The sequence below is a fragment of the Carassius auratus genome, chromosome 34 (assembly GCF_003368295.1).
Source record: "Carassius auratus strain Wakin chromosome 34, ASM336829v1, whole genome shotgun sequence".
NCBI classification, from domain to species: Eukaryota; Metazoa; Chordata; class Actinopteri; order Cypriniformes; family Cyprinidae; genus Carassius; species Carassius auratus.
Genome location: NC_039276.1, coordinates 23,250,768 through 23,372,750, shown reverse-complemented (window position 1 = coordinate 23,372,750; position 121,983 = coordinate 23,250,768). Strand labels below are relative to the sequence as shown.

The following is a 121,983-nucleotide window of genomic DNA, read 5'->3' as shown; positions in this document are numbered from 1 at the left end:
ATAAAATAGAATGCGATCAAAAAATTGGAGAAGAAGAGATTGAAAGAGCAATACAGCAGCTGAATAAAAATAAAAGTCCAGGAATAGATGGTTTAGGAAGTGAATTTTATATATGTTTTAAAGAGATTTTAAAAAAGATTTTAAAGGAAGTTTTTAGTGAAGTTTTTGAAAAAGAAGAAGTTAATGAAAGAATGGGGATGGGTATAACAAAATTTATATATAAAAGGAAAGGAGAAAAAGTAGATTTAAAAAAAACTATAGGCCGATTACGATGCTTAACACAGATTTTAAGATTTTAGCGAAGGTTTTAGCAAACAGGTTAAAGGAAGTAATGCCAAGTATAATTCAAACAAACCAAGCATATGGAGTAAAGGGAAGAGATATAGCGGACATAACAATGAGCATAAGAGACACAATATGGTACATGAAAGAAAAAATGAAGATGGTTACGTAATTAGTCTAGACTTTGAAAAAGCATTTGATCGGGTTGAACACGGGTATTTATTTGATGTTTTAAAGGAATTTGGTTTTGGGGGAAATTTTATCAAATGGATTGAGATTTTATATAAGGGCGCTTTAACGAGAATAAAATGTAATGGGTTTTTAACAGAATGTTTTAAAATCACAAGATCTATAAGACAGGGTTGTCCGCTTTCAGCGTTATTATATTCACTTGTATCGGAACCGTTAGGATTGGCTATAAAACAAAAAGAAGAAATAATTGGAATTGAAATTGAGGAAAATAAAGCTGAGGGAAAGGTTTTTCAATATGCTGATGACACAACGTTAGTAGTTAAAGGAAAGGAGAGCATCAAGGAAGTTATGAAGGTTGTAGTAGAATATTGTAAAGGATCTGGGAGTAAAGTAAATGAAGAAAAGACTGTATATATGAGATTTGGTAAAGCAGTGGTTTTAAAGGATTGTTTTCATTTTAAGGAAGTGGAAGAAATTAGGATTTTAGGAATTTTAATGGGTAAAAATGAGAGGAAAGTATGTGATGAAATGTGGGAGGAACTAGTAACAGAGATAGAGAGAAGGTTCAATTTTTGGAAATTAAGAACATTAAACTTGAAAGAGAAGGTTTTAGTATTGAATGTTTTAATGGTGTCTAAGTTATGGAATGTTTTATATGTATCAGATATGCCATTGTGGACAGAAAAGAGGTTGAAGAAATGTTTTCTTGACTTTTTATGGGAGGGGAAACCAGCTAGAATAGCTTTTAACACAATTTTAGGGTCGGTAGAGAAGGGGGGGTTAGGTTTAATGGATGTGGAACAGAGGAAAAATAGTTTAAGAGTGAAAATAGTGAGGAAATACCTACAAGAGGAGGTCAAGCCAGAGTGGAAAAAAACAATGAGATACTTTTTAAACAAATGTGGGGATTTTAACATGGGGGATGGAATTTTATGGATGAAAACGAAGAATTGGATGACAGACTGCTTACCAGAGTTTTATAGAGAAGTTTTTAGTGCTTGGGGGAAATTTTTAGATAAAGTTGAATATGATCCACATGGGAGAGAAACCATTTTAAATCAACCTCTGTTCTTAAACAAAAATATTTTAAAACAAGACAAAGGAATTTTTTTAAAGAAATGGATCGAAGTGGGGATAACAAGAGTGAGTGATGTTTTGTATGAATTTAAAGAAGGGTTTTTACCAACACAATTTATTGTAGATGCAATGGAGGAGGCAAAAGAACATTATAGTGAACAAGAAATAAGAAAAAAATATGAAATCATTAAAAGTGCAATACCCAAAGAGTGGATTAAAAGAATAGAAAGTATGGAAGGAGAGCAAAAAGAGAAATGTATTTATGTGAAATTAGGGGAAAAACTGTATGATATTAAGTAATGCACTCTGAAAATGATTTATTGTTCTTTTAGAGATGGTGTTTTTAAAGAGCCTATTGCAAATGGATATTGGATGCAGAAATTCAAAGATTTTAAAAAAGAGTGTATATGGAGAAACATGACAGGGAAGTGTGTGGAAACTAAATTGGGATGTTTGGAGTATTTTATAAGGCATAAAGCGTTTTTTACTGAGGTTATTTTAAATAAAATAGGAATGGAAGAAAATCTCTGTGTAAAGTGTGCCAGGAAAAGGAAGAGGGGATTTTACATATGTTTTTATATTATAAAGAACTGGAGGAATTTTTAAGAAAATGTAAATGTTTAATTAAAGATGTGACTGAAGACTGGGATGAAAATGTAATGGAATGGAACAGAGTGGTGATGTTTGGTTGGGAAAAAAAGTGTCAAAACAAAAGTTTTATTAATCTGTGTGTAATGCTAATGAAAAGTGCAATATGGGAGAGAAGAACTGTGGCTAAAAAGGAAATAATTGTGTTGGATGTTTGGTGTGTTTAAAAGGAAAACCGAATTATATATTGAAAGACTGTATGTGTATTTTAAAGGTGGAAATATGTTGGATTATTTTTATGATGTTTTTACCCCAAAAGTTGTGGAAGCTGCCAGGAAGTGATGGATATTTTTTAATTATCTATGTAAAGGAAAGATGTGTAATGTAGAGATGTTTATAGAAGAAATTCTGTATTTCCTATTGCTTGTGTTTAATCTATTGTATTTTATTGAATGAAATTTCTTTAATAAAAAAAAAAAAAAAAAAAGGACCCATAACCCAGAGGACGATGGATCGAAACCATCCTCTGTTAAGGCATTTTAAATCTCAATCTTATTCAGTAGGCCTTTACAATACACACAAAGAGTTAACTTCTTTACTCTCCTGAGGCACTGGCCTCTTAAGCCAGAGATTGTGGTTTCAAGTTCAGTCAAGGTCGATTACAGCAGAGTGGCGCAGCGGAAGCGTGCTGGGCCCATAACCCAGAGGTCGATGGATCGAAACCATCCTCTACTAAGGCATTTTAAATCTCAGGAGGCCTTTACAATACACACAAAGAGTTAACTTCTAGACAATCCTGAGGCACTTTCCTCCTAAGCCAGAGTTTGTGGTTTCAAATCTGGTTAAGGGTGATTACAGCGGAAGCGTGATGGGCCCATAACCCAGAGGTCGATGAATCTAAACAATCCTCTCCTAAGGCAATTTAAATCTCAATTTATTCAGGAGGCCTTTACAATACACACAAAGAGTTAACTTCCATACATCATTGAGACACTGGCCTCCTAAGCCAGAGATTGTGGTTTCAAGGCCGGTCAAGTATTATTACAGCAGAGTGGCGCAGCGGAAGCGTGCTGGGCCCATAACTCAGAGGTTGATGGATAGAAACCATCCTCTGCTAAGGCGTTTTAAATCTCAAATCTTATTCAGGAGGCCTTTACAATACACACAAAGAGTTAACTTCCATACATCCCTGAGGCACTGGCCTCTTAAGCCAGAGATTGTGGTTTCGAGTCCAGTCAAGGTTGATTACAGCCGAGTGGAGCAGCGGAAGCGTACTAGGCCCATAACCCAGAGGTCGATGGATCGAAACCATCCTCTGCTACGACCTTTTAACTTCTAAACACTCCTGAGTCCCTAAACAGGGTCAAAAGCCACAGGCTGGTCGTGAAAATCTGAGGCCAATTTCACCTCTCATAATAGTCAGTCATCTAGAAGACTCTTTGCGTGTATTGTAAAGACCTCCTGAATAAGATTGAGATTTAAAAGGGCAAGTTAACATCTTTTTTAAGCGCCAGTGGCCTAATGGATAAGGCACTGACCTCTTAAACCAGGGATTGTGGGTTCAAGTCCCATCTAAGGTGAATACAGCAGAGTGAAGCAGTGGAAGCGTGCTGAACCCAGAGGTCGATGGATCAAAACCATCCTCTGCTAAGTCTTTTTAAATCTCAGGAGGCCTTTACAATACACACAAAGAGTTAACTTCTAGACACTACTGAGGCACTGTCCTCCTAAGCCAGAGATTGTGGTTTCAAATCCGGTCAAGGGTGATTACAGCAGAGTGGCGCAGCGGAAGCGTGCTGGGCCCATAACCCAGAGGTCGATGGATAAAAACCATTCTCTCATAAGGCATTTTTTAATCTCAATCTTATTCAGGAGGCCTTTACAATACACACAAAGAGTTAACGTCCATACATCACTGAGGCACTGGCCTCCTAAGCCAGAGATTTTGGTTTCGAGTCCGGTCAAGATTCATTACAGCAGAGTGGTGCAGCGGAAGCGTGCTGGGCCCATAACCCAGAGGTCGATGGATCTAAACCATCCTCTGCAAAGGCATTTTAAATCTCAATCTTATTCAGGAGGCCTTTACAATACACACAACGAGTTAACTTCTTTACTCCCCTGAGGCACTGGCCTCTTAAGCCAGAGATTGTGGTTTCGAGTCCAGTCAAGGTTGATTACAGCAGAGTGGCGCAGCGGAAATGTGCTGGGCCCATAACCCAGAGGTTGATGGATCGATACCATCCTCTGCTAAGGAATTTTAAATCTCAATCTTATTCAGGAGGCATTTACAATACACACAAAGAGTTAACTGCTATACACCCCTGAGGCACTGGCCTCCTAAGCCAGAGATTGTGGTTTCGAGTCCGATCAAGGATGATTACAGCAGAGTGGCACAGCAGAAGTGTGCTGGGCCCATAACCCAGAGGTCCATGGATCGAAACCATCCTCTGCTATTCCCTTTTAACTTCTAAAACACTCCTGAGTCCCTAAAAAGGGTCAAACGCCACAGGCTGGTCGTGAAAAGCTGAGGCCAATTTGACCTCTCATAATAGTCAATCATCTAGGAGACTCTTCGTGTGTATTGTAAAGGCCTCCTCAGTAAGATTGAGATTTAAAAGGGCAGGTTAGCATCTGTATTAAAGCCCCAGTGGCCTAATGGATAAGGCACTGGCCTCCTAGGCCAGAGATTGTGGTTTCGCATCTGGTCAAGGTTGATTACAGCAGAGTGGTGCAGCGGAAGCGTGCTGGGCCCATAACCCAGAGGTCGATGGATCTAAACCATCCTCTGCAAAGGCATTTTAAATCTCAATCTTATTCAGGAGGCCTTTACAATACACACAACGAGTTAACTTCTTTACTCCCCTGAGGCACTGGCCTCTTAAGCCAGAGATTGTGGTTTCGAGTCCAGTCAAGGTTGATTACAGCAGAGTGGCGCAGCGGAAATGTGCTGGGCCCATAACCCAGAGGTTGATGGATCGAAACCATCCTCTGCTAAGGAATTTTAAATCTCAATCTTATTCAGGAGGCATTTACAATACACACAAAGAGTTAACTGCTATACACCCCTGAGGCACTGGCCTCCTAAGCCAGAGATTGTGGTTTCGAGTCCGATCAAGGATGATTACAGCAGAGTGGCACAGCAGAAGTGTGCTGGGCCCATAACCCAGAGGTCCATGGATCGAAACCATCCTCTGCTATTCCCTTTTAACTTCTAAAACACTCCTGAGTCCCTAAAAAGGGTCAAACGCCACAGGCTGGTCGTGAAAAGCTGAGGCCAATTTGACCTCTCATAATAGTCAATCATCTAGGAGACTCTTCGTGTGTATTGTAAAGGCCTCCTCAGTAAGATTGAGATTTAAAAGGGCAGGTTAGCATCTGTATTAAAGCCCCAGTGGCCTAATGGATAAGGCACTGGCCTCCTAGGCCAGAGATTGTGGTTTCGCATCTGGTCAAGGTTGATTACAGCAGAGTGGTGCAGCGGAAGCGTGCTGGGCCCATAACCCAGAGGTCAATGGATTGAAACCATCCTCTGCTAAGGCATTTTAAATCTCAATCTTATTCAGGAGGCCTTTACAATACACACAAAGAGTTAACTTCTTGTTACGCCCGTCTAGGGGTAAAGGCATAATATAAAAAGAAAAGGGAGGAAACGGGGATTCTTTAGAGGGTTTTTAATTGAGCCAAACAAAAATAAAACCAACAAAATAAGTAAATGGGGAATATTCTTCAGGAGTTGACCAGGCCAAAATAATAAACAAAACTTGCGTCAAACTCCTTACTTCCTCCCAACCCTGTATATTTACAATAATATACAATTATTTACAAGATCAGGCAAACAGAGTTACAAGGAGAATCCAAATACATAACAAGTAATAGAGTCAAAATACCAATCAGTTCCTACTTACAAAAATAGTATCAAAGTTCAACAGAGACCAAACAGCCAAAAACCAACAATTCTCTCTCTCTCTCTCTACTCTACACTGCACTGGAGTAAGGAAGTGACATCAGGGCTTTTAAGGTGTGCCTAAATTTGAATTCACCAATCCAGATGGGCCAGTCATTAACCTGTAGGAGACAATCAGCATCCTACCTGGACACAAACACTTTCATATACAAAAAAAGGAGACAAATGACAAGATGCAAAACAATGGGTTGTAACACCCCCACACATAAGAATAAACATGGCAGCAGGTTTATACAGAACACCGTGAAAAAGAATCAGCAATGACATTATTTACACCTTTCTTGTATCTGATTTGTAAGTTAAAACTTTGACAAATAAGATCCCATCGCATGAGTCTTTGATTCTTATTGCACATGCGATGAAGAAAAACAAGTGGATTGTGATCTGTAAATACCTCAACAGGCTGTGAACTTGAACCGATGTACACTTCGAATTGCTGTAATGCTAATAAAAGAGCTAAAGCTTCTTTTTCTATAGTGCTGTAATTTAACTGGTGTCGATTGAATTTCTTGGAGTAAAAGCATACAGGGTGGTCGATCCCATGATCATCCTCTTGTAGGAGGACAGCACCGGCACCGGTTCCACTGGCATCCACTTCAAGTTTGTACGGTTTGGTGAAATCTGGAGCAGCAAGGACAGGAGAGCTACACAACAATGTTTTTAGTGAATCAAAAGCAACTTGACAATTAGGACTCCAAACAAAAGAAACATCTTTTCGAAGACTATCAGTGAGAGGCTTTGCTACATCTGAGCAATTTTTACAGAAGTTTCTGTAATACCCGACCATGCCAAGAAAACGCCAGAGTTCTCTTTTAGATTTAGGAGAGGGGAAATCCATGATGGCACAAACTTTAGATTCCACTGGTCGAACCATACCATAACCGACCTCCTTACCTAGATAGGTGACCTTGGCATGACAGAAATCACATTTAGCTAAATTGAGGGTGAGATTAGCTTCTTGGAACCTAGAGAAGACTTCCTTTAGAGTCTTTAAATGACTTTCCCATGTATCAGAGTAACAAACAACGTCATCAAGGTAGGCTTCACAATTGTTTACATTTGACAGCACCTTGCTCATTAATCGCTGGAAAGTGGCAGGAGCATTTTTCAGGCCGAAGGGAAGAACCTTGTATTGAAGGAAGACATCTAGAGTAGCGAAAGCGGAGATTTCTGAAGCACGATCAGTGAGTGGCACCTGCCAATATCCTTTTAGTAAATCTAGCTTTGTCACAAATTTGGCCTGACCAATGCGGTCAACACAATCATCTATTCTAGGAAGAGGGAATGAGTCTGATTTAGTCAACTGATTAACTTTTCGGTAATCTGTGTAGAAGCGTGACGTTCCATCTGGTTTAGGAACTAAAAGACATGGGGAACACCAGGGACTTGAACTTGGCACAGCTAAATCATGCTCAATCAAGTACTGCGTTTCCTTCTGCATGATCTCACGCTTTACTGGGTTGATGCGATAAGCATTTTGCTTAACAGGACGATGATCACCCACATCAATGCCGTGCTCCAACATATTTGTTACAGTGGGCACATCAGAAAACAGCGAAGAATACTTTTCAATCAACTGCATTAGTTCCTTTTGGGATGAACTAGATAAATGAGACAGTTTTGAACTGATTACCGCAAGGGATTCAGAATTTTTCAGGAAAATGTCAGACAAACAGGTACTTCCAATTCGTAGATCATCTACACTAGGTGAATACTCAGAGGAGACTGCACTCCCAGCTACAATAAAAGGAAGTGGAACGGTGCATTCGGGCTTAGGACGAGAAACATACAATTTTAGCATGTTAATATGAAATACCCTCTATTTCCTCTTCCGGTCAGGGGTTTTTACCACATAGTCAGTGTCACTTAACTTTTCCTCAATCACATATGGACCCACAAATCTAGCTTGAAGAGCTGACCCAGGCAAAGGCAGTAATGCAAGAACTTCATCACCAGGCTCAAATGAGCGTTGAACAGTGTTTTTATCATATCTACTTTTCATCCGAGACTGTGAACTTTCTAAGCTTTGCCGTGCCAACTTCCAGACAGAATGCAATCTTTCATGGAAATGACTCACATGATCTGACACATTCTGTTCTTTAACTGAGTGACTTTGAGAAAGGAGTTGTTCTTGCAACATCTTTAATGGACCACGATGAGAATGTCCAAAGACCAATTCAGCTGGGCTGAATCCAAGGGATTCCTGGACCGTATTTCTGACAGCAAACAACAAAAGGGGAACCTCTTCATCCCAATCCTTCTCATGTTCAAGAGAGTAAGTTCGAAGCATAGACTTAAGAGTTTGATGGAACCTCTCTAACACGCCTTGTGATTGTGGATGATATGCACTGGATACACAATGTTTGATATTCAATTCTTTCATTACCTTACGAAACACACGGGACATGAAATTAGATCCTTGATCTGACTGAATTATTTTTAGTATACCAAAAGTGGTGCAGAACTTAATGATGAACTTCACAATTGCAGGAGATTTCAAGGTGCGTAGCGGAATTGCTTCTGGAAACCTGGTAGCAGAGCACATTAAAGTTAACAGATACGAATGGCCGGACTTAGTTCTCGGCAAGGGACCAACACAATCTATTACCAGTTTCTCAAAAGGTTCGCTCATTACCGGAACAGGCTTTAATGGTGCTGGGGCAACAACCTGATTAGGCTTTCCAGCAACCTGACGAGCATGACACGAACGACAATACTTAGTTACACTAGCTTTCATGCCAGGCCAGAAAAAGTGTCTTAGCAGATTGTTATAGGTTTTCTTGATCCCCAAATGTCCAGACAATTCATGGTCATGAGCAACACGTAGAACATATTCTCTGTAAGAATTAGGCACAACTACTTGGAAAACAGAGTTCCAGTTACATTTTCCTTCCGAACTCCATTTACGCATAAGTATTCCATCATCTAGAAAATAAGCAACAACATGATAATCTAACAAGGTTTTATCCATCACAGCATTAAAACAAGTCGTCAGTGTACCATCAGATTTTTGTGTTTCAATTAGGTGCTTCCTATCAAAAGGAAAATCAACATTTGGCCCAAAACTCAAAATTTGTTTGTCTATGTTTAAACTAGTCTCAACATCTGACTGATCAGAACACATAAATGAGTCGGACAGATCAAGTTCTTCTTCAAACTTACGAGCTTGTGCTCGAGTAACAACACAGGAATGAAATACCTTAGGAAAATCCTGAGTCAATAGCACATTACTCTTTGATACACAGGGTAGATCAACTACTTCAGGAAGATAAGACACCTTACTTCCGGCTAAATCATTACCAAGAATGAGAGAAATGCCCTTCAGTGGCAACTGAGATTGTACAGCTATTTTAACTAACCCAGTCACAAGATGAGAACGCAAATATATCTTGTGGAGTGTGTAGCGGCCCCTCGGATATACATTGATCAAGACGCAGAGAGTTTCAAACGGGTGTCAATTTATTTCTTCCTCTCAATGAGCACCATGCACCTGGACACCGTGAAAACTACAGAATAAACAGAAATACAAAATGCTTCCATGTAGTTTCACAAATAATTTGCACATAAATCATCTTCACATATTAATCATGTTTACACCCAATACAAATTATTTTAACAAATGAACAATATGAAATATGTTTAAGCCTTTATGACAAATGAAATATCACATGCTTCTTTTAAATTAAACAGAATATATTATAATTGTTTAAAGAAAGAATAAACGTTTTTATATTGATGACGTGCAATAAACCCATAAACAAATGAAGTACTGACATTCTCTTTTTTCCTTAAACAATATCCCTTTTGATAATAATACAAACTCCACATATTTTCCTTCATACCTCATTCCGCTTTTCCAAGGGCGCTAATCAAAGAGTTTCTGCCATCAGCTACCATGTGCTCTAGCTTGACACACCCTCACAGTTCGGAGCTCTTAAAAATAACATGTACGAGCAATACAAAAATAATAAAGTAAATTACAATGTAAACTCTTTCTTTACAAGATTCAAATGGGTGAATATGATAAATAACTTAAGTGTTCACAAGTTTTTACCGTTCTTCCGACGATATGCGAACACCACATTGTGACGAGAGAATAGCGGAAGTTTAGCGTCACAAAAAAAACCATCCGAAGAAGAAAACAGCGCTTTTTCAAAATAAAAGCAGAACAGACAAAGTGACACTGTTAAACATATAATGCCTTAAAATATTAATATAAAATGTTATATATGTTGTATATATACGGTGTAGGATATTAATGCGATTTATAAAGACATTTACACTCCCACCAAATCCTGGTACAATGAATGAACAAATATACAAAGAGTAAGTGAATTGTGCAGGATTTCTTGCTAAGAAATTAATAGCCTGAAGTTAAGCTATCAGAGGCGTAACTATATGGCATCATGCATAATAAAGCAGTTTGTGCAGTGTTGTAAATCGCTTTCTTTTAATCAGTTCTCTAGGAGGAGCACCAATTTTTTGATTGGTCTCTCAATAACTGAGGGCTTGGAGGGTGGATCTTGTTTTTTATGAGGTTTCCGCTCACCAACTTGCACTTTAACTCGACGAACCAAGCCATCACTACTTTGAACAGTTTCAATCACCCGTCCAAGTTGCCACTGATTTCTTGGGAGGTTGTCATCTTTAATAATGACAATGTCATCCACTTTGAGGTTGCGCTGAGGTGAGTGCCATTTCTGTCTCAAGGATATGTTCAGCAGATACTCCTTTTTCCAGCGGCTCCAAAACTGTTCGATGAGATACTGAACTCTTCTCCACCTTTTTGACGCATACAGGTCCTCCTTGACAAATACTCCAGGAGGAGGAAGAGCAACTTTAGATTTCATAATAATGAGATGATTCGGTGTTATAGGCTCCAGTGCCTGTGGATCATTGATTCCATCCACTGTTAACGGGCGGCTGTTAACGATAGCCATGGTCTCATATAGCAGTGTTCTGAGGGAAGCGTCGTCCAGTCGACCTGGGCACTGTGCAAAGGCGGCATTCAGCACATTTCTAACAGTTCTGATCTGGCGTTCCCAGACACCACCTGCAGGACTGTCAGAGGGAGCATTGAAGACAAATTCGCACTGCTTCTCTGTCAGGAAGATTTCCAGAAGCTTAATGTCACATTGTTTAAGTGCTTCCTTGAGCTCATTCCTTGCGCCAACAAAATTAGAGCCTTGGTCGCAGCGAAGTTGTTGAACAGCTCCTCTCAGGCTGATGAAGCATCTCAATGAGTTGATGAATGAGTCTGTTGACAAATCTTCGAGCATTTCAATATGAACAGCTCTAGAGTACATACATGTGAAAATCACGCCGTATCTTTTGTATTCTTTGCGGGCTTTCTTTACAATGAAAGGACCGAAACAGTCCATGCCGCAGTATGTGAAAGGTGCTGAGGCTTCAACGCGTTCTGTGGGAAGTTCAGCCATTCGTTGTCTTTCTGTTGGCCTTCGCAGTTTCCTGCAAAGCACACAAGTGTGTATCACCTTAGCAACCAACTTGCTCCCACCAATTACCCAGAATCCATTGGCCCGAAGCTCCATTAGAGTCTGGGCTCGACCCTGATGGCATGTCTTAGCGTGAAAATGAGACACAATAAGCTTAGAAATGTGGCTGCTATTCGGTAGGATGACTGGGTGCTTGACTTTATGACAGAGCGATGACTGGTTCAATCTGCCACCAACACAGAGGAGTCCTTCAGACCAGATAGGGTCGAGACGGAAAAGAGAGCTTGAGTTTGGAAGGTCCTTTTTACCCTGAAGCATCTTTATCTCTTGGGGGAAAGCTTGCTGCTGTACGATCTTAATCACTTCATCTGCAGCCTTCTCAATCTCCTTAACAGTCACATACTCACTGTGTTGTCTCTGTTTAGACCCCAGTCTCTTGATTCTTGCCACCACCTTAAGAATTTTTGTCCAGGAAGAAAACTGACACAGACGGCTGAGGATGTCATTGTAGTTTTTGACTTCTGTTGCAAACACCTGAATTGTCTTGACTTCAGGATCACCAACAAGTAATTCTGATGAAGCGCTGGGTGATAGAAGTAAATTACTCTCCCAGAGAAACTTCGGTCCTCGAAGCCAGTTTGTTGAATGAAGGTCTGAAGCACTAAGACCTCGGGAAGCATGATCTGCCGGGTTTTCTGCAGTGTCCACATAGTGCCACTGACTGGGATCACTGTTATCCCTTATCATCTGAACACGGTTCGCAACAAATATGTGGAACCTACGGGCATCATTGTTAATATACCCAAGCACCACCTTTGAATCGGTCCAGAAAACCTCTTCATCAATCTTTATGTCAAGTTCACCTTTTAACATGACACTGACTTTCGTAGAAACCACAGCTGCTGCAAGTTCTAGTCTCGGGATACTTGTGACCTTTGAGGGTGCAACCCTTGCTTTCGCCAGCACGAGACTGCAATGGACTTTATCCATGTCATTTTTGAACCTGAGGTAAGAACATGCACCATATCCCACGCAGCTGGCATCCGAAAAATGGTGCAACTCTACTCTGACAATGTTATGGAAGTCATATGGGTGGTAACATCTCGGAATTGAAACCTCTTTCAACCTCTGAAGCCCATTTATCCACTCCTCCCACCGTGGTCTCATATCTTCTGGTAGTGGATCATCCCATCCGATGCCTCTGTGACACAGCTCTTGAAGTATACGCTTTCCAGTTAGGCTGAATGGAGCGATGAATCCAAGTGGGTCATAAAGAGAGGCAATGACAGAAAGGCAACCACGCCGGGTTGAAGGCTGAGCTTTCAAGCTGCTGTTAAAACTGAAAGTGTCAGTTTTAATCGACCATTGAATGCCGAGTGCACGCTCTGATGGGGTTGGATCCAGTCCTAGAGGTTCAATGGTTGCTGCTCTTTCTGAAGGATCTAAGCAGGCGAGGGCTGCTTCCTCATTAGAGTTGAATTTATGGAGGCGTAGGCCTCCTCTTTTGCACAACTCCTGTGACTCAGTGATCAGTTTCTTGGCTTCCTCGACCGATGGAACACTGACTAGCCCGTCATCAACATAAAAGTTTTTCTCTATGAATGTTGATGCTAGTGGATAGGTAGCTTTGTGTTGGCGTGCCAGATGTTTCAAGCCAAAGTTGGCACATCCTGGAGACGAGGCAGCTCCAAAGAGATGAACTGCCATCCTGTATTCCTGTGGTTCCTTCTCCAAATCTCCACCTTCCCACCAGAGGAATTTCAGATAATTCCGGGATTCAGGAGTGACAGAGAACTGATAAAACATTCTTTCGATATCACAGATGATCGCTACAGCCTCCTTCCTGAAGCGGCAGAGAACTCCTACCAGAGGATTGATAAGATCAGGCCCAGTCAGTAAAGTGTCATTTAGAGAAACACCATGGAATTTGGCTGAACAGTCGAATACAACTCTCAGCTTTTCTGGTTTTCTGGGGTGATAAATGCCATGATGCGGAAGGTACCACTCAGTCTCTCCTGCAAATGTTGTAGGGGCAGGCTCTGCATCACCCTTGCTAATTGTTTCTTCCATGAATGTTTTGTATTGATCATAGTATTTTTTATTGGTCTTTAACTTCTTCTTAAGACACTGTAGGCGAACTGTGGCTAGCCTCTTGTTGTTTGGTAGGTTGGGTGGACTGTTGCCCTTGAAAGGGAGGGGCATCTCATAATGTCCATCTTTCTTCTGCGTGATGTTGTCACTGAGGAACTGTATGAAATGAACATCGTTCTGGGACACATATTTATCTTCATATGTTCTCTCGGTGAAGTCTGATTCTAGGGCTTTTAGAACATCTGTTGTCGATGGTATTGGCAGTTCTTTTACTGTGAGCCGATGCACAAAGCTCTGACTTCCTTGTCTGTCTAGGTGAGGATTTGATGAGCCTATGATACTCCATCCTAGTTTTGATCTCTGTGCAAACGGTTGATTTTTGTCCCCAATGATAACCTCAAGAGGAGTTAATGCTGCTGGACAGTCATATCCTATCAGGAGCCCTACATCACAGTCTAGAAGGGGTGGTAGCTTATCTGCCAAATGTCTGAGATGAGGCCAGAGTAAGGCTGTTTCATTTGTTGGAACGTAAGACTTGTCCACTGGTATAAAATCACGACTGTAGGCCTGCTGTAATTGGATGTGGTCCTTAGAGTGCAGTCCTCGAACTTGTAGACCACGGACGTTCTTGCTAGATATGATTGTGTCAATAGCCGTCATAGTACTCAATTTTAATTTTACTGGTTGGGCATCAACATTCAGTTTGTCAAGTACATCTTCTAAGACAAACGTTGAGTCACTCTGTGTGTCCAGTATTGCATACGTAAGTACTTCTCTGTGTGGCTCTTGTATTGAAGACACAAGGACTGGGACGATACTTGAGGTAGCTGAAGAACGTTGCGTTGATGCATGGGATACGACATTGTGAGTTTCCAAGCTTGCATGGTTTTCTGTGGAAGTGGAACTATTCGTTGTTGCTTCCACAGATCTTTGTTTCCTGTCATCGTGCAAGCAGGATGGGTGACGACGGCTGCATATGCTGCATGTGTGTCGTCTCTTACAATCTTTGGTCATGTGACCCTTCCTCAAGCACCCAAAGCAGAGCCGATTTTCACAGATGAATGCCTTTTTATCTTCAATACTCTTTGCTGCGAAGGTGGGACACTTGGTGATGTTATGAGCTTCACTTTTACACATGAAGCAAGGTGATTTTGGTTTACTGCCATTTGTTTCTTGTTTCTCCTGAGCGAAACTCTTTGTTTGTGTATTTGTGTTGAGAGCTTTGGCTCTCTTTGGTGATCTTTCATTTGTGGCCCTGAAGTTCATCAACAATGGAGAAGCAATAGGGTTACAGGCTATCCGTGCCTCTTTGCTCAGGAAATTTGTGAAGCATGCAAGATCTGGATAGCTTCTGGATGTGTCAAGTTCCTCCACAACAACTCGACTCCACTTGCGCACAATCCATTCTGGTAATTTTCTGAGCAACTTGTGGTTTTCCTCACAATCGTTAAGGATAGCTAGTCCTTTGACGTGAGGCATTGCCTCAGTGCAGCCTTGGAGGAAGTCAGCAAACTCTTGTAGCGCTAGTGGATCATTTGTGTTGATCTTTGGCCATCTCATGAGCTTATCTCGGAAAGCTTTTTGTATGATGAACGGGTTCCCATATCTGTCTTGTAAGACTTTCCATGCTCCATTGTATGCACTTTCTGAATCTCGATAAAAGAAACCTTCTACTGCTTTACGCGCCTCTCCAGCAAGATAATTTTTTAGATAAAACATCTTCTCACTTGGTGGGAGGGGTTTCCTGTCAATAAGAGCTATAAATGACATCTTCCAATCTGTAAACTGTAGAGGGTCACCACGGAACGTGGTTGGTTCAGGGACCGGCAAGCGGTTCATGCTTAATGAGCTGGCGATTGCCTGGGCTAGACTGACAGACTCCTGGGTCACTGTCACCTCAGGAGCAGTTTGGTGAGGTTGGAATGATGCAGCATCAGGATTTAATCGAGGTTCATTTTGATTTCTGTAGCAAGCAGAGTTAGTTTGGTCATTAATCTCCTCATCATGGTTCTCAAACCCTTCAAAATTGTCATATGCTCTCACACGAGCTGCTGCTATGGCAACGTCTTTTGCTGCTTGTAACTGCTGCAATTTGGATCTCTCTTGTTCCAACTGTTGTTGCATTTCCCACTCTTTTTGCTTCATTTCTACTAACATTTTTGCTTCTCTAAGTTTCCATTCACCTTCTAACTTGTGAAGATGTGCTTGCTGAGCTTGGATTTCTTTTATGGCTTTTGATTGTTCCAGCTTAGCCGCAAACTCTGCTTGTGCATCTACTCTACTGCTGTGAGTACTGGCTGAGCTGGAGTGGTTGCTCAATCTCTCCGGTGACTTTGCTGAGCTTACCGTTTCAGTTTTAGTGTGGCCAAAGACAGACCCATATTCATCTTTGTTTAAGATTTCTCTTACCCTTTCCTTCTCAAGTTGATCATTATATTCTTGATTAACAGTCTCTAGACGGTTACTAATAAGGTCAAGAATGTCTTTTGTTAGCGTAACACAGGCATCCATCTTCTTTACAATCTCTGGTGTGGTGTTACTGTTACGAAGTATAGGTTCATACTGCTGGGCTACACCATCATGCTTTGCTTGAATGTCTTGCTGTAATTTAATAAGGTCTTCTGATGAACAGAGGGTTTTTAATTTTGTCCTAGTCTCCCTAGCTATCAGCTTCCAAGTGTCATAGGACTTGTTAAATGCTTTCTCACGTTTTCTGGTGTCTTGTTCATGCATCTCTTGGCCTTTCTCTGTTAGCTTTCTTTCTCGTGAGCTGGACCTGCAAGGTGTATCTTTAAGTGACATCTTGTTTGTTTGTACTGCTGCTTTAAGTCGAGTGTAGCCTTTGATTGTCCACCTGAATTTACACTTGTAAGCTGTAGTTATCCTTTACTACAGAGTAATGTTTATGCTACGCATTAACAGATAATGGACATCTAAAAGGATTTTTAGCTTAAAACAGTAACAACAAAACACTCCTTTTAACCTTTTCATAAACAGATATGACCGAAGAGCATGGGCTAGTTTCTTTCACCAGTTTTAGAAGCTTTAAGAACGGAGAATTAGTTTGCAAGATAATTTGACCTTATAATAGCGTATTATTATTAAGTCATTCAGTTATGCTGCAAGCATGTGTGTAGAAATTGTCCCTTTTCAGCTTTCTTGCTCCTTGGCATCCAGTGTCTCTTTTTGCAGCTCTAGCTGTACCTTAAGTATGCTGTCCATTTTAAGTCTTGCCTGTGTGAAGGAGTTGGATGCAAGCGAAGTAAACTGGCTGGTATTAGGTTGGTGTTTGGACCTCAGATGTGATGGCATCAACTTCTCACCAAAGATGGCAGGGCTGGTGCAGCGATGAGTTTTCACTGTAGCGGCCCCTCGGATATACATTGATCAAGACGCAGAGAGTTTCAAACGGGTGTCAATTTATTTCTTCCTCTCAATGAGCACCATGCACCTGGACACCGTGAAAACTACAGAATAAACAGAAATACAAAATGCTTCCATGTAGTTTCACAAATAATTTGCACATAAATCATCTTCACATATTAATCATGTTTACACCCAATACAAATTATTTTAACAAATGAACAATATGAAATATGTTTAAGCCTTTATGACAAATGAAATATCACATGCTTCTTTTAAATTAAACAGAATATATTATAATTGTTTAAAGAAAGAATAAACGTTTTTATATTGATGACGTGCAATAAACCCATAAACAAATGAAGTACTGACATTCTCTTTTTTCCTTAAACAATATCCCTTTTGATAATAATACAAACTCCACATATTTTCCTTCATACCTCATTCCGCTTTTCCAAGGGCGCTAATCAAAGAGTTTCTGCCATCAGCTACCATGTGCTCTAGCTTGACACACCCTCACAGTTCGGAGCTCTTAAAAATAACATGTACGAGCAATACAAAAATAATAAAGTAAATTACAATGTAAACTCTTTCTTTACAAGATTCAAATGGGTGAATATGATAAATAACTTAAGTGTTCACAAGTTTTTACCGTTCTTCCGACGATATGCGAACACCACATTGTGACGAGAGAATAGCGGAAGTTTAGCGTCACAAAAAAAACCATCCGAAGAAGAAAACAGCGCTTTTTCAAAATAAAAGCAGAACAGACAAAGTGACACTGTTAAACATATAATGCCTTAAAATATTAATATAAAATGTTATATATGTTGTATATATACGGTGTAGGATATTAATGCGATTTATAAAGACATTTACAGAGTGGAACCCTAACTACCCCAAGTTCAATTCCTTGAACTAGGACATCTGAACCACAGCTGGACTGTGTCGAAAAAGGAAGTACATGTCCGCACCCGTATCTCTCAAAATGCGTACATGTTTATGCTCTGTGTCTAACTCAGAAAACGAGACTGTACCATCACACACAGATGGTTCAAAGGTGGGATCAATCGCAAGCATAGACTCTGAAGGGTGGGTATGCACAAAAGCAACACTTTTATGTGTGGTTCGAAACTTTCCTCTGCTAAGGCATTTTAAATCTCAGTCTTATTCAGGGGGCCTTTACAATACACACAAAGAGTTAACTTCTTTACTCCCCTGAGGCACTGGCCTCTTAAGCCAGAGATTGTGGTTTCGAGTCCAGTCGAGTTCGATTACAGCAGAGTGGCGCAGCGGAAGCGTGCTGGGCCCATAACCCAGAGGTTGATGGATCAAAACCATCCTCTGCTAAGGCATTTTAAATCTCAATCTTATTCAGGAGGCCTTTACAATACACACAAAGAGTTAACTTCTATACCCCCCTGATGCACTGGCCTCCTAAGCCAGAGATTGTGGTTTCGAGTCTGGTCAATGTTGGTTAAAGCAGAGTGGCACAGCGGAAGCATTCTGGGCCCATAACCCAGAGGTCGATGGATTGAAACCATCCTCTGCTATGACCTTTTAACTTCTAAACACTCCTGAGTCCCTAAAAAGGGTCAAAAGCCACAGGCTGGTCGTGAAAAGCTGAGGCCAATTTGACCTCTCATAATAGTCAGTCATCTAGAAGACTCCTGAATAAGATTGAGATTTAAAAGGACAAGTTAGCATCTGTTTTAAAGCCCCAGTGGCCTAATGGATAAGGCACTGTCCTCCTAAGCCAGGGATTGTGGGTTCGAGTCCCATCTGGGGTGAATACAGCAAAATACAGCAGAGTGGAGCAGTGGTAGCATGCTGGGTCCAGAGGTCAATGGATTAAAACCGTCCTCTGTTAAGTTTTTTTAAATCTCAGGAGGCCTTTACAATACACACAAAGAGTTAACTTCTAGACACTCCTGAGGCACTGTCCTCCTAAGCCAGAGATTGTGGTTTCAAATCCGGTCAAGGCTGATTGCAGCAGAGTGGCGCAGCGAAAGCATGCTGGGCCCATAACCCAGAGGTCGATGGATCGAAACCATCCTCTCCTAAGGCATTTTTAATCTCAATCTTACTCAGGAGGCCTTTATAATACACACAAGGAGTTAACTTCTTTACACCCCTGAGGCATTGGCCTCCTAAGCCAGATATTGTGGTTTCAAGTCCGGTCAAAGTTGATTACAGCAGAGTGGTGCAGCGGACGCGTGCTGGGCCCATAACCCAGAGGCCGATGGATCAAAACCATCCTCTGCTAAGGCATTTTAAATCTCAATCTTATTCAGGAGGCCTTTGCAATACACACAAAGAGTTAACTTATTTACACCCCTGAGGCACTGGCCTCCTAAGCCAGAGATTGTGGTTTCAAGTCCGGTCAAGAGTGAATAAAGCAGAGTGGCGCAGCGGGGCCAGTCGCGGATATGTGTAGAGTGCTGACTAGCCAATAGGAACGAAGGAAATTCCATGGAGGCTGGACGAGTAAAATACACAGAATTAGAGGTTCGAATCCTGTCTCGGCCACAAACACCATAAAATGAGTTTTTATTCGTTTTTTTCATCTGGATACACTTTAAGTATGATTAACATATAATAAACAAACTTTGTGAACAGATAAAATAAATCTTGTAATAACTGTTCTTTTGTAGGTTGTACAAAATGTGCAACAATCTTAATAAACATGTACATTATAATAGGGAATAGTTATTTTTAATAAAGAAATTTTTAATAATTAAAAATAACATTTTGATAATGTTTCAGGCCTTTATTTTTATATATATATATATATCAGATAAATGCTGTTCTTCTGAACTTTCTATTCATGTAAGAAACTGAAAAGATTGTACTCTGCTGTTTTCAACATAACATTACAACAACAATAGTAACTAGAAAGAAAAGTTTGTTGAGACAAACTTTAAGTTGGCTTGAGAAAGCCTGACCAGAAAGTTTGAAGAAGTTTAAAGAAGTTAGAAGTTTATAGTTTAAAGTAAGATTGATAGATTAGTTGAAAGAAAGAAAGATATATTAGTTAGAAAAAATGATAGATAGATTAGTTTGACAGAAAGAATGGATGCGACTAACATGTTTCTAGCATGATTAGCAAGTTACTAGCATGTTGTTAGCATGACTAGCATGTCGCTACCATGTTTCTAGCATGACTAGCATTTTTCGAGCATGTTTCTAGCATGATTAGCATGCGAATAGCATGTTGTTAGCATGACTAGCATGTTGCTAGCATGTTTCTAGCATGATTAGCAAGTTACTAGCATGATTAGCATTGTTGTTAGCATGTTTCTAGCATGATTAGCATGCGACTAGCATTTTGCTAGCTAGCATGTTTCTAGCATGATTAGCAAGTTACTAGAATGATTAGCATTGTTGTTAGCATGTTTTCTAACATGATTAGCATGCGACTAGCATGTTGCTAGCATGATTTTAGCATGTTTAGCATGTCGCTAACATGTCTCTAACATGATTAGCATGTTGCTACCATGTTTCTAGCATGATTAGCATTTTTCTAGCATTATTAACATGTTTCTAGCATTACTAGCATGCGACTAGTATGTTGCTAGCATGATTTTAGCATGATTAGCATGTTGCTAGTATGTTTCTAGCATGACTAACATGCAATTAGCATGTTGCTAGCATGATTCTAGTATGATTAGCATGTTGCTAGCATGTCGCTAGCATGTCGCTAGCATGTTTCTAGCATGATTAACATGTTGCTAGCATTTTTCTAGCATGATTAGCATGCGACTAACATGTTTCTAGCATGATTAGCATGTTGCTACCATGTTTCTAGCATGACTAGCATTATTTTAGCATAATTAGCATGTTGCTAGCATGTCTCTAGCATGATTAGCATGTTGCTAGCATGTCGCTAGCATGTTTCTACCATGATTAGCATGCGACTAACATGTTGCTAGTATGATTTTTGTATGATTAGCATTCGACTAGCATGTTTCTAGCATGATTTACCATAGTTTACCACGATTTACCATAGTTTACCATGATTTACCATAGTTTACCATTATTTACCACGATTTACCATAGTTTACCATGATTTACTATAGTATACCATGATATACCATGTTCAAGTATGATTTACTGATTCTAACATGATTTATCATAGTTTACCATGATTTACCACGATTTACCGTAGTTTACCATGATTTACTATAGTATACCACGATTTACCATGTTCACGTATGATTTATTGATTCTAGCATGATTTACCATAGTTTACCATGATTTACCATAGTTTACCACGATTTACCATAGTTTACCATGGTTTACTATAGTATACCATGATTTACCATGTTCAAGCATGATTTACTGATTCTAGCATGATTTATAATAGTTTACCATGATTTACCATAGTTTACCACGATTTACCATAGTTTACCATGATTTACTATTCACCTTATTTTCCATGGCAACAACGGTGCCGCCATTGCGCTCGTTTTGTCATCTTACTTCCGGCTGAGGGACCGGATGTAACGTACCTAAGCTAGTGGCTGGCTAGATAACAGAACGCAGAACGAACAGAAGTATGATATATGCTCAGTTAGGGGCTGCATAACAATTGTATTAAAAAAACAATTGCACCAACGATGTAGCGAACACATTGTGACGCGGTCGGAGTGTTGTGGTGCACTTTACAATTTACAGCCACCACCTAAAGAAGAGAATCACCTGAGGAAATGGATGACGGCGCTAAATTTGAAGCGCCCACCCAAGCGCTTTTATGTGTGTTCGTACCATTTCATGGACGGGAAGGCTACTGACGAACACCCTTACCCCGAGAAATGGCTCGACTACGATGTCCCGTTAAAGAGGTCACGCCGGGGACGAAAAGGTTGTCAGATTCGGGTAAGCTAACCTTAACTAGCTATGTGTTTGCTCGCCTAACGTTAGATTTATGAAGTCCGTTCTATGAATACATTTATGATCAGTAACAGGCAGTTAACAAAGTACAACGAATGTTCCATGATTACCATTGTCCACCTATTTATTTAATATTTACGGCAGTACAAGATATTATAGTACATTACAATAGCTCACATTATTCCTGCTACAGAGATTGCAGTTGATAGCAGGCCAGCTAGCTTAATTTCTCATTCAGATACTGACCTACGTTTGAACACTACAGTTAACAGTGTGTATACTGTTTTGTCTCTAATGCATCTCTCTCTCTCTCTTTCTCTCTCTCTCTCTCTCTCTCTCTCTCACACACAAACACACACACACACACACACACAGTTCTAAGTTCGGGTCACATAATATATAAATTCTCATGATATATTGTAAGTACTAATGTAAAAATGTTGAATAATTTCCACAGATGTATCGATAACTGCCAGTGATGCAGTGGACAGCTGTGAGGAGGATCAGATCCACATGCCCCTGATCTTGCTGAAAGTCACCAGAAGTTACCTGCTGTGATAGTTATTTTTTATGAACCTTTACAAAGTCACCAAAAGTTACCTGCTGTAATAGTTATTATGAACCTTTACAATGTCACCTGACATTACCTGCTGTAAATAGTTTTTATTTATTTATCTTAATTTGATATTTTTTTCATCTTTAATCTCTGATTTGAAGGAATAATTGTGTCAAGTTTGCAAGTTAATTCCATCTTGGTTTATTACATATGGAAATTAAATGTTGAAATTTTACAGGATGGTCAGTAGACGGTGTCTCTTGCTTCCTGAAAACAACAAACACTGAACAATACATCACAAATGATTTTATACAAATTATATTAAATTATCCATGTTCTAAAAAACAAGTCACAGTCTGTCTCTTGTTTAACACAACTGATTTAAAACAACTTATTTCATATAGTTAGTCTTCACCCACACCCTCTACATCCCATCCCAATTACCTAATATCCTATCCTTAACCTAATTATTCTCATTCCTGCTTATTTACAAAGCTGCAACTATCTTGTTGAAAGCAGCAGGTCGCCTGCCTGAAACTCATCTGACACGAGGAAGCATACACTTAAAATAAAAGATTTGTAGTCTAGCTACAGTCTTGGCACAGAATTGCTGATTGTGTGGCACATGTAACTTGCTGTGATGGAACCCAGATGAGCAGCTTACAGGTCCTCAGCCCTGTACAGAACATGGCAAACCTAAAATACATTTCAAAGCTTTCACAGTTGTCTTATTTCAGAATCATTCATTATTATTACACTTGACGTTTACCTTATTCATTGATTAGACTTGACGTACACCTACCAAATCTTACCTTTACCTTACCTTTTGCATATACACTGTGCAGAATTAAGAGGCAAGCTGATTTTCTGATCATATTTTTTGGTAAAATTTACCAATTCCAAACCAAACCAATCTTAACTATTAATTTTGCATTTAATCTTTTATAAGTGATATATAATCTTTTTTTGGCTTGTTTTATCTGTAAAATAAAATCTGCCTAATAATTATGCATACCTGGATATACAGCGTTTTTCACTTCCAAGTTCCAGCCTCCTCCTTTTCTAATGTGTAATTGATAAACGTTCACTTACCTTACTCCACTGTGCAATTAAGTTATTAGACAAAATACTTAGTCTGATGATGGTCATCAAACACGTTATTATACTTTTAAACATTTATAACTTCGTGTATATTAACATCACACACACACACACATACAAAACTAACCAGCACCATGCTGAGAGGTTTAGACTGCTCGACTGGCTGGTTGCACGAATGCACGTTCAATTTTAAAAAGACAAAAAACCCTTGCTGTGTAACAGTACACGACCCACTGTCTCACTATGTAAATACTGGTAAGCCTCGGTACATTTTTTTAAAAATAATTTTTCCATGCTGCTCCATCAACTCCTCCTGACAGGGCAGTTAAATATATAGGTTAACTCTGGCCACTTCTTCATATCGTCTAACATTACCCACGTTAACAGCGACGATGGATGGGACAATTTGAGACCATTTGATCGTCGTAAGACGTTTTCATCGTGCTCCCAATTTATAACATAACGTTCTTTGTCATTTCGCCACAGTTATAGCTAGCTATAAACAATCGTACAACTACTAAACTAGTAACCAGACGTGCCGTATCGGTTTAGCAGAAGTCGGATGACAAAATGCGGAAATGCGAAGTATTAAAAGTGGGCGGGGCGGAATAAGGTGAATAGTATACCATGATTTACCATGTTCAAGTATGATTTATTGATTCTAGCATGATTTATCATAGTTTACCATGATTTACCATGATTTACTATAGTTTACCATGATTTACTATAGTATACCACGATTTGCCATGTTCAAGTATAATTTACTGATTCTAGCATGATTTACCATAGTTTAGCATGATTTACCATGGTTTACCATGATTTACCATAGTTTACCATTATTTACTATAGTTTACCATGATTTACCATAGTTTACCATTATTTACCCTGATTTACCATGGTTTACCATAATTTACTATAGTATACCACGATTTACCATTTTCAAGTATGATTTACTGATTCTAGTATTATTTATCATAGTTTACCATGATTTATGATCTATGATAGATAGATAGATAGATAGATAGAAATAGTCAGATAGATAGATAGATAGATAGATAGATAGATAGATAGATAGATAGATAGATAGATAGATAGATAGATAGATTAGATGAGTTTGAATGAGTTTAAATTGAATAGCATCAAAGCTTGATTGAGTCTAATGGGATTTGGAGCTTGGGTCATCTGAACATCCTGTCAATGAAAATCTATTGGCATTTTTATGATTTTTAATATTAATTTTTAAGAAAACCATAACTCAAACCAGTCTGATTTACTATAGTATACCACAATTTGCCATGTTCAAGTATAATTTACTGATTCTAGCATGATTTACCATAGTTTAGCATGATTTACCATAGTTTACCATGATTTACTATAGTTTACCATGATTTACCATAGTTTACCATTATTTACCACGATTTACCATGGTTTACCATAATTTACTATAGTATACCACGATTTACAATGTTCTAGTATGATTTACTGATTCTAGTATTATTTATCATAGTTTACCATGATTTATGATCTATGATAGATAGATAGATAGATAGATAGATAGAAATAGTCAGATAGATAGATAGATAGATAGATAGATAGATAGATAGATAGATAGATAGATAGATAGATAGATAGATAGATAGATTAGATGAGTTTGAATGAGTTTAAATTGATTAGCATCAAAGCTTGATTGAGTCTAATGGGATTTGGAGCTTGGGTCATCTGAACATCCTGTCAATGAAAGTCTATGGGCATTTTTATGATTTTTAATATTAATTTTTAAGAAAACCGTAACTCAAACCAGTCTGAAAAGATATAGCACACCGAGTCAGAACAGTATGAAGGTCTGACCCGAGTTTGGAGTATGTAGCTTGAACGGTCTAGGAGGAGTTAGTGTCCAAAAAATTAAGCAGCAGGTCGCCTGCCTGAAACTCATCTGACACGAGGAAGCATACACTTAAAATAAAAGATTTGTAGTCTAGCTACAGTCTTGGCACAGAATTGCTGATTGTGTGGCACATGTAACTTGCTGTGATGGAACCCAGATGAGCAGCTTACAGGTCCTCAGCCCTGTACAGAACATGGCAAACCTAAAATACATTTCAAAGCTTTCACAGTTGTCTTATTTCAGAATCATTCATTATTATTACACTTGACGTTTACCTTATTCATTGATTAGACTTGACGTACACCTACCAAATCTTACCTTTACCTTACCTTTTGCATATACACTGTGCAGAATTAAGAGGCAAGCTGATTTTCTGATCATATTTTTTGGTAAAATTTACCAATTCCAAACCAAACCAATCTTAACTATTAATTTTGCATTTAATCTTTTATAAGTGATATATAATCTTTTTTTGGCTTGTTTTATCTGTAAAATAAAATCTGCCTAATAATTATGCATACCTGGATATACAGCGTTTTTCACTTCCAAGTTCCAGCCTCCTCCTTTTCTAATGTGTAATTGATAAACGTTCACTTACCTTACTCCACTGTGCAATTAAGTTATTAGACAAAATACTTAGTCTGATGATGGTCATCAAACACGTTATTATACTTTTAAACATTTATAACTTCGTGTATATTAACATCACACACACACACACATACAAAACTAACCAGCACCATGCTGAGAGGTTTAGACTGCTCGACTGGCTGGTTGCACGAATGCACGTTCAATTTTAAAAAGACAAAAAACCCTTGCTGTGTAACAGTACACGACCCACTGTCTCACTATGTAAATACTGGTAAGCCTCGGTACATTTTTTTAAAAATAATTTTTCCATGCTGCTCCATCAACTCCTCCTGACAGGGCAGTTAAATATATAGGTTAACTCTGGCCACTTCTTCATATCGTCTAACATTACCCACGTTAACAGCGACGATGGATGGGACAATTTGAGACCATTTGATCGTCGTAAGACGTTTTCATCGTGCTCCCAATTTATAACATAACGTTCTTTGTCATTTCGCCACAGTTATAGCTAGCTATAAACAATCGTACAACTACTAAACTAGTAACCAGACGTGCCGTATCGGTTTAGCAGAAGTCGGATGACAAAATGCGGAAATGCGAAGTATTAAAAGTGGGCGGGGCGGAATAAGGTGAATAGTATACCATGATTTACCATGTTCAAGTATGATTTATTGATTCTAGCATGATTTATCATAGTTTACCATGATTTACCATGATTTACTATAGTTTACCATGATTTACTATAGTATACCACGATTTGCCATGTTCAAGTATAATTTACTGATTCTAGCATGATTTACCATAGTTTAGCATGATTTACCATGGTTTACCATGATTTACCATAGTTTACCATTATTTACTATAGTTTACCATGATTTACCATAGTTTACCATTATTTACCCTGATTTACCATGGTTTACCATAATTTACTATAGTATACCACGATTTACCATTTTCAAGTATGATTTACTGATTCTAGTATTATTTATCATAGTTTACCATGATTTATGATCTATGATAGATAGATAGATAGATAGATAGATAGATAGATAGAAATAGTCAGATAGATAGATAGATAGATAGATAGATAGATAGATAGATAGATAGATAGATAGATAGATAGATAGATAGATAGATAGATAGATAGATAGATTAGATGAGTTTGAATGAGTTTAAATTGAATAGCATCAAAGCTTGATTGAGTCTAATGGGATTTGGAGCTTGGGTCATCTGAACATCCTGTCAATGAAAATCTATTGGCATTTTTATGATTTTTAATATTAATTTTTAAGAAAACCATAACTCAAACCAGTCTGATTTACTATAGTATACCACAATTTGCCATGTTCAAGTATAATTTACTGATTCTAGCATGATTTACCATAGTTTAGCATGATTTACCATAGTTTACCATGATTTACTATAGTTTACCATGATTTACCATAGTTTACCATTATTTACCACGATTTACCATGGTTTACCATAATTTACTATAGTATACCACGATTTACAATGTTCTAGTATGATTTACTGATTCTAGTATTATTTATCATAGTTTACCATGATTTATGATCTATGATAGATAGATAGATAGATAGATAGATAGATAGAAATAGTCAGATAGATAGATAGATAGATAGATAGATAGATAGATAGATAGATAGATAGATAGATAGATAGATAGATAGATAGATAGATTAGATGAGTTTGAATGAGTTTAAATTGATTAGCATCAAAGCTTGATTGAGTCTAATGGGATTTGGAGCTTGGGTCATCTGAACATCCTGTCAATGAAAGTCTATGGGCATTTTTATGATTTTTAATATTAATTTTTAAGAAAACCGTAACTCAAACCAGTCTGAAAAGATATAGCACACCGAGTCAGAACAGTATGAAGGTCTGACCCGAGTTTGGAGTATGTAGCTTGAACGGTCTAGGAGGAGTTAGTGTCCAAAAAATTAAGCAGCAGGTCGCCTGCCTGAAACTCATCTGACACGAGGAAGCATACACTTAAAATAAAAGATTTGTAGTCTAGCTACAGTCTTGGCACAGAATTGCTGATTGTGTGGCACATGTAACTTGCTGTGATGGAACCCAGATGAGCAGCTTACAGGTCCTCAGCCCTGTACAGAACATGGCAAACCTAAAATACATTTCAAAGCTTTCACAGTTGTCTTATTTCAGAATCATTCATTATTATTACACTTGACGTTTACCTTATTCATTGATTAGACTTGACGTACACCTACCAAATCTTACCTTTACCTTACCTTTTGCATATACACTGTGCAGAATTAAGAGGCAAGCTGATTTTCTGATCATATTTTTTGGTAAAATTTACCAATTCCAAACCAAACCAATCTTAACTATTAATTTTGCATTTAATCTTTTATAAGTGATATATAATCTTTTTTTGGCTTGTTTTATCTGTAAAATAAAATCTGCCTAATAATTATGCATACCTGGATATACAGCGTTTTTCACTTCCAAGTTCCAGCCTCCTCCTTTTCTAATGTGTAATTGATAAACGTTCACTTACCTTACTCCACTGTGCAATTAAGTTATTAGACAAAATACTTAGTCTGATGATGGTCATCAAACACGTTATTATACTTTTAAACATTTATAACTTCGTGTATATTAACATCACACACATACAAAACTAACCAGCACCATGCTGAGAGGTTTAGACTGCTCGACTGGCTGGTTGCACGAATGCACGTTCAATTTTAAAAAGACGAAAAACCCTTGCTGTGTAACAGTACACGACCCACTGTCTCACTATGTAAATACTGGTAAGCCTCGGTACATTTTTTTAAAAATAATTTTTCCATGCTGCTCCATCAACTCCTCCTGACAGGGCAGTTAAATATATAGGTTAACTCTGGCCACTTCTTCATATCGTCTAACATTACCCACGTTAACAGCGACGATGGATGGGACAATTTGAGACCATTTGATCGTCGTAAGACGTTTTCATCGTGCTCCCAATTTATAACATAACGTTCTTTGTCATTTCACCACAGTTATAGCTAGCTATAAACAATCATACAACTACTAAACTAGTAACCAGACGTGCCGTATCGGTTTAGCAGAAGTCGGATGACAAAATGCGGAAATGCGAAGTATTAAAAGTGGGCGGGGCGGAATAAGGTGAATAGTATATCATGATTTACCATGTTCAAGTATGATTTATTGATTCTAGCATGATTTATCATAGTTTACCATGATTTACCATGATTTACTATAGTTTACCATGATTTACTATAGTATACCACGATTTGCCATGTTCAAGTATAATTTACTGATTCTAGCATGATTTACCATAGTTTAGCATGATTTACCATGGTTTACCATGATTTACCATAGTTTACCATTATTTACTATAGTTTACCATGATTTACCATAGTTTACCATTATTTACCACGATTTACCATGGTTTACCATAATTTACTATAGTATACCACGATTTACCATGTTCAAGTATGATTTACTGATTCTAGTATTATTTATCATAGTTTACCATGATTTATGATCTATGATAGATAGATAGATAGATAGATAGATAGATAGATAGATAGATAGATAGATAGAAATAGTCAGATAGATAGATAGATAGATAGATAGATTAGATGAGTTTGAATGAGTTTAAATTGAATAGCATCAAAGCTTGATTGAGTCTAATGGGATTTGGAGCTTGGGTCATCTGAACATCCTGTCAATGAAAGTCTATTGGCATTTTTATGATTTTTAATATTAATTTTTAAGAAAACCATAACTCAAACCAGTCTGATTTACTATAGTATACCACAATTTGCCATGTTCAAGTATAATTTACTGATTCTAGCATGATTTACCATAGTTTAGCATGATTTACCATAGTTTACCATGATTTACTATAGTTTACCATGATTTACCATAGTTTACCATTATTTACCACGATTTACCATGGTTTACCATAATTTACTATAGTATACCACGATTTACAATGTTCTAGTATGATTTACTGATTCTAGTATTATTTATCATAGTTTACCATGATTTATGATCTATGATAGATAGATAGATAGATAGATAGATAGATAGATAGATAGATAGATAGATAGAAATAGTCAGATAGATAGATAGATAGATAGATAGATAGATAGATTAGATGAGTTTGAATGAGTTTAAATTGATTAGCATCAAAGCTTGATTGAGTCTAATGGGATTTGGAGCTTGGGTCATCTGAACATCCTGTCAATGAAAGTCTATGGGCATTTTTATGATTTTTAATATTAATTTTTAAGAAAACCGTAACTCAAACCAGTCTGAAAAGATATAGCACACCGAGTCAGAACAGTATGAAGGTCTGACCCGAGTTTGGAGTATGTAGCTTGAACGGTCTAGGAGGAGTTAGTGTCCAAAAAATTTCCGGCCAGAAAAAAAAAAAAAATAATAACTAGAATTTAAAGTTAGTGAACTAACTTTGATGTTGGCTTGGCCATCTTGGCCATGGGGCAAAAGAGCCACAGTACTTGTGTGCCCAACATTCTTGAGTTGCCCCGCTGCAAAAAAAATAAAATAATAATACCATAAAAAAATACACCTGCAACATTCTTTTTCCATGGTCCCTTGCTTTTTTCTTTTTAAATAAAAAGCCTAGGCTATGATAACAGCTACAACAGGGTTGTCTAGTTGAATGCGAAATAAGTCATGCAAAAACCATAATCTCCTAAATACCATTCAATTTAATCTTATTTTAATAGTACTGACAACATATTTTAAGTTATCACACATTACTGAAAAATTAAAGAAGGGACACTATATATAGTATACTTCGGCGAGTCAACAGCTAAACAAAAAGTCATGTTTCATTACAAAATACTGTTACTTTTATAAACTTTATACTATCACCACAAAATTGTAATTACTATTTATTATAAAATAAATATTTCATAAAACTGAAACTTAAATATATTATTTCTATAGGCTATACAAAACAGAAAAGAAAAAAGACTAAATAATAAGGCTGAATAAGCTGATCTATAGCATGTTAAATGGTGGTTGCCTGTCTATGGATGGTACACCCCAACCACTAAGCTCACAGAAGTGGTTTGACCCAAGTCCTCAGCAGCCAATGACATTGACCTCTTCAAACTGATTTTTAAGGTGTACTTCAGTGTATTTCACGTGAAATACATGTTAAATACCCGCTGATTTTTCACTTGTAAACAACACTATTTAACACGTTAAATAATGTTGGATATAACATTGGAGTAATATAGTATTTTAAGAAGCTCTTAAAAATATATATAAATGACTTTACCATGTTGTGCAGCGCCGATAAATAAATAATATTAAATACGTGTTGTCTACGCATGAAATACACGTATTTAACGTGTTGTTGACGCGTTAAAATTCACGTGTATTTGACCCTCTTGGCCTTCCATACACATTAGATATAATGAAAGGAGACGTGAAAAAAGGACATCGCTTTGTTTGGATATGGATTACTTTATCACAGAATATTTGTTCGGGAGCACTTGTTTAGTTTAAAAGTAGACATGTCAAGCTTTCTATAGATATAGATATATCTCTCTTGTCTCTTCGTTGAGTATTCATGGAGTTACAGTTTATTTTAATGACGTCCCAGCCGGCACATGACCGACCTTCAACGTTGAAATATGGTTGAAATAAGGTCAGTTGTGGTTTCAACGTTGAAACAACGTTGATTCAACGTTTAAAGCTGAATGGTTGAAAAACATCCAGCACATGACCAACTTTCAATGTTGAAATATGGTTGAAATAAGGTCAGTTGTGGTTTCAACGTTGAAACAACATTGATTCAACGTTTAAAGATGAACTGTTGAAAAACTTCCAGCACATGACCAACTTTCAACATTGAAATATGGCTGAAATAAGGTCAGTTGTTTTAATGAAACAACGTTAAAAATGTTTAATGCTAAATGGTAGAAAAAGGTTAACAAGCTTTTAAATTATTTATATTAAATTATTTAAATTAATTAATTATTTTAATAGCATTTTAAAATATTTTAGTCATGATACCTATTCTAAAATCTAAAGGTATATGTTAAATATTATCATCATTAACAACAATAAAACTATATACATTTCGCTGCTTTATCACACTGAAACAACTCCCATTGGTAGTTTTATTTTATTACTTCTATCATGATTGGTTAATCTGACTGTCATTCAGGAAACTGGACAATGAATCGGTTCGCGCCTTTCTACATTTAAAAATATGACCGTTATTGTCGTCTTTCTGTGAGTGAGGCGGCTAACTGTGAGCTGCTGCTCGTTATAACTGACTGCTCTATCGGTCCCGAATTATTTCATATTTGCCTGTACATTTTTTATTTATTTTGAGCGAATTTGAGTCGTGACATGTCAATGGAGAACAAAAACTGTGAACACAAGAAGGGTCAGGTGTTCTGCGAGGTCCTGAAAACATCCTGGCAAAATGAGGTAAGAAAATCGCTAACGTTATCTTTATTATCTTTTGAAAATAGTAAAGTATTACCAGAGTTTACAAATGGGTAGTTTAAAGGACATGTAACCTGCAGATAAATAAATACCCGTGTGTCTATTTTTGCATTGCTTTATCACAGCTGATCAAGTTAGGTGCTCACCTAATGTGTTGCTGGTAAGAGAGATTTAGAGATGGTTTAGAGATTTTCCCATATTTTCCTGATATGTATCCCATGCATTAGGTGTGTTATATATGTTTGTATTCTTATAATAGTTTCAAAGTGTTTTCTGAAACATATAAGTGCAAATGTCGGTATTTAAATAATATAATTTTAATGAATTAATGAAAATGAATAAATAAATAAAAGGATTGTTTAAAGCCATGGTTCTCAAAGTGTCAGGCCCCTTCTAGTTGTTATGCAGGTGAATCACTAAATTAAACTAATTAATGTTAATACATTTTAGCTTAATCTTTGAGTAAGTTTTTTTTTTGCACATTTAAGTATGTTACAGTTAAAGTACAGTACAGTTTTGTAACTTTTGTTACACAATTACATTTAAAATGACATTTTAATTTAAACTTTTTTTTTATTTACCTGTGTATGTAAGCACAGTTGTAGTGTTAATGTTCAAACATGGTAAAGTGTCTGACAACAATTAATATTCTTATTAGAATAAAACTGCCTCATTTTTTAACTGTAGACCTGTAGCTGAATAGTTTGGTCTACTACGCTGCTGAAATGTAATGTTGGTCATTATGGTGCAACTTAATATTTAATAACAAATATTTTCTGAAGTGGTACTTGGTATAAAAAGTTTGAGAACCAGTGGTTTAAAGAAATGGTATAATATGAAATCCTGCTTTTTAAGAACTTTTCAGTAAACCATTTCTTCTTTCCCCTTGTAGAGTCATCGAGGATCCAGCTTGTTCTTGAAACATTGGTAAGAAATTGTTCATCTGCTACATTGCACTGTCACTTCTGCTAGAGATGCTTTGACCTTTTGTGATAGGTTTTGATTGTACTTAGTTTATAAAAAATTTACTGAATTAGATTTTATTTGTTTTACTACACTGTATTACTAGTGTTTTGATTAAAACAGTGTAACTGGGGGCTCTGAAAACACTGCTTGTGAATAATTTGTTAATATTGTAAATTTTCATCTGAATACATTAAATAAGTGTTTAATGAATAGTGTTGTCCACTTTGTTTCCAACCTCACTGTTACTGAACTGTAAAGTGAAAATATTGTGTGATTTATTTTGCATTCAGTTTTCAGTTAAATATATTTCACAATATCAAAGTTATTGTGAAACATTGTGGACATACCTAAACAAACTGGTTAAATCTTATGTTCCCTCCAGAAGTTTGCCCTCTGCAAGTGAACGACGCCTTGTGGTGCCATCCCAAAGAGGTTCAAAATCACTCTCACGGACCTTTTCCTGGACTGTGCCCAGTTGGTGGAATCACCTCCCAATCTCAATCCGAACTGCTGAGTCTTTACTCATTTTCAAGAAACATTTTAAGACTCATCTTTTTCACCGGAACTTAACCAACTAATGCAAGCACTTTTCCTTCTTTTCTTGTCTTTCATATAAAAAAAAAAAAAAAAAAAAAAAAACCTGCCTATGCGTTCTGTACTAGACTAACTGAGACTTGTCATAGCACTTGTATACTGTTGTTGTTCGCTTGTACACCTGACTGCTTCTGTTCTTCTCATTTGTAAGTCGCTTTGGATAAAAGCGTCTGTTAAATGATTAAATGTAAATGTTTATACAGGACGGTACAGAAAGTGCACAAGTGGGAGAGAGTGGAGGGGACGGCGTCAGAAAGGACCTAGCGCTGGGACACTTTCAAGGATCACCCGAAGCACAACCACACTGTATACACTAAGGCTGCTGGTTCTAACATTTTAGAGTGCCCTGCGGTAGAAATCTCATTCTGCATTCCCCACGGTAAAGAAGACACAGTCCGGGGGGGTTCCCATTAGAAATCAACTGGTGGAAGGTTCCCTGCTCGTACTGTGCAACACATTTTCACGGCACAAATGTGCACAACTTGAAATGAGACACATTACTAAAACATGTTTTTGACAGAAACTGTAGTTTTCCACCAAAATAAAAGATCCACTGGTTTCAGTCATAAAGGTACAAGGGTTTGTCTTGTAAGTGCTGAAAAAAATATGCATTTTTGTGCCGAATTATTTTACAAAAACCTTTAAATATTATTGTATTTGGATTGTTCTACTACATGTTTTTAGCATTACCTCCTTGCATACTCTGCATAATAAAGTGTGGGATTATTTTCATCTGTTTTATACAGTATGTTTCCAAAATTTAACTGCTGTTTGACAATTTTGAGCATGTGGTAGTTTATTGAAGTTGTTTGTAAAGCCATTGCTGCCAGTCATTAGATTTTTAGCCTTGCATGTACATTGTTGATCTAAATGCCAACTAGGATCTAGGTGTATTTATATACGAGGTACGACGGGGAAACAATGTTGTGTTATCAACGCTGATTAACTTTTCAAAATCAACACCTCATTCAGCTTTCATCCCAGGGCTGCAGCACGACCCTAATTCACCCATAATGCAGGTAAGATGGTGAAACAGCGTCGCGATTTCAACGGTGAATCCACGTCGTGATTTCAACGTTGATCCAATTTGCAAAATCGAAAGGTTATTCAACGTCGGGATTTCAACAGTGAATCAGCGTTGTGATTTCAACCGTACATCAACGTCACGATTTCAACGGTGAATCAACGTCGTGATTTCAACGTTGATCCAATTTGCAAAATCGAAAGGTTTTTCAACGTTGATTCAACCATGGTACCTGACGTTGTTTCAACGTTGAATCAACGTTGAAATGCCGGCTGGGGTGTTTGTAAATGAAGATCATCGCAGACCAAGGCTGCAGACAGCACACCTTGTTTGTTATCTTTATTTTATAAGTGCCCAAAGTTTTGTTGTTATTATGTTTGTATCCAAAAAAAGTAGACCCTTTACAGAGACACGTTAAAATTCACGTGTATTTGACCCTCTTGGCCTTCCATACATTAGACGTGAAAAAAGGACATTGCGTTGTTTTGATATGGATTACTTTATCACAGAATATTTGTTCGGCAGCACTTGTTTGGTTTAAAAGTAGACATGTCAAGCTTTCTATAGATATATCTCTGTCTCTTCGTTGAGTATTCATGGAGTTACAGTTACTTTTTTCCCCTCGATGTCAAATGATATTTCGTTTTGCACGGCTCAACAAACACCTGGATTTTGCTCTTGTTTTGTTCTAATGAGTGGATTGTGTGCATTAATATTTTAAGAAGCTCTTAAAATATATATATAAATGACTTTACCATGTTGTGAAGATGGATAGCAATTGATGTGACGTTCAGAACTTCAGCCTGACAGATAAAATCTCACAAGCACATATAAACACTCATTTTCATGTGTATAATATATTCTTCTAATTGTTTTGTGCCGTTTCGCTGCAGGGTTTTAATGTGAAAGGCTGTGAATTCTCTATTTAGACTTGTTCAGAGAAATACATCGCGAGCTCGCGGACATTTGGCTGCCGCGAATATATCATTATTACTTTAAACAGTTCAGAAACCTCTGAATTCAGCTATTGGTGTGTTCTAACGTGTGGATTGCGTGCAATCGTCGATATAATTTAATTATAAAAGGTCTTAAATAAGAATAAATTCGCTCTTTGTGAGCTCCGTGGAGACAGCCTGAGCTGAGCAGCCGTGATTCTTCTCTCTGATTCTTCTGACTGCTCTCTGCCCAGACATCAAGTATTCATAAGCTGTATCACGCTGTCAAATTATATTTCATTTTGCACACATAAACAGTTCAAAAACACCTGAATTCTGCTCTTGTTGTGTTCTAATGGGTGGATTAGTGCAATTCGCTGTGATATTATTTTTGGAAGCGCTTAAAAAATGCTGATGAAGTGCTCATTTCTCTCTCGTCTTTCTCACTGTTCTTTGGCCAGAGACATAATTTATGAATGAGATCTGACCCGGTAATAATAACATATGTTGGTTTAGCTTGTCAGTGTGAATGAAATGTGTAGCCTATTTATTTGTCCGATCTCGCCCCGAAACGCGGCTGTCATGTGGACTTCAAGTGTTCAGAGAAATACATCGCGAGCTCGCGGACATTTGGCTGCCGCGAATATATCATGTTATTACTTTAAACAGTTCAGAAACATCTGAATTTAGCTCTTGGTGTGTTCTAACGTGTGGATTGCGTGCAATCGCCGTTTTATAAAAGGTCTTAAATAAGAATGAATTCGCTTGTTGTGAGCTCCGTGGAGACAGCCTGAGATGAGCAGCCGTGATTCTTCTCTCATCTTTCTGACTGCTCTCTGCCCAGAAATCAATTATTAATGAGCCCTAACCCCTGATCTAATCAGATATGTTGGTTTAGCTTGTCAGTTTGAAGGAAATTGTATTATTTACTTGTATTTTTAACCGGTTTAAAAGTGAAACGAAACCCGACTCCGCCCCTAAATCTCATTGCAACTGTAGGGGCGCAATTTTTCTCAGACAATGTAAGTCTATGGGTAATGAATTTTGACATTTAAAAATTAATAAAAAAAAAACTTTAAGTCTGATCACTCTGAAAAGATATAGCACACACCACCGCTCTATCCCGCATGTGTCTGCCGAGTTTGGGGCTTGTGGCTTTAAAGCCCTAGGAGGAGTAGCGTTTAGAATTCTGTCTCAGAAGAATAATAATAACTAGAATTAAAAGTTAGTGAACTAACTTTGATGTTGGCTTGGCCATCTTGGCCATGGAGCAAAAGAGCCAAAGTACTTGTGTGCCCAACATTGAGTTGCCCCGCTGCAAAATTAATACACATAATAATGCCATAAAAAAATACACCTGCAACAGTCTTTTTCCATGCTCCCTTGCTGTTTTCTTTTTTTAATAAAAAGCCTGGGCTATGATAACAGCTATGACAGGGTTGTCTAGCTGGATGTGAAATAAGTCATGCCTATTTTTCTCGTGTATGTATTTCACAGTCCTGCCACCGTTGCGTTGTGGGCAACGACACACAAGATTACTGAAACAATGCATTTTAAATCAAGGAGATCATAAGTGGTCCAAGCACAATGGTTTGTATAGATGATGCAGTTACACACTGTTTAAAATTGTTTAATTTGTACTGTATGTTCATTCTATTTATTTATTTGTGCTATTTACATAATGTTTACTTTTTTTAAGTTTGTTTTTGTTAATGTAAAATAGCACTGCATAGTCTTCACTGTAAGATAAAATACACAATCAAACCAAAATGTATTCAGACACCTTCAACATTTCTCACATAATCACAGTTTATTTGCTGTAGTTTAGAAACTGGTAATAATATATGACAATAACTCAGAACAAATTCATCTTGATAATTTCGGATAACTTTGATAAAAAGATATGTAATGGAATCAACCAAAACTTCAGACTGTCAGTATGACAATATTTACACAACTATCAATACTTTGTTGAACAGTTACCAAGCAAGAAATGCTTAATTTGGTTCAGTCTGTGGTGTGAAAAGGTTGCATTAACAATTAAAGAAAGAAACACTTAAGCAAAACATGGGCAGGTCCTTAATTATTATTTTTTTAAATCAATTTCACTGGTAGCCTACTGTATGAAGAATTAGTGGGTATAATATTTCACAGATCACTATTTTGCCATACTCACTTACATAAATGAACTAGTGGCCTGCACCCACTAGTAAAACAATTCTATCTTATTTTTGGATTGACTTTGGATAAATTCTTGTACTACAAGGTAATTCAGTCAAGAGCAGTGAGTGATTTACTTTCATTTTCATACATTAAAGACTCTGACAGCAGAGCTAGTAAATTAGGCGCGGTCCCTTTAAGAGACAAACGCATCCATTATGATGATACACATCCGATTTTTTTTTTTTGCAAATCTTTACTTTCACTTAAGACATAACCACATACTTATTCGAACACACTTTCCAACACGGGTATTTCGACATATTTTGTATGTATTTGTTGTCGGTACAAAAGCAAGAAGACTTTGAGACGCGTCTCTGCTTGCTCCCTGAACAACACCGCGCTGCTGAATTGAGCTCTTTTGCTTTTCGCTCTTTTTTCTGTTTATTTAAACTGCGATTTGAATTTGTTCGTTCAGGTCCAGGAGGAAGTGAACGTCCTGAACGACAGCTCTCTTCAGTGTTGCTGTCCCTGTCCGCGATACGCGCGGCTCTCTCTCGTGCACACGCGCCATCAGCTGCTCAGTTCAGCTTTCCCGCAGCGCGGGGCTGAAGCCAACTTGATGTGTTGAATGCTCGGAGCACGTTATAAAACGTATTCTTAAAATACACATTTCTGTTTTAATAAATGGTCATATTAAATCATAGCATAACACATAAGTAGGTACAAAAATAATCAGTGATGCATGCGACCCTTTTGGTCTCAGTGTAGCTCCCTGCTTTACCATGTTATGCAACGCTGAGCAATTGCTGCGACGTTAAGCCTGACAGAGAAATCTCACAAGCACATATAAACACTCATTTTCATATGTGTAATATATTCTTCTAATTGTTTTGTGCCGTTTCGCTGCAGTGTTTTAATGTGAAAGGCTGTAAATGTGTACTTCAAGTGTTCAGACAAATACATCGCGAGCTCATCTGTGACGTTCAGCATGATGATTCAGTTAGAAACCAGCTAAGACCAGCGTGACAGTGGCCAAAACTACTTTAAAACCATATAATATATTATTCTAATTGTTTTGTGCCGTTTCGCTGCAGTGTTTTAATGCGAAAGGCTGTAAATTCTCTGTGGACTTCAAGTGTTCAGAGAAATACATCGCCAGCTCGCGAGCAGTTGGCTGCCGCGAATATATAATGTTATTACTTTAAACAGTTCAGAAACATCTGAATTTAGCTCTTGGTGTGTTCTAACGTGTGGATTGCGTGTAATCGCGTTTTTAAAAGGTCTTAAATAAGAATGAATTCGCTAGTTCTCGGCTCCGTGTAGACAGCCTGGGCTGAGCAGCAGTATTTTTAACCAGTTTAAAAGTGAAACGAAACCCGACTCCACCCCTAAATGTCATTGCAACTGTAGGGGCGCAATTTTTCTCAGACAATGTAAGTCTATGGGTAATGAATTTTGACATTTAAAAATTAATTAAAAAAAAACTTTAAGTCTGATCACTCTGAAAAGATATAGCACACACCACCGCTCTATCCCGCAGGTGTCTGCCGAGTTTGGGGCTTGTGGCTTTAAAGCCCTAGGAGGAGTAGCGTTCAGAATTTCTGTCAGAAAAATAATAATAAGAAAAAAAAGAAGAAGTTTAAATAGCATAACAGTATGTTGGCTTGTTGCCAAGCCAACATAACTAGAATTAAAAGTTAGTGAACTAACTTTGATGTTGGCTTGGCCATCTTGGCCATGGGGCAAAATAGCCACAGTATTTGTGTGCCCAACATTCTTGAGTTGGCCCGCTGCAAAAAATAAAAAATAATAATACCATAAAAAATACACCTGCAACAGTCTTTTTCCATGGTCCCTTGCTGTTTTCTGTTTTAATAAAAAGCCTAGGCTATGATAACAGCTATGACAGGGTTGTCTAGCTGAATGCGAAATAAGTCATGCAAAAACCATAATCTCCTAAATACCATTCAATTTAATGTTATTTTAATAGTACTGACAACATATTTTAAGTTATCACACTACTGAAAAATTAAAGAAGGGGCACAATATATAGTATACTTCGGTGAGTCAAGAGCCAAACAAAAAGTCCTGTTTCATTACAAAATACTGTAACTTTTCTAAACTTTATACTATCACCACAAAATTTTTATTAATATTTATAAAAAAATAAATATTTCATAAAACTGAAACTTAAATATATTATTTCTACAGTCTATACAAAACAGAAACGAAAAAAGACTAAATAATAAGGCTGAATAAGCTGATCTATAGCATGTTAAATGGTGGTTGCCTGTCTATGAATGGTACACCCCTCTAAGCACACAGAAGTGGTTTGACCCAAGTCCTCAGCAGCCAATGACACTGACCTGTTCAAACTGATTTTTAAGGCATACTTCATGTGTATTTCACGTGTATTTAAAACGTGAAATACACGTTAAATACACGCTGATTTTTCACGAGTAAACAACACGTATTTAACGTGTTGTTGACTCGTTAAAATTCACGTGTATTTGACCCTCTTGGCCTTCCATACACATTAGATAAAATGAAGGGAGACGTGAAAAAAGGACATCGCGTACTTTATTACAGAATATTTGTTCGGCAGCACTTGTTTAGTTTAATAGTAGACATGTCAAGCTTTCTATAGATATATCTCTCATGTCTCTTCGTTGAGTATTCATGGAGTTACAGTTCATTTTAATGACGTGTTTGTAAATGAAGATCAGCGCAGACAAGGCTGAAGACAGCACACCTTGTTTGTTATCTTTATTTTATAAGTGCACAAAGTTTTGTTGTTATTGTGTTTTTATCCAAAAAAAGTAGGCCCTTTACAGATTCGATTGATGTATTGCTCTTATCTGTACGATTAAAACTGAAAATGTAATTTAAGTAATTGTCGGGGTTATCAGGAGAAAATGACTCAAAACGCGTATATGCGTTAATCGACTCCAGAGTTAAAAGGCTGTCGTGACTTTTTTTCCTTCCAGTATTCATAAGCTGTATCACGCTGTCAAATTATATTTCATTTTGCACACATAAACATCTCAAAAACACCTGAATGCTGCTCTTGTTGTGTTCTAATGGGTGGACTAGTGCTGTGATATTATTTTTGGAAGCTCTTAAAAAATGCTGATGAAGTGCTCATTTCTCTCTCGTCTTTCTCTCTGTTCTTTGGTCAGAGACATAATTTATTAATGAGATATCTGACCCGGTAATAATAACATATGTTGATTTAGCTTGTCAGAGTGAATGAAATGTGTAGCCTATTTATTTGTCTGATCTCGCCCCAAACGCGGCTGTCATGTGACTTTTTTTTCCCTTCGCGATGTCAAATATTGCATTTTGCACACATACACGGCTCAAAAACCCATGGATCTTTCTCTTAGTGTGTTCTAATGGGTGGATTGTGTGCATTCGCAGGAATATTTATTTTAAGAAGCTCTTAAAAATATATATATAAATGACTTTACCATGTTGTGACGATGGATAGCAATTGATGTGAGGTTCAGCCTGACAGATAAAATCTCACAATCACATATAAACACTCATTTTCATGTGTATAATATATTCTTCTAATTGTTTTGTGCCGTTTCGCTGCAGTGTTTTAATTTGACAGGCTGTAAATTCTCTTCAAGTGTTCAGAGAAATACATCGCGAGCTCGCGGGCAGTTGCGCTGCCGCGAATAGGCTATATCATGTTATTACTTTAAACAGTTCAGAAACATCTGAATTTAGCTCTTGGTGTGCTCTAACGTGTGGATTGCGTGCAATCGCCGTTTTAAAAGGTCTTAAATAAGAATGAATTCGCTCGTTGTGAGCTCCGTGGAGACAGCAGCAGTGATTCTTCTCTCATCTTTCTGACTGCTCTCTGCCCAGAAATAAATTATTAATGAGCCCTGACCCCTGTAATAATCAGATATGTTGGTTTAGCTTGTCAGTTTGAGGGAAATTGTATTATTTACTTGGTATTTTTAACCGGTTTAAAAGTGAAACGAAACGAAAAGGGACTCCTCCCTTAATCTCGGTTATTGCAACTAGGGGCGCAATTTTTCTCAGGTAATGTAAGTCTATGGGTAATGTATTTTGACATTTAAAAATTAATTTAAAAAAAAACTTTAAGTCTGATCAGTCTGAAAAGATATAGCAACCAGCACCGCTCTATCCCGCAGGTGTCTGCCAAGTTTGGGGCTTGTGGCTTTAAAGCCCTAGGAGGAGTAGCGTTCAGAATTTCTGTCAGAAAAATAATAATAAGAAAAAAAAGAAGAAGTTTAAATAGCATAACAGTATGTTGGCTTGTTGCCAAGCCAACATAACTAGAATTAAAAGTTAGTGAACTAACTTTGATGTTGGCTTGGCCATCTTGGCCATGGAGCAAAAGAGCCAAAGTACTTGTGTGCCCAACATTGAGTTGCCCCGCTGCAAAATTAATACACATAATAATGCCATAAAAAAATACACCTGCGACAGTCTTTTTCCATGCTCCCTTGTTGTTTTCTTTTTTTAATAAAAAGCCTGGGCTATGATAACAGCTATGACAGGGTTGTCTAGCTGGATGTGAAATAAGTCATGCCTATTTTTCTCGTGTATGTATTTCACAGTCCTGCCACCGTTGCGTTGTGGGCAACGACACACAAGATTACTGAAACAATGCATTTTAAATCAAGGAGATCATAAGGGGTCCAAGCACAATGGTTTGTATAGATGATGCAGTTACACACTGTTTAAAATTGTTTAATTTGTACTGTATGTTCATTCTATTTATTTATTTGTGCTATTTACATAATGTTTACTTTTTTTAAGTTTGTTTTTGTTAATGTAAAATAGCACTGCATAGTCTTCACGTAAGATAAAATACACAATCAAACCAAAATGTATTCAGAATCAGAATCAGAATCAGAATCAGAATGAGCTTTATTGCCAGGTATGTACACATACGAGGAATTTGTTTTCGTGACAGAAGCTCCGCAGTACAACAGAATGACAGCGACAGAACATAAAACACATAATAAAAGAATAAAAAATACAAATAAGTAGAGAGTGAATAACAATATACAAATGACAATTGTAGGCAAGTATATTACAAAATGAAGTTATGTATGTACATATATATTGTGTGCAAAATTTAAGTGTATACTAAGTATGTGTGTTAGATAAATAAAGTGTGTGTGTATATAAATATAAAGTGTAGTGTGTCCGCCGTTATTATAAGCTGTTCATAAGATGGATTGCCTGAGGGAAGAAACTGGTCCTGTGTCTGGTCGTTCTAGTGCTCAGTGCTCTGTAGCGTCGACCAGATGGCAACAGTTCAAAGAGGGAGTGTGCTGGATGTAAGGGGTCCAGAGTGATTTTGACAGCCCTTTTTCTCACTCTGGATAAGTACAGTTCTTGAATAGATGGGAGGGTTGAACCGATGATTCGCTCAGCAGTCCGGACTACCCTCTGTAGTCTTCTGAGGTCAGATTTAGAAGCTGAGCTGAACCAGACAGTTACTGAAGTGCAGAGGATGGATTCAATGATGGTGGAGTAGAACTGTTTCAGCAGCTCCTGTGGCAGGTTAAACTTCCTCAGCTGGCGGAGAAAGTACAACCTCTGCTGGGCCTTTTTCACAATGGAGTCAATGTGAATGTCCCACTTCAGGTCCTGAGAGATAGAGGTGCCCAGGAACCTGAATGACTCCACTGCAGTCACAGTGCTGTTCAGACACCTTCAACATTTCTCACATAATCACAGTTTATTTGCTGTAGTTTAGAAACTGGTAATAATATATGACAATAACTCAGAACAAATTCATCTTGATAATTTCGGATAACTTTGATAAAAAGATATGTAATGGAATCAACCAAAACTTCAGACTGTCAGTATGACAATATTTACACAACTATCAATACTTTGTTGAACAGTTACCAAGCAAGAAATGCTTAATTTGGTTCAGTCTGTGGTGTGAAAAGGTTGCATTAACAATTAAAGAAAGAAACACTTAAGCAAAACATGGGCAGGTCCTTAATTATTATTTTTTAAAATCAATTTCACTGGTAGCCTACTGTATGAAGAATTAGTGGGTATAATATTTCACAGATCACTATTTTGCCATACTCACTTACATAAATGAACTAGTGGCCTGCACCCACTAGTAAAACAATTCTATCTTATTTTTGGATTGACTTTGGATAAATTCTTGTACTACAAGGTAATTCAGTCAAGAGCAGTGAGTGATTTACTTTCATTTTCATACATTAAAGACTCTGACAGCAGAGCTAGTAAATTAGGCGCGGTCCCTTTAAGAGACAAACGCATCCATTATGATGATACACATCCGATTTTTTTTTTTTGCAAATCTTTACTTTCACTTAAGACATAACCACATACTTATTCGAACACACTTTCCAACACGGGTATTTCGACATATTTTGTATGTATTTGTTGTCGGTACAAAAGCAAGAAGACTTTGAGACGCGTCTCTGCTTGCTCCCTGAACAACACCGCGCTGCTGAATTGAGCTCTTTTGCTTTTCGCTCTTTTTTCTGTTTATTTAAACTGCGATTTGAATTTGTTCGTTCAGGTCCAGGAGGAAGTGAACGTCCTGAACGACAGCTCTGTTCAGTGTTGCTGTCCCTGTCCGCGATACGCGCGGCTCTCTCTCGTGCACACGCGCCATCAGCTGCTCAGTTCAGTTTCCCGCAGCGCGGGGCTGAAGCCAACTTGATGTGTTGAATGCTCGGAGCACGTTATAAAACGTATTCTTAAAATACACATTTCTGTTTTAATAAATGGTCATATTAAATCATAGCATAACACATAAGTAGGTACAAAAATAATCAGTGATGCATGCGACCCTTTTGGTCTCAGTGTAGCTCCCTGCTTTACCATGTTATGCAACGCTGAGCAATTGCTGCGACGTTAAGCCTGACAGAGAAATCTCACAAGCACATATAAACACTCATTTTCATATGTGTAATATATTCTTCTAATTGTTTTGTGCCGTTTCGCTGCAGTGTTTTAATGTGAAAGGCTGTAAATGTGTACTTCAAGTGTTCAGAGAAATACATCGCGAGCTCATCTGTGACGTTCAGCATGATGATTCAGTTAGAAACCAGCTAAGACCAGCGTGACAGTGGCCAAAACTACTTTAAAACCATATAATATATTATTCTAATTGTTTTGTGCCGTTTCGCTGCAGTGTTTTAATGCGAAAGGCTGTAAATTCTCTGTGGACTTCAAGTGTTCAGAGAAATACATCGCCAGCTCGCGGACATTTGGCTGCCGCGAATATATCATGTTATTACTTTAAACAGTTCAGAAACATCTGAATTTAGCTCTTGGTGTGTTCTAACGTGTGGATTGCGTGCAATCGCCGTTTTAAAAGGTCTTAAATTAGAATGAATTCGCTCCTTGTGAGCTCCGTGGAGACAGACTGAGCTGAGCAGCAGTGATTCTTCTCTCGTCTTTCTGACTGCTCTCTGCCCAGAAATAAATTATTAATAAGCCCTGACCCCTGTAATAATCAGATATGTTGGTTTAGCTTGTCAGTTTGAGGGAAATTGTATTATTTACTTGGTATTTTTAACCGGTTTAAAAGTGAAACGAAACCCGACTCCTCCCTTTAATCTCGGTTATTGCAACTAGGGGCGCAATTTTTCTCAGATAATGTAAGTCTATGGGTAATGTATTTTGACATTTAAAAATTAATAAAAAAAAAACTTTAAGTCTGATCAGTCTGAAAAGATATAGCACACACCACCGCTCTATCCCGCAGGTTTCTGCCGAGTTTGGGGCTTGTGGCTTTAAAGCCCTAGGAGGAGTAGCGTTCAGAATTTCTGTCAGAAAAATAATAATAAGAAAAAGAAGAAGAAGAAGTTTAAATAGCATAACAGTATAAGCCAAGCCAACAAAATAAATAAAAAAAAATAAAAATAAGTTTAAATAGCATAACAGTATGTTGGCTTGTTGCCAATCCAACATAATAAGTTTAAATAGGATTTCAGTAAGTTGGCTTTCTCAAGCCAACTTAATAATAATACATTTTTCTTGAGCAGTAAGTCATCATATCATTCTGATTTCTGAAGATCATGTGACACTGAAGACTGGAGGAATGATGCTGAAAATACAGCTGCAGGATCAGCAGCTATGCTAATGATGTCTCTATTTGTTTCTATGTTTCTGCTGGGATCTTCATCCCGTGGTAACTAGGATTTCCACAAGCTCTAGTCTGGATCCAGAACACCTGAGAAGAGATGATGTCGACCCCTAAGAAGACCTCAGATGATGTTAAGCCTGAATCAACAATATAACTAACAATTATTGCTACATGTGTGACTGCATCATATAATAATTATTAATAATATTAATAATGTTCATCGTCTGGCTGACTACGTCTTGTATTCATTTTTTCTAAAAATCCTGTCAAACGTGCACAAACTGACAGTCACCACCAGAAGCTACTACTAAATATTTTAGAAACATAATTTTCTGTAAAGTTGCTTTTTAACGATTTGTATTGTAAAAAGTGCTATACAAATAAACTTGAATTGAATTTAAATAGAAAGCAGCTGATTTAAAATATTAAGAATGTTTAAAATGCTACTGTTTTTGCTGTACTTTGGATCAAATAAAGGCAGGCTTGGTGAGCAGAAGAGACTTCTCAAAAAAACATTAAAAATCTTTCTTCTGAAAAACATTTGACTGGTAGAGTATTTTAAATAAAATATTTATTTACAGAGTTTAATAATAGCCGTTACTAACATTTAGTGTTTACAAAACTGAGCGAGATAAAATAACAATACAAAGTCAATACAATTAATTAACACACAGTTACAGTACAGTACAGTGTAAGCAAGGCCAATACTTCTGATGTTTTATTTAACAAATGGAAATCAATTAAATAATTTAAAATTGTAGATTAAACAACAACAGCTACAATAATATTAATAATAATACAATTTAAAGTTGTGAAAAAAAAAAACAACCTTCGACCTGTTTAAGAAGATCCTTGCTCCTATGTTGCATTGCCAAGAGATGTTCACGGGCAATTCTCAACAGATCTATCCATCTATGGTCCAACACGAAGACCAGCTGTTCTGAGGGGTCCAGTGTGAGCTGAACGAGGAATGCAGTTATGGTAGTTATTTAACTTTATTAAAATATAATGTCTTGGTGTTGTGTGCACATACAGTTTACACACATAAGTGCCTGAATGAATTATTTATTTACCTGCATCTGGAATATATATATATATAAATATAATATTACAATGGTATATATATATATATATATATATATATATATATATATATATATATATATATATATATATATATATATATACCATTGTAATATTATATTTATATATATATATATATATATATATATATATATATATATATATATATATATATATATATATATATATGCAACAGTAGCATTGCATTTTTATTTGTACAATTTTAAATGATTTTTTTTTTTTACATTTGAATATATTTTCTATCATTGTAATTTATTTCTGTTATGAAAAGCTGAATTTTCAGAATTATTACTCCGGTCTTCAGCATCACTCAACCTTCCAAAAATAATGTGCTTTCATTATTGTAGTGACAATGATAATATCAACATTGATTACAATAAGAAATGTTTTGTGAGCAAATAATCATAAATAATGATTTCTGGAACATATGACACACTGAAGAGTATAAATGATGCTGAAGAATTCAGCTTTGCATCACAGGAATAAAGTTAATTTTACATAGAAAATAGTTATTTTAAGTTGTACCACACAGTAAATGTTGACAATTTTATATATATATATAATTGTCAACATTTACTGTGTTATTTATATATATATATATATATATATATATATATATATATATATATATATATATATATATATATATAATTGTCAACATTTACTGTGTTCTAGACCAGGGATATTCAATTGGCGGGTCATGGGCCACATGCGGCCCGGAACCAACCTCAGCCCGTGGTCCCGCCAAAAACGCGCATCCCTACGTAAATTCATACAGTAGTACAGACCACGTAGCCTAGCAACAACGCAAACAATGCAGAGCGCGCCGGTTGTAGCCTAGATTACAATCAATATGTCTTTCTCAACACTAAAACGTAAAATTGCCAATGAAAACCGTCAGTTTAACCCTGCCTGGACTGACAAATACTTGTTTATTTTACCGCCACATCCAAACGCCAAACCGATGTGTTTAATTTGTAATGAGTGCGTTGCAGTATTTAAAGTTTACAATGTGTGGAGACACCACAATGAGAAACACCAGACTTTCCACACCAATTTTCCAGAGGGATCTCAAGAGAGGGTAGCAAAAGTGCAGAGTTTGATTGCATCTTACAAACGGAGCAGTACTACTATGGTGCGGTCATTCACAGCCCAAGAGAGAGCTACCGCAGCATCCCTTCGTGTTTCCTGGATATTGGCAAAAAAGAAAAGGCCATTCACAGACTCTGAAACCGTGAAGGACTGTATGCTGGCCGTCGTGGATGAGGTTATAAATGACGATAAAATTAAAACCACCGTGGCATCTGCTATAAAAATCGTACCCCTGTCAGATACTTCCAACATTCATAGGGTTGAAATTCTTGCTGCAGATGTGTATGAAACACTGTTAGGAGACCTGATGAAAGCTGATACTATGTCTATAGCAGTAGATGAGTCCACAGACAAAACTGATACTGCTCAGTTGTGCATATATGTCCGTTTTTTTGACAGCAAATGCTTCAGAGAGGAGCTGCTCTGCCTACTGCCGTTAGAAGGACACACAACGGGCGATATACTCTGGGAAAATTTCCGCTTTTTTTAAAAACAATGGTCTGGATATGACGCGTGTGTGCATGCTTGTGACAGATGGGGCTCCATCCATGACAGGTTAAGTGAATGGTTTGGCAGCACGTTGGTCCACTGTTGCACCTCAGTTGATCTCCTTACACTGCATTGTGCATCAGGCGGTGTTGTGCACAAAACTAAGTGGGGCGCTCAAAACGACCATGGACAACGTGATGGCTACAATTAATTTTATTCACTCCACATCAAGTCTCCAACACCGCTTGTTCCGCATGCTGCTGTCAGAAATGTCTGCTGAGCACCACGACCTGCTTTTGCATAATGACGTGAGGTGGCTGTCCAAAGGCAAAGCACTGGAGCGTTTCTGTGGTCTCAGAGAGGAGATCATAACTTTCCTCCTCAGCAGCAAGCAAAAAAAGGCAGAAACGCACTTGAGACACATACTGGACAACAGCTTCATGGCCGATGCATGCTTTCTGAGCAACATATTCAAACACCTGAATGATCTCAATTTGGCACTACAAGGCAGAGACAAAACTGTCATCGACCTTTTGGAACAGATGCGTGCATTCCCAGTTAAACTGGACTTTTCGCAACTGATTTGAGCACATGCCGAATGCACGGATGTGATGACATTTTATTGCGAGGTTGAAAATGAACTTTAGCCTACTGGTCGATTGGATGGACTTGTTCTGCCCACAGAGGTGGCCGTTTTTGTCAGAGACCTGTTCACTGTTGCAATAGAGTGGCGCAGCGGAAGCGTGCTGGGCCCATAACCCAGAGGTCGATGGATTGAAACCATCCTCCGCTATGACCTTTTAACTTCTAGACACTCCTGAGTCCCTAAAAAGGGTCAAAAGCCACAGGCTGGTCATGAAAAGCTGAGGCCAATTTGACCTCTCATAATAGTCAATCATCTAGAAGACTCTTCGTCTGTATTGTAAAGGCCTCCTGAACAAGATTGAGATTTAAAAGGGCAAGTTAGCATCTGAATTAAAGCCCCAGTGGCCTAATGGATAAGGCACTGGCCTCCTAAGCCAGGGATTGTAAGTTTGAGTCCCATCTGGGTTGAATACAGCAGAGTGGTGCAGCGGGAGCTTGCTGGGCCCATAACCCAGAGGTCGATAGATTGAAACCATCGTCTGCCGAGGCATTTTAAAACTCAATCTTATTCAGGAGGCGTTTACAATACACACAAAGAGTTAACTTCTTTACACCCCTGAGGCATTGGCCTCCTAAGACAGAGATTGTGGGTTCGAGCCCGGTCAAGGTCGATTACAGCAGAGTGGCGCAGCCGAAGTGTGCTGGGCCCATAACCCAGAGGTCAATGGATCGAAACCATCCTCTGCTATGACCTTTTAACTTCTAAACACTCCTGAGTCCCTAAAAAGGGTCAAAAGCCACAGGCTGGTCATGAAAAGCTGAGGCCAGTTTGACCTCTCATAATAGTCATTCATCTAGAACAGGGGTGCCCAACCCTGCTCCTGGCCATTGACTGTCCTGCAAAGTTTAGCTCCAATCCTAATCAAACACACCTGAAGCAACTAATTAAGGTCTTCAGGCTCACTTAAAAATTAAAGGCAAGTGTGTTTGATTAGTGTTGGAGCCAAACTTTGCAGGACAGTCGATCGCCAGGAGCAGGGTTGGGCACCCCTGATCTAGAAGACTCTTCGTGTCTATTGTAAAGGCCTCCTGAATAAGATTTAGATTTAAAAGGGAAAGTTAGCAATTGCATTAAAGCCCCAATGGCCTAATGGATAAGGCACTGGCCTCCTAAACCAGGGATTGTGGGTTCGTATCCCATCTGGGATTATTACAGCAGAGTGGCGCAGCGGTAGAGTGCTGGGCCCATAACCCAGAGGTTGATGGATTGAAACCATCCTCTACTGAGAGATTTTAACTTCAAGACACTCCTGAGGCACTGGCTTCCTAAGCCAGAGATTGTGGGATCGACTCCCACCTTCACTCAAAAAAATTTACTTCCACTTTTGCCAATTTTACTTAATCCGTTCATGTTGTGATTACTTAAAAAAATTAATTTAACAGTGTGAACTTTGTAACGGAAACAGGTAAAATTAGCTCAAAGGGAATCATTTAAGATTTTAAAGGGAATTTGAAAAGAATCACTGTTTCACGGCTGATCACTGAGACGCCCTGAGATTCACTGAACGAGCCGTTTAACATCAAATCTGCGCTGGATATTAATATCCAAACTATAGTGAAACACTATCAATTAGCACAGTAACAAGATCGGCAGTTTAAGACATTAACTTGTAAGCACAAAACACAAGATACTTCTCTTTTCAATATGAATAAGGCTTTATTAGATAAATCTAAGACATATAAACTAATATAACACATAAACGCACGCACGCACACATTCACACAAGTTGCAGGAAGATCGAAAGTTAGGGAAAGATGAGTTTAAGAGAATGGAAATATGGAATCCCAAGTTTACAGCAATACGTGAAGTTGCATAGACATGAATAACCATCAATCACTTAATTAACCCTCGCATTTAGTTCCTCAATGAGGTTAAAATTACATTAGATACACCAGTAAAGGTCGCAGTCTGGAGGTTACTTGCGTCTCCTGTGAAAAGTTGTCGCTGATTGGCTGGAAGTTCAGTAGTCGCTGAAGTGACGTCTTGGGAAGCCCGTGGTTGTTGGGTGTTGGCTGAAGATGGAGTTGTGTAGCTAGTTGAAGTTGAAACAGGCACCCGAGGTCAGGCGTCGGAGGCTCAACCTTTCAAAACTTAACTCAGTACACGAAACTCTCAAACGGAAAAGAAAAGAAATAAAGTTTGACGAGACAAGGTGGTGTTTCTTCTCATAGTGGCTAAGAAGCACGCTGGAACCACGCTTAAAGAACAGTGATAACAAAAAGCATGGCTAAAAGCTAAAGCTAGGTAGCAAAGCTACAAGCTAAAAGCTAAGAGCAGGCATGACTAATAGCAGAAGCACAGCTAGAGACTAAAAGCAAAGATTTCATGGTGTCCTAAGTATTTAAACTGGCCTGTTGGCCACATCTCAAATGTTGTCTTGACCAATCAGATATTGTCTTGGCTCGGGGGTATCATAAATCATATGTTTATCTTACCAAGCATGTGGTCCGAATTTTCCCACTCTTGCAGGGTCTAATTTTGGACATGATTCCTATAACCAGGTTATGATATATTTGACAAATAAATGATTGTCTGAACTAATTCAAGCAAGCAGATTCGATTATATCAATACTAGACATGACTATGTATCCTATAGTTATCAAAAGACATACACAATAAGTGATTATACATGATAGTCAAATGTGTGGGTTACATATAAATGAATATGGAGTTAAGAGATGGAATGATATTCATTTAGAAGTCATTTTGGAGTTCATTTTGACTTTTGTACAAAAGACAGTTTCTTTGTCATTCTCTGACATAGGGATGTTCGGTGAAGACCAGAGGTTCAAAGCCCCTCCCCCCTTAGGAATTTCAGTCTGGTTCTGCTAGGTGGGGGGAAGTCAATGGAAGTGTTTAACTCATGGGTTTCCATGTGATGTCCAGCGTTGCATTTCAATTACGAACAACAAATTTGATCTCTTCTGCGAATTAAAATTCTTAATGCTTAACAATAATTGTTCTAGTGGTGTTAATGTTGAAAGTTGTTGTGTGAACAAGTTGGTTGGTTGGTTATCTTCCTTGGGACTTGTGGCACAGAATGTTTTATGACTTCCTGAGGAATTCGGCTCGTGTTCCAAACACAGCTTTGATAGACTCTTTAATTTGTCTGGTTCGACTCATTTCTGTTACAACTTAATTTAGTCTAGTTCAGTGGTTTTCAACCTGTGGTCCGCGGCCCCCTAGTGGGCCGCGGTGGTATTGCAGGTGGGCCGCCAATTATTTTCTGTTCATTTCCAGTCCATTCTAGGGCTGTGTGATTAAAAGAAAACGTCCTAAAATCACGATTTGAGCGTGCGCATATGCCTAACTCCAGGTTCACACACTGTCTGTGATGCGCCTTTTTTCTGAGCCAATGTTGACGGATCAGAGCGTTCTCACTGCGGTAAAAGGCTAGAAATAAAAACGTGCGAAAATAATTCATGTCTAACACATGAGCAGAGAGTGAATTTGTTAGTGAACAGGATGCAGTTTAAGTGAGAGGAGACACGTTTTAAGTGTGCACACTCTCTCCTCGCAAAGCAGTGTGTATCTGAGCAAGCACGACCGGTTTTGTGACAAAGGAAATCTGCTGCGAACAGAGAGATTCACACTCGTGCATTATTTTAATGTGCTTTCGCGTTATATTTATGCGCTCTCACTGCTGAGCGCATACACATACTGTATACACACTGCAAACAGCTCTATGAACAATGCATGGCAAAAAAAGAAAAAAAAGTCCCTGTATACAGGATTTTATTTTATTTTTATTTTTTTGCCACAAGTCTATACATTTTTTTACTTCTTCACTATAGTGATAATTTTGACTTATGTCTGTTCTAGAGATGTTACAACTTTTTGATAAAGCTCTGATTGGTTTTCTTTTGGAAATATGTTTCAAATTAATCCTGAATGCATTTATGACTGTAAAAGCACAATTTCAAAATTGATAAAAAAAATCGCGATAGTTTTTTTTTTTTTGTCCATATCGCACAGCCCTAGTTTATTCAATAAATATAGTTTAAAATCTAGCTTCTGAGTACTAAGTTATTAACCCAACAATAGCGGGGTCAGTTAATTTTTTTGAAGTGGGCCGCGCAAATATATGTGTTTGGTTGTGTGGGCCACGAGTTGAAAAAGGTTGGGAACCACTGGTCTAGTTCATTCAACATAAAAGTGTGTATTGTCAGCTTTACTTAAAAATTATTTGTTTAGCCAACATAACATTGTTGCATAAAAGTAACAGATTAATAAAATGTGGGAAGTTGTGGCCTAATGGTTAGAGAGTCGAACTCCCAATCGAAAAGTTGTGAGTTTGAGTCCTGGGCTGGCAGGAATTGAGGGCGGGGGGAGTGCATGTACAGTTCTCTCTACACCTTCAATATCACGACTTAGGTGCTCTTGAGCAAGGCATTGAACCCCCAACTGCTCCCTGGGCGCCGCAGCATATAAATGGCTGGCCACTTTTTGTGTGTGTGTGTGTGTGTACACTTTGGATGGGTTAAATGCAGAGCACAAATTCTGAGTATGGGTCACCATACTTTTTTTTTAATCAATACAGACTTGAAACTCATTGGCTGAGGATTTTGCAGTGTATTATGGGTAATTGTTGTTCTGTCACCCTCTTGCAGAAGTGTAGCACCATTAGATAGGTACATGAGTAATAAATGATCAAGTTCAAATTAATGTACTTGTTCTGGTATATTTTAGAACAAAGCATACAAACAAATAAATAAATGGTTGAAAATGCAACTTTGCATTTCTAACATGTTTGTGATTTATTTGATAAACTGTGTTTAAGAGAAGTTCTATATATTGAGTTGTATTGAGCAGTTGCACTCTGATTGAATGATTGATTCAGTGTTGTGGACTTATTAAATCCTAATTAAAGGGGGTGGTGTTTCTGAAGTGGCATTATTAAATTTTTTGTCATCATTAATTATAATTTTCATGTACAATTAACTCAATTTTTGTTTGTTGTCTCTACTAAGGTTTGTTAAGTTCACTTAAACTTCTTTTGTAAAATTAACTAAATTATTGTTTGTTGAGATTACTTAAACAACCTGGAACCTGTTGACATAATATTTTTAATTAAACCCAACATTTTATTTTTTTGAGTGTTGGGTGATTACAGCAGAGTGGTGCAGTGGAACTGCACTGGGCACATAACCCAGAGGTTGATGGCTTGTAACCATTCTCTGCTGAGTCTTTTTAACTTCTAGTCATTCCTGATTCCCAAAAAGGGGCAACAACCACAGGCTGTTCTTGAAAAGCTGAGGCCACTTTGACCTCTCATAATAGTCATTCATCTAGAAGACTCTTTGTGTGTATTGTAAAGGCCTCCTGAATAAAATTGAGATTTAAAAGGGAAAGTTGGCTTCAATACAACAGCCCCAGTGGCCTAAGGGATAAAGCATTGGCTTCCTAAGCCAGGGATTTTGGGTTTGAGTCCCTTCTGGGGTGATTACAGCAGAGTGGTGCAGTGGAAGCATGATAGAACAAAACCATTTTGATTGCCACTGTAAGCACTGTGAGTCTACAGTTAAACTTTCCATTTTGAAGAACAAGTGTGCAATTGTATTACAGTTTTTCTCAGTCACTTTGGTACATTTCTCAGATCAGATTTGAAATTCTCAAAACTACCTGTTCAATTCTCACATCATTGTGTCAATTGTGCACATCAAAAAAGCAGTTTCTCATTTCTTTGAACAAGTTGCAAATGATTTGGTACATCCATGCAAATGATTATGTACAATTCTCTGTAGTTTCCTACATTATCAGTTGCTAATGTCATGTTGCTCAAAGTGTATTATATAGTTTTCTGTGCAATAGTCTTACCCCTCAAAACATCTAGTTTTTATTTCATTGTATAAGTCATTAAATGCAAAATGGTTAATCTAGTTGTCATAAAACAGCCAAGCACACTTTTTTTTTTTCTTTTTTTTTTTTTTTTTTTACACATTATAATTAGACTTTTTGTCAATTTGGCATGAATTGTGCAAGTGAATATTCACTAATGAAGAGAATATAAATGATACACCAAAGATAAACCATTTCTCTGAAATAGCTCAAAGGTTCATCTTCAGGTGGAAAGCTTATACTGTATAGACAGAGGACAACACAAGAGTCTGACAATTTACTTATTTTCATCTTTGTGCCCATATTTCTTTTTCCTTTTCTATATCACAATGACGTTGTAAAGGTTTTTTTTTTTTTTTTTTTTTTGGCCAGACCACTAGTAATGTGTAAATGTGTACTTTTGAAATGATTATATGGCATACATAAGCATATGGCATACTGTTCAATACAGTAACTGTTATCCAAAATGTTGCTATAGTTTACATCAGAACATCCCTCCAGAGTAAACTGTTATATTGACAACATGACTAAAGTATTTGACTGTCTTATCCATACAGAATGACTTGTCATTCTGATGGCACTGACATGTTCATTGACACAGATAAAGCGACTGAGAAAAACTGTAATTGTGCAAATGCTATGTACTTCAAATATTAAATGCGTTCATACATTTTTTTTTTTTTTTACTAATATTACAGTTTTTCTCAATTGCTTTGGCTCAGTTCTCAAATTATTTTTTTTATTTCCCAAAACATTAAGTTCAGATCTCTGAACAATTCGCTTCTTTTTCACATCAGATTGGAATTTCTTATTGATTTTGAGCAAATTGCAAATGCTTTGGCACATGTGTGCAAAGAGTACATACAACTGTCTGCAGTTTGGACAACAAATAATTGCATATGGCTTGTTGATCAAAACTGATGACTCGATTCTCACTTGCACTGTCAAACACTTCAGAACTTCTCAGACATTTTTTATTGTGTAAGCCATCACATTAAAAACGATCTATTCAATTATCATAATTAGTATACATTAATGTATATTCTAAAATATATCTGACATTGACATTATTTGTAATGTCTGCTAAATTGGCACATGACCTCTAATTGCATTCGCAATCTAATTGCAAATGACCTCTAATATGAATCAACCATTTAACCATTTACTTAACCAATCAACTTTGGGAGTATATATATATATATATATATATATATATATATATATATGTGTGTGTGTGTGTGTGTGTGTGTGTGTGTGTGTGTGTGTGTGTGTTTTTCACAATCACACAACCACTGCTGTAGAAGTTTTTGAGAATGGAGGACGTTCACAACCCTGAGCTGCAGCAACATGCTCGTGGAAGAGCAATTGGAAGGCGTGTAAGAATACGTGGTGGTGGTAGAGGAAGAAATAATCGAGGAAGAGGTGGAAATAGAAGAGTCAGAGTCTCTGATGAAATCAGAGCCACACTTGTGGATCATGTCATAAATCATGGTTTTACAATGGAAGAGGCTGGTCAAATGTAATGTAAACAGGTCCACAGTGTCATCAATTGTGGACATCACAGCTGACCATTGCAGGGGATGGGTGCGGCATTCAAAGAGATTTTTTCCATGGTGTGTGGCAATGGAAAACATCAGATGTGATGTTGATGAAAATCTTTGGCCTGACCAACGTGAGTGACAAGATGTCCACCAAGAATTATTATTATTTTATTTTTTTCCATGAATGTTATTTGTTGTTTGTGTATTTGTGGTAATACACAAATATGAAATGTAAAGTGAAATATTGTTACTCTTGTCAGTTACTTTACATGTAGAGTAAATACACTTGTATTGTGTATATACACATGAAGTACAAAAATAAACACTGTAAAAATACAAATGTTCATAGACTTCTTTTTTTCTACATGCTATTGACTTTTCTCAACAAATATGAGATTTTAGTTTAAACCCTTACTTTTCATGGTTGACTGTTGTGGTGAAAAAACAACTAAACATTTTGACCAGTGTGGGTCACACAATGACAAAAATACTTTAGATTTTGCTGGCCTTGGCCAAATTATTGACACAATAACTAGGTTTTGAAGCATGAATTAAATGTTTTGGGTGAGTAACTACATTTTGCAGACATGTTATAAAGTTTTGAAGTTCCTGCAAACAGTTGTGACATTTGCACTCACAGTTTAGAGAATGTTAAGACTGTTTCGAAAAATGTGCCAAAGCAATTGAGAAAAACAGTAATGAAGTAAAATGCCACTTAAGTGTACTTACAGAAAAAAAAAATGCACTTTACAGTTTTTCTCAGTCGCTTTGGTACATTTCTCGAATCAAACTCACAATTTGCAAAACAGTAAGTCCATTTCTCAAAACAACTCGTACAAATAGCAAAACACCATGGATTACCTGCAAAAGCCAGTCTCCTGCTCAAAATCCTTAATTAATTGCTCAAAAATAAATATCTGTGTCAATGAACATGTCAGTGCCATCAGGATGACAAGTCCTTGTGTCATAGTTTATGGATAAGACAGTCAAATCACTTAGTCATGTTGTCAATATAACAGTGTACTATGGCAACATTTTGGATGACAGTTACTGTATTGAACAGTATGCCATATGCTAATGTATGCCATATATCCATTACAAGAGTACAAATTTACACATTACTGTATGTGGGATATTGATTGAAAGAGACTGGATAGAATTCACAGTTACACTTTTACTAGTGGTCTGCACAAAAAAAAAAAAAAAAAAACAATGTCACTGTGATATAGAAATGGAAAAATAAATATGGGCACAAAGATGAAAATAAGTCAATTTTCAGAATGTGTAACTCTTGTGTTGTCCTCTGTAAATACAGTATACCGTAAGCTTTCTAACTGAAGATTCATGAGATGAACCTTTGAGCTATTTCAGAGAAATGGTTTATCATTGGTTTATCATCTACATTCTCTTCATTAGTAAAGATTCACTTGCACAATTCATGCCAAATTGACAAAAGGTCTAATAATAATGTGCAAAAAAAAAAAGTGTGCTTGGCAGTTTATTACAACTAGATTAACCATTTTGCATTTAATGACTTATACAATGAACTAAAGACTAGATGTTTTGAGGGGTGAGACTATTGCACAGAAAACTATATAATAAATTTTGAGCAACACGACATTAGCAACTGATAATGTAGGAAACAACAGAGAATTGTACATAATCATTTGCATGGATGTACCAAAGCATTTGCAACTTGTTTAAAGAAATGAGAAACTGCTTTTTGATGTGCACGAGTGACACAATGATGTGAGAATTGAACACGTAGTTTTGAGAATTTCAATTCTGATCTGAGAAATGTACCAAAGTGACTGAGAAAAACTGTAATAATGTCAAATTTAAAGTTTTACTTAAAAATAAATTTTAAATCATTATTTTAATGATCTTTTGTCAAGCGTTAAAGATGTACGTTGTTGTTTTGACTAACATACTAAAGCACATGTAAAGAACTTCATCATAACTGTAATGTGTTATACAATATTGCATTTAAAATAAATATATTTTAAATGTACTGTTTTGCAACTTCTTTAAAAATTAATAATTACAAGTATTTAATTTTTTGTATGTATATATTACAAAATATTCAGTAGAAATCACATTAAGTTTATTTTAATTTCGGCAGTGCACTAACCATATTTCAACGACAATTATCTATTAAAGTACTTAAACTACAATTTGTTTTAATTTAATTAAAATGAACAAAATCACAGTTAATGCAGTTACATACAGTAAGCACTTTAGTATATATATATATATATATATATATATATATATATATATATATATATATATATATATATATATATATATATATATATATATATAAAGTACATTATTTCTGTAATAAATACTCAGTTTTATGTACAATGTAGTGTTAAGTACATATTAAATGTAAAGTTGCACATACAGAAAATAATTTACTGAACACATTTACTGAAACAATATATATAAATATATATTAAAAAAAAAAAAAATTGCAGCATAGTGTACTTGAATGTGGACACAGAAGATGAAATATGACAGGACTAAATCCATGTTTATTACCACTGGTGTGTCAGCAGGATACAGGACTGCAGCAAGACTTCAACTCGTGGCTTATAGAGGTGTAAAGTGGCCCTGGTTTCCCAGGCCACTTCAGCAAGAAAACATAACTACACACAGACACACTGCTAATGGATTTAAGCATGCCCCTTTCACATTCACACTAATATCAGATATAGAAATGCTCAGAGAATTTGTATCTTCGGTTACAAAACTCAACAAAACTACACAATGATCATGGCTACAAATGCAACAACACACCAGCACTAGCAAATATCATAACTGCGCTCAAATACATGAAGAGAAAGTGTTTGTCCACATATGAGGACTTTTGATTTAGTTAAGAGCTTGCGCGGAAGGTCATTAAAGATTCATTGGCAGCATAAATAACTCAGTAATATAAAGATCACATTGATTTCTCAGTACAGGATACAAAAACCCAAGTAAGCAAACACACACAAACTTGCTGCAAAACTGGTGAAGCATGGCAAGATCTCCTCCAAGCTTGGGTCACATAACATGTCCAGTTAGCAAGACATCAGGGGTAGCAAGCAAACAAGTTCTCATTCAGCACAACAGATGACTGGAGAATCAATATCTTTGCCATACCAGCTTGAGTTCAGTCCTTATAAAAGCTCACATCCTCACTAAACCTGCTCTGCTCTTGTTGCTATGATGGTATGTTTTGATCCAAACATGAAAAGACCCCAGTTAAAAGCCAGTGTTTATGGCACATATATATAGAATCATTTTAACTTTCATTTGTCTCATAATGTATAAAAATAAAACTATAATCACAGAGGACTGAATTGGTATTATGCATATTCTGAGTCACTTTTGAGTGTTGCATTGGATTAAAATTCACACTAGTGAGCATTAACATCCACTTTCAAATCACCAAATGCCAATATCCAAGATTTCCAACTATGTCCATGAATACAGTTCATTAAGAAATAAAAATCTGTGCAGAGATTATTGCATTTCAGGTTAAAAAGGACAGAAATTCTCCTTCACTGAATAAAACTGCATTTTACTAAATGACCAAGACAAGTACGTGTACATGATTCCATTTCCACAGTGAAGTACAATAATAATTACATATTAAAATCTGAAATGGCTTCATCAAAATAGAAAGAAACAAACAAATAGGTGGACAGTAATACTTTGTAAAGCTAAAGGTGAAAGACAGCACACAGGTTCATATAAATCTAACCTGAGCAAGAGGGGTTAACTATGTCAGCCTCTTTAGTGTCAACAATAACTGCATATGGAACGAGTGCATATGTTTTTTGTTTGTTAATGAGAAGCATAAAATACTCCTTTAGTCTAGTTTATTTTTAACTTTTTAGTTTGTTCCCGATTTAAACAAGCAGATATGGTGCTGGTAGGAGTTTGACTCTGAGCAGCCAGGGTTGCTCAGCTGTTAAAGTGTATTCCAGCATTGAGAGGAATATTATTCACTTTTTAAAAAAATAAATACTGTTTGCTTAACTATATAGATCATGAAGCTCAGGTAGTGCTCACTATTAGACTATAGAGACTTGTGAGCTCATTTGGGATATGACTTCAAGGCCCAATCCCAATTCTACCCCTTAGCCCTTTTCCTTGGTTGGAGGGGTAGGGGTAAGGGAGAGGGCCAGATAGCCCTTAAAATGAAGATTTTTCGGGACCACAATTCAAACGAAGGGGTATGAATTATCTCGGCAACATGGCTGCTACAGCGAACAAAAAGACACATAAATGTAAGCTTGTTTGGCATAAATAAAGATTTTAACGAAAAGTAATCATTTGTTTTATGTTACATTCAATTGTGAGTTCATATTAACGGTCATGTTAAAGAAATGTTTGCAAAAAATCGCTTATATTTGCTAACGTCATATCATTACAGACTGCATGATAGTGCCACAGCATATGTCTGATCAGGATGATAACGGCCGTAGACTAATCCCCCAATAATTAGAAATCGCTCAACCATTTACTCAATTATTGCCTATTCGTGAGAGAGAGAGAGAGAGAGAGAGAGAGAGAAATGGAGGTTGCGTGTATTTGCGTCTGTACGTTTATCTTTTTAGAGTGAGTTTACTTAAAAACAAATTTAAAAACAAAGTGATTGTGTCCTTTTGTCGCTGTAAAATATAATGTAGCGATTCAGTATTTAAACTGTATTTAATAAAAGTCATGGGGCAGCGTTGACAAGTTTATTCTCTCCTGGATGTGTGAGCTGCGCGATTTCCAATATGTGTGTGTGTGTGTGTGTGTCAGTAAGCAGCTCATTAATACAGAATGTTAATTAAAGGCTCTAATGCACACCAGCATATGTGTGCATTGTATGAGCTAGACGACAAACGCTGATGACGTGTGACGTCATGGTAGTGGTGTCCCGATCCTTAGGGGAATATCTTCTCCCCTACCCCTTGGGACTCTGTTTTAAGGGACAATGGGAAGGGGAAGGGGAAGAGGTATAAAATAGAATTGGGATTGGGCCTAAAACATCTCCACACAAAATGGGACAGGGTTCAGAGTGGCTTGTCTATAAACATCTACAGCAAGGACTTACTCTGGGTATGTTACTAGTTAACAGAATACCATTTATTTAGTCAAAGGTTGATGCAATCTTCTTAAACTTGCACCATGTCAAATATGAGTCACAGTGAGGACACCCAAAACAATGCAAATACTAACTTGTCAAAAGCTTTCACAAACATAACCAGCAGACTGCCTGTGGCTGTGCATGTGTTGGTCTAGTACAGTGTTTTTTGAAGGGAAGCAGTAAGGAGTTATGTAGAAGGGGTTTAACAAAAGATCAAGCGGATCACAGGCTTTCACATCCTCTGGGTGAAGTTTTCAGGAAAGACCCCTTTTTTCCCAAGATCTTTATTCTGAACCCAGTCAGACTCTCTGACTCCCATCAACCACCCTTCATCCTGTAAGCACAGAAAGACAAGTTAGGTGATCCTAACATCAAGATCTTGGTAAGAACTGGTCGAAACAAACGACTATACTAACCTGCTCTTCTGGGTTTTCATAGCTCATTACAAGCACCACATCTCCAGCCTTCAACTCCAACTCATCGGAGTCAGTGGCATTGTAGTCGTGCATCGTTTTCACCTATATTCACACAGATACCGGTCTCACTTTTTCTGCTTCAAATTCTGATTAAAAAACCAATGATAGTTAAATTAAACCATCATTTTTCACTTACTTTAAACAGGAAGGATTCTGGCATCTCTACACTCTCTGTGGTCGCCTGTGCAGTCTGGATTAAACAAGAAATGTAAATACAACAACATACATAGACTTCATATGTTTTAATGTATTATTTGAATAATTAGCATCAAAACATTTAAGGTTCTCCACTTAGTGCCTGACAAGCTGATTCTACCCTTTCAAAGTCTGCATCTGCTACTTCAGTCCACCAGAGGCAGTGATAATTAAGACCTGTTATTATTTTTGCAACAAGGGCTGCATTTATTTGATCAGAAACACAGTAAAAACAGCAACATTGTGATTTTTTGTGAACGGTAGTTTATGTTGATGCAAGGTTTGAGTCACTTATAGACTTCCTGTATGTCTTTTAGGCTCTTGCTTTGGGTTATCAGATTTTCACTTTTGGATCATACGCTATGCCATTTTATTTATTTACTCATCACTTACTTCATTTTCAGCCACCACCTCTTCTGTAACAGCTGCCTTTTCTGTGGCCTGCAAAAAGGGAAAGACCGGGAGATAAAGAAGGAGAGAGCCAATACAGATTGAGGAATAAAAGGCAGAAATACCAAGAGAGAGCCAAGAATTGAAAGAGACAACAAAAAGATGCAAATTACACACATATCCTCATAACATAGCAAGCCCAGCTGTTGCTGTTACTATTACTACAACTACTACTACTGCTACTACTAGCACTTCTACCAGCATTCTCCCAGTTGCCATGCTAAGCATCTTTACGCTCCCATCCAGAGTTTCCTGCAGGAGCATGACCTCAATATAGCACAGCTCAGCTCCTGTTAGCTTGCTCTATGAGATTTGTACCTGAGCCCCATCATCGTCACACCCGGGGGCCTGCTGGGTAGAATCACTGACATTCCCCTGAGAGCCATCATCATCCCAGGCGGGGTATGCGGTCGGAGCATGTACAGGTTGGCTACCATCATCATCCCAGGTAGCCTGAGTGCCATCATCGCCCCAGCCAAAGTGCACAGGCTGGGTATCATCATCGTCCCCTGTCTGAGGCACCTCAGCTTCATTCTGTGTTTGCTACATGTGCCATGGAGGTGGGCAGGTACGGCGGTGATGGGAATGTTGGAGAAGGGGGCATGTGGGAGCAGGGGAAAAGCATGAGCAGGGATCATTCAGAGTGGAGAAAGAATGAGAAGCCAGAAAGACTGTGAAACACAGCACCTGAACACAGTACTGGAGGTCATCTAGCCTCTATGGAATGACGTGCGACGTGCAACATTAATATCATGGACAGTTACTTAAGCGGGAAAGACAGACATTTACAATCTTTAGCAGGAAAGCTTTGCAGTGAAAGGAAATTTAATGGAATAGCTTTTTTGCAACTGTTTGACACCATACAGAGGCAGAACGATTTCTCTAACCATTACATATATTGAATGATATTGGCTAAAATAGCGTAAGTAAATAGCGCCCATTTTTGTGCCCATGGGCGTGCTGATCTAAAAAAGAGGTTTGTTCAGGTGTATTGCTGGCACAATGCTATTTTAAGAAGCTGAAAATAGACTGTGCCATAGACGAACTCAAATCTGGTCCAAAGTCTGGCGAAATGTTTTTTCTTTATTATTTAAACAGCGTGTTAGTATAGGCGGGTCCACGGTGCGCGTACACACTGCTTATTAAACACAGGGACGCAAAGCAGCACACAAACATGCCAAATATTAAATTAAAGGATTGCAATGCATAATAATTTTTTTGTAGTCTAATTAAATATAAAAATGCCTACATGTCATAATGGATAGTCATCGCATGTATAAGAATTCGGCTATCAATTTGCTCACACACGAGCAGCTCCGTTTAATCTCGGAGACGCGTTCTGTCTTTGCGCTTGCCAAATTCCGACATGTAAATAGCAAATCCGTCATGGCACGAGCGCAACTGGCTCTTAAGGGGAATGAAAGATGAGACTCTGATTGGTTTATTGCACATTACGCCCAAAAAACACCCATTACACATTAAGAGAACAGGGACAACCTGTTTAGACCATGCGCCCGGGCGCACCAACCGTTTTTCCGTCGGTAAAATAGCAAAAGTGGATTTGGACATGCCCTGAGTGCACCTGCACTGTGCGCTTTACACTTTGCGTTTAGATCGTTAAAATAGGGGCCTAGAATTTTGAGCAAACATAAAGGCACACTCACCTCCCATGAATCCCAAGTCTGTCAAAATACACAAAAACTAAGCAAAATTAATGACTAGACAGAACAGATTTGTCAAATTGATTAAGAGGCATTTACACTGAAATTACATTGCAAGAATATATGAAACACTAGAACACTGCTATAAGGTAAACTGAATAATAGTTGAATTAAAACTATGAAATACTCTTAGTTCCTCTAATTCTGACAGACCTGTGCGGCTGGTGTGGTGGCAGCCTGAAGTGAGTCCAGATCCATGTCAAGCAGATTAGCAGTGGCTGGAGCATCATACTGATAAAAAGAAGAAAGTATCCTTTTTTCATTTTTGGTTTTATAACTTCAGTGAGCATTTCATATTATTAAGGGACCAATTTTACTTGTTGTGGGCAGAAAGATCACAGCACACAAACAGAGTAGCATCACATTAGTGAAATTCCAGTGAGATTCTGCAGGAAAAACAAAGCTCCATTGCACATTTAAACTCTGTTGGTCAACATGCAGGGAATTCATTTTACTGACTTAAGTGTGTGTGTTGCACTGCATGAGGCAAATGGTGGTCACACTAATGATTGATTTTCAGACCCCCGGACCCCCCAATACAGTAAAACTGCACATTTTAGAGTGGCCTTTTATTGTGGCCAGCTTAAGGTACACATGTGCAGTAATCGTGTTGTCTAACCAGCATCTTGATTTGACACACCTGTGAGGTGGATGGATTATCTCAGCAAAGGAGAAGTGCTCACTAACACAGATTTAGACAGATTTGTGAACAGTATTTGAGAGAAACAGGGCTTTTGTGTACATAGAAGTCTTAGATCTTTGAGTTCAGCTCATGAAAAATGGGGGCAAAAACAAAAGTGTTGCGTTTATAATTTTGTTAGTATAAGAAGCATCTTCATTCCTGAAGACGAGGAATACAGGAGAAGAAGGTACTGCTGACCTGTGATGGCGAAGTGACACTGATGTTTGGAGTGGCAGCCTCACCAAACAGATTGATAATGTTCTCCTGCTTCATATCCTTTGATGGAGTAACTTTAGGAGGTGGAGGAACCAAAGGCTTTAGCTAGAAACACACATAAATATGAAATACAGTTTCATATTTCATTGACCAAACACTGCAATACTGAGAAATCATGGCAATTACAAATTTTTGCTCAAGCATATATATATATATATATATATATATATATATATAGTATTGTTCAAAATAATAGCAGTACAATGTGACTAACCAGAATAATCAAGGTTTTTCGTATATTTTTTTATTGCTACGTGGCAAACAAGTTACCAGTAGGTTCAGTAGATTCTCAGAAAACAAATGAGACTCTTAAGGCTGTGCAATTGGGCAATTAGTTGAATTAGTTGAAAGGGGTGTGTTCAAAAAAATAGCAGTGTGGCATTCAATCACTGAGGTCATCAATTTTGTGAAGAAACAGGTGTGAATCAGGTGGCCCCTATTTAAGGATGAAGCCAACACTTGTTGAACATGCATTTGAAAGCTGAGGAAAATGGGTCGTTCAAGACATTGTTCAGAAGAACAGCGTACTTTGATTAAAAAGTTGATTAGAGAGGGGAAAACCTATAAAGAGGTGCAAAAAATGATAGGCTGTTCAGCTAAAATGATCTCCAATGCCTTAAAATGGAGAGCAAAACCAGAGAGACGTGGAAGAAAACGGAAGACAACCATCAAAATGGATAGAAGAATAACCAGAATGGCAAAGGCTCAGCCAATGATCACCTCCAGGATGATCAAAGACAGTCTGGAGTTACCTGTAAGTACTGTGACAGTTAGAAGACGTCTGTGTGAAGCTAATCTATTTTCAAGAATCCCCCGCAAAGTCCCTCTGTTAAAAAAAAGGCATGTGCAGAAGAGGTTACAATTTGCCAAAGAACACATCAACTGGCCTAAAGAGAAATGGAGGAACATTTTGTGGACTGATGAGAGTAAAATTGTTCTTTTTGGGTCCAAGGGCCACAGGCAGTTTGTGAGACGACCCCCAAACTCTGAATTCAAGCCACAGTACACAGTGAAGACAGTGAAGCATGGAGGTGCAAGCATCATGATATGGGCATGTTTCTCCTACTATGGTGTTGGGCCTATTTATCGCATACCAGGGATCATGGATCAGTTTGCATATGTTAAAATACTTGAAGAGGTCATGTTGCCCTATGCTGAAGAGGACATGCCCTTGAAATGGTTGTTTCAACAAGACAATGACCCAAAAAACACTAGTAAACGGGCAAAGTCTTGGTTCCAAACCAACAAAATTAATGTTATGGAGTGGCCAGGCCAATCTCCAGACCTTAATCCAATTGAGAACTTGTGGGGTGATATCAAAAATGCTGTTTCTGAAGCAAAACCAAGAAATGTGAATGAATTGTGGAATGTTGTTTAAGAATCATGGAGTGGAATAACAGCTGAGAGGTGCCACAAGTTGGTTGACTCCATGCCACACAGATGTCAAGCAGTTTTAAAAAACTGTGGTCATACAACTAAATATTAGTTTAGTGATTCACAGGATTGCTAAATCCCAGAAAAAAAAAAATGTTTGTACAAAATAGTTTTGAGTTTGTACAGTCAAAGGTAGACACTGCTATTTTTTTGAACACACCCCTTTCAACTAATTGCCCAATTGCACAGCCTTAAGAGCATGCATATCATGAATGCTGGGTCTTGTTTGTTTTCTGACAATCTACTGAACCTACTGGTAACTTGTTTGCCACATAGCAATAAAAAATATACTAAAAACCTTGATTATTCTGGTTAGTCACATTGTACTGCTATTATTTTGAACAATACTGTATATGTATGTATGTATGTATGTATATATATATGTATATATATATATATATATATATATAAATATATATATGGAAAATGTTCATTCTTATTTTGTGAAAACTGTGCTGGGAAAGTTTTTTTTTTACTGATATTTTTGTACTCTGCATTATCAAAAAACATTTTTGCAAATCACTAGCTTTTTTTTCCCTCAAGATACTGGGCTTTGTTATTGTACATGGCAAATACATGTTGATTTCTAAATCCATACCTTGGACGGAGATTTGGGAATGGCTGGCGGTCCTCCTGGGCTCAACGTGTGATTGGCAACTTGTGTTCTGTCACTGGAGCATAAAGTACAGATAATGATATACAGTACCATGGCTATGAAGAGCCCCTCTTTGTCATGCTTTGATTAGGCTCAACCCAAGCACCAATACTTTACACTGCAAGCCATAGTTTTAGATGACCAGTGTAACCAAAAGCCTATCTAGGATACCCACAAGCCAGAACTGACATAGTCCGGATAGTATCAAACTTAACAGTTAATCCATGCAGACAAAGTTACTTCCTGAGCAAACTCATTCTGCTCATGCAATGAAATCAAACACACTGTGAAGGCATCACAAATTTCAAAGAATGCAAACACAATTTCGGAATGCAAAACTATAGACCAACGCTACTTTTGCGTCATCCAAGGGTAACGCCCCTTTTTTGGGGGAAACAAATGGATTCCCCTGATACAGAACTCGCTCTAATTTCTTGATAGCAAAAATGGCACAAACGTATACACTTTCTTTGCCGGCCGAGGACCGTGAGAGGTATTTAAAGAAGCTACTGGATATGGTCTTTACAGTGATGTCCCTTTGAAATGGTCGAAAACTGGATTAATTACCCCACGCAGTGGCCAAATATGGACATCTAACGTTACAATTATCTCGTGGAATCACCAAGTAGCCTATTTTTTGTCATTAACACACTCACAGTATGATAAACTAGATGATGAGGCCATGTCAAGAGGAGTCGGTGGTTTACTTGGATCATATTTCACTTGATTTAAGCTATTGACAGTTTTGTTGTAGTTAGAAATACGAAGCTGCTAGCAGCTACTGTACGTGATTAACGTTAGCCCTCATTAGGCACGCTACATTGGCTGTTAACTGATTTTACGTTTGAGATATTCGCAGACTAGGACTAAACAATATCTGTTTGAAATTGTGTCTGACAGGCCTGTACACATCAGAAGCAATGAAAAATAAAAGGTCACTGGAGCGAGTTCTGTATCGGGAATCCGTTTGTTTTCCCCCAAAAAGGGGCGTTACCCAAAAGTAGCGTTGGTCTATTGCTAGAAATTATTCCTGTATAACTCCTACAGTTTCAGTGCTGCAGACGGACTGCACTAACCATTGTCTAGCTGGGCAGCACTTGAGGGGACGCAAAAGCTTCAGTACAGAATGCAGACACACACACACACACACCACTGTAGGGCTACCAAGGTTACCTCTTCTGGGCTGCTGATGTCCTCACCCCTTGGCTACCTTTTTTTCTATGAGAGTGGTGTTGGGGTTTGTTCATTTATTTAATGGTATAAACTGTAATTACTGTATATGTAATTATACCAATACTAATTATTGTCATATGCACAATTTAGACACCAGTTTGAGGCAGAATGGATAAAAATTTACCAGCATGGTTAAAATTTACAATAAATTAAATTCAGTGCTTATAGATGAAACGCTATGTGTGTATGCTGCTAATAAATTTGACTAACCTGGACATATCTTGATTTTCTAATTTCTCCAGCGTATCATTCAGATTCTGATTAATCTGTAAGAGAAAGGTTCATTCATGCAGACCAGTCACTAGTCAGGTGATCATCAGATTTACTTTAACCATGTAATTCTGTCACTTTGGAAGGCTTTTGTGTTTCAAACACATTCAAATGTACAAATTCACATTATTTCTTATTTACATGTAATGCTGATAATCTTTCATCATATATATTTACTTAAAGTATCACTTAGATAAAAAAAAAAAATATTTGAATAATTTAGTATCACATTAACATATTCACCATCTCCATTTTTTATTGATTTTATTTTTTAGAATTATTTATTTTAAATTTGACATTTTTAGAATTGTATTACTTCTTAGCTTTTCATTAAACTCACAAACTCACCATGCACATTACAAACCCCAGTTTGTAAAAACTTGACATAATGTAAAGTTGAATGCATTATATGGTGTTAATTACAACAAACTGAATATATTTTCGAACTTTTTGTATCTTTATATCAATATGGTAAAAGATTATCCAATTCAAATCAATGTGATAAACAATCTAGGTCAAAAGCAATCATAAAAATAGTCTGATTCTATTAACTAAAATGTGTAGGCAATACCGAATGGATTGTGTTACTAACTAAATTTTTTGTCATATATATATATATATATATATATATATATATATATATATATATATATATATATATATATATATATATATATATATACTGTATATACATTACCAGACTATTTACTTCTAATTAAATTACAATTTATATACAAAACATAACCATCAATATCTGTCAGTTGATGGGGTTATGCTGCAGTCCTTACTTTTCCCATTTCTCTGTGAAACTTCTCCTCCAGACCAGCCATACTCTGGAATGTATTCACATAAAAGCCAACACGACTGGAAGACAGCAAACACAATCTTAGCCCTCCACAAGATGACAACAGATCTCAGTCTAAGACGGCACACCCATGGACCATTTATGACGCATCTGGTGCAAACTGCTTCACAGGCTTCTACATAATTTCTGTGATTCAGGGTGTACTGGTACTGTATTTGACAGAGTGACAAACACAGAGGCTCATGGCACTGAATCTGTGAAATATGTTCAGACTTTTGATTGAGGCACCTGCTCGTAGCAATTTAACTACATATTAATTATTTAAAAACAGATGCATTTTCCACTAATTTCTTTGAAACACAGAACAGATCTGTGAAAGTAAGACAGTAAATAAATCCAGACCTGTTCCACAGAGATGGCAGTTCCTCCTGCAAATCTATATTAATCTCCTCAAACACTTTCTGTGCTCTTTCCAGCTCTTCCTCTGCCTATAAACACAGCAAATTACATTATCACATGACATGGAGTTCAATCATCTCATTCACCCACGAGGCAAAACTCAAATGGGTTTGGAACAACTTGAGGGTAAGTAAATGATGACAGACTATAATTTTAAGTTATCGTGTGTCACCTGACTCCTGGTGAGGTTGGTTTGAGCCACGTTATGGGCAGACAGGATGCCCTGTGCCCAGCCTGGGGCAGCCCTCTCCAGCAGGGAAACTGGCTACATAGAGAAAAAAATCAATAGAAAATACATGAAATATAAATCTTCCTCCATTTGAACTGACTGTAGAAACATTAAAACAACATCAAAACTAAGGGCTGCACCTTGGTGATCTTGATCCCCTCCTTTTTCTTGCCTTTGTTCACCGCAGCATAGTTGTGTCGTGCGCTGTCATAGTCCACCAGCTTCCTGTCGCGCTTTGCAATACGAGCCTGGAAAGAATTATACAGACATTAAACAGAAAATCACGGCATGATATGCTAAACTACAACATCATCATGGGATCTTAGTACTTTGATGTCAGGAAACTGGCCCAGGTAAGTGTCCATGGATATAAGCGCATGATCCACAAGTTTCTGATGGAAGTCTGTCCAAAGGATGTCTGAATCCTGTTATAGACACACAACAATAGAAATAAAATATCACGATGGTGCAAAACCATCTGAAATACATCACAACTTCACATACATTCACAGAGACATGTACTGTATCTACAGAGACAACTACAGAGCAGCTGGATCCTTAGTGTTTAAAACTATTTAGGCTAATTCTAGTGTCACTACTTGTGTGGCTAAATAATACTTTCATGTGGTTACTGCTGAAAAACCATATAGCATTTACATGTTTACAAACTAGCTATGAGAATAAACAAGGAGTCAAAAGCTAAATTATAATCAAAACCCCTTGAGTTACCTCCCATCTGTTTCCTCACTCCTAACATTCCTTTCAAAGAAAGCAGAAATCAAGCAAAAATGGTGGACATGTAGAATGTGCACACATACAGTACTGTTCAAATGTTTGGGGTCTGTAAGATACAATAAAAATAAATAAATTTTCAGTATTTCACAATATTATTGTTTTCATTACATTTTAATCGATTACATGCAGACTTGGCGAGCATAAGAGACTTATTTCAAAACATTAAAAAAATTGTACCAATCCCAAACTTTTAATTATATTGTAATATGTAATAAAAGCATGGTGAAATGACAGATGGGCATGAACTAAAAACAATAATATGGAAAGGAAAAAAGCTGTTGGGGATACCTTGTGCCATATCTGCCCTCAATTAAAACTGTTAAAGCAAGCTTATGTCATTCTTGATCATCTGTTTTACTCTTGAAATTATACCCATGAAATTGTTTTCTGCAAGTTTCTGTTCTGTGCTGAAATGATTTCCTTTTGAAATATAAAGCGAGACAGAAATAGTCATTTGGAAAAGATCTGCTTCTTGCAGTCAGCTGTAAATGATATTGGGGAATTTTTTTTTCCCTATCTGTCGGTCACTACGAGTTATGTCGACCGACAAATGGGGTCTCACTTGGGAGGCCAATCATCTCTGATTTTAAGAGAAAACGCCAATGAAATTGGCAAGTGGATTAACACACCTGAGCCACTCCCCGTGCCAGCGGGTATAAATAGGGCGACAGGTGCATCCACTCATTAGATTTTTGCTTCGGAGCCGAGTAGTCGATGAAGAAAATCACTACAAAGCCATCATCTTTGTTTTTGCTTAAACTGTTCCTGGTCGGTGTGACGGCGCGTTACAGCGGTGTCCCTGCGAGACGGCGATTCCCCTGGGCGCTTCGGCTAAAAGAGACAGTTCTAAAAGAGCAAATCACGGACGATTCGCGTCTTTTTCAAGATGCCGTTTCGTCCGTGTCCTTCTGGATGCGGTCGTTTCCTGTCTTCGGTTGACGGTCACGAGCGTTGTCTGCAGTGTCTGGGCGTCCAACACGCTGAGGCTGCGCTCGTGGATGATTCATGCGTCTACTGTGGGCGTATGAACATGGCAGCGCTGCGATCGCGTCTCTCACTCCTCAAGGGGAGTGCAGCAGACCCCTCTGTCGCCACCCGTCCCGGTCTCTATGGCTCGAGCAGAGGGCCGCCGGCTGGCGCTCTGGGAGATCTGAGGATCACAGTGAGAGCTTCTCCGCCGGGCCACGCCCCACGGACCTCTCACTCCTCACGCAGCGACTGTCCCGTGCAGCTGCCGATTGATTCTGCTGGGCCGTCTCATAGCGGTCCCAGCGTGTCTTTCGGTGCGCCGCCCGAAGACCAGATGTCGATTGCTGCATCGGGGGATGGGTTATCGACCTCTGAGGATGAAGGTTCGGCGGGGCTGCCCCCCTCGGGTGTTGTCGCTCCTGCCGAATCGGACTTGGAGTTGTCGGCCATGCTTGCCCGGGCAGCCGTGAGTATCGGACTGGAGGTGACTACACCGCCCAGTCCCGAGCCCTCACGGCTGGATGATTGGTTTCTCGGCGCGGGACGCGGCTCACAACCTCGTTCTGCTCCGGTGCCTTTCTTCCCGGAGGTGCATGAAGAGGTGACGAAGTCGTGGACGGCCCCTTTCACGGCCAGAAGCCGCTCTTCTCCCTCTTCCATCCTCACCACCCTCGATGGCGGGGCAGCCAGGGGGTACGTAGAGGTTCCCCAGGTGGAGAGGGCGGTTGCAGTGCACTTGTGCCCACAAAACGCCGCCACTTGGAGGAATCGTCCGCGTCTCCCATCCAAGGCCTGTAAGCTAACGGCCGCACTCGCTGCCAAGGCTTACAGTGCTGCGGGCCAAGCTGCCTCTGCCCTGCATGCCATGGCTATCCTGCAGGTACACCAAGCCAAGGCACTCAAAGCCATGCACGAGGGTGGTACCGACCCGGGGTTGATGCAGGAGCTGCGCACGGCAACTGACTTCGCCTTACGGGCAACGAAGGTCACGGCGCGGTCCCTCGGGAAGGCGATGTCCACGCTGGTGGTCCAGGAGCGGCATCTCTGGCTGAACCTGGCTGAGATGAGGGACATGGACAAAGCGCGCTTTCTCGACGCCCCCATCTCCCAGGCAGGCCTGTTCGGCGACACTGTCGAGGACTTTGCCCAGCAGTTCTCGGCGGTACAGAAGCAGACTGAGGCCATTCAGCACATCCTGCCCCGACGTATCTCTCCGGCTGCCACCGTTCCGTCGCGGGTAGCGCCTCAGCCTGCTTGTCGCCGTGGGCGCCCCCCTGCGTCCTCTACGCCAGCTCCGCCCCGTGCTGAGAGTTCTTCGAGGCCGGCGCGTCGAGCCCCGCGCAGGAGAGCGGCGCCCCCCATGTCACTCCCGGCTGCGAAGTCCTCGAAGAAGTCGACCAAGCGGCCCTGACACGGGCAACTCGGAGATGCGGAGAACTGCTCTTCAGGAGATGGCGAAGACAGCGCCACTCCTTCCCCCGGAGGAGGGCCGGGTGGAGAATCTTCAGTTTCTGTTTTGTTCTGTTCCGCCACTGGCCGCCACTGGCCTGCCGAAGGATGCAATCGAGCCGGTCCCTCCAGCCGAGATGAGGACGGGGTTTTACAGCCCTTACTTCATCGTGCCCAAGAAAAGCGGTGGCCTTCGACCTATCCTGGATCTGCGAGTCTTGAATCGGGCCCTACACAAGCTCCCGTTCAGGATGTTGACGCAGAAACGCATTATCAAATGCGTCCAGCCCCAGGACTGGTTTGCAGCGATCGACCTGAAAGACGCGTACTTTCATGTCTCTATCCTCCCTCGTCACAGACCGTTCCTGCGCTTTGCTTTCGAGGGTCAGGCATGGCAGTACAAGGTCCTCCCCTTCGGGCTCTCCCTGTCCCCCCGTGTCTTCACGAAGGTCGCGGAGGGCGCCCTTGCCCCACTCTGGGAAGTGGGCATCAGGATCCTCAACTATCTCGACGACTGGCTCATTATGGCCCGGTCCCGAGAAGAGTTGTGCGATCACAGGGACTTCGTGCTTCGGCACCTCAGTCAGTTGGGGCTTCAGGTCAACCAGGAGAAGAGCAAGCTCTCCCCTGTGCAGAGAATCTCTTATCTCGGTATGGAGTTAGACTCGGTGAGTATGACGGCACGTCTCACCAGCGAGCGTGCCCACTCAGTGCTGAACTGCCTGAGTTCCTTCAGAGGCAGGACAGTGGTACCGCTGAAACACTTTCAGAGGCTCCTGGGGCATATGGCATCCGCAGCCACAGTCACGCCGCTCGGGTTGCTTCATATGAGACCACTTCAGCACTGGTTACACTCCCGAGTCCCGAGATGGGCATGGCGCCGCGGTACACATCGTGTCACCATCACACTGATGTGTCGCCGCCTATTCAGTCCTTGGTCGGACCTTGCTTTTCTACGGGCCGGCGTGCCCTTAGAACAAGTGTCCCAGCACGTTGTTGTCACAACAGATGCCTCCAACTCGGGCTGGGGCGCGACATGCAACGGGCAGGCAGCTTCAGGGTCCTGGACAGGACCTCGACTGCTTTGGCACATCAACTGCCTGGAGTTGCTGGCAGTGCATCTAGCTTTGCGACGGTTTCGTCCGCTAGTGCTGGACAAGCACGTGTTGGTCCGCACGGACAACACTGCGGCTGTTTCGTACATCAACCGACAAGGCGGGTTACGATCACGTCGCATGTCTCAACTCGCCCGTCATCTCCTCCTCTGGAGTCAGACGTGGCTCAAGTCGCTGCGCGCTGTCCACATCCCGGGGGAGCTCAATCGTGCAGCCGACGCGCTCTCACGACAGCTCACTTTCCCCGGGGAATGGCAACTCCATCCCCAGACGGTCCAGCTGATCTGGAGTCGATTCGGGGAAGCCCAGGTAGACCTGTTGGCTTCCCACGAGTCCTCCCACTGCCAGCTGTACTATTCCCTGTCCCAGGCCCCCCTGGGCACAGATGCACTGGCACACAGCTGGCCTCGGGCTTTACGCAAGTATGCGTTTCCCCCAGTGAGCCTGCTCGCACAGACACTGTGCAAGGTCAGGGAGGACGAGGAACAGGTCCTGTTGGTTGCGCCTTACTGGCCCACCCGGACCTGGTTTTCGGAACTCATGCTCCTCGTGACAGCCCCTCCCTGGCGCATCCCCCTGAGGAGAGACCTTCTCTCTCAGGGGCTTGGCACCATTTGGCACCCGCGTCCAGATCTCTGGAACCTCCACGTGTGGCTTCTAGACGGGACGCGGCAGACCTAAGTGATCTGCCCCCAGCGGTGGTAGACACTATCACTCAGGCTAGAGCCCCTTCTACGAGGCAGGCCTATGCTCTGAAGTGGAGTCTGTTCACGAATTGGTGTTCTTCTCACCGAGAAGACTCCCGGAGATGCCCGGTCAGAGTCGTGCTTTCTTTCCTGCAAGGTAGGCTGGAGCGTGGGCTGTCACCCTCCACCCTGAAGGTGTATGTGGCTGCCATTGCAGCACATCACGATGCAGTGGACGGCCGGTCCCTGGGGAGGCATGACCTGATCGTTAGGTTCCTGAGGGGTGCCAGAAGGTTACATCCTCCTAGGACACCCCTGATTCCCTCCTGGGACCTCTCTATTGTCCTGGCGGGACTTCAGAGGGGTCCCTTTGAGCCGCTGGATTCGGTTGAGCTGAAGTTCCTGTCTCTCAAGACAGCGCTCCTGATCGCGCTCACTTCCATCAAGAGGGTCGGGGACCTCCAAGCATTTTCGGTAAGTGAAGAGTGCCTTGTGTTCGGGCCAGCCTACTCTCACGTTGTCCTGAGACCCCGGCCTGGATACGTGCCCAAGGTTCCCACCACTCCCTTCCGAGATCAGGTGGTGAACCTGCAAGCGCTGCCCCTGGAGGAGGCAGATCCAGCCTTGTCGTTGCTGTGTCCCGTAAGAGCGCTTCGCATATACGTGGACCGCACCCAGAGCTTCAGAAGCTCTGAGCAGCTCCTGGTCTGCTTTGGAGGTCAGCAGAAGGGGAAGGCTGTCTCTAAGCAGAGGTTGGCCCACTGGATAGTGGACGCCATCGCCTTGGCTTACCATTCCCAAGGCGAGCCGTGCCCCCTGGGGGTGAGGGCCCACTCCACATGGAGTGTGGCCTCCTCCTATGCGTTGGCACACGGCGCCTCTCTGGCAGACATTTGTCGAGCTGCGGGCTGGGCGACACCTAACACCTTTGCGAGGTTTTACAACCTCCGTGTAGAGCCAGTTTCCTCCCGTGTGTTGGGTAACAGGTAATTGGCGGGAAGGGCTGGCTGGGTGTCTCGCTTGCTGCGCCATTCCCCCTAACACGGGGATGTGAGCGCTTTCTTCTCCCAGTAGAGTTCCCCGGTTGGCGTACCCTGGTCGAGCATCCTCCAGCACCCTCGGCGTCAGACTTGGCGGAGCAAACTGGTACTGGCGTTAGCATGCCCGGAGCCGGTCAGCCCCTGTACTGGGCTAGGTGTCCATATGGCTGGGTTCCCTACGGGTAATCCCATATGTGTATTCTTCCACGGTAAGGCTTCCCTCTTGGCAAACCCGTGTCTTCCCTTGACAGATCGCTCTGTCAGTCTCTTCTGGCAGCCGTTCCATCCCTACTCCTAGGTAGGACCTGCCTCAGAGACCCTTTCCATATGTAGTACTGCCCCCTGGGTCAGTCCATATCGGTATATCCACATGTCACCTCCCTACGGGTAGGATGTGGTCTCCGTAGCGGCCTTTCCTAAAGGCTCGCTTCCCCATTGTCTTGCCAGCTAAAAGAACAAATAGGGAAGATTTGAAGCAATCTTTCTCCGAAGGTTGAAATCCCTTCCATTTACTTATGTGGGCGGAACAGCAGCATGGCCTTCTCCAGCAGCGATGTACTCACCCTTTGGCCCCTTCGGTACCAAGGTCAGTGAATTTGCGCTGGGGCTTTGGGAAGGTTACGACCTTAAGCGTAGCTTTTGTGGCACGCCAAGGCTTGTCAACAATTGCAGCGCCTCAGGGTTGTGACGAGGTTCAGGTTGTGGCGTTTTCCATAGGACCCCATTTGTCGGTCGACATAACTCGTAGTGACCGACAGATAGGGAACGTCTCGGTTACGTACGTAACCCTCGTTCCCTGATGGAGGGAACGGAGACGTTATGTCCCCATGCCACAACCTTGAACCATTCGCTGTTGCCGGGACACGTTCTCGGCTCCTCAGCGTAAAACCTAATGAGTGGATGCACCTGTCGCCCTATTTATACCCGCTGGCACGGGGAGTGGCTCAGGTGTGTTAATCCACTTGCCAATTTCATTGGCGTTTTCTCTTAAAATCAGAGATGATTGGCCTCCCAAGTGAGACCCCATTTGTCGGTCGACATAACGTCTCCGTTCCCTCCATCAGGGAACGAGGGTTACGTACGTAACCGAGACGTTCTTAATTGACCAAGATTGTTACAGTGCAACATTTTGGTCTATTTTATGATAAATACTATACATTTTAGATGTATAAAAGGGATAAAAAAAAAAAAAAAAAAAACATGTAAGAACATGCATTTTTATTTCTAAATAATTTCCTCTGAATGTATAGTTTATAAAGTCAGACAAAAACAACACATTTTCTCATATGAAAAATAGGGTTCAATCTACTCCTTAATTACTAAAACACATTTTACTGACAATGACTTAAGTACAAAATAACCTCCAGGAGTGAGTCCACATCCTTTTTGCCATACCAGTCAGCCTCATACATCTCATCCAGGCACTCGTACAGATGTTTAGAAGACTCATGCATGGCTGGGGGAAACCATGAGAAAGACATCAGCAAGGCTAAGAAAACAACAAATTTCATTCATGTTGCATTTAGATGTGTAAATTTGTCAATTGATAATCTCACCTTTCACAGCAGCCAAATAGGCCCGAAGGTCTTTCTGCAGTTTGGTACCCTCGACCTATGTGAGCACATGGTACAAAATTGAAACAGAGAGTCATAGACTAAGATGAACATTTGAAAAATTAATGAGTTAGAAAAAAAATCCTTACTAGCTGTTTGTTGAAGTTGATCACACCCTCTTCAAATGCCACATCTTTAGTCTCATCTGCCTTGCCAAGCTTTTGAAGAACCTGAGAGAAGATGATTGCATTATTGACCACATTGCTCATATATTATAAAAATAATAATAATAATTTGTTTTTCAATGTGCAGTGACAAACCAGAGAGAGAGCGCTTCCTTGCATTGATGAGAACGACACAGGTTAAACCTGGATACCTGTATTATCCTATAAATGTGTCTGCAACATAAAAGACTGCTGCTCTTTAGAAAGCAACAGCACCAGATTCAAGTCAAGCTCCTGTGGCTGCACAGATGACCACAGAGACATACTAAATGTGACTATATTTACTAAATGCTGTACTAATATTATTGCTAAACTGTCAATGATGTATTGCTCAAAGACCATGAAATCTCTAATTCCCATAGCCTTATTAAGTGACAGTTGGTGTGAAGAACCCAAGCATCATTCTAAAGTAAACACAGAATTAATAGTCAGAAAAGCCAGATGGCTGCATTTAATCCCAGTGATAACATTTATGACCACAACTTACTTTTGAGTTTGAAGAGTGTAAAAAAAAAGCTGTTGGTCAATTGTACATAAAGTAGCCAAATGTCAGGCTGCGGTAATCAAAAGTGATGAAGGATGATGGGCAGATGCAGCAGCTCATTTACCGTGGTGAAAGGAAGTCCGACTCATTTCCGCGAATCGGTTCTTTAGAACAATTCGTTCGAAGAACCGGTTAAAACAACGCAATTGCGCAAATGACCAAATGACTAGTGATCACATTCGTGAACGAATCGTTTGGACTTGTTTTATTTTTAACTGATTCATTTAAAAAAAGATCCTACTCAAAAGAACGATTCGTTTACGAATCCGGAAATCGCCACCGCGCTGGCGCGCTCACCTTTTGGGAGAGTACGGTTAATGCAATGGTTCAAAAGCAATAAATTGGTTGTTTAAGCGTGAAACACACAGAGCGAAGGCACAAATCTTGTTTTTCAGAAGCAGCTTTCTATTTGTTTCCATAGCAGCACTGCAGTGAAATAAACAGCGACCTTGCATCTCCAAAATGGTCTTATACATAAAATTCTTAAAACATCTGCAAGTATATGGAAAATGGCAAATGCGTGTATTTTAGTATTTGCTAGTCAGTAACGTTATATGGATGAGCTTCGATCGGCTCTGATTGAACGCGTTTTTATCACGATAGAGGAGGTTTTAGTAAGATGTAGATAATACTAAGATCCGTTTTGAGATTATGTAATTGATGTATATCTGGTTATTTTGGTGTCTTACCTTTTCCTGAGCCCTGGTAATTTTTTTCTGTACATTGCTTGCTATTTTTCCTGCGGAGACCCCTTTCCCCATCGGTAATTCAGCCATGTTTATGTTGATTTTGTTATTTGCTAGAAACGCTTCAAATGAGCATGTGTTAAAATGTATTATTCAGCATATATTCGCTCAGGTGCATTCAATTGTAGGCCTTATAATAACACTCGCCCCTGGAATAGAATAAACCCGCACAAGCACACACGACACAGAGGCTCGTTCACCAATGACAATAGCGCAGTCTTAAAGAGACAGTAAACTATTTTCCATGTCGCACCAACGAGGCCGCCCGCAACCCATTATTTTAGGCCTCTTGTCGATTTTACAATGAAATGGGACATATAAATAAACTTGAGATTGTTCATGTGGCTCAAGTGGTAGAGCATTGCATTGGGAACCCAAGGTTGTGGGTTTGATTTCCAGGGAACACGTTAGGCAAAAACTGTTAGCCTGAATTCACTGTAAGTCGCTCTGGATAAAAGCTAATTAGATAAAAAAAAAGCTGAATAAAAATAAGCTAAAAAGATAAATCTGCTAAATGCATAAGACCAACACCTACAAGAGCTGTTTCTTTCTGCAGGATCTTGTGTTTTTACCACCTGAATTATTGAATGGATTCAAAGCTACTACTTCAAGCTATGCCATAAACAACCATAAAAACGAGACTCTTTTTTTTTTCCAGTTTTTTCAGATTTGCTTCAGTAGTCTATTTAAATCATTTACATGTGATTTAAATACATAAAAAAAGAAGGAAAAAAGAAAATAAATGTTTGTGGGTTGTGCATGGGTCAGCCTCATTTGCGGAATGGAATGAACAGAGCTTCATAAACTCCAGAGTTTCTCCGCAAAATCTCCATCACATTTCAGCAGATGGTTCTGATTTATTTGTGTCACATAGCCAGCCTCTTAGTGGTTCATGGATCAAACATTTATTGGAGCACCAGAATTAGGAAGTCCAGGGCACTTGAGAGTTTGTGGCGAGACCTCAAAGCACAGCCTCTAGGAAAGCTGCAAGTGATGTTATTACTATTTCAAAACCAATAGGAATCGGTTGCATGCACAACAATGGAAACAAAAGGAAAATATTCATATTTAAAATGAAACTTACACTAAATATACCAAATATTGTTAAAATATTGGCTAGGTGTGACCTAGACTTTGTCATATATTTCATGTGTCTATGCATTCAAAAATCACTTAAATCATGAAATGATACACACACAAAGTATTCTCGTTGGAACGACATGACAGTGAGTTATTAATTAAATAATTTTGGAGTGAACTATCCTTTTGAGGAATGTATTCTAACATGCATTCTCTCCATGAATTACCCGCATCCCTGCACATTTTGTATGTCTCCCTCATCTATCACGCCTGATTCAACTCATCAGCCCATTAGTGGAGACTGCAAGATCTGAAGTGGGTGTGTCTGATATAGGGAGACATACAAAATGTGCAGTGCTGGTACTTCATGAAGAGGTTTGAGAACCACTGCCCGCAGCAGTTTCAAAGTGTCACCAGCAGAGGGGGACTTCGCACGAGTAACTGTTCAGAGTATGCTGTTCATAGACAATTATTTGTCCTAATGACGTTAAAAAGCTGCAGTAGGGAACTTTTGACGCTCTAGCGGTTAATAAACAGAACTGCTTGCGTCTTGCGGAAGAACATTGTAGCCGGAGCTACTTCTCTCTGTTTATGTCTATGAAGAATCACAAAGGTACTGGGTTACTCCGCCGCAGTACCCCGAAGCAATCTAAAATAGTCCGAATATAAACACTTATTATAGGTGTACCCTAGTGATTCAGGATACAGGTGTACTCGCTTATTATGTTCATTTTTCTACATTTTGAACACAAAGAAAAGTTACGGAGCGCATGACTTTCTGCAAATGGCAATAGGACCACTGGGAGGAGCCAGAGGAGCTTGATTTTTTTTCACAGATTATCTGTCTCATATTCTACTGTCAGGACATAATGACAGGTTTAATAAATATGTAAAAAATATTTTTTTACAAAAGTTCCCTACAGCACCTAAAGTGATATTTCCACTGTGAGCAATTTTGCCCAAATCGTAATAAAAAGCTAGTCAAACTTGTTTAACATGAAGACAGTGGTGTCATGTGCGTATATCCCTTATGAAAATTAACCATGGTTTTACTACAAAAAAAAAAAAAAAAAAAAAAAAAAAAAACCATGGTTATAGTTAAACCATGGTAACCACAAATTAACCATGGTTTTGCTAAATTAACCATAGTTTAACCATGGTATTTGCAGTAAATCTGTGGTTATACAAATGGTAGCCTAGTCAACACGCCAAAAAAAAAAAAAAAAAAAAAAAAAACATGGGTTACTACAGTTTTACTATATAATAAAACCATGGTTATTTTTCGTAAGGGATGTGACACTTTTGGACTTACGTGAAGAAAACAAAATAAAAAAATATTTTGTGCAGTAAGTGGGAAACTATTGAGTAAAACTGTTTGCTTTAGCGTCTGTTTTATGTGCGATCTTACATCTGCTGCAAAATTTACGTTATTAACTACATATCCCTAACAGAAAGTGCTGTTGCAAGGAAAGTGGTTTGTAATACTAATTTAATCATGGGCGTTAGTTTAAAATTTGAATAATTTATTGTATATTTTGTCTATTTAAATGCTAAGTTGTATAGCCTACTAATTCCAACACTCATTTCATTTTAATTAAGAAAAAAAAATGTTAAATTTGGCAAATAAATTGTAAATAATAATAATAATAATAATAATTGTAAATATATTTTATACAGTATAAATATATAGCATAAAATATAATATGCTAATATGCAAAAGGGCATTATACGATAGAAAATCTATTTTCCTATGTTATTTGTCTTTTATTATTATTACTATTATTTATTTATTTATTTATTATTGCAGTTTCAGGGGTTTTTAGGATTGTATCTCTCTTACGTGGGTGCTATTGCATTGATGCAGCTGTCACGCAGGAGGGCGTTAGTGTTTCATATCTGACCCTGCTGAAATAAGTAGAGCAAGTTCATGTGTGGCAACCAGATGCTGAAAAACGGAACGGTGTGCTAGATCGCACCAGCAAAAGCCATCACTTGCACTGATTAACAGAAACAGTATGCACTGTTTATGTTCAAAGGTTCCCTATCATAGGTCACTTCGATGCTGCGGTGACGTCACCACGTATGGGAACACCTCCGGTGTGACGAATGTCTGAAGCCCTATACCATCCCGCCAATCCTATTGGCCAAATGGCGCATAGCACCACCCTACGCATGCGCACGCATGATATACCTGGGTGCAGCGCGCCATTTCGCTCAGATTTCATTCCTTCAGGAATAGCGAATCATCTGTGCCCTATCATCTCGCGTTCTCCAGTGATTTTCTTCGAGCAGTGTTAACTCCTCTTTCGCGGACGCGATGAGTCAACGAAAGGTAAGAGCCGTATATGGGTTTATCACAGGGAGGCACTCATGAGAGATTCGTTTGCAGCCTCTCTCATATTCTCTCTGTGATAGCCTACGGCTATGGTAAAATAAGAAAAGTATCCGCGTTCTGGAGTCTATTTCTTCAGTCGCCTCGCGTCTAACCCCCACCGTTCGCTTCTGCGGTCGCCGAGGCCCCGCACGAGGTGTTGGTTAGGGGTGATATGTGCGGCTTGACTATGAGTACAGTGATGCACTGGAGTTTTCCACTTGCTCGCTCTCCCCTACTCGAGCGCGTTAATCAGAGCAGTTTTGCTTTTATACTATGTTGTCTAACCGCAGCTTCTACTCAGAGTAGGCTCTGACCGGCATAAGCGGTTCTCTCCCTCCGAGCGGACAGGAGAAACGCGCTTCCCCTTCCTCAGTGTGCTATTATGTGGCTATCCGCGCGGTGGATAAATTACCCTTCTCACGGACCTCCACCAAGAGGTTTCGAGGTCCTGGAAGCAGCCTTATCAGCGCATATCACGAACGGCGCGGATTTTTGCCACGATTAAGTGACATGGCGGACTGCTATTATATAGCGATGCCGTTTGACTACCTCTCTAGCCGAACGGATCGCGCCAAACTCCGCCGCGACCTAGTCTCGTCTAGACGTATCGAGTCGTGTCTATTTCGGCAAATTTTATTCTCTTATTACGGTTCTTTACGAGAAGCCTCTCGTTCTTCCCCCACACTCTAACTTAGGAGCGGATATGCTATCCAGACAGGCTCTGGAACAGGGAGAATGGAGATTACACCTCCAGATGGTGAATCTTTTATGGCGGATATTCGGCAAAGCGAAAGTGGATTTATTCGCGTCAAACATGACTACGCATTGCCCGCTATGGTTCTCCCTATGCCCCCCATCGCCCCTGGGCGTGGATGCATTAGCTCACAGCTGGCCCAGGACCAGTCTGTATGCTTTTCCTCCGATTCGTTTGATCCCAGCGGTATTATGCAGAATACGGCGGGACAGAGTGGAACAGCTGCTGCTGGTGGCTCCGCGATGGCACACGCAGCCGTGGTTTGCGGATCTGATCAGTCTGCTAGCGGGCTCTCCTTGGAGATTCCCCTCAGACAGGATTTATTATCACAAGCACAGGGGCTGATTTGGCACCTGAGGCCGGATCTGTGGAAACTGTGGGCGTGGCCACTGAGCGGAGTGCATTAGTATGTCCCGGTCTTTCTGTTGAAACCACTGAGACTATATTGAATTCTAGAGCAGCTTCTACGAGACGCTTATATGCTTTCAAGTGGAGACTGATTACAGCCTGGTGTGGCAATCGTAATGTGGATCCAGTTTACTGCCCAGTGGCTTCAGTGCTGGAGTTCCTCCAGGATTGTTTTTCGGATGGCGTAACACCAGCCACTTTTAAGGTTTACATGGCAGCCATTTCAGCTTACCACGAATACATAGGCGGTGCCTCTATGAGGCGTCATCCACTAGTTTCTCGTTTTGTACAGCGTGCGCGACGGCTGAGGCCTTTCCGCCCTGTGCGGGTTCCTTCATGGGGTTTATCCATTGTGTTGCTAGGTTTATCAGGGCATCCGTTTGAGCCCTTGGAGACCGTATCGGATAAATTCTTGACACTGAAGACACTTCTTCTCATGGCTTTATCCTCCCTCAAGAGAGTTGGGGATTTACAGGCTCTTTCTGTTTCACCCTCATGCATGGAATTTGCACCGGGCTCTGTGAAGGTGCTGCTGCGGCCCAGGCCTAACTATGTTCCTAAGGTCGCATCTTACCTCTTTCGCTTTCAGCAAGTGTTCCTGGAAGCTTTTTCACCTGCTGAGGCTGGATCAGGAGATCTAAGTCTTTGCCCTGTGAGAGCTTTAAAGACTTATGTGGATCGTACAGCCCCTTGGCGTGAATCTGACCAGCTGTTTGTCTGTTTTGGACATAAAAGTAAGGGCCATGCGGTTACAAAGCAGTGCATGTCCCATTGGCTGGTGGAGGCAATTTCTTTGGCCTATGAGGTGCGCGGACTCGCTTCGCCCTTAGGAATTAAGGCTCATTCCACTTGAGCTGTGGCTTCTTCTCAAGCTTTTCTCAGTGGATCTTCTATGGATGATATCTGTGCTGCGGCAGGATGGTCCTCACCGAGCACTTTAATCAAGTCCTACAGTCTGGATGTGAGGATGGCTCCTGGCTCCCGGGTTCTCTCCGCTTGAGCAGATGCTTCCTCGGATCTCAGTTATCAGGTACGTCAGGCGTTTTGGTATATCGTTCCCATACGTGGTGACGTCACCGCAGCATCGAAGTGACCTATGATAGGGAACATCTCGGTTACGTATGTAACCTTGGTTCCCTGAATAGGGAACGAGATGCTGCGGTTCTGGTCGTTCCGTACCTTGATAATTTCTTCATCTTCAGTCATGAAATCTGAGCGAAATGGCGCGCTGCACCCAGGTATATCATGCGTGCGCATGCGTAGGGTGGTGCTATGCGCCATTTGGCCAATAGGATTGGCGGGATGGTATAGGGCTTCAGACATTCGTCACACCGGAGGTGTTCCCATACGTGGTGACGTCACCGCAGCATCTCGTTCCCTATTCAGGGAACCAAGGTTACATACGTAACCGAGATGTTTCTTTACACCTCCTTAATGGCCATTGGTCTATTTTGACGAATCATACGGTATAACTTCGATGATTTTGAAGCTTCTTTTCTATTGATCTGTTAGGTTTCAGAACTAGACCGTGCCAGAAACTCAAAACTTTCCTGTGACATATTTCTTATAAGAAATGTGCAATATTATATTCTTTCTATATTAAAGCACTTTTTGTGCATATAATTGAATATAGTTTGTACTGTGATTGACAGATAATTTATGGATCATAGTATGATGTAGTGAGAAGGGGGGTGGGGTGTGGTGGGGGGGGGGGGTGTAATTATGTCCAAAACTATTAAATTCTGCATGTAATGTTAATCGTAGACTACATAAAATGCATATAAATATCAGTTGTCACACAATATGTCACTATCAGTTTATTTATTAAGATTAAGATAAGCTTTAATCAAAGTTCAGGGGGCAAAGCATACAATGCCTTCAATACAATGATGATAAACATAAATGCTCCTCAAAGCCTGTAGGATCATATTTGATGCTTATATCTTCATGCATGTTTTCCTCTCCTTAAAAAAATGTATGGGTATCAGAATAACCAATAGTAAGATAATCACTAAAGTTGCTTCAGCCCAGTAAATGTTCATCTCAAAATATTACTAACAATATAACAAGTTATTCTTAAATGTACTTTATGAAAATATAACCATAAATATTCCTTTACTTGCTAATAAAATAAAATAAACTAAAAATCAGACAAGGTAGGGCAGGACTGTGTACAATAAGTTTCTGCAAAGTTTTAATCATGCTGATATTTTAGTGGCCTTAGAAATGTCGCTATCAAACATGACACTGCAAGCTTCTTAGGGTTAGTGGACTTCATTCACAGCAGGGATCTTGGGGTGACAGCTGAAAAGAAAATAATTTCATTAATATAGTGTTGGCATGAATGTTTTGTACATGAGTATCATGTCTCATTAAAAAAAGAGAAAAAGTTTAAGATAATCTGTTTATTTATGTTTTGAATTTAGGCTATTCAATTAGGATTTTTTTTTTTTTTTTTTTTTTTTTTTTTTTTTTTTGGAAAACCAACAATGTTGCAGCAGACAAAAAAAAACATAAACGTGGTGACAGCTTTGTGGCATCATTTAGCATACAACAAATTGCAATTTTTAGCATGTTGCATAACGTTGTTAGAAGGTTGTCACTGGCTGTACAAGTTTTTTTTTTTTTTTTTTTGCGTTTACTTTGCCCACTTACAGTTATATTGCTTACAATAACATTTTGCACATCCAGAATGTAAAGTATATGCTTGAATAGACAATTAAATTAGTGAATGGGATGCACAATGCTTTAGCTTAATTCACTGAGGCCCCTACTGTGCACCTCCCCCCACTCTTAAGTGAATGGTACACTCCAAAGACACGGAGCATGTGAATCAAAATGAAAACACCGAGTGCCATCAGACAAACGCTACAAAGAGAGGAACCCGGAGGGATGTCAAAAATCCAGGCAAATGCTAATACCGAATCAAGACCATAGGCTTAACATCGTGACACACCGGTTATCTTATTAGATCCCAGAACCGGATTCTTCTGAATGCTCAGGAACGAGGAAACCCTTCGCCGCGGAGGATGCGAAAACAGAGTTATTATCAGCGCTCTGTGTAAGAAGAGAAAACAACTGATCTCGAGCTGTCACAGAGGCAAGTTTTGTTGTGTTTTATTGTCGAGATTTTGGCGCTGTTTTGTAACCAATTATGTTTTCAAACCTTATATCGTGAGAAAAAATAATTCAAGATGTTTTACTGAAGGTACTAAACACTGAAAGGTTGTATGTTTCATGGGTTTGTTCAGTCCTTTGTCCACGATGAGTTTGTTTACGGTGGGCTGGATTCAAATGTTAAAACGAAGTCAAAAGAGCGCTGTAGAGTATTGTCTGAATTATTTTTTCGCCTTTTATATCTGTGGGATAACCGTGTTTGGCAGCGGATTCATTGTCGCTCATTGTTCAGCCCGTTGTGTGTGTGTTCTTTTGTTTCTCGCGCTTGTATACATTGTGCCGTATATGTGGCTGTTTTTGTCCAATGGTGTGCACCACAGCTGAGCACTGTGTCATGGGAGCAGCAAAAAAGCTGCTACCACAATAGACCTTCCATAGTTATTGGTTGTGCACAAACGGTTTTCACGTACACTTATGAAGGTATCCCGTCGTGAAAACAAGCGGGATTGATCTCCTGAGTCACGTGCTCCTAACGACAGAACTCGCTTATTGTTTTGTCATCTCGTCCCTGTAATAATCCTGTAACTTGACCCACACTTGACCAAAAACATATTTCTGGACGAACTGTAACCTAAATTTGCAGTGACTAAAACTTTAAAACGAATTATAGTTTTGTTACATAATTGTCTTTTGTTTACTGGTTCTGATATCTTTGGGATACTTTAGGACTGATAAGCCGCGTTTCCACCGCAGGAACTTTACCCAGGAACTAGGGACTTGGTCCGGTACTTGGTGTGTTTCCACCGCAGGAACCAGGAACTAAATAAAAGTTCCGGGTAAAAAAATGCCCCCCAGAAAGTCCCTGCTGGCGAGGTGGTACTTTTTTAAAGTTCCGGAACTTTCGGGGGCGGGACTTTGGCGCTAAACATCCTGATTGGTTGAGTTCACGCAGCATTGGTTGAGTTCAACCATCATTTATTCGGATCAACATTTTCAAAATATTACTGTTATTGTGTCATGAAATGTAATTTTAAAAGTATTTCAGGCGAGAATGTAGTTGTTTGAAACTCAAATCTGTTGTTTATTTATAAAGACAGCGCCTATTTAAAAATGTGTTTCGCAGATCTCGTAGACGATGAGCTCCACTCGATCAGCGGGAGCTCAGTCCTCATGTATCCGCAGAGAGCAGCCTCTCCTGGGATAGACCTTCTGATATGCGCCGCTGGCTCTGATGTGTCTTTAGTGGTTAAAACATAAAATATAATTCAGCTGCGGGGTAAATCTAACAGGTTTTCTTTGGTCTGTATTCAATTTATCTATATGTAAAAATGAAAATAAAAAGGCAAGTCTATATAATATTTATTTCATTGTAATGGCTGTATAACGTTACACTTATCCCTGAACTAAGTACATTTCTGCAGCTGTTATTATGTTTAAATGAAAATGAAAGGAGGCAGTGGTATTTTATATCCTATTCCGTTTTATTGTAAATATACTGAGGGGAAAATTGCAGTAGCCAAAGCGATCTGAGTTCACGCAGCATTGGTTGAGTTCAACCACCATTTATTCGGATAATTTCCAAATATTACTGTTATTGTGTCATGAAATGTAATTTTAAAAGTATTTCAGGAGAGAATGTAGTTGTTTAAAACTCAAATCTATGGTTTATTTATAAAGACAGCGCCTATTTAAAAATGTGTTTCGCCGATCTCGTAGACGATGAGCTCCACTCGATCAGCGGGAGCTCAGTCCTCATGTATCCGCAGAGAGCAGCCTCTCCTGGGATAGACCTTCTGATATGCGCCGCTGGCTCTGATGTGTCTTTAGTGGTTAAAACATAAAATATAATTCAGCTGCGGGGTAAATCTAACAGGTTTTCTTTGGTCTGTATTCAATTTATCTATATGTTAAAATGAAAATAAAAAAGGCAAGTCTATATAATATTTCTTTCATTGTAATGGCTGCATATACACATTTCCCTGACCTAAGTACATTTCTGCAGTTGTTATTATGCTTAAATGAAAACGAAAGGAGGCAGTGGTATTTGATATCATATTTCGTTTTAATGTAAATATACAGTAGGGAAAATTGCAGTAGCCAAGACGAGCTGACTGAAGTTATCAAGTATCATATATATATATAGTATATAGTTACGCTGCTGTTTATAGATTTACCGGACTTGCGTAGTTGCAGACATCACACTCCCCAGTCGAATGCACAAAGTCTGAACTAACTACCGAGGATGCACGTCCAAAATCAGCGTACTTTTTTTTTTTTTTTTTAATCAGAGGTACTTTGTATTGAGAAACGCGCGCAGACCTACGTCACCAGTCATTTGCCTAATCTTCCCGGTACTTTACACCGCGGTGGAAACGCAGAAAGCAACAGGTCTGGGGGGAAAAAAGTTCCTGGGAAAAAAAGTTCCTGGTACAAATGTTCCGGGTAATTTCGGTGGAAACGCGGCAATAGATTGATAGCTAGATTGTCTAATAGACTGATTATTTCAATAATCGAAGGCGTGAGAAAATTGGTGTGAATTTTACAAATTAAGTAAAAATTAGTCATTTAAATTAATTTTAAAAAGTCATGTTCAAATACAAATACTGAAATACAGTTAATTGAAAATATTATGCTTACTACTTTAACATTTCAGCCCCTTGAATAGAATTTGAGTGGAAAAAAGTTTTTTTTTAAGAGTGTATATACGTCTATTTTCCTATATGCATATAGAAACATTTTGCATCTTTCTTGTTTCCCAGATAGCTAACCCAAATAGTACACGTATGTCTGCAAGATGTCTGGGAAGAATCTGCTGTGTACAAACATCTTTAAGACATTTTCTAAACGTCATTTTGACTTTTTTTTTTTTTTTGTGGGAGATTTCAGATTTGGCCAGTTTGGGACTTTGCATCCAAAATTTAAGTGAATACATTTGTCTTTGGATGAATAACAGAGCTTTTTACTAAAAAACATGAACATTTTCTAAAAGATTTTTATTGCTGATTTGCTGAACACCTCTAATAGATTACTGATATATTATAAGGCTGCCATTGTCCAACTATGGATGCAGTTAAGTCTCAAATATAATTCATGCAAAAAGCAAGATTCACACATGCGTAGACAATTTCACATGCATGAAACCTAATTCACGTACACACAAAAAAAATTCACGTGCTTGAAAAAAAATATATATTCACAAAAAGCTATTCACATGCACAAAATAAAATTATATTTTTATAAAATACATTTCACAAATGCAAAAAAAACAAAACAATTTAACTGTGCACAAAAACCTTTGAATGTTTAAAATTTACGAGTGTCTGAATGTACGAATCGTCATTTACTACGAATCCACTCGGATTTGAGTGTGTGTGTTTTTGAGACTTTTCTGGCAGAGCTCTCTTCCCACGTGGGTCTGTCAACTCTTTAGCCAATCAGATGCGAGCTTACCATTCAACCAATCATATCATAAGCCACTGAGTGCATTCAAGGAGCATGATTCTGCAGCACCTTTTGTGCAATATGGATTAATTAGAACGGAAATTAAGCCTTTACATCAGTAATCCAGCATGTCGAATGAAGAACAGGAAGCACGGGTAAGAGTTTAGTTTATTTCATAAAAGTCTGAGTTTACACATTTTATCGTTTACACGTTCAATCAAAATACAGTTGTTACAGGACAGTTACAGTAATTATAAATTAAACTGCAATCAGGATAGTAAAAAGAAGACAAAAGTAACATTTTGAGAGTTGTGAAATTATAACTCTAAATAATCTTGTTTTATAAATTGATGTCTGTTAGGTCAGTATGTACTTTCTTACAGTAATACATTTTAAAACATATGTAGCCTAGTCATTGTTAACCACTACGTTGAAGCAATGTAGTTCGATCAAGATAAACAACATCAGATATTTAGAAACGTTGTTTAATTTGTAAATATATTGTCTGTACATTGAAATGCATCTTTCTCTTCTTATAATTTAGGAATATCTAAAGCAGTATATTCTTCAGCGACTTCATGATCGTTTAGTTTAGGGATTCCCAAAGTGTGGTGTGCGAAAGGAAAAATGTAATGGCGGTCTGTTTTTTTTTTTTATGGGATTTTTCCATACAATAAATAAACATGAACAGTAAACATTTCCTTTGTAATCGCTTTTATTAAAAAAAAAAACTATAATGTATTAGTTTTCGATGGAAACGTAGAAGACCGATGCTGTCTTCAACGCATTGTTCTTCTTTTATGTACTGCAGGCTAATATGCGTGGCAACTCGTTTCATTCATTCCATAATATACTATATAATAAATATGCTTAACTGGCTGAAATCAGAGAAACTGTCAAGTCGGACATCTTATGATAAAGTTGTTAGTCAGGAGGAGAGGGGCTAAGAGAGAGTGAGGATTTGGAGGCAACAGAGACGAAGAGAATAGAGAAAGAAAATGGGCAAATAAAAAATCTTGAGGAAATCTCTCTCTCGCTGCAGGCTGAGCGACTTTTGCGCTGCACTCGAAAAGTTCTAGATATCCTCTTTCATTTTATTTTATGTTTGGGCCTATGCTCTTTGCAACTTAATTATGTTGTGGATCGTGTGTAGGTTATTTATTGTCGCACTTGAAAAGTTTCAGATTGATCCTCGTTTTTATTTATTTTAAATATTTCGGAGCTTATTCTCTTTAATGATGTGGATTGTTTGTAACTTCGTTTGTAACTTCATTGCAATTTAATTCAATGTACTGTCGTTCTAATTTCCATAACCGTTATGTTACAGTGCAGCGGTTCCCAAATCTTTTTTCCTGTGCACCCCCTTTTATGCCCCAACCGTGATGGCGCACCCTGAATCCCCACTTAAAAAAATGCAACAAAGCTATCTTTTAGCGCCATATAAAGAGTCATGAACAAAGAACATCAACAAAGTTTCAACATAATGCAACAAAGCTACTCACAAGCTTCCACTTTTAAGAGGACGAGTGACAGACACAGGCTCAGTAACAGAAAGCACTGTCATTTTCAGCCGCGTAAAAAAAACAATATGCTAGGGCTATTAAATGACCATGGAGCTAGCAGCAGCATCATCTCAACCCGCGGCCCGTCATGAATTCAAATGCATCCCACCATGCTGAACACAATGAAACATTTTTTTTTTCAGTTTTACAAATATTATTATTTTTTACATTAATTTCAACATTTACTTAAGAAATATAAGCTATAGCCTAATGTTTTTTAATGTTAAATTATTTTGTTTCATATTATTTTCAGACATGATCAGACCTACTCGCATAACATTACTCATTTAACGAACACATACAAGCGCCCACTTTGGCAGAATTCAATCAACAGCCATTAGTTCGGTAAAATTGAGCATCATAATGGACAAATTAGTTTTTAAGGGAGAAAAAAAAGAAATGTGAAAAATGCCAGCGAATAAACACGTAGAAAAAATAATAGTCGCAGTTTCAGTAGTGAAGGAGTATTTTCGGAAAGTTCAGGCAAATGGGAACGCCATATATTACATAGCAATCATCCTTAATTGAAGAAATGTGGCAAAACATCTTTGGAGAGAACATTATATTATTATATTCGAATGTGCTTTCCATATTTGGACCAACATATGCTACATTTGTGAATGCACATTTTCTGCAATGTCACGTCAAGTCATGCTCCCGTGCGTGTCTTACAGACTGCATCTTCTTAAGCCATATGTTAAACTTTCCGCGTGCATGGGGAGACCGTTATGGACCGCTAGGTAGGCGTGACGTAATCATCGTCATGGGAGAGTGCGTGCGGAGGCTCTGAGAGGACGAACGCGTACCTCCCATTTTTTTTATGACCGCGCGGGACAGGTGCGTGTGGTCAGTAAGCTTCAAAAGCTCAATTGCCCATGTGGAGGCAGTGTGAAGAAGCCCATTGCTACTCGAACCTGTGCAATCCGCTTGCACTTGGACTTGGAGCCCAGTGGAAAAAAAGGTTGAGAACCACTATAACATATATAGTTACAAATTAAACAACGTTTCTAATTATCTGATGTTGTTTATCTTGATCGAACTACATTGCTTCAATGTAGTGGTTAACAATGACTAGGCTACATGTTTTAAAATGTATTACTGTAAGAAAGTACATACTGACCTAACAGACATCAATTTATAAAATAAGCTTATTTAGAAATATAATTTCATGTGTAAACGATAAAATGTGTAAACTCAGAAATTTATGAAATAAACTAAACTCTTACCCGTGCTTCCCGTTCTTCATTCGACATGCTGGATTACTGATGTAAAGGCTTAATTTCTGTTCTAATTAATCCATATTGCGCAAAAGGTGCTGCAGAATCGTGCTCCTTGAATGCAGTCAGTGGCTTATGATATGATTGGTTGAATGGTAAGCTCGCATCTGATTGGCTAAAGAGTCGACAGCCCCACGTGGGAAGAGAGCTCTGCCAGAAAAGTCTCAAAAACACACACACTCAAATCCGAGTGGATTCGTAGTAAATGACGATTCGTACATTGAGACACTCGTAAATTTTAAACATTCAAAGGTTTTTGTGCACAGTTGTATATCTACAAATTGTTTTTTGCATTTGTGAAACATATTTTATAAATATATAATTTTATTTTGCGCATGTGAATAGCTTTTTGTGAATATATTTTTTTTTCACGCACGTGAATTTTTTTTGTGTGTACGTGAATTAGGTTTCATGCATGTGAAATTGTCTACGCATGTGTGAATCTTGTTTTTTGCGTGAATTATATTTGAGACTAAACTGCTTCTATATCCAACCACCATTATAAAACATTCATGAAAAAGCTTTTTCCACAAACAAGACCGCATGATTATGTAAGGAAAATATTGTTAAAAAATTAACAAAAAAAATTCCTCATCTGTTCAAGGATTAAAATACAACGGGCGGAGTGAAAAAAAAAATACGAAGAGAGTGAATTTGTATGAAAGCCAAGTGCCGTTTTCCACCGTGATTACTATTATGTAATAATAGATGGATGAAGGAAGCAGCAGTGCCCCTCAGAGATCCATGTCTAATTGATTCAGGCTGCAGCACACCAAACATATCTGTCTTTGATTTGAGGGAAAGTGGAAGTGGAAGCTCGCAGGAGAGATGGTAAGAAAGAACGAGATGATGTGATGCAAAGAATGAATGAATTTGAATATAGCAGAAAGAAGAATGCATGATGATAGGCCAGAGCAGGGAGATCGGAAATAGGACACATGGAGACGTGAGTGGGAGAGCAGGAGAAAGTCAGTGATGAATCCATCTCTTCTATACTGCCCAGCAGTCATAGTTTCTGCATGCAGCAACACTTGAAACTTTCTGAAGCTGGCCTTATTAAACCAATCAGTAAGACTACAGAAATCATTATCTGTATCATATATATTGCATTTATTAATAAATAAATAAATACAATTGATTTGAAGACTTATGCTGTTTAATTCCTAGGCAGATACATTTGCAGAAAAATGCTTTTCAGATATCCATTGGCATAACTTTTTTAATGCAGGAAAATAATAACTCATGTTCCACAAAAGGACGGAAATTTTCATGCAGTTTATCTGTAATCCTTTTTGTGACAAAGCATTTTCAGTCTCTTTTCTTCTATCTGTTCTTGCACTGATCTACTGTTGAATTTGCTTTCCATCCTTATCTAGCTTTTGTCTCCGATCAGTTTTTCTGTCTTCCTCAAGCACGTCTTTGTGCGTGCGAAAGAATACTGGCAGATTAGAATGGTCTCAAATGCACATCTTTCATCATCTTATTCGTTCTTGGTTTTTAAAAGACTTTAAAAGTGTCTATCTAAGCTAGTGCTCTATAATATGATACATTAGAGCAGATGTTTGGTGAGTCATGTAATGATATAAGAGCCAGGCAAAATATTCCCCAGTGAATATTGTACATCTATCAACTGATCCCCTGCCATGCCTTTGAGATTTATGGTTTAAATTAGCACACCACCCTGTGTTTTTTTGTTGTGGGTGTGAGAGCTAAGTGTCATTCTTTGTTTGGCTTCACAATGATTTTTGTATTAGCTTGATCTGGAGTCATTTTATTATTAGCTCCCTATTTATGGTGGATGGTTTATCAGTTTGAGCCAAATTTCAAGCTTCTTTATGGGTCAGCAGATGATTTAAGCAACAGATGACGGTTAAGCTAATGTTTGCTTTTAGACTTGAGTTGTAGTCATCATGATGGATTTAGCTGAGGAGGGACACTTTAATCTGAGAAAAGCCTATTTAGATCTTCATCTCACTGACTCAACCCCAGTGAAAATCACCAGAGGACTCCAAGGCATCCATTCAAAGAAGTGAAATGGGTATTTATATCTCGAAGATGTTTGGATTTAGCTTTGGTGTTGGCTAAATCGGGAGTTGTGATTTTAAAAGCTGGAATAAAATGGTGACAAAAGAGGCAAATTATTCCTCCTAAAATATGAAAATGATGTTGTGGTCATCTTTTCTTCCCTGTTGTGACATATTGTGAAACGGCTTCTTGAAGTAGAAATAAAAGTACCGTGGGATTTGATTTTGTCCATTGGGAACTGATTCTATCGTTGGATCGCTTTTGAGTATGATATTGATACATTAGTCTTTTACTTTTATAAAGTATGATATAGCAGAATATAGAGCTCATATCTGAGGAAGTCCAAATATAGAGCTCGTATCTATTTTTTAGAGGTCCAAAGTCAGCAATTTGGTAATGATATTATTATGGCCAAAAGGTAAGATAATTTCTAATAGCTTGTAATGTAAATGAGAACATTATTACAGTATAGCAGCCTACTTGCATATAAATGGCATTCGTCAACTTATATCTCCCAATAATATGTTTTAGTATGATCATAATTAAATGCTTAGTTTATTGATCTAAGGTTTGATTTATTGTGGAGGGCAAAACATTTCATTATTTCATGTATTTTCTTTATAAGGGTTAATAAATATTGATGTGCACTGATTTCTAATAAAACACTGATATTCTATTAAAAACAAGAATGGTCCATTTTAATTTCATGGTGACATGAACAAGCCTCCAGTTTTTCTGGCCAAATTTCAATTCCCCCATTGATTTATTTAAATTATTGTGCGCACCTCTGACATTGTTTTACATTTGAGCCTCAAAAGCTCATAGGTCTTAATAAGTGGGATTTCGGAGAAAATCACATGATCTTAACGCACAAATAGGTCTATTCTTTTAATGTGTTTTTTCTTGACTGCAGGGGAGAATGATGCACTTAATGTATTTCCTCCATAAATCTCCCATTACGTAGCTCTTTTCCTGCCTGTTCCTGCTTTCTTTACTCTTTATCCCTGTTTTTCAGATGTTGTTCTTCCTGTGCATGCCATATAGCACACTCTCTTCCCTCAGGCCTGTCTTTACTCCTTCCCCTTCTGCTCTAGAAGACCGTCAGAGACTATTCCTGGCCTGGCCAAGAAAAGCTAAATAGATGCTCTCTATCATCAGCGGCCTGGGAAAATCACCAAAGCATTTGATTTGGACACAAAGTCGGTGACCAAGGTCACCCGGTCCTTTTGTAAGCCCGTTTGGTTTATATGTGTGTGTGGAAAATTGTATGCTTGCAACACATGTGTATTGGGACAAGTGTAATGTGAAGCCAAGGCTCAGACGTAATTTTGTTATGTACTCATTCAGATTTACATTCTAACAACTGATTGTGGCTGGGGCTGTTGATTAATGAGTCACCCACAGCACAATCAAGAGCAATCAGAGGTAAATGGGCCTCTAATAAAACAATGAATATAATTAACAGCAGATGATGATAAAGTCTTTTATCAGAAGTGTGAAATGCCACTGCTTTTGTAGCTTTTTTTTTTTCCTTAGACTTCTTGCTGAGTATTCTTTGAAGTAGTTTTTATCACAAACCTTGGACTCTTTTCGTTTTCCTTTGTCCTGTTTGTAAAAGTGGAATGAGTTTGGAGGGGTTCACCCAGGGGCCTCCCTGCTTGACTGTGTGCCAAGAGCATTGAGTGCTCTGTTAGCCCCCATGCTGATGCAATCTCCTTTTTTTTTTTTTTTTGGAGAAAATGTTAGATTGGTGTGTTCTGCTCTGTAGCATTTGAAGCCGTGCAGGACTGATGCGTAATTAAGTTGGCCAGTTCTGATCTGAAGACATCTGTACTGTTCTAAGGTGGTGATTGTGTTGCTAAAGATTATTGCATTCATAATCACACACTCAGATCAGATAGACACACAGTGCACTCTTAAAGTAGTAGTTCCAACACAATATTTTTTTTTATTTTTTATTATTCACTCACCCTGATGTTGTTCCAGTACATTGAGAGTTCATGTTAACCATCTGGTATCAACTTCCGAAAAAAGTAAAAAACCATTACACCTTTGGTAACCTTTGAAACACAAATTAAGAAGTTTTTCTTAATTGTCCATTACACCAAAACCAAAAGATATCGTAAATGATACTGATGAACAGAATGAATTTAGACTTTTATTCATATAAAAACTATTCAATGTACATACATGGCGTATGAAAATGAAAAGTGAAAATGTGTGGTTACTGCCAGATCTCGATTACTGAAAAACGATGTTGATTCATAAATCCGAAGAATCAATTAGTCTAGCCTGTCAGATAATGAACGGAACATTGTAGAGTGCTTTGTTACATTTGAGATTAAACAAAGTCTCAGATTTCAAATTCTTTCTATTTGAATACAATATTGAAAAATTTAATGCCGTTATGTGAAAAGATTGCTGTAGTGCATCGGTTAGAAGCGGCAGCACAAATTGATCGTCTCCTCCGCTTTACAGTCACAGCATGAAATAAACATGAATGAACATCCGAAGGTATGTTAAAAGATAGAGTACAACTTACCAAAATCTGTATTCTGTGTTAAGTGATTGTATACAAATCAGCAAATTTCAATCTTCCATCTAATTGACTCCCAGGTATATTTTAGAGATTTTTTTTTTCTTGAGAAAATTTGCCATGTCCTGTACCTGATCTATATCCAAAATAATATTGAATCATATCGAATGGGAATCTAATCAAATCGCAAGTTTGTGAATACTGTTGTCACGGTACCAAAATTTCAGTATTCGGTACCGATACCAGTGAAAATGCACGGTTCTCTGTACCAATTTTGGTACCTAAGCAAAACACAAAAATATGCTGATTGCACACATTTTATCACTAAAAATAAAACCAATGCCATTCTTTATACTTATTTAGAATTTATGTTTAAAGTTTTTCTACAAGCAATATAATTATGAAAAACTGTAAACCAGTTCCACCCAAATTTAATTTGTCTTTTAATAAATTTAATTTAAACATTTTATTTTTTGGTAAATAAAGGGGATTTGCTATTAAAATTAAAACATGGAAGAAATATTGTGTGATTTATTTCTTTAAAAAAAAATAAAGTTTTATTAATTTTTTCAACAGTAGTAGCAGTGCACATATATTTTACTAAATAATAGTAATAATGCACACCTTGGCAATATAATCACCATTGGCTAGTAAAAATTTTAGTTTACTCGCCAGACTGATATACTATATTACACACACATTTTTTTTTTTTTTTTGTACCGACTTGGTACCAAAGTACATGAGCTTCTTTTCAATCTATTCATGAACTTTTTTTATGTAATTGACTTTCATTGAAGTCTAATATTATTTCATTGAAGGGACTAAAAGAGGTTTTATTAAATCTTTGTGTGGAGCAACAGGAAGGTAAGTAAATCATGACAGAACTTTCATTTTTGGGTCAACTATCCCTTTGAACATTACATTCAAGAATTTGTGGTGTCTGTGTTTTGTGTGTGTATGGAAGTCATGATGTTTGTAGAACTGACTGGCTGCTGTGTTAGTCTCCGTGGTTGTTCTCTCTCACCTCTATCTCAGAACGCACAGTGGGGCAGTGTTAGGGTTAGTCATTGTTTCAAGCCGATGGCCAGTGCATAAAACAAAAGGATGCCAGACTGAAAAAGACACACATCAGTTTGCGTATACATACACACAGCATACAAACACACAGAAGGAAAAAGCAGTCCAGGGGCAGGCTAATGGAATTTAGAGCAGAAGCTCTCAACAGGATTAACGAGGTTTAGCAGTCTAAAGAGGTTTGTCCGTTAAATCATTCAGTCCAACCACTCGCACTCCTTTTCTGTCTCTTTCAAATGCACAAGCGCACATACCCTTCTCTCTCAAACATACGTGTCCGTTCTCTTTATCTCACACTGAAAAACACATCACCACTTCCTCTCTTTTATTCGCTTGAGCGCTTACCCTCCCCTCCATTCAGCTGCTCACATTTCTCTACACAACCACTGTCTGTCCCTTTAACCTGGCAACCATCGCCAGGGAGACCTCCACGATGGTGACTACATGCAGCAGAATAAGAAATGGACAGTTTAGTAGGATACACCTTTATTAAAGCTTCAGCTGGCGTCTGCTCTCTTGCTCTCGTTCCAGACGAGTAAGTGATTGTTGAGAGAGCAGCAGCAGTACGTTTTACCTTTCAGACGCTGCCTTCCACACCTGCAAGTGCTCTGCATGGCGCTAATGAATGGGGTGTTGGGATTCAGCGTTTAGTGTATGTCCAGAAGGATTATTGAAGCTTGCTTCTGTAGCTCTTGAACCTGTTAGTTTAGCTCATAGTGGGATTGAAATGACCTCGAGGAATAGCTGTGTCCTTAATGACATACTATTCTCACAAAAAGCTTGTCTTTTGATTTATATTTATATTTTGGCTAATTTCATTGCGTTTTCAGCTACCATTAAGAGCTAGCACTCTGAGCCCTTTTTCAAACACTTTGCATGTTTAAAACCATTCTGCTGATGTTCCTCTAACCAGAGCAGAAAATATGATTAGTATTGACCTTAGAATGACTTAAAATGGGTCAAACAGTGCATAAATCACATTTTCTTGATCTTTTGAAAAAAAAGTTTGATGTCCCATGAAAACTTTCAGAACACCCAAAGAGACCATTTGTTAAATCTACAAAAACAAAGCGTAATGATGAATTAATTAACACATGAACACATCAACTGCATCTGCTTGCCGTTCAGCAACTTGGCCACATGTCATGTTGAAGTAAACAGTAGGAAGTAGAATAGATTTGGTTAATTCAAAAATACATAAAATACTATTGTTGAATTTAGTGTAGAATAATTATCCTTCTAGTAGAAAGAAAGGATTTTTATTTTAAACAGATTCTTGTAATCTTATCACAGTGTAATGTTTTGTAAAGCCGCTGTTATTCATGAGTGTGACCGAATCAGTTTGAATCTGTGAACGATGTTCATTGAATTCATTTTACATGTAAATTGGGTGTTTACATAGGAGTTGTGCAGGTTCACCCAAAAATGGAAATCATTTACTCGCCCTCATGTTTTTCGAAACTCGTATGAGTTTCATCCTCCTTCTGAATACAAAAGAATATATTTTTAATGTTGCAGAATATTTATACAAAATGAAAATATGCAAGTCTGTTTATAATGATTTATTTAGTACCTTTAAAAAAAAAATTAAATGTTATTTTGTGTTCCGCTGAATAAATAAATATATTGAAGTCTGGAAAAACAAAACTGTGAATAAATGAAAATAAAAATTTCAAAGCATTAATTTAAAGATACAGTAGCATTACTCAAATCATAAAGTCGTCTATTTTTTTCACTGACACATTAATAATACATTAAGACCCTTCTTAGATGATTCACCAAAAACAAAATTCTGTAATTGACTAACCCTCATGTCATTTTAAACCACTTAAACCAAGATATTTTGAAGAATGTAAACTTTTAGTGACCTTTTGATTTTAATTGTGTGGACAAAAACACAAGACATTTCCCAGAATATTTTATATTTACAGAAGAAACTAAGTTAGTTTTGGAACAACATAAGGCTGAATAATGATATAATATAATTTTTCATTATTGGGTGAACTATCCCTTTAGCAGTTTTAAATAAGGTATTGTTCTAAACTTAAGTAAATTAGTTTGCTCCTTTCTATATCTTTTTACATGGAATGCAGAAGCATTATGCTGTGTTTTTTTCCAGCTGGATGGGTGTTGTTTACCTGATTCTGTCATCTGTGGATTGCGTAGTGTCCCACATTATGGCAGACATAGGTGGCATGATGCATGTTCAGAACCACCAGGTACTGACTGACTGCTGTAGCAGTTAACCTAGATGCACACATGGGGCTGCTTGTAGCACAGATCAACTCCACAGTTGTTTTCATTCTTTGTGCTCTCAAGCAAGGCTGCTAGTTCTTCAGAGGCTGTTCTCAAGCCCATCACTTTGCTTGTTTTTGTTCAGCTGGACAGTTGTTTACATTGATCTGCCATTTTTCATCTAATGTGCAGGGCACATATACATTCACGTGCATAATATATACACATGCTTACATGGGTCGAGCTTCATTCTAGGGCTGCAACTAACGATTATTTTGATAATCGATTAATCTGTCGATTATTTTTACGATTAATCGATTAATCGGTTTATTTACTTATATTTTAGTTTTTTTCCATTTTTTCCCCAAGTAAATTATTAATAAAGGGTCTTTATCATTCAGCATAGATTTTTAAGAGATTTTAACCATTTTGCATTGTCATATCCTCATCAAAAATATACCTGGAGTTGTTTTATTATGTTAGTAATCCTTTGTCGAACTCTTCTGCAATCAAAACACTGACCCATACTCTAGCAAAATTCACAAGGAGATTTCAAATAATGTTTTCACCATGGCAGTCCTTAGAGCTCCTAAAGTAGTTCAACATCCCAAACAAAGCTTAAGGAATCTTTGAGAACATATTTTCACGAAGTATAAGGATAAAACAGAATAAAATTGCAGTGCATTGTATTTTATTATTTACTGGGAAAAAGCTTTATAGCTTACGCTGTGAAATTGTAAATAATCCTTCGAAAAAAAAGTGCCAATGGCATGAAACCTGAATGGAACTCACAATTTAAAGTAAAATCCATCAGAAGGTTGTCCAGAAAAAAAAAAATTGGGACACACACAAAAAACCTGCTGTGTGAAAAAGAGCAGTGAATACTTAGAAAAGAAGTGCATTTTAAATATACTCAAACATTTACCCATCTCATCCAGTCTTAATTAGGCTGCAAGTCTGAATTATGAGCTGGTAAACGACAAACTGATCACATAACATGTTTGTAAAGCTTTAAATGTTAACTGTTAAAAAGCAATGTTATCAGCTTGTACGACTAAACATTTGCAAACAACCTTGTACTGGAGAATCTGCACAAATAAAATTCTTACGGGCCGTTCACATATCGCACCTAAAAACGCGTGGAAAACGCTAGCCGCGCCGCTTTCTCCTTCTTTCCAAAGCACTCGGGCACAAGCGCCCCTGAGGCGTCTGCCTTTGCTAAGCAACCATGACGTGCCCTCTCCATGAAGACCCGGAAATTTCAGCAAAGGATAAATGGATGCGGTGTGGACGCGCCTGGAAAAACGGGCGCATCGCACCGCGTGCGTGTCGCGACCGCGTCGCTTCCATTATGAGAGTGCATACTGCGCGCCTACATAGGAAATAACGAACTTGAGCACGCAAAAGACACGATATGTGAACGGCCCATTAAACAGTTCAGTAGTGCAGAGTTTACAGGTTACTTTTCATTTTGAAGGCTCAAAGTAAAGTACTCCCACTTCCCGCTGAATGCTGCAGAGACGCTGTTCGGGAAGCACGTGACATAAAACGAGGCCAGCTATTGGCTATTCGCTACTTCACCTGCTGTACTGGCTGAGTAAAACCTCCGGTGGCTCATTACTGCCACACTTTGGTCACCGCAGATTTGAAATATGCACGAAATGAGCCGCTTATGGCAAATAAAATGTATTTAGCGACGAATCGATTACTAAATTAGTTGACAACTATTTTAATAATCGATTTTAATCGATTAAATCGATTCGTTGTTTCAGCTCTACTTCATTCTGCTGACATTTTCTCTGCGGGCCTTTCAGTGGTCTGTAAAATATTAATGTGAAGTCGCAAGCTCAATAGAGCCTTTTGTTCTACATCATGACTGACATCTACACCTGAGGCAGACAAGGACTCATGATCTGAAGTGCACTGGGATGTTCCTAAGGTAACATCAGAAGATAAAAAGAGAATAACAGGGATTTTTTTTTTTTTTTTTTTTTTGATTGGAAAGACGTAGAAGACCGTTTCTTGTCCTCTGAGACCATTGGCGTTGAATAATGATTGGAGTTGGAGTAATACCTGAAAGTGGTTTTCCCAGGCCATTCCACTGGTGAAATTTCATGTAATGCTCTCTATTTCTGTCTTTCCATTTGATGAATTTTTCACCTGAGTGCTGAGAGTTGTTGTGAAGTGTTGGTCCAGATCGATTTCTTTTTCTAGTAACAAGAGCCTGTTTGAACTGTGTGCTACAAGTTTACTTGTGCATGGATGAAGGCAAACATGACTTAATAAAATTCTCTCTCTCTCTTATCGTCTACTTCTGTTTTTTTTTTTTTTTTTCTGTTCCAGTTTAAGCTCGTAGCTTTAGAACATGGTTGCAGGGATCCAGGTGATCCAGGTGAAAGGAATAATGCACCCCAAAATTAAAATTGACTGAAAAATTGTATTTACCCTCAGGTGGTCTGAGATGTAGATGATTTCTTTTTTTTTTTTTGGAATGGATTTAGAGAAATTTAAAAAATTGCGTAATAGGGGCCCTTTTAAGACATTTTTCTCTTCTAAAAAAAGTTATTTCAGCTAAAATACAAGTTTTACTCTAGTAAAAGAGTTGCACAGTAGATAAATATGCACCGATCAAGGACTTGTAGTTTGGGACAGAAGCAGTGGTTTAAAGTCAAAATGCCTTAATGATGGATTTTTCACTTCACAAGCGATTAATTGATCAACCATGAAATCGAGTTACATAAAATGGATAACTTGTGGATTATTGTGTTTTTTGAAATCAGATGTTTGGACTCGCATGTTAATTTTTGTGTGAACTATTTTTGTAACTGGTGTTGGCCATTAGTTGGTCATTGGATGGTTGGCCAGTCAGCATGTTTAAAAAAAAAAACATCTGGTTTGTGGCGCATCAGAGCTTTCTTATTCCAGCCGATGGCCAGCATTTTTCTTGATTTATCTGGCTTTCCTCCTGTCATTACCTCTTTCCCAGGCTCTCCCAAGTGGGCCAAGTTGTTATTTGCAGTGTCTGGTGCAGAAGGGGAGGGGTTTGCTTAAGGAGGAGAGAAAACCCTCCACCACTGAAAAAAAAAAAAAAAAAAAACTGCAAGGAAGGCTAAAAATTGATTGGTTCTCAGGCTGTTGCTATGGTGGCTGGTTGCTCTCCTCATCTCGGCCAAATTATGTATTTTGTGCAACTTGTAGCATCCCTGAATTACACAGATGTTATGACAACAGACAGGAAGTGAGGTGTTATCGCAGTTATATTAAGGCTTTACTTTCTATAACATTTCTTAGCACCAAGAAAACATTAATTTGCACTGGAGAATCTCTCATAACACAAGAGGCTTCCAATAATAATAATAATTTCTGGCCTTATTGCCAGCTTGAGGATACTCCTATAGCATTCTGTCACAGTCACAGAGCTGAAGCGCTATATTGTTCTGAAACATACGTCATGATGTAAACAAATAGAAATGAATGTACTAAAAGCTCTGCCTGCTTATTCAGTTCAGATTTTTTTGCACTGTTTAAAATAATATGTGTCTGTTCGTTAATTAATTGTATCTGTTAATGTCAGATTCACAATAAATGCCAAAGGGCAAGTTTAAGTGTATTTTTTAGATATTTTAGTCCGAGTTCGACTAATGAATACCCCATAGTCCAAGTCAAAGTTAGATATATGTAGAGGCTTAATAGATGCTTTATTATTTTAGATTTTTAAGACCAAATCAAAGCATGACTATAGAGAGAGATAAGACATTTCTCTGAGAGTAGCAGAGTGGATATTTGCAAAAAAAAATAAAAATTTGCACCAGTATTACATTTTTACATAGAGTTTGATGCATTTTGGGATGTCAGGCATTATATTACCATCCCAGATGGCACCAAACCCTACTGGAATCTTATGAAAAAAGATATATTTTTGAATGAATGGATATAATATAATGCCTCATATCTGAATAGCAGAGGAAACCAGCATATAAATGAATGGAGCAGTTTCCCCCCTGAAACCGTATTGTGCAATGGACGATTTGTAGTGTGATGGAGGCTTTTGTTGTAGTACATTTTTTTTAAAGCAGGCAAAATTTCTTACAGACAAAGAGATCTAGTTTTTTGTGTTTGGATGTTTTCTCTAGAACGTAGGAGGAATTCATATTTTGCGAAACAACATTGATGTTCTGTTCTGTCCTTTGGGCTTGTGCATCAACAAGTGCTCACTTTGCTTCTCTGAAGTACACACTAACAAATATTGACTTTTCAATAAGGCAAATATGCTCAGTGTGATGCACTTAAAAGCAATTATAGCACTGCTGTCATCCAACGCAGTGCACAAATCCACTGACATAATATACAGCACCGGTGGGTTTTAGATTAGATTTATAAAATACTTTTTGTTTATTATGATTACGAAGGCAGTTTTAATAAGCCTTTTAGGGCTTTTCTGATCAAGAGTGTTGACGTCAGGGGTTATTTATCCCAGACTGACAGTTTCAGTGTTTTAAATGTCAGGTAATGCTGCTGTATATTTTGAAGACTAAATGAGGAGAAAATATTACTTGACCTAAGAGTTTAAGAGAGTCGAACAGCAGCTTGGCATTAGACTTGACACAAAGAGAATTTAAAAAAATGTGATCTGGCTGAACCATGTTTATTTTGACAGGTGGAGGCAAACTCTGACACTCATTGAGTTAATATCTGCACATCTTCTTCTTATCTCTTTGAACAGGTAAATTGTAGTGGATGGGAACCTTCTCTGCGCCCTCTACCTTCCACATGACCCCACTCTCCCTGTTTCCTCGGCTACTGTGAAGATCCGTAACACTCTCTAACACACCCAGACAGCATGGCATCCACTGCACAGATTCTAGAGTTTAAGTTTTCCCCACCCTCTCAGGATGGGAGTCCAGAGCGTCTGTTCAGCTGTGATGAGGAGATTGAACGGCGCTACGAGGTGGTTCCGTCTGTCGTCTGCTCCATGTGTTGCCTGTTTGGCATCATCTACTGCTTCTTCGGTAGGTTCTAAGGATAAACCGGTATATTTAGAAGACTGAGATCTGTCTGGTTTGGAGAAAGGTAGATTTAGCTAAGAAAATGTTACTCAGAATGAGCACACTGGCATGACCTGAATGCATGGGTTATGTTTTTGTCTCATTATCACAAACATCGTTTCAGCTGTGGTTGTGTATTGCCCAATTTAATTCACATACCAACCATCTGAATGTGTCAAACAGACGAGGGTGACAAATCTATGTCCCTCTCTATTAGATAAGCTTCATCACTTTCACTTGACTGTGAAATTTGCTTTCACTGCCCATTACTTGCTAGGAGAGAGGGAGAGAGGATCGAGGCATTTCATAGAGTGTCTTCTCTCTGTGGCATTGAGGCCCCAGTGTGACTGTTAAAATGTTAAAACATGTTACTCATATTTCTCACCCTTCTGCTGCCAATTTAGACCATTATGAACATTTCTAAATTGCATCAGGTGAAAGCAGATAACCTCTTGGTGAAAAGCACGATGCATTATGAAAGGTTCCTGTTGATTTAAACGCTACTTTTGTACAGTAGCAATAGAATGGGCATTAATGGTACAAACACCTTCACTTAAGGCAATTCTGATCATCCCACTCATATGTTACCAAACATAACATGTTTTAGCTGTTTTAGAAATCATCTTTAAAATGTGCCCAGCAACAGACAACATTCTTGTCCCTTATCTTGTTGAATATATAAAAGGTTTGGGTGATTTTTATTTTTCCATATCATTCAATATTGGTATACATCAATATCTATTTTTTAAGAAATTCATTCTACAGTTGTTCATTCTATGTTAGTTAGACTAGTCTACCTAACATGTAAAATATGTGTGTATATCATTTTTTTTTTTTTTTTTTTTTTTTAATTTAGGGTCCATTGAAATATGTTTGAATTCTTCCCAAATTCTGTGTTTTCCATTTAATTTTCTTCTGGATTCTGTATGGATTCATACAAATGTATCATCAAAAATGGTGTCTAATGAAATTAATTTAACTTGAAATGTATTATCATTCTTCTAAAATGTAATTAAATGAAAATATAAAAATAACTTTTACAATTTTTTGTCAAATAAGTTCCTGCACATCAGGACTTGTATGCTTTATAAATGAAAACAAATGAAAAAATATCTTGTTTGTACGATAGTCATTAAAATATCTATCCTAATTAATTCAAGTTAAATCAAGCTTTTAATTTGGCAATGAAGACCTGCAGAGTTTCGGTGTGTATTTTGAATGTAATTTTTCACCTGTAGCTTATATTTGGCAAGTACTTTGTGACATGCAAGTCAAAAAGTGCCTGTCCCGGTTCTTTATTTTGTGTGGTAGTCTGTAAGATTTTTCCATATTGAATTAAAAATGTTCAGAGCTTACGATTGTTGTCAGCATATATTTTATTGTGATGCCATTTGCTAATAGAATAACATTCTCTTCCAAAACTATTTTCTATTTACTAAAACTATTTATATATACCTCTCCGCCTTTCTTCCATTGTAGGATACCGCTGCTTCAAGGCTGTAATGTTCCTCACGGGTCTGATGTTTGGTTCCATCATCATCTTCATGCTCTGCTATAAGGAGAGGGTCATGGACACTCAGCTCAGTGTGGAGGCCAGCGTGGGCATCGGCCTGGGCATTGGCACGTTGTGTGGTTTGGTCACTATGCTGGTCCGCAGCGTGGGGCTTTTCATGGTTGGACTTCTCCTGGGTTTACTGGTGGCCCTGGCTTCTCTGGTGGTTCTAGAGGAGTTTTATCATCCGAGGACAGTGTGGCTTCCCCTGGGTGTGCTGCTGGGTTCAGGCACGCTGTTTGCTGTGCTCACGTTGCAGTGGCAGCGCTGTTTCACCACCCTCTCCACCGCCGTCTTCGGAGCCGCTGTGGTGACTGTGACTGTGGATTATTTTGTTGAGCTCTTTGCTTTAACAAGGTATATCTATGAGAGGGTGAAGGTGGATGCGCCTCGCCCAGTGTGTTGGTTCACTTGGGTGGTCATGGGAGTCTGGCCCGTGCTAGCGCTGCTGGGTGTTCTTATTCAGTGGAAGGTCACTGCTGAAGGATATTCACACACAGAAGGTAAGTTTGGCAAGCAGTTGTAGGCAAAGGGACAAAACTGTAGCTTAAAGGGATTGTATACCCAAAAGGAAAATTGTCATCATATACTCACCCTCAAGTTGTTCCAAACTTGTATGAGTTTCTTTTATTCTGTTACACAAAAAATAAGATATTTTAAAGAACTGTGGTAACTAAACAGTTGAAGGCTCCCTTTGACGTAAAAATGGTAGTGTGTGTGTGTGTATATATATATATATATTTATATATTTATTTATATTTTTTTATTTTTTATTTTTTTTTTCATACTATGGAAGTCAATGGCTATGGCTACCATCAACAGCAACAGTAAACATCAAGAGCAAGCATTTTTCAATTTATATTTTTCATGTTCAATAGAAGAAAGAAACTCATACAGGTTTACCGGGCGACCCAGCGACACACAATACAAAGGTATCGTTTCCATTTTAATGAGTTTAAATTAAGTTTTTGTCCTAACCCTCCGCGACAAGTGATTATATTTCAGAAACCGTTTCTATTTCTTTTGGAACAACATGCAAACTAGCCATACTGAAAGCAACATTAGATAGTTTACCTCAGATCTTGAAAACTAATTAAAACCTGTAAGTTCAAACTGTGAGCTCAATGCAAAACAAAAAGTGTGTTCCATAAAAGATGGTATCAGTCACGAAGTATGTACTTTTAATGTGCTTTAATGACTTGAAGAACTCAAACACATAGGTCCACTAGGTAGTGCATCCATCAATGTTCATGGTCAATGTGGTAAACTTTGAATAGCTTGTGTGCTCAACTGTGTGCCAGATGGAGCGGAATACAGGAAATGAAGTAAACCCGGGTCTTTAGTGTAACACAACTGGTGGCCACTCCTGATCAGGTCCTCAAGAGTTTCCAGAAATCATCCCCTATACCCTTATAAAGTGCTGTTTGAAGGTTCAGCCATTTGTTGTGGTTTCCAAATCCATAGTGGACATTTATGTAGCGAACTCCTTTTAATCTTATAATGCACCACAATAATGAGTACCAATACACAATTAACCGATAGCCGTTCTGAGGCTCACGCTGAATGAATTCCCACATCTCGCCAGATTGTGTAATACAATTTTTTTAATGCATATTATGAAATTCAGTGGGTTTCGATAATTTTCAAGCTCCAAAAAGAGTGAATAAATCTGTATGCCCTATTAAGTTTTGGACATTGATGGCCGTTTTCTATTTATGGGTGTCCTCCTGTGCAGATTCGACTAGCTCAGCTGTGCCATGCAAACAAGCTCCCAAAGAGTCTCCGAGTGACTCAATGGGAAGGCTTGACCTGAAATCCATGAATAGGGACTTTTAAATTGCTTCATCGCTGTCTTGTAGAAAGCAACTACCAACATCTTCAGCAGGGCAAGAGAGTATGCATGAAATCTCCAAGGGCATAAGTTCTACTCTCCATAGAACTGAAGTCAGGATAGACGCCATATTGAATTTAATGCAAATTAAAGCAAAGCTGTGAGGGATACACTCACGGTGTAAAAGTCCTAAATCATGTATTTTGTTATGACTCAAAACATAACTGAACGGTCGGTGTGTTTTTAAACAACAGTCCAATCCAATTGAACGCACTGTACTTGTATCCCGCATAGCCTAGTAGTTTACATTCCTGCCAGAAATTAAAATTGGTGCTACCCTGACCAAGCTCTATTACTGATAAGAACAAAAGTACTTGTCCCACAAGAACTGAATTGAGGGGTGAATTCAGAAGATATTTCCAGATATCTACAGGAGATCTTTAGCGGTTCTCTTTAAATGTGCAGATACATAGTCTACTTTTCCTTGTCAATTGCAAGGCTAAACAAAACACTAGTATTCAGAATTAAAGTGCGCACTGGGAAAACAGGCAGTGTGAACTGTGCGAGTGTTGTTTCCATGGCTACAAGCTGGGCCCTTATTTGGCGGAATGGGGGGAGGGGCTGCGATGAGGAAGGGGCAGAAGAATAGAGACGAGGGAGGGAGGAGTGTTTTCTGAGGGGGGGGGGGAGATCATTACATGAATTCCCTGACAGATGGGTCACGAAGCTGCTGAGGCACAACAGAGTGACTGAATGGGCAGAAATAATCTGTCTGTTTTTAATAATGACACCGAACAGAATGTCAATTTAGCCCTGCACAGAGCAGGATGTGTCAAAACACTCAACGGTTTGTTTATCAGCTTGGCTTTGGACCACTGTTTGAGAGACCCAGCCCAGTACACACTGCATCGTGTCTTTACAGAGTAGAATAACGCCTCTGTTTTGCAGTTGTGACCTGATGGGCTAAAGCCATGTAAGAATATTTCTTCCATTCCTGTCGGTCTTTCATAATTCCGTCCTTGTTTTATTTTTGTTTTTTGTTCTAAAGTCTTCATCAGTCACCAGCAGAGAAGAGTACAGTTAATGCGGATTCGTCAAAAGGAACAAAGAAAGGAATGCCGAAAGAAAAAGAAGAAAAAGCCACAGATACAGCCGCCACAGCAACAGAAGTACCATCACCCCCTTCAGACCAACCCTCATCCCCCAAACCCTCCTCCCAAACTCCAGCCTCCGGAGCCCACACACCGCCGCAAACCCAACACCATTCGCCGCTTCGATGGAGATGTGCTTTCTCCGGTAAGTCATCTGTCTGGCCTCAAATTCATCTGCAAGTTCACATTATCTTGAAACCAGATCTGCAAAACCTGACAAACGAATCCCTATGCTTATCTTTTCAATTAATCAGAGATTGAATACACATTTGCTTTCTCTTTTAGAGTTACATCCAGAACTTCCGTGACAGACGTACGGACAGAAGAGGCTACTCTCATGACAGGTTGATTGGCGGCTCACATATTGTAGATTTGGACTATGACTACGGCTCCCGAGTGCCCCTAACAGCCCATACAGGCCCCGCAGTGAGAGGCTGACCCTGTACTCTTCACTGAACAGGAACTGCACAGCACAAACCATTCCGAGAACTTTGCGGCCGGATCAGATCTAGAGCATGTGGTTACCTCAGCCGCCGCGATGGCTGACACGACTTTCATACCAAAATCGATTTGCTGTATTCCCATGCTGTATTTTTGTTCAAATGCCACAAAAACGTTGCAGCAAATGGATCATTTGTTTACAAAACACTGTGGAACCACAGTATGGCTCAGTTCTCCTGCATTTAACTCCATTATATATTGCTGAAGATGGTTGTGGTATGTTTGTGTGCTTCTCTTCCCATAATTAGGCTGCTGTTTCACTCCATCCGAGAAGAATGGTCTCATTACCACAGAAGAACATCCATTATGTACAGTCTGAACTCGGGGACCAAATATGGCTTTGGCATTTTTGCGTCTAAACTGTCATAAAGCATGCTCTGATTCTGTCTGGCAGACTATTTGTATATCCAGTTTACAGGTTCAAGCTTCAGTCCTCCTGTTCGTTTGTGACCTTTTAAAGATGTTTCAGATAACATTATGTTTACAGCACAGGCAGGGAGGTGTGCATCGTTTTATAACCGTTTCAAATGGCTTTATCTGCTCTGTGTCAGGGACCACACAAAATCTGTCAAACCGTGTATGGTGAACACAATCTCTGTTCAATCTGAGCCTGTTGCACAAGCATATAATAAAATGTTCTGTGCGTTTATCATTAGCCAGTGCATGTGGGCAAAGTGCTACCATTGCTTTTTGTGTTGTAGTTATACATGTTTAATCTGCTTTTAGTTGTTGTTGTTTTATTCTGTTTAAGGCTTCGTATCTGGAGACTGTTTGGGTGGCTCCCAGTTAAATCTCAGGGGCTGTGGCATCTAGAGGAGTCCTAACGATGTAACTGTGAACACTTAAGGGATTTTGTGTGACTGATTTAAGTGTCCTTGCCTACAAGAAAGAGTTTTGAAAAATGATTAAAGAAAGATGCCCAAGAAGGGTGGAAGATATTTCCAATGGTGGACTTCTCACAGAAAAAGATGTGTATTTCTGTGTGTAGAAAGCATGAAATGGAGAGATCTAGACAGAGTGTCTCTGTATTTGGAGTATTCTCGTGGTGTGTATGTGTATGAATATGTGAAAGCATTTGTCATACTGTGAGTCTGCAGCAGGGTTCAGTCTTAATTTCTGATTTGCCCTCATATTTGGATATGGGGTGATTTTACACCCAGTTTCCCGTCTGTGTTTATCAGGGCTGTTGGAGCAATGAAGAGTCAAAGTCTAATCTTTTCCTCACTCTAAAGTAGTGAAAGGGCTCAAAGGCTTAAATTCCTCTGTTTACTGCATCTCTTTCAAAGTAACAGCTTGGCTTTCCTGTAAATTTTTGTACACTGTCTGAATGTAAATATGCGTGCATTTCTTTTTTCTTGCTAGTGCTGTGGTTATTTTTATAAATGGTTTTTTTTTTTTTTTTTTTTTTTTTTCTCTCTAATCCGTGGTTACATCTGTGTGCTGAAAACTGTCTCTTTGAATTGTCCCATTGATAGTTATTTGTAATTATAATTTATTTCTAATTTATTAGATTAAGACTTCAAGTGGAGCTCTGTATGTAATTAAATTGATGTTGATCATTATTCTTTTTTTCATTATTCCTGAGCATGTATTTGTACAATACTGATAACCATAAATGTTGTGCTCCTGAAGTCAAATGGTGTGTTTGTGTCCATTTCTTTTTTAACATATTGCCGTTTACAAAAGACGTTGCATATAAATGGCAAAGAATGTGGAGGTTGATGCCTTTGAGGCACAGGTCGAAACATTAAATCATGTGAACTCTTTTCGGGTAGGAATGCAACAGTAATAAAGACAAAACATGCTCAAGTAGCTCTGTGATGCACAGGATAATTTTCCATTTCGAAAACAAATGTGCATATATCCCTGCAGGGGTAGAATTCATTTACATGGTGGAAAATAAAATCCCATTAAAATGGATTATTGTTGTCATCCTATTGTTTTAGTTGCAAATCGAAAGAAAAATCTAGAGCTGTGGTTTCCTTTTAATTATAAGTTTTCAGAAATTCACATCTTATGAGCTGCTGCATAGTTTTAATTCGTAAACAACTTCAACAAAATTTAAAGATTCCCTTGCTTTTCTGCAATGGTCACAATCATCTTGTAGAAGGTAAAAGATTCTAGTTAATGTCCACCGAGTCTCGGACAGAGGGGCTTCGCTGGTAAAGCTTCTCTTTCTCTTATGTGTAAGTGCTCAGAATATATGCTTTCTGTGGTGGTCTAGATTCTCTCGATTAGAAGATGTTATTTCAGCTAGCTTTAGCATTATATGCTCCCAATTACAGCCAGTTTTGTACTCTCTTATATTAATAGCCACAATCTGTGTGTGACATTTCTTGTCATTTCATTCATAGGGAGAAGCCCATCTTCACTTCAACACCAACAACCACACTGTTAGAAAAAAAAAAAAAGGTATTAACATGTCGCTGTGGCTTTGTACCTTAGACTACCCTTACATACTTATTTGGGACCTTTAATTAATATTAGTACTTTAAAAATACATTTTAGTACCTAAAAGGGCTTTTCACACATTTCATTATTATTATCTTAAATCAGTGCTATTGATCATCCTTACGACCAATAACTGATGTTTAGATAAGTACAGTGTTTTCTTTACTCAAGAAACTATAACAGCTAATTTGTGTGTGTGTGTGTGTGTGTGTGTGTGTGTGTATTTGAAGAGAAGAGTTAGCATTTGACATCTAGGTCAAAGTGCCTTTAAGTGCAGTGTAAGTCCACATATCACCTCAGTGATATTTTTGAACTTTATTTGTGTATCTGTATTTTTTTAATCTGCTGATATGAAAGACTTTAGCCATGGGGTGCTTTGTGCCAAATTATATCTGTTTAATTAGATTAAAATTAGGATTTGTTTTTATCAGTTGTCTCTGTATAAATGTATCAAACTAAAAGTAATATTGCAGGAAAGTTCCTTAAAAATATTATATTATTAATATTTAATATACAGTTCATGTTCGTGTCTAATCTTTTTTATAACCAAAATTTTAAGGTAGTGTTGTGTACACCACAATTGATAAAAAATAAATAAATAAATATATATATATATATATATATATATATATATATATATATATATATATGTTTTTTTTTTGTGTTTTTTTTTATTTTTATTACTATATATTATGCAAGAGATGAATCCAAAATCACAGAAGTCTTCAATTTTGTATGTGGAAAATACAGTGGAGTGTTTTTGCTAGTATGACATTTATCCAAAAGTAAAGAAACCTTAAATTTTATAGGAGGAAAATACTGTGGCATTTATTGTTGTCTTTTTGTAGCAGTGGAACACAGGTTCTCAGATATGACCCAACCACACAAGCACAAGTACATTCAAATCAACAAAAACTCTTGACATCAGCTGGCGGATTTCAGGACTTTCCAGACAGTATGCATACTATCCCATTTTCCTCGTTCATCCTCTCGTTCTACAGCTCACTTTGCGGTTGTCTTTCTGCATCATCCACTCATGTGGTAATGGGTCATGGCAATACTGGGTGTGTGCATAAAAAGCCTAAGGCCGTCGGTGAAAATGTAAGTATAGGGAAAGGGATTCAATGAAATTCAATCTGTTTCAAAGGCTTTACATGACGTCCTGCTGGTGCTGTGTGGACTCGCTGACGACCTGAAGCAAGAAAAGAAAAAAAGGAATGATTAGAGCAACAGTGTCTGAATAGGATACAGATGATTTGCATGAAGAGATGGCTGCATATACATGTTGGGAAAACACAAAAGTGCTTTAAAGTGAATGGTTGATACTCCGTAATAAGGGACAGAGACAACTGAAAGTGGCATTTCTGTAAGTTAAAACAGCTAATTTCCTGCTGGAAATCAATCCTGGGCAAGTGCAAGGTCGCATTCTTTGATAAATGAAATTCTCCATATGTGCTGTGCAGAAACACTCTCAGTGATATTCAGCAGAGCAGAAAACAGATAATAACAGTGATACACATGAGAATTGGAGCATTCTGTAGTGCAACCCAGTGATGGTTAACAGAGAACAGGACTTTTTTGGGGGGGTGGGGGGTGGGGGGAGGGGGTTGGTGGTTGAAAAAAACACTGTAAACACAGATGAAAAAAATTAACTTACACACTGAGCACTGAGGGCATTTATGCCCTCACTTGTCCTAATCTAGAGTAAAATAGATAATTATTTTGATGATAATGATTGTGAACACACATATTTACAATGATTATGTGCATTTATGTGTATAACACGTTTATGAAGATAGGCAGCCTGTAAAATACATATATGGCATTAATTGTATCAAGCAATTACTAGCATTTTGGCGAGTGTTTGTTTGTGTGTGATTGTTACCTCGCCATCCCGGGTCTCAATGGTCTTGATCAGAACTGTTTTCTTAGAGTGGACTTCAGATGCGCGCGGTTGTTGCTGGTGGTGCTGCTCTGGGCTGGTCTCTATAGCAACAATTCAAAACCACGGCATTATTAAACTCACCCCCGCATAGTTAATACATAAATACTGCATTATTGATGTCATCTTTAGCTCGGGTATTCAAACACATACAGATGAAGAGGTAAGTATTTAAAAACAATGGCTTGCCTCCCTTGTGGATGAAGAAAACAGATATTTGTAAGTGTTTATAAGTGTTTATTTATAAGTGTTTTGAAACCCCAAATGACTATACCTGTGTGACGTATGTTTAGAATGACAAACTTTTGGTGGGTGAACTGTCCCTTTATGAAGTGTGAATCTAGTTTTTGTTGTGAAGAACTCACCTCTGAAACTCAGGGCAGAAAAGGACTGCACAGGAAGGGTGATCCTGAAAACATGACAAATAATCATATCAAACAAATCTTTTTTATAGCAGTTAAGGGAGCAGTAAGCAAAAGTCTATATACTTTCTCTAGTCTTACCTGCTCTCCTCTCCTTCCAGAAGCTTCCTGTAGGTGGCGATCTCCACATCAAGTGCCATCTTAACATTCAGCAGATCCTGGTACTCACGGAGATGGCGAGCCATTTCATCCTTCATTTTTGCGATGTCAGCCTCGAGGCGGGCAATGGTGTCCTGATAACTACCGGCCTCACGGCCATTCCTCTCCTCCATCTCCCTCATTTGCCTCATCAAAGACTCATTCTGCAGACGGAATAACAAAAAGATGGAGAAAATGAGAGAAAGAAAGGACAAGAAGTAGGGTAAAACTAACGTACAGATGGAAAAGGAAAAGCAGAGTTGAGATGATCTGAGTTGAATATTAATAAAAACTAGTGCTACTGTGTGCTATTACTGGCTCTTTGCTGAATTACATTTACTCATTGAGCACCCGGGGAAACATATAAAAGACTTCATAATTGGTAATAAGATGGATTCATGTGTGCTGAGCCTCAGCTAATATTTGTTTTGGCTGGGAAATAATAACCCACGCACAGAATCTTTAAGGACTTACGGTGCCCTTGAGAGAGTCGATCTCGCAAGTGTAGGACTGGAGCTGGTGACGGAACTCCATGGTCTCCATCTTGGCCTGTCTGAGAGCATCATTATTCTTGTTTACTGCCTGGTTCAGATCTGACACCTGAGGGTGGAAAAAAAATTGCTTGGCTCAAACACCTGTCTGCTTTCAGTCTGGATGCATAGATATCAATATAGCCTTTTGTGTGTCTATGTAAAATCTCTGATACAGACCTTAGACTTGTACCATTCCTCAGCCTCTGAGATATTCTTGGCAGCGATAGCCTCATACTGCATGCGGATGTCCCTGAGGGCGGCAGTCAGGTCTGGTTTGGACATGTCCATTTGGATCTGCACCTGACTCTCCTGCATCTGGTTTTGCAGTTCACGGATCTCCTAAAGGAAAAGGTGAACACAGAGGATTGAGAGCTTGCTTATGCATTGTCATTTTACTTGACAAGTTGAGGCTTGATTGTTGTATGAAGTCAGTGTCATTCTGAGAGTAAAGTGGAAATTGTGTGTGACTTTCTTCTATGGAATCAAGCATGTTGAATGATAAGTGCATAAAATAAAGATTCCTTATTGGCATTGAGGGTTCCATGAAAAACATCCACAGAACCTTTCCATTGCACAGAATGTTTGTTATAAAGCAAAAACATTCTTTAGATTATTAAAATGGTTCTTCTATGGCATCCCCGTGAAAACCTCCTTTGGAACCTTTATTTTTTAAGAGTGTAGTTTCTGATGTTGTAATTGTAGGACTATGAAGCCTTGTAAGGCCCTTTTATTTTTCCACTGCCCTTCTCACAGCTGTGTCTCAGAGAATCTGTCTCTGTTAATTATAGGGATGCATCTGTTCCACCTGTTCCATAGCTTTACACTGCCCCCTCACTGTCAGTGCGCAGCTGACACACACAAAGTCACACATGTGATCATTTTATCCTAACATGTCAAATAAAAAAGCAGAGAGAGCATTTAAAGAACTTGACTTCAGAGCCCCATGAGTAAAAGGTCAGTGTATGTGTTGTATGCTGGGTATGAGAGTGGGGGAGGTTGCAGACAGAGATAGTGGAATAGATGAACTGTTAGTCACGTATAGTCTTGGGAAATGTTGAGGAATGTAACCTTAGATGGTTACAAACCTCCTCATGGATCTTCTTGAGGAATGCAATCTCTTCATGAAGGCCTTCAATACGTCTTTCCAGGTCCAGCCTGGCCAGAGTGGCAGCATCTACGTCCTGCATAAAGCACAAGAACAACAGAAAGCTTCAATTTTGGTCTTGCCAATAACGTTTTGTGTTTCACCCATGGTAACCTTCTTAAATTTGACAACATTTTGCTTAACACTGAAGGTGACGTAAAGAACATACAGCTCTAAAAGCAGAGAGGTTGTTCTCAGCTTCCTCTTTCAGGTGGATCTCCTCTTGAAGTCTGTGGAAGAAAGAGATATTAGAGTCTTCAAAGAATTTTGAAGTAATCAAATGACTTAAAATACTCCTAAATGTGCTCTAACTAGTCTGTTAAGTCTTTACAGTTTGAGCAAGATGGTCTTTAATGTATATTGTAGTATTTGTTACATAATAACTGCTACATGGCCAGAAATAGAGGTGTCTTGAGTGTCCTCTGTCTTTGAGATATGCTGAGAGAGACTTGTGAAGTTGTCAGCTCTTCATACACACAGGAACTTTATATTCCCACATTCTGCTTGGAGTCACAGAAGGCTTAGGTTTAATGTAAATGTCCCTGAGTCTTTTAAAAGAGGCATGCTGTTAATGTGGCACATATCTGGTTTCACGAATGTAATTGTTGGCAGTCAGATGGCATCTGATATTTTCATCAGAGAGATGAAAGGAGTTGTGCCATAAATCATACCATACCATACATATTTTTTTTATGCCCTATGGGAGCTAAAAAGAGATGGAGAACTAAAATACTGATATTAAAGACTTTTTAGTTGTTTTTTCATACTATGCTGGGTTGCAATAACTTATAGTTACAACTGCATGTCATATAATTACTTCAATATTATCTCTATATGTCATTTCAAAGCAGCCCACCATCAGGTCACTTTGAACAATGTCTGTAAATAGCAGTTGCTGATGGACATACTTAAACAGTTATCATTAATTAGTGCTGATAAGGTGGGGTGGTTACTGTGGGATCCTTGAGTGCAATGCACTCAGACACACACACACACACACACACACACACACACACATTATGAGGGAGATAAGGGTTATTTTTAGGGACACACATTCTCTGCAGTGCTGGAGGATATATTGAAGAGGCTAATAATAGCTGCTTAATCTGGGTGGTGTGTAATGTGACTCTTGGTCCTTTTGCAAATAGGAAGAACACTCTTGTACTCTTTCCAACATCATACACCAACATGAGTTACACCAGTGGTTTCTGTTTGCAGTTACAGTATCTGACATAAACATTATAGTATTCCTGTTGTCTTTATGTTTGGGGGGGGGGGGGGGGGGGGGGGGTTCTGGCCTTTGACTTTCCTGTATGGTCTCGATTTCCCGTCTAGTGCTTGTGTTTTAGAAATCTGACCATGATGTCATTGTTGGAGAACCTGAATGCATATCAATTATATTGTTCTAGAATATTTTGGGGATAAGTTAAACAGTTATGAATAGTAGGTAGATGTCTAATAATACAGTATCCTATACCCGGACCCTTTAAAATACACACAGACTTTACATACACTCTTTAAAATAAAGGTTCTAAAAGGTTTTGGTTTTTTTTTTTATTTTTTTTATTTACAGCGTTGCCAGTGAAGAACCATTTTTGGTTTCAAAAACCCTTCCAGTAAACTGTTCTTACACCAATATTTTTACTTAGTGTGAAGAACATAATCTAAAGAATGTTTAAGTACCTTTTGTAGATTTGAAAGGTTCCATAGATGTTAAAGGTTCTTTATGGAACCATGTATGCCAATGAAGAACCTTTATTTTACTATAAAATAAAAGTCACTATGACTCCAAAAAGTAAGCAGTTGTGTAATCTGAGAGAAATAAATCAAATCACTTCAACACAACACCGGTATTGTAAGAGATACTGTCTGGATATTGAAGATCAGGACTAGTGTTTTGTCAACAGCTATGGCAATATCCTATTGTTTCCAACTTCAGAGAAGCTGCGCACAAAGCTGTCAATCTACTTTTACTAGAAATTTTACCTGAATGAATCGAAAATTTGCCTGTAAATTAACCTGAGTAAATTGAAAGGTCAAAAAGCTAAAATGCCTATCCTTAAATATTTCTTGAAGGCCTCACCTCTGTTTTAGTTTCTGCAGGTCATCGGCCAGGTTGTCCCTCTCTATCTCAATGTGGGACCTCTGATTGGTCAGTGCATCCACCTGTCTGCGCAGCTCTCTCATCTCCTCCTCGTACATCTCTGCGATGCGCGTGGGCTCGCGTCCCCGCAGACGTTCAATCTCCACGGTCAAGGCCTGGTTCTGCTGCTCTAGGAAGCGCACCTTCTCGATGTAGCTGGCGAAACGGTCGTTGAGATGTTGCAGCTCTGCCTTCTCATTAGTGCGTGTATTGAGGAAGTCCTGGTTCATTGCGTCGGCAAGATTGAAGTCCAGCTTCTCACCAAGGCCAGCATAGGAACGGACCATTGATCCACCACCAAATGAAGAGCTGGATGCTCGGTGGCTGGAAAAAATGGGAGAAGAGGTGGTCTTGGACACCTCATAAACTTTGGAGGACACACGAGCAGATCCAGAAGAACCTGCACGGCCAGAGAAAACGGAGGAGCCCAGGCCAGAGCCGAATGTACGCCGGTAAGAGGAAGCCGTCTCGGCTGAAGCTGAATATGCCCTGCTCATGACTGGGTTTGTATGGTGTGCAAATGCCGGTTTGCTTACGGCTGTGTGGTAGAATGAGTGTCAAGCAGCAAAGCTGGACTATATATAGTGTATCTAGCACCCCATTTGCCCCCACCCACTTTTTTCTGTCACTGTTATCACCCCACATGTTGGCCTCCATTTCTAAACCTTGCTTCCTCAGCTGTCATGAGGTCTGGTTTCCAGCAGCTGGGTGAAGCAAATGGATGGGCCATGAGTTGGCACAGGTCACGTAGAATGTGCTGTCATTTCTTTTGCACAAGACGATGCTTACCATGAGGAGCTCTTTTACCAAAATAAAAATCATATTGCATTGATAATTCTACATGGGGTTTTGGCTTATTTAACATCCACGCAATATGAAAGGGTCGCCATTTATATTATGAACTTATAGTTTTCTTTTCAACATATTTCCGAACTTTGGCTTTCACCTTTGCACAAATGACTAACTTTCCTTTTAAGCAATTGTCTTCTAGTTGAAATATTATTTGAATCTGAAATTAGATTTAATCCTTATGGTGTATTCTGGTCAATTTGACAT

The 121,983-nt window shown here is 38.7% G+C and overlaps 5 protein-coding genes and 1 non-coding gene across 14 annotated transcripts; 2 read left to right on the top strand and 4 right to left on the bottom strand.

Moving 5' to 3' along the window:
* Positions 1–9,502: 9,502 nt before the first annotated feature.
* On the bottom strand, positions 9,503–13,635 carry LOC113053573 (uncharacterized). Of its 3 annotated transcripts, XM_026218704.1 has the most exons (3): positions 10,158–13,635; positions 9,946–10,036; positions 9,503–9,609 (listed from the first exon to the last, which is right to left on the bottom strand). In XM_026218704.1, the coding sequence occupies exon 1, from the start codon at positions 13,627–13,629 to the stop codon at positions 10,558–10,560; it is 3,072 nt and encodes a 1,023-aa protein (XP_026074489.1). In that variant the 5' UTR covers positions 13,630–13,635; the 3' UTR covers positions 9,503–9,609; positions 9,946–10,036; positions 10,158–10,557. The 3 variants fall into 3 exon arrangements, with proteins under 3 accessions (XP_026074489.1, XP_026074487.1, XP_026074488.1); XM_026218702.1 differs by having other exon boundaries at positions 9,946–13,635; XM_026218703.1 differs by having other exon boundaries at positions 9,513–10,036.
* A 470-nt stretch (positions 13,636–14,105) lies between these two features.
* Positions 14,106–17,886, bottom strand: LOC113052853 (uncharacterized). The gene is made up of 4 exons (XM_026217296.1): positions 17,666–17,886; positions 17,454–17,544; positions 14,652–17,117; positions 14,106–14,281 (listed from the first exon to the last, which is right to left on the bottom strand). The coding sequence occupies exons 3-4, from the start codon at positions 16,450–16,452 to the stop codon at positions 14,106–14,108; spliced, it is 1,977 nt and encodes a 658-aa protein (XP_026073081.1). The 5' UTR covers positions 16,453–17,117; positions 17,454–17,544; positions 17,666–17,886.
* An 844-nt stretch (positions 17,887–18,730) lies between these two features.
* On the top strand, positions 18,731–18,803 carry trnar-ccu (transfer RNA arginine (anticodon CCU)). The gene has a single exon. It is a non-coding gene; the product is annotated as a tRNA-Arg (tRNA).
* Positions 18,804–61,398: 42,595 nt separating this feature from the next.
* Positions 61,399–80,394, bottom strand: LOC113053572 (myc box-dependent-interacting protein 1). 6 transcript variants are annotated; one of them, XM_026218698.1, is made up of 21 exons: positions 80,135–80,394; positions 78,998–79,075; positions 78,827–78,907; positions 78,681–78,735; positions 78,486–78,580; positions 71,400–71,495; positions 71,211–71,318; positions 71,014–71,106; positions 70,785–70,870; positions 70,366–70,441; positions 69,518–69,573; positions 69,248–69,292; positions 68,018–68,090; positions 65,908–66,030; positions 65,181–65,258; positions 64,971–64,988; positions 63,625–63,849; positions 63,250–63,297; positions 62,798–62,851; positions 62,602–62,703; positions 61,399–62,519 (listed from the first exon to the last, which is right to left on the bottom strand). In XM_026218698.1, exons 2-21 carry the CDS (start codon positions 79,019–79,021, stop codon positions 62,418–62,420), a joined length of 1,638 nt encoding a protein of 545 aa, XP_026074483.1. In that variant the 5' UTR covers positions 79,022–79,075; positions 80,135–80,394; the 3' UTR covers positions 61,399–62,417. The 6 variants fall into 6 exon arrangements, with proteins under 6 accessions (XP_026074483.1, XP_026074482.1, XP_026074485.1 ...); XM_026218697.1 differs by having other exon boundaries at positions 78,998–79,090; positions 80,135–80,200; XM_026218700.1 differs by lacking the exon at positions 80,135–80,394 and adding an exon at positions 79,389–79,626 and having other exon boundaries at positions 78,998–79,090.
* Positions 80,395–87,609: 7,215 nt separating this feature from the next.
* On the top strand, positions 87,610–113,786 carry LOC113053570 (transmembrane protein 198-B). Its single transcript, XM_026218694.1, has 5 exons — positions 87,610–87,907; positions 106,798–107,083; positions 108,599–109,174; positions 111,551–111,798; positions 111,939–113,786. The coding sequence occupies exons 2-5, from the start codon at positions 106,915–106,917 to the stop codon at positions 112,089–112,091; spliced, it is 1,146 nt and encodes a 381-aa protein (XP_026074479.1). The 5' UTR covers positions 87,610–87,907; positions 106,798–106,914; the 3' UTR covers positions 112,092–113,786.
* A 1,620-nt stretch (positions 113,787–115,406) lies between these two features.
* LOC113053569 (desmin-like) lies at positions 115,407–121,424 on the bottom strand. 2 transcript variants are annotated; one of them, XM_026218692.1, is made up of 10 exons: positions 120,868–121,424; positions 118,954–119,014; positions 118,726–118,821; positions 117,818–117,979; positions 117,582–117,707; positions 117,051–117,271; positions 116,913–116,956; positions 116,491–116,591; positions 116,263–116,304; positions 115,407–115,797 (listed from the first exon to the last, which is right to left on the bottom strand). In XM_026218692.1, the coding sequence occupies exons 1-10, from the start codon at positions 121,422–121,424 to the stop codon at positions 115,756–115,758; spliced, it is 1,452 nt and encodes a 483-aa protein (XP_026074477.1). In that variant the 3' UTR covers positions 115,407–115,755. The 2 variants fall into 2 exon arrangements, with proteins under 2 accessions (XP_026074477.1, XP_026074478.1); XM_026218693.1 differs by lacking the exon at positions 116,263–116,304.
* Positions 121,425–121,983: the final 559 nt, after the last annotated feature.

Excerpts from the sequence above, each read along its gene's own strand:
- LOC113052853 (XM_026217296.1), bottom strand. The coding sequence starts at position 16,452 with ATGTCACTTAAAGATACACCTTGCAGGTCCAGCTCACGAGAAAGAAAG. Across the intron at positions 14,282-14,651 it reads GGGTCACATGACCAAAGATT|CAAGAACGTCCGTGGTCTAC; the intron begins GTAAGAGACGAC and ends AATCATATCTAG.
- LOC113053572 (XM_026218695.1), bottom strand. The coding sequence starts at position 80,221 with ATGGCTGAATTACCGATGGGGAAAGGGGTCTCCGCAGGAAAAATAGCA. Across the intron at positions 78,581-78,680 it reads CTATTTGGCTGCTGTGAAAG|CCATGCATGAGTCTTCTAAA; the intron begins GTGAGATTATCA and ends GGTTTCCCCCAG. Across the intron at positions 68,091-69,247 it reads ACATCAGCAGCCCAGAAGAG|TGACAGAACACAAGTTGCCA; the intron begins GTAACCTTGGTA and ends TTTATGCTCCAG.
- LOC113053573 (XM_026218702.1), bottom strand. The coding sequence starts at position 13,629 with ATGGAAGAAACAATTAGCAAGGGTGATGCAGAGCCTGCCCCTACAACA.
- LOC113053570 (XM_026218694.1), top strand. The coding sequence starts at position 106,915 with ATGGCATCCACTGCACAGATTCTAGAGTTTAAGTTTTCCCCACCCTCT. Across the intron at positions 107,084-108,598 it reads CATCATCTACTGCTTCTTCG|GATACCGCTGCTTCAAGGCT; the intron begins GTAGGTTCTAAG and ends CTTCCATTGTAG. Across the intron at positions 109,175-111,550 it reads AGGATATTCACACACAGAAG|TCTTCATCAGTCACCAGCAG; the intron begins GTAAGTTTGGCA and ends TTTGTTCTAAAG.
- LOC113053569 (XM_026218692.1), bottom strand. The coding sequence starts at position 121,424 with ATGAGCAGGGCATATTCAGCTTCAGCCGAGACGGCTTCCTCTTACCGG. Across the intron at positions 119,015-120,867 it reads CTGCAGAAACTAAAACAGAG|ACTTCAAGAGGAGATCCACC; the intron begins GTGAGGCCTTCA and ends TTTCTTCCACAG. Across the intron at positions 116,592-116,912 it reads TTCTGCCCTGAGTTTCAGAG|AGACCAGCCCAGAGCAGCAC; the intron begins GTGAGTTCTTCA and ends TTGTTGCTATAG.